The following is a 144,179-nucleotide window of genomic DNA, read 5'->3' on the forward strand; positions in this document are numbered from 1 at the left end:
GCGTCCTCCCCGAAATTTATAATCACTGCTTCAGATCTCTTCTATGTCACGTAGAATAACCGTCGATCACGCAACGCCTCAATTTCGTCGATAGAAATATGATTCTTCTCCAACCATCTAGAAGATTCTTTCATTTTCTTCAATCACCCTTAACCGCTCAAATCACAAATTTTGTTAAATTTTTAACAATTTTATAAATTGGGTAAGTAATATTTTAACATATTGATTCAATTACTGATTTTATTAAACAAAGTTTACTTTCGTCTTTCACGAAAAACTTTAAACTTTCTTCATGTTGGTGGGTCTACTTGATCCTTCGGACTAACATCACTTATTCTAATTCCATTCTTCTTTTAGGTCATTTTCTGTTTATAATAACAAGAACTTAAGTAGTAATTCGATAACCAAATTGTGAAACTTATTTTATGCAAAAAAATTCTAAAAGTGATTAAGAAATATTTTTTTTCCGACATCTCATTTTAAAGTTTTGGAAATCAAATATTTGGTTGTCATTACTATATAAGTTACTTGCTATTTTTATGATTTACCCATGAAATCTCTAATTGAAAGGATGCCCATATAAGGGTCTCTTCACTTTGGTACCACTTCCACATTTCCTCGGATTCGGCTCGCACTTATCAGTCGACGAAACTTCATTTACCGTTGTATATCATTTTATTCGCAATTCCACCGCAACGCTGACATCTAGTACTATCTTTAACATTCTTGTCATCGTCCTTGACGTTATATTTGCAATCACGCATGTAATTCGAACGTTCCGTCTGTAGATAGGGTCGCATCTTTTTGCTAGTCTTACTTACACCTATTAAGGTAGCTATCATTCCTCGCGCAGCTCCTGATGGGTGATAAGAATCTTCTCGCAACAATGGTGCCTTCAAAACGTGCAACGTTGGTTCCTCATCAGCTTCCATCAACTGGTTGCTCCCGACGTGGAACTCGTCCTAATACCTAATTCTAAGTTAAATCGTAGCTTTTCTTACACAATTCCCACAAGAATCGATCGCATAGTCTTCAAAACCACATGAAAAGTAGGGTAACATACCCCGTCTCCATCGATTTGTCGATTCCTCATTACTGTAGGATCTGAGAACTCAATATACCTATAGCGTTGCGACATTCGCCTTACACTTCCCTCACCAATCCTGGCTTACCCATTCCGTATCGGATCTGTTAACCCTAATTCGCTCTCAACTCAACGTAGCATGAGTATGCCTAGGGTCTTTCCTATCCTGTACGACCTATCATTCCTATCTTACTCTCACCTATTCTTATTTCAGTGACCAATAACCTGCAGCTCTGATGCCAACTTGTAACAACCCAAATCCGGGGTCAAGATTTGGTGTCACAAAAACAGTCTTTACATAAAACAAAAGAATATTCAATTAACCCCTTGAATCCGGATCGTTTACAGGTTATGGTATGAAACAAGAATCTGCCTCTTTACAACTCACAATAACTATAATACAAGTGTAAATACCTTTGAACTAATGCTCGTGTCATATTCTTCTAACTTCTTCCACTTCTCGCAGCGGAGATTTCTCAAACTTCTGCTGTCTATCTAAGCTATTCATTTTTATCCTTACCTGTTTCTGGCAGAAATAAGAATTGACAAAGCAAGAGTGAGCCAAAAATGACCAGCAAGTATATAATTTGAGTTCAAATATTAATAACAAAGGAAAAACTCCCAGACAAAATCTTAAAACAATTTTAAACAATTCTATTTATTTTGAGTGAGTGAGCGAATAAACGTTTGCTGTCACCGGCCTTTAACTAAAATCCAAAAATGACAAGCGATTCCCCGATTCAACTCCTGAATCAGGGTTTTTTCCGGTTTTGGAATCATAAAACCATTCGAGAGAGAATGTCGTTAATGGCGATTTATCAGTTGACTTTTTAATTGCCTTGAACGTTTGGCTTTATCGTCCAACCACTATCCTATTCTGGATACAATCATATCCTTCACATCCTTCAATTGGAATCTTGTTGAGTCTGATAATTAATCACTGATCATTCCTAGTCCAACGTCAAATCTCGGGTCTTCCGACTAGGACCTACAGGGTTGAAATATCCTAATTCAGATAATCATTTCGTTTGACTTAACACCACCATCATATTATACCCATACGCTTTTGTAACCCAACTCGTATTTATATACATTATTGAGATACACATATCAGTTATGGTTCACATTTTCGAAATCCGGTTCGGTGTTTATTTTCGGAAAAAACGCATACTCATCGTTTTGGAAAAATAGGTAATCATTTATTTATAAATTATTTTGTCTCAATCGTAATTAAGTTCGTATAATATAACTATATATATATAGTTATTCGACGTCTCCGATAATTATAGGTTACGTTCCCGTATTTTCGAAATTAATTTCCCGAAAATCGGGCAGCATCTCCTTTGTTTATCGGTCTACCTGTCGAATCAATCCGACGTCAATCAGAACAACAATCCAATCACAACAACAACATCCAACCACCATTCGCAATCCCAATTCACCGACACAATTCAGTTGTTAATTATTTTCATTCAGTATTTTTATTCGTATTATTTTATTTATTAGTATTTTTCATTTCGCAATTAATTTTTACCAAACTAATTTTATTTAATTAATAAATAGTAGGACTCAGATAAAAATCATCATCGCCCATCGTCGGCTCGCCGAGGCTCATCGCCGACGGCGGTAAAAATTCGCGGGTACCTGTATAAATTGGGTTTCCAACGCGAATATTCACCGATTAAATATTATAATTCCATGCAATTTATTTATATCACGAAACAATTATCAACCAAACCCTGCAGAATTAATAAAATAATAATATCAGAAGTAAGCGAATCACAGTAACAGGCAACACAACTGAAACCAAATAGATACACGCGCCATACACGCACGCCTAATTGGAAAACAGGGAAAAGGGGTCGCCTCGCCGGAGTTAGGCCGGCGGTAACTGGAAACTTAAAAGAAATAGCAACCGAACAGGGTTAATACCTCCACACAGACACACACGCACACTGGACACACGCACACCATAATAACACACACAAACGCGCACAAAATGCGCGTATATACAGACAGATGGTCGGAGAATCGAGCATCTTACCGGAACAAAGGCGGCGCCGGAATAATTCACCGAAAAATAGAGGAAAGGCAGGGGATAAGAAAGAGAATAAAAAAGAGTAAAGAAAGGAAGAGATTAAAAAAAAGAAAAGGAAGTACAGAGGGATTTGAGAGAGACTGAAGAGAGAGAGAGAGAGAGAGAGAGAGAGAGAGAGAGAGAGAGAGAGAGAGAGAGAGAGAGAGAGAGAGAGAGAGAGAGAGAGAGAGAGAGAATTGAGTCGAGAGAGATTGATGGAGGCGGTGGCAATTGTTATGGCAGGATAAAGAATGGAAAAAGAAAAAGAAATGAAGCCCTTATCTGATTTTTACTCCGTAATTACAGATTCAACGAATAATTTACGGGTAAGATAACCCGAAACTTTTATGAAAATAACTTTAGAATTTCCGGGGTAGTTAAATACTACTCCCTCTGTCCCTTTCAATTGTTTAAATTTTTTAGAGAGTCTCCGACACGCATTTTAAGGTGCATATAAAGTATAGTTCTCTAATTTTTTTTTACAATTTTGTTTTTCTGAATAAAAATTAAAACACTCAACTTTTATTCAGAAAAAGAAAATTGTATAAAAAAGTTACAGAACTATACTTTATATGCACCTTAAAATGCGTGTCGGGCACTCTCTCAAAAATGTAAACAATCGAAAGGGACGGAGGGAGTAATAAATAAAATGTTCAAAAAAAAAGTTTATAAACCATTTTTGGGATCGCATACCAAACCCGTATTTTATGAGTTAACGAATACACGTGCGGTTAAATACAAGTCAGAAAATTTCTGAAACAATTTTAAAATTCTAGAAATATTTAAAAGTTAATAAAATAAAATTTTCATGATTTTTGAAGCATTCTAGAATTAGATATTGATTTTACAATTAAATGCAATCAGAAAATTATTCAGAGATAAATAATCAATAAAATATTGATTTCTAAATTTTATAAACTCCTAAAAATAAGAAATAAAATTATAGAGCAACAAAAATAATTTTAAAAATAATTTTAGCATTTATAAGAATAAGTATTCAGTAAAATTACTTAAAAATGAATTACATTCATGTTGCTCGATAATTAATTATAAAATTAATCTTCGCATCCAACAAACCACAAACAATTAGTAATACAGCAAAGCATAGCTGACAGAACCATTACATATTTTATTTATTAATAATTCGATAATTACATTTACAGATCGGATCCGAAAATAGGTACTTAGCCGTTATGTAACTAAAAAGACGATACAATTTTAATACCCGATTTGGATAATTATCAAAACAGACCTTCTTATAAAACACTTTATACAAAAATAAGGTAATAATGTCTCGCTTTTTGAGAATATGGATTCTTATCGATATATAAAATGATTTGCGTATTGAAAATTTCACACCGGGACTCGTACATGTCAAACCGTACCCCGGATCGAAAAAGTCAAAACATGAAAAGTGTTCAGAATTATCAGATTAGGTTAGGAAGGAGTTTTCGGAAGAGTTTCGGGTTGTAGAAACGTAAAAACGATCTGATTCTGAAGATTAATTTTATAATTATGTAAAATAATCTTTATTAATTCTATAAATCCTTATAAAATCATATAGGTATCCATAAATTACTAGAAAATTACCAAAATTATCTATATTTAATTCTGGATAATTAAAAATTAAAATATCCACATTTTCATCAGAAATAAACATCCAATATTCATATCAATTATCAAATAATTCACTAAAATTCACATAAAAATCTTATAATAATTATTTACTGATAAAAATTACATAATATTTCCCAGACGTTACATGTACCGAACCACTTCTTTTAATTATGATAGCATGTTCGTATATCGATCTTTTTAATATTGTTGTCGCCCTGATATGTTGTTGTGAATATTCTGATTTTAGATTGAGATTATGCAAATGTCATCCCTATAAACTATAAAACCTCATATGCTTTGATAATGTATTCTCTCTTGATTAACCGTTATTCTTTGTACTCCTACACCTTCGATTTACCGACTCTTTACATAAACCCTTGCAATCATACCCATTTTTTGTCACTAGATATATCCCTTACATAACCCTCAAACTTGAAACCTCTATCTTGTGAAACAACGTTATGACTCTTTTTCAATATTTTCTTCCTTGGTTATCAACTCATTGCTTATTATCCTTGAAAACCCTAGTCACATCATTCTGATAAGAGTTTCTTAACTCGGAATCCTTGGTTGATGATTTAATTCCCTTTGTATAGATCTTTATAAAAACCACTTAGACTATCGCCCCACCATTAATACTAGACATTAAATATTTAAAAAACACTTAGACTATCGCCCCACCATCGGAAGCTTAATTATCCCAGAATTGGGATCGATCCACCTGCGCTGATGATTTGTTGTTGCAGCTGCACATAACAGAGATAATATATTCTTTAAAAATAGAGTAGCAGAAAGGACAACAACAAAAAAATCAAAAAAGAATAATGGAATTTCTAAATGCAAAAAGCTTTGCCAATTTCAATCATATATATATATATATATTGTAAAAAATTTCTAAAGCATTTTACTTCATAAGAAATACATTGAGTGCTATAATGCATTTCTCTTATGTACAGAGAACCCTCCAAACCAATCTATACTCTTTATTAATAAGCAAAACCATGTATAATTTGGTGCGAAAAGTACCAAAGTACCAAATTTTGGTACTTACCTGACATAAGTTGACTTCTATTCTCTATAAACTTTGTTTTTAACACAGGACTTCTCTTCTTTGTAAATTACTAACACGAATTGACTTATATTCTCTGTAAACTTTATTTATTTATAAATTATATTAAAATTTTATTAAGTTACATTAAATTAAGTAAAATAACATAAATTTACTTTTATTTTGAAAAACTACAAACCGCAAAGTAAACTATTAACACGAATTGACTTCTATTCACTGTGAACTTTATTTTCTAGAGTATTAGTTAGTGTCAAGTGTCAGTTTACTTTTAAATTGGATAATATTATTTAAAAAATAATTAAGTAATAGCAAATGACTTTAGTAACATTTATTAACTTTTAAACTGAAAATTATTGATTTAACGATCGTATTTGTTACTGTCCATCTCAACGTTTATTTACTTAAAATTAAAAAAGATATTTTAACAATAACAAATTTATGGGCTGGATTTAGATTATATTAAGTAATATTAAATTAATTTTAATAACATCTATTTACTTTTAATTTGTAAATTAATTCTTATCGATAATTAGGTAATATTAAATAAACTATATTGAAAAGGCTAATTATAAGATAATTATCAAATAATATTAATTAATATTAAATTATCTAAAGAACATATATTTGGTTCATAAAAAAGAGATACAATTCGTTTCACAAAAATAAAACTAATATGTTAGATTTCCATATCAAGTAAAACAATGAAAAAATAGAATTATAGTGGAAAATTTCATAACTGATTCGATTCTTTTTAACCACGTAACTATTTTTTGCAGGTACCAATTTAATATTTGATAATAATATATTAATTTTAATTCGTGTTTCGCACAGATTATGAATAATTCTCTACAAATATTAATTCGATATTTTAGTCTCGGTCCCGTGTTTTGGGTTATCAACTATCAACTATCTATACTAATAAGGAAACCATGTTTAGGTCCCAAATATTGGTACTCACTAAAAAATTATGCAACTATTTTTAAAATTTTATGTAATAAAATTTCATGCAAATGTTATTTCCTTTTTATGAAGAGGCGGAAGGGATCCAAACCTGAACAAAAGACTATGATGTACCACTGAGAATCTAAAAACTAAATTAATAACCAAATTTATATGTACACCGAGTACTCTAACTAAGTAATTTATATTTGGGAAGTATGTCAATTTTCACAAATTGAGCACATTCACATCTATTTTAGCTAAACAAATCTTGATGTACGGACATTCAACGAATCCATTCCTTCTGGCTAAATTGGTTGGATTTATGACATTCTTAAGACTTCCATTATAGAAAAGCACTAATAATCTAATCATGCCTAAGGAAAACATAGAAATTATGTCCATTATAACGAGGGTGAGTTCCTACCCGCTAACTAATGTGCATAACGTCAAACTTGTGCAAATTTACTGTATCAACCTTATTTTACTCTATGAAATTGATACACAATCGAGTTGTTAATATTAACATTGGAACAAATTTAATTGTAAATTTTGAATTTTGTTATTATAGTAAAAGTAGGAGAAAAGTAAAACTCACGCTTCATAGTTGTGAGTACTATAATGATCTTCAAAGGCAAGGCATAGAGTTGTCACCTTTTTAGCGTCAATGTTGTTATTCAGGAAAGAAATATGATTAGTTAGATGTATTCTTAATTAATATTAGCTTATGAAGTTGGTTAGTAATAGACACCTTCACATTTACACAAATTATTTTATGAAAAGTATTTTTAATGATAAAAAAACCTATCTAAATATCTACTCAACCATATTTAAATTTTTTAGGTGCATTATGTTAAATAAAAATTATGTTACATATTATCACTAGAATAAATAAATAGGGGATGACCTCATGCTTGAACCCTTCAACCTGTGGACAGCATCATTGAGTTCCCGATTGACATTTTTCTGCTCACTGTTAAATTAAATAAACTATTTTTAAACCTAAAATAAATAAATTAAAAAAAATAGACATAAACAAATAACAGAAAGAAACTGACATTGCAATTTCTAGCTTGTGTGACACACTCTCCCAAACATTATCAAAACCATTCTCAAGAACTGAAAGAAATTGTGGATCATCACTCAGCTTTTGCATGTCAATAAATTGGCGATCCACGGTTTTCTGTAAACAAATCAAGAAACAACAATCCACCATAATAAATCCAAAATGGTATAAAAATCAAGTAAAATTCCCGGAAGCTAGCATCAAAGATTAGTCAGATAAGCATTTTTAGGGTGAAATTAAATATCTATAAAAAGAAATTTTTCAAAAATGAGAAAACTATAAAACCAACTGACCTCGCGATACAGAGATTTTACAAACTGAACATATTGTGCTGGAGTTGTTTAAGGGAGTCCATTATCACCTGACTTTTAACTAGTTCAAAGGCTTCGATTTCTAAGCTCTTGCTACTTAATAATTAGTTGCTTCTATTGGGAAATGACTCACAGCTATGTTACTAATTATATTTTTAACATCTTATGTTACTCATAATAAATGCTTCAGTTTTAGCATGTAGAATTTTCTAAATATAGTACTCCTCAAATAAGTAGTCAGTAACATAGAAAATATTTTGTTATAATTTAATCAAAATTTAAGACAAAGTCAATTTCAAATTATTAATATTTGATAGCTGGCACCATAACTAGTCTTATATAAAATCACCACAAATCAACATTCTAAATCACCTATAACATGGTCACGTAAATATGCTATATAAAATCATTATAAACTTTCCGATCAGATTCTCTAGAGCAAGTACAATGCATACCTATATTTATTCTTATAACTATAATGTAATACTAAAATCATAAAATTCAACTTCAATATATAGCTAAATGCATAAATAGATATTTGGTCTTATATTTAAGACGAAGAATGTTTGTAGTCATCCTTGTCATATCATAAAATAATTAATAATGAAATACAAGGAGGTTCACTTTAAATTAAAATGAATGAGTTAGGATAAAATTTTAGGTAATTATGGAATTATTTGGTTGTAAGATACAACTAGCATCAGAATTGAAGTGCTATTTTAACACAAAAAAGTTTAAGTGTTATTTTAGCACCATAAACCACTTTTTGATCCATATTATAATTATGGCTATATGCATTTTTGATCTAGTATTGAATTTGCTCTGACCCACAAAGTAAATTACCACAAAGTAGTTTTAATTTATTTCTTTATGTTCTCAATTCCATCTTAAGATATTGTTAGAAATATAGGCTAGAAAAACTTAGCTTGTACGGATATAAAAAATGAACTTCAACCTTTTTTAAAACTCTAGGAGGAAGTAGTTTAGGTGAACTTCAGCCTTTAGAGAAAGTTGGTAAATGGTAACCGTATTCTTCAGCTTTCCCTTAAACTAAAGACAGAAGACCAAGCAATTGTCCGTCAATTTGTTTTTAAGATGCTATGGACTAATAACAAATGCATGCCGGAGTTTCAAAATTTTATCAGCCTTTTGTAACCATTGGGCTAGTTACGTGTTCATTGACTTAGTTTGTGATCATCGAAATCTAAAGCTTCTAAAATGACACTTATTTCAGATAAATACAGTCATGAGTCTAACTCGCATCGAGATTAAGTACTGATAATGAGTTCCGGGGAAATAAAATAAACAACTTGTAGCATTAGATATTAAATGTACGTGCATCATGTAAACGTATGTTACAGACCTACAAATGACAACATTATCATCAAGTATTGAACTATTTACATGAACAAAGTCATTGAATGCCTGATTGTGTCTATAATTAACTAAAGCGGTTCGATCTATTAGGGTAATATATAAATATTAAAGATAACATCATCTACTCAACCAAAAATAGATATATACTTCTTTTGATATCTACCTGGATATTTACTCTATGGACTTTTGGCATGGGCTATAAAATATGTTTTTGATAGCTAGCCAGAAAAAATATGATGTTCAAACAAGCCATTCATGCAGAGGCATCTGCAGAGGCCTCTGTTTAGGCCTGTTAACAACATTTGAGTTCCGAAATGCGGTAAGATGATGATTCTCAGCATCAAAAAGTTCTTCAGAGTACCTCTTCCAATATGATGACTTTCTACATCTTTTCACCATCTCCAAGCTCATATGGTCGCCTTTCAAAATCTGTAATATCTGCAAGGGAAATGAGTATGTCATCCCTAGTCCTACAGTTACTAGATTCTACATAAAATGAAAAGACTGAATATTGTTTTCATACATCTCCTTGAGATCACTATCTAGTACTAAATTTTTATCCAACGAAGTTTACTGCAGTTTTGATCTTACTTTGTTGGAATTTACTAATGATTTATTTGAGTTAAGGATCAGTATGTGCCTGACTCATTCGAGGACGCCTGATAGATGACTGCTGCACACACAGAAAGGCAGATAAAACTACGAGGTTCATCTGTAGGGAGTTGTAGTCGTCAAAAAGTAAAGGATCAACAAGCTCTCTTATGTCATTCTTCTTGAGCAAAGGCTTTGCCTGTAATGAACACATTAAGTCTTAATGCCCGCATAATTAATAAATATTTATAGATATTCATTAGTAAGAGAACTTGAAAAAGGTGAAGATGAGAACGGATTAAAACATACCCACATCACAAGGCTTTGTTGTGAGTAATCCAAAGCTCGACGTCCACTAATGAGTTCCAATAGCAGTACACCAAATGCGAAAACATCAGTTTTCTCATCTACTATGCCATGCATCAAGAACTCAGGAGCAAGATAGCTGCCAAATTATGAATTTATAATTATATGAATAAGTAATGAAACCTACATCCACTGATGTACCACTCTAAATGAATAAGCAGGCTCTAGAAAAGAAGACAGATAAACGAACCCAAATGTGCCCTCAAATGTTGACACGGTGTGGTGAGTCCAGTGCTCTGGAAGCCATTTGGCAAGCCCAAAATCACAAATCTGTATAAAACAGTGAAACTATAATGGAAAATCTGATCAAACCCAAGTAAAAAAGCTGAATTCGTGTTATACAAAAAGGAAAAAAAAACATTTCAGGATATGCCGTTTTACCAACTATATATTGATAAAAACTGAACTCGAAAGGCCACCGAGATTAAATGTGAAGGTACCTGAGGTTCAAAGTCCTTTGTAAGCAATATATTTGCAGCCTTGATATCTCTGTGGATAATTCTTCTTTGACCACCTTCGTGAAGATAAACAAGACCTTCAGCTGTTCCCATGACAACCTTATACCTAATACCCCATTTTAATCTCCTATTTGAAACTGTAAATTATTCCAGCAGTTAAATGTCAACAGACAAAACCATATTTGCACTTTGCAAAATTAAAACGTGAACTCTAAAAGACCAAAGATAAGTTATACCAACCATGAAGTACTGACGCTAAACTACCATGAGGAGAGAGCTCCAAAACAAGGTGAACGCCTCCGTCAACCCCGTACCCAATCAACTTGGCAGTGTTGGGATGGTTGACATGGCCCATGATCCCAAGCTCTGCTAGAAAGTCTCCTATCCTATCCTGAGGAGATCCTTTAGTCAGTTTCTTAATTGCAACAAATTGGCCATCTCGCAAACATCCTTTATAAACTTCAGCATAACCTCCCTTTCCAATTAGATTTTCTATAGCCCAAAAATCAAATTAAGTTAGACAATTTCAGCATATTATGCACTGTCGCTATCTCAACTGACAAGAAAATTACAAACCATGGGAAAAATTGTTGGTAGCAGATTGAAGTTGCGAGAGGGTAAAATTCTTCCAATGAGGCTTAAAATAGTTCAAATCTGATTCAGTGGGGGGACTTGCTAACACGTTTTCTCTCATGCTACTGCTAAATCTTCTAGAAAGATTAAAAGGATGCAGGGTGCCTATGTGTCTCTTTGACTTAGTTTTGATTAATTGCACAAAACCGGCCCATCGTGAAGTGGGTTTTGAGAAGTGTTGATCTTCAAATTCTGAAGTGCTTTCTTTGGTAGAGACACTGTCGGATTCTATATTCTTTAAGTAGTCCTCAAGTACTCCTGTAGGTGAGTATTCGTCTTCTTTTTCTTTATCCATACCTCAAAACTAAATTATCTACAAATAATAATCAATAATGACATATTTGAGGATAACAATTCGGAGAACTTCAATATACTGAAACAAAAGTTAAAAATTCAGCTTAAAAAGAAACAGTAATAGCATAAACAACCAGGTGCAAGTGCAACAGAGCTTCTACTTTAACATAACAATTGATACCTTGATCATTAACACTTAAATATATTAAATGACAAAACCTTAAGAAAAACCTAAATTAAACACACATATTTATAAGAAAAAAAAGCATCACATGAATTTTGCTTCATCACTATTTATATTGGTCGAACTGCATATGCCTCTATCGAAGCTCGAACCCTTCTCAACATCTTAATCCGGTAACTTTGCAACTGCTTCAGGAAGGGAAATTAAAAAAAAACTAAAAACAATGGTGTTCAGTAACTTCCCAACAGATGCTCTAAATAATTAAAACCATTATACCAAAAACACAGTTGTCCAACCAAATCTTGAAAAAATGCTACACAAACTTAAATTCAATTAAAATGCAAACAATCAAACATTATATACCTAACATATAAAAAACAAGCACAGAAAGAAAAAAAATAGAAAAAATAACGATATGCTGAGATAACATACCAGTGATTCTTGAACAACGAACATGATTCACCAGAAATGAAAAACAGGAGAGAGAAGGAGATATATATAAATATATATGTAAGTATGTAACAAGAAATAAGTAAAGGGGTTAATGAAGAGGTGTGTATCTTAAGTTTACAGATAAAATTGATCTGGCATGGGCTTATTACTTACCACTTCTTCAAGACACAATTTGGCAAACAAATCTTGAAAGTATTAGTACAAGATCTTTAGTTACCCTCTGTTTCTGTGGATGTCAATACTGAAAAAGTACAGTGGTAGTTGTATATGTTTGTTAAATGTGAATTATGTTGAAGAAGCTGTTAAAAACGGTGTTTCAGTTTGCTGAGACTTGCAGAAACTGAAAAGTTGATTGATAAAAATCTAAGAGGGTGAATGAAATAAAAACAACAGAAATGATAATAGATTTCATTGTCAACTTTATTGTTGTTAATAATAGTATGGTGAGTAATATTCTTTTCGAGTCAGATACGGCAGCTCTGATTGATGTACATTTCATAGTTGTGCTCCGTCGGTCCACAGCCATCATTTCTTGTGTACCTAAACCTTGTATACTACTACAAACGCATACAAATGCGAAATAATTAATATAAAATATAATTTTTTAAAAATATTAATATAAAATTCTGAAAATCAATTTTTACCGAGTATTTCTTATCAGTTTCATTTGAAAAGTATATATTGAATAATTATTTTTTAATATAATTAAAATAATTAATTTCAATTATTTTAATGTCAAAACCAATTATTTAAGTCCCGATTCATGTTGAAATTTATAATTTATAGGTGAGTTAAGATGAATATGGGTAAAATTTATGGCACATCAAAGTGTCGTAATTAGGAAAATTTAAAATTACGTTTACAATTTGGCACCTCTCCACCAGCACAATCTTATTGACTATACTTACCAATGAAGCTAATAGATACTACTACTTTAATAAACATTTTGAATTATTTCGGTTACCTTATCATTGTTTCTTTCGTGCACATAATCTTCATACACAAGCACACGAACTATAACTATAATATGCTGTAATGATTGTATTACTTGATTGTGAAGCCAATCCATGTGATGGGGTGTACATTGCAATATACTTGTAGTGTGTCATTTACAATCATATTTGGCTCATATTTTTATTTAAATTATATTTTATATATTTATACTGATATTTTTTTGTATTAATATTTAGTTTAAATATTAAAATTCTGATAGTAGGTTCATAATATGAGCTTAGTTGGATATAATAAATATACAATTATTTGGACTCAAAAGACAGATTAAACTATAAAAATGTTGATCTTTTGCAAATTATGATATATAATTTTTTTTATCAAATTTAAAATAAATGAAAGTATTTATAAATATTAAATACTATTGACCCATGTACAGGCCCATAAAATATTGGATCATTGTGGATGGTTTTTGGAGTTCACAAGTAAACGGACCTTTTACAATATGGGCTTTTGCTTTTTGTCCTCGGCTTTCTGTACTCATCCGCATCCATCATCCTGAATTCCTGATCATTCATCCTCTCCATTATGCTGGAAAGATCACCCAAAAAAAACAAACCTCTTTGTATTGAGGGAACAAGCTGCTGCATTAAACTAATTTACAGGGATATAAAAGCCAGTGGTAATAATATACAATTGTACAATGACTTTGAGCACAAAGTTTGTACGGATAGCTTAACCGTGACAGCGGTATTTTTTGTAGCAGTGACGGAACCAGGTCGGAACTGACTTACGTTTTAGGCTAGAGCCTCGACTGAACATAAAAAAAGATAGAATTTTTATTTCAAATTTTATTATAAAATAGTAGAAGGCCTTACAAGGATATTACATTAATATTTTGACAAAAAAAATTACAACCATGGACATTTTATAATAATTTTTTAAAACCTGGCATGTCTCATAATTCTGTTCAACAATGGTTAGAAGGCATGAAGGCACTTCTTGAGCTCAAACTGACAAGTGCTTCCACCGCATGAACAGCCTTATGCAGCTTATGTTTGTCTTCCATTTTTCCGCTAACTACTTATGCAAATATTTTGGTGAGCTTCTAATGGCCTACGTGCCAAGCTTCATTTGAGTGGCAACTCATTTTCTGGTAACTTCTTCCACCTAGTGCTTATTCATGTAGCTTTCAGTTTCTTAATTTTTGTGCCAGTAACTTCACCATGCTAACGGCTAATTTACTCTCAAGTGACAATCTTACAATTCAATTGTCAGCTGGTAGTGTTATGTTTGGTTTAGCTTTATTGCTGCCTCATTTGTCTCAAAACCGGATTTTGGATTTACAATATAGATTCTTTGATTACAGCCATTCAGTAGTAAAATGATGTAAACTTCAATGTCCACATTCTTCTTCTTCCTCGCAATACCAAACTCCTCCCTAACGTAAGGCTCGGATTACACTGGTACCAAGTACATTTAGTCAATCATAAGTTAAAAAAATGAGTAAAGATATACACGCATTTTCAAAATATTGGCCGGACTTTCATATTCACGGAACGGTGACCGAAGTTCCATTCCGCCTTTCAAAAACGTGGTTGCGGTCAAATTTGTACTAAGGCCGTTAACTTATCAAGGATAATTGGGTAATTCACTAATATTCACCCAATAAATTATTTATTAAATAATTTCTAAAAATTCATATATTTTAATTAATTAATTATTTAAAAAAAGATGGGTTGCAAACGTGTTAATAAAACAAATTTGGGTCCTCTAGAACATCAGTCGGGGCTCAAGAACAAGCTGCCGGATATTTGGTTTTCCAGATTCCGACCAGCTAGCCCAAGTCCGGTCAGGTTCTCCGGAAGCCTCGTACGAGACCAAAACATCCCATTTCGCTTGATTTTTTTACCCATTTTCACTCCAAACCATATGTCCAGTACTTGATTAATATCAAACAACAACACAACTCCCTTTGATTTCTCTGGTGGAAATCGAAAAAAAATCCGGTCAAATAGAGTAAAAATATGGCGGCCACAACCAAAATTTCAACAAACCTCAGCAAACCTTACTAAAATTCAACTAATAACACATAAAGTAGTATATGCAAGTGATATCAACAGAATTCATACCAATTCATTCTTCTAAGAATTCAAACAAATCTCATTCACACAAATCCATTAATTATCAACATGCGCGAATTTGTTTATACTGGATTTGTTAGTGATTGGAGACGGAGAACATGAGCCACTGAAATCACATGTCTCAAAGAGGTCAAACCGACTTCTCAATTAAAATTATTTAATTGGGGTTAGAGTTGGGAATTTGATTTAGGTTGGATTTGATTTGGGTTGGAGGGAGATTGGAGTTGGGGATGTGGATGCAGGTGGGTTGGATTTGATTTGGGTTGGAGGGAGATTGGAGTTGGGGATGTGGATGCAGGTGAGATGTAATATCCCGTAATATTTTTGGAATTTGATTAATAAAAGAATAATAGAATAAAAAAGATTAAAATTAGATAAGGACTAGAATTTAAAATTGGGTTAGACTATTGGGCCTAAAATTTAGATCAGATTCTAATATGGATAACTTGTAGGTTAAGATATAGGGTTTTGTATCGTTATAAATACATCCTATTCGTTTTCCTCGTTTTTAATATCAAAATTCGTAGGGGCTTTTCTTCATAAATCAGCAGTCTTGTAAAATTCGTAGTAAATTCATCGTAAGTCGGAATTCAGTGATTCTGAACTTCACGGAAAGATCTTTTCGTTCTCTACAACTTTCGTGCTTTGTGTTTTCCAAGAAAATGTCGTTTAAAGGGTCAAAATGGATCAATAAGGATCTGATCAGAATTGGAGTCATGGAGAAGATCGAGATTTTAGATGTTTCGTTTTTGATGGGTTGCTAAGGATTGATTGTGTATTCTAATGTGAATTATCTGTTTGCGTGATTGAGGCAAGTAACTTTTGTTGCTCTGTATTATTTGTTGCTTACGTGTTCTGTAAGTGATTATTCGTTGTTCCGTATATTTTGAAACTTGAATTATTAGTTTGATTACGCAAGTGAATCTTTATCGCTCCGTATTATTGTGTAATGTATCTTATATTGTTTGATTCATGTGCTCAAATATTTTTTTTGATTGTCGTGTGTATGAAATTAAAATGTGATTGATAAGAAACGAATTCAAATAAATCCCCAGTCTTAATCACGTATAAGAATTAGAATTCGATCACTGGATAGTGTGATACTTAGAACTTAGAACTAGTTTGCGCACGTTCTGGAACACATCGAGACCTTGTCAAGCTTTGGTTGCACTTGACGAGGGACGTGAACTAGCCCCCCATCGAATAAGAATTAGAACCCGGTCACTTGGGAATTGTGGCATAAAGTATTAGATGCGGGTCACTGGCAAAGTGTGGCATAAGGTGTGATTTAGGACTGTGGGACTAAAAATAATAATTTGTTATTAAGATTTTGATTGATTAAGAAATTTGATTATGTGGATTATAAAATGTGTTTGATTATGATTATTGATTATATCGTGTGCATCTTTGTTCACCTTGTTATCGAATATATGTGTGATTTTGTGTGATCTATGTTATGTGTCAAGCATGTTTAAATTCTGTTTTCGAAAAAGATTTACAATATTATTTTGAGCTGTCAAACGGTAGTTGCTTGCTGGGCTGTATAGCTCATTACTTACAATTTCAGGTTTCGACTAAGAGTTCGAGTTGGATAGCATTGGAATTCGAGGACCTTAGAATAGGAGTAGATTGGCGTTTGGACTTCTGTTTTTAGCTGCGCTTTTGTAATAGTCACCTTTGTAATAGATTTTGGATTAGTAAATTGTATTTTGTAATTTAGTTTTGATTTAGAATTAATAGTCCGGAAGTGCGGGCTGTTACAGTTGATATCAGAGCCAGGTTGTTCTTCGGAGTGTATTAGGTATGGGACTAGTACATTCCCTAGGATTCGATCTTGTGGACCATAATTTAAGTTTGTCCTATAGGAGATTAGCGAGAGTAGACGTATAGGTTTGTTATGAATTTGGGGACCAAATTATTTTTAAGGAGGGTAGTATGTAATATCCCGTAATTTTTTAGAATTCGATTAATAATAGAATAATAGAATAAAAAGGATTAAAATTAGAAAAGGACTAGGATTTAAAATTGGGTTAGACTATTGGGCCTAAAATTTGGATCATATTCTAATATGGATAACTTGTAGGTTAAGATATAGGGTTTTGTATCTTTATAAATACATCCTATTCGTTTTCCTCGTTTTTAATATCAAAATTCGTAGGGTCTTTTCTTCATAAATCAGTAGTCTTATAAAATTCGTAGTAAATTCATCGTAAGTCGGAATTCAGTGATTCTGGACTTCTCGGAAAGATCTTTTCGTTCTCTACAACTTTCTCGCTTTGTGTTTTTCAAGAAAACGTCGTTTAAAGGGTCAAAATGGATCAATAAGGATCTGATCAGAATTGGAGTCATGGAGAAGATCGAGATTTTAGATGTTTCATTTTTGATGGGTTGCTAAGGATTGATTGTGTATTCTAATGTGAATTATATGTTTACGTGATTGAGGCAAGTAACTTTCGTTACTTTGTATTATTTGTTGCTTACGTGTACTGTAAGTGATTATTCGTTGTTCCGTATATTTTGAAACTTGAATTATTATTTTGATTACGCAAGTGAATCTTTATTGCTCCGTATTATTGTGTAATGTATCTTACATTGTTTGATTCATGTGCTCAAATATTATTTTTGATTGTCGTGTGTATGAAATTAATATGTGATTGATAAGAAACGAATTCAAATAAATCTCCAGTCTTAATCACGTATAAGAATTAGAATCTGATCACTGGATAGTGTGATACTTAGAACTTAGAACTAGTTTGTGCACGTTCCGGAACACATTGATACCTTGTCAAGCTTTGGTTGCACTTGACGAGGGATGTGAACTAGCCCCCCATCGAATAAGAATTAGAACCCGGTCACTGGGGAAGTGTGGCATAAAGTATGAGATGCCGGTCACTGGCAAAGTGTGGCATAAGGTGTGATTTAGGACTGTGGGACTAAAGATAATAATTTGTTATTAAGATTTATTGATTGATTAAGAATTTTGATTATGTGGATTATAGAATGTGTTTGATTATGATTATTGATTATATCGTGTACATCTTTGTTCACCTTGTTATCGAATATATGTGTGATTTTGTGTGATCTGTGTTATGTGTCAAGCATGTTTAAATTCTGTTTTCGAAAAAGATTTAGAATATTATTTTGAGCCGTCAAACGGTAGTTGCTTGCTAGGCTGTATAACTCATTACTTACAATTTCAGGTTTCGCCTAAGAGTTCGAGTTGGATAGTATTGGAATTCGAGGACCTTAGAATAGGAGTAGATTGACGTTTGGACTTCTGCTTTTAGCTATGCTTTTGTAATAGTCACATTTGTAATTGATTTTGGATTAGTAAATTGTATTTTGTAATTTAGTTTTGATTTAGAATTAATAGTTTGGAAGTGCGGGTTGTTACATGGGAGCACCAGATAGAGAATCGTCGGAGAGAAAATAATTTTTTTTTGAAGATGAAGATAATAATTGAAATTCATAAAAAAAACAAAATTCATAAAAATAGTAAAAATCCAATTTTACCTTTAACTCTGTTAAATCTGTTAGTGATTATTTAATGGCGGACATGTTTTTGAAAGGCGGAAAGGAAATTCGGCCACCAATCCGTTAATGTGAAAATTTGGCCAATATTTTGAAAATGAGCCTATACTTTAGCCACACCCCTATAATTTACTCTAAAAAAATAACCAAACCAAAAATTAAGGTGCAATTTCTCTTTGATATTCAGTTCAATTCAAACAAAGTGGCCAATCTAGACAACGCACGACCAATTAATAATTAACCACATTCCTGCTTTACACTTAACAAATATGTAACTCGTACAGCACTCAAATTCACAACCTTATAAATGAATACTTTTCAGTATATCTAAAACATGTGACTAAAGAGCATTATATATTTCGTCCAAACATGCAAGGCCTAATCAAGAACTCTTGCAGAAATCTCAAGTAACACTCCCAGAAATAATGTCGTTTTACCAAATTTTTATTAATATAATTCTACTGTTTTTTCTCTAGCCTCATCCCAACCCACCATTCCCACAAACACCACTGAAATATGTCCACTCGACTTCAACATCCTCGGGCGACTGGCTGAAGGTTCTAGACCTTCTGACAAAGTCGCAGACCAATGCCTATTTATTCTCCAAGGCCTCCGTCTTGTCCAATCTGATTATCTTCGTCGTACAAACTCATTCTTACCACCATTCTCATCTTCTGATTCTTGCTGGAAAGATTACCAAAATATAATCGATCAGTTTCCGAACAGCTTTGATATTCTAACCACTTGTGGATTCCAAACACAATGGATTGGTCAGGGCTGTGAAAACATCACAACAAGATCACAATTTGAAAACAGAAACTCAAACGCTTCTTTGAATAGTGTTGTACAGGCTTGTAATCAGTCATTGCATGGGGAGCCTTGCGCAACATGCACTACAGTCTACAAGTTTGTCTTTGTTGTTACCGGCTGATGTGAATGGAGACGAAGTTGGGAATGTTTCGGATTGTAGCGTGTTCTAGTCTATTTATGCTGCTGCATTCGCTTATCCGTTTGGTCCAACTGATAAAGATACTGCTGAGTGTCTGTTTGCTCTTAATCTTGATAGTTCTAAATCCAACAAGAAACACAGCACTGCTCTGATTTTTGTGGTTTCCTGGTTGGTTTTGTTAGTTTTCGGGTGACAAAGGGGGTGTCAACTGATACGAAGCTGGAATAGGCTGGGCCTAAGTGGGTAGTATGATTTAAGACGTTTAACTAGTTCATTTACAGTTGCACTTCTGTTTGGCTATGTATCTTCTTCAAGGACTGTTATCTTTACTGTGTCCATTTCAGACTTGTCTTTACTCTGTTGTCAATGTTTTGTTTACTTGTGTTGTTTTTAGTTTATTAATTTTCTAATTTGTTGTACTTGAAATATAATTTCAACTGTATGATTTCTAGTATAATTCTGAGAGACATGAGAATACGAAGAGAGACGCAGAAGTCTTGATTCATCTTGTTAAAGATTGATTTGCATCTGGTTTAGTTGTGTTATGTTTTAATCATGCACCTATACAGTATAAGGAGATACCAGTCACAACCTAACAGACAGATTATATAATTAACAGCTCGCCAATGCTGAACTTGAATGGCAGTCCCCAAAAAGGGAAATTTACATGCTCTGAAACGCGTGTAGAAAGATGGCAAAGGGGAGAAATTTACATGTGGCTGAATTAAGAAATGACTGTTTAGTATAAAAATAGAGAAATTATTTAGAAAAAGAATAACTCCAAAAAACCATAATAGGATTCAGAATTGTTCGGTTTTTTAATAAAACACAAACTATGTTCTTTTTAAGTGAGTCGAGTCTGAATTGAATGTAGTTACGGGGATTCGTTATCTGTCACAATAGCAACCAAGAATTTCTCGAGGTTGAATATTTTAGGGAGGGAAGACATGGTAATGTTTATAAATGTGTTTTGGCTGATGAGTCTCAAGTTGCACCGAAAAGGTTACTTAAACAAACTTGATTTGTCTAGAAACTGGTTTTTGGATCTAGACTGGTTGCTTTTAGTACTGGACATGGTTTATTTACCCTGTAAGCATATTTCTCAGTTGTTGAACTCAGCATAGCGAGTTCGCCTCTCTGAGGAGGGAAAGTAGGAGGTTTCGCGTAACATTGCAATATGCGACCTCGTCTGGGGGATGGCAAAGCAATGCGAATAACAAATGTTTGGTATAACAATCAATTTACAAATTGGAATGTCAGTCAATCTTCTTAAAGCTAATAAGTATTTTTGGTGCAAAATTTCCAAAAGCTAACTGGTGGAAAGAACATACATAAAGAAGTACAATGTTTGACCCACGTGGAGAATAATGTAGGAGGAATTGATCACAAGACTTGCTTAATCTTGTCTTGATGTGATTTCCTTGATTATTTTAGACATACCGTGGGTGTTTTATAAATTATTAACCAAATTTTAAAGTAGTTTCCATGTTCATTCCAGTAGAGCATTAGTAAAAATATACACTACCTTCCAGTACAAATAAGTGTAGTCAGAACTGAGTCCATTAGAAACAACTCCTACGTGTAATTAAACCTTGTTTGTCATGAATCTCAAACTAATGTCGATGTCCACATCTCTCTTCATCTTCATTGGCTTCATTTCTATATCGTTGTCCCATTCCACCACTGCCACTGCCAAATGTCCACTTGATTTCACCATCCTCAGTCGCCTGCGCCAAGCTTCTAGAAATTCCAAGAATGATATCACTCAATGTGTCTCAATCCTGCAAGGCATCCGTCTTGTCCAGTCCGAGTATCTCCTCCGCACTAACACATTCCTTGTCTCCACTGCGTTTACTGAATCTTGTTGGCAATCACTGCAATCAGTTTTCAATGAATACCCGAAGCATTTTGATATCCGATCCACGTGTAACTTTCAGGCGCAATCCATTACTCAGGGCTGCCATAACATCACAACTAAGGCGCAGTATGAAGCTAAAAACTCTTTGTCAACTTTAAACAATGTAGAGAAAGCTTGTAAGAGCTCAGTGTACAACAGCAAGTCTTGCGCAATATGTAATTCATTTATTAGTAGACTTGAACCGTATGGTACTAGTAGTAAGGTTCCGCCAAATGATGTTATGACAGGTCGGAACATATCATACAGATCCGAGTGTGTGGGATATAAGTCGATTTATGCAGCTGCTTTTGATACTATCTCTGGCCCAACTGATCCTCATAATGCCAAGTGCTTTTTTGATCTAACTTTTGATAGATCTAAACAGAACAAGAAACTTAGGAAGACTTTGATCTCTGTGTTCTCGGCATCTGGATTTTTAATTTTGGTGATAGCTTTAGTTGGAGTCTGGTGGATGTGGAGAAATAAGCTGGAAAAGAAGAAGAGTGAGGAGGTTTTGGTTTCTAATCTTTCTCATTTGGACTCGATTGGTGTAAATAATGCATTAATTAAGTTCTCCTATAGTGAAGTTGAGAAAGCAACCAAGAATTTCACGAGGATAAATATTATTGGGAGAGGAGGATATGGTAATGTTTACAAGGGGGTTTTGCCAGATAGGACTGAAGTTGCTATTAAGAGGTTTAAGAATTGTTCTCCTACCGGGAATGATAGTTTTGCTCATGAAGTTAAAATTATTGCAAGCGTTCGCCATGTCAATCTGGTGGCGCTCCGAGGTTACTGTATAGCCAAGACAAATTCTGAAGGCCATCAACGGATAATTGTATGTGATTTAATGAAAAATGGGAGCTTGCATGACCATCTCTTTGATTCGGATGAGAAGAAGTTGAGTTGGCCAATTCGACAAAAGATTGCACTTGGAATAGCCAAGGGATTGGCCTATTTGCATAATGGGGCACAACCTTCTATAATTCATAGGGATATTAAAGCAAGTAATATACTTTTGGATGATGAATTTGAGCCCAAACTCGCAGATTTTGGGCTTGCAAAGATTGCACCCGAGGGAGTTTCACATGTAAGCACCCATGTCGCTGGAACAATGGGTTATGTTGCCCCTGAGTATGCTCTGTATGGGAAGTTGACAGAGAGAAGTGATGTTTATAGTTTTGGGGTTGTGCTTCTTGAGCTTTTGAGTGGGAAAAAGGCACTTCTTAAGCATGAAGATGACCAGCATACTCTTCTCGCTGATTGGGCATGGTCATTGGTTAAAGTTAAAAGAACACTAGATATAGTTGAAGAAGGTACCCCAGAGTTGGGACTGCCAGAAATAATGGAAAAGTATGTATTGCTTGCAGTTCTTTGTTCTCACCCTCAATTATATGCCAGGCCTACAATGGACCATGTTGTTAAGATTCTGGACTCGAATTACCCAGTTCCCGTTATACCTGAGAGGCCTGATCCATTTACAATGAATGTTGATGGTACTGAAACATCCATTTGCAGCATTGGCTCGAGTTGTATGTCTAGTTATTCTACATACTAGAGGTGCATTGATATTAGTTGCAATTTGCAGTAGTTACATCTCTTCCTTCTGCCAGCAGTTGCAATTTGCTTGTAGGCAGCAGCGATTAGTCTTGTAAATACATATTTTACTGTAATTTGGCAGATGGGAATGTCTTGTTCTGCATTTGAGTGTTTTTCAGAAGCCGGCCTCTTCAGCTTAGCAGATTACTGATTGAGTTACAGTTTCCCCATAGATACCGTGATTAGATGTAAATTGTCCCTGCAGACTGCATTAGCAAATGCATTTGGTTTTGTAATCGTCAATTACAAAAATTTAAACACTCAGCCAGTCACAACTCAGCCTAAATTATTTACGCAAGCACACAGAGTTGCTCGTAACCACCACCTTACCATCCACTCGTATTAAAAGGTATAGACAATTAAAAGAATCTCATGAAGACCAACAATTACCAGAGCTTAATATTCTCTCATACGCATCTATGATTACTTTGTATAATAATCGTCAGGTCTAACTTTTTCTCAAAGCGTGGGAACCAGAAAACGTACATTAACAATCAACTCTGCAATTAAAAATAAAGAGGGGTATTTTCATAGGATACTCCCAGAAGACAGGTCCAAAACAAAGATGACAAGCATATAGAATTTTTAAATACACAACAGGCCAACATCTTCTCCAGTTCAAGTTTTTTAGAGTTGCCCACTTGCCTTGTATCACCAGTTCTCTAAGGTCTGAAATGAGTACTTCAACGAATACATTAAATTTGTATGATCCAGTGATTGATTTGTCATGTATAGGTTCATACAAAATAAAATATTTTTTGGATTCATGACAATTTGTAATATGAGTATATTTCTATTCCAGGGATCACAGAGGGTAAACTCAAGAGCAGCCGGTTATCACTATCACTGTCCGTCGTTCTTTGTAACTTGCGGTAATATACTTTTTTTTATTTCATTATTCGGTCTAACTCGGTCAATTATAGTTGTTCACGAGGGCGAATATGATTCGGAACCTATGCAGCTGATTATCTGTGACATTTCCGCCAATAAATGAAGCAAAAAGCTTGAATAGGTATATAAGATTGTTTTTGCAAAAGTCCAGGGAAACAACAGCTCTCTTAGTTCCCCAGGACCTCCTTGCTTACATTTGAAAAAAGAACAAAAAAAATACACTATCCTGCAATCTATTAGCTCCTACAGTTTTGGGGTGGAAGGGGCTGAATTATCAATGTATGGCTGATAGCCAGAATAAGTGGACAAATGAACCGAGTTGATACTGCCAACGGATCTCTCTATATCATCAATATCAGAAGTAATAGGCATAGACCGCTCAGGTATCGTTGGAACTGGCAAATGAGATTCCAAGATCTTCACCACTTCATCCATTGTAGGCCTGGCGTACAACTGAGGATGAGAACAAAGCACAGCAAGTAGTACATACTTTTCCATAATATCCGGTGGCCCTAACTCTGGAACGCCTTCCTCAACAACGTCCAATGGCCTCCCTGTCCTAACCAATGACCATGCCCAATCTGCCAAAAGGGTATGATGGTCCTCCTCAAGCTCAAGCAGTGCCTTTTTCCCACTCAAAAGCTCAAGAAGAACAACCCCAAAACTATAAACATCACTTCTTTCAGTCAGCTGCCCATATAAAGCATACTCTGGGGCAACATAACCCATTGTTCCAGCAACTCGAGTGCTCACGTGTGTTGCTCCCTCCGGTGCAAACTTTGCAAGCCCAAAATCTGCAACTTTAGGCTCAAAGTCATCATCCAGTAGTATGTTACTACCCTTAATGTCCCTGTGAATTATAATAGGTTGTGCCCCGTAATGCAAATAAGCCAATCCTCTAGCTGTTCCAAGAGCAATCTTTTGTCGAACTGGCCAACTCAATTTCTTTTCATCTGAGCCAAAAAGATGGTCATGTAAGCTCCCATTCTTCATCAATTCACACACAATAATCCTCTGATGCCCTTCAAAATTTGTTGTGGCTGTACAATACCCTCTCAAAGCCACTAAATTCACATGGCGAACGCTGGCAATAACCTCAACTTCATGAGCAAAATCCACATCCCCAGCATCTGAACAATTCTTGAACCTCTTTAATGCAACTTCAGTCCCATCAGGTAAAACACCTTTATACACATTACCATATCCTCCCCTCCCAATAATATTCGACCTTGAGAAATTCTTGGTCGCCTCCTGAATTTCATCAAACGAGAACTTAATCAAATTCGTACTACTAGTAATTGAATCGAGAGCAGATGAATTTAAACTGCTCCATTTTGTAGTAATCTCCTTTTGTCTCTTTATCTTTTCTAGCTGCCTCTTTTTCCTCATAACCAACCAAAACCAACCAACTCCCAACAATACCAAGATCAAAAGTCCAATTGTCGAAAACACAGAAATAAAAGTGATCTTTCTATGTTTCTTTTTGGACTTAGAGTTATTAAAAGTAAGAGCAAACAAACATCCAGCAGTGCCTCTATTAGTTGGACCAAAAGAATTAGCAAAAGCAGCAGCATAAATGAACCTGTACGCAGTACAATCCGAAACGTTCCCCTCTACTTGCTGCCCCTTGTTCACATCAGCTGGTAACAACGTAGATAAACTTGCAGTACATGTTGCACAAGCTGCGCCATTAATCTGCAACGTCTGGTTACAAGCCCGTAAAACAGTATTTAGAGTAGTGTTTGAGTTTCTGTCTTCATAGTGTGATTTTGTTGTAATATTTTCACAGCCTTGAGAAATCCACTGTGTTTTGAATCCACAGTTAGTTCGAATATCAAAGCTGTCAGGGAACTGTTTGAATAGACTTTGGTAGTCATTCCAGCAAGCTTCAGAAGATGAGGGTGGTGGAAGGAATGAGTTTGTGCGGCGAAGGTAATCAGATTGGACGAGATGAAGGCCTTGTAGAATTAATCGACACGGGTCAGAACTTGTGTTAGAAGGTCTAGAACCTTGAGCTAGTTTCCGGAGTACGTTGAAGTCTAGCGGGCAATTCACTGTGGTGTTTGTCTTTGAGCTGGTTGGTTGCTGCTGGGATGAACAAAAAGAACAAAACTCAGCTATAACAATAAAAATGGTAAATAGTTGGGAAAATGACATTGTAATTTTAGCAGAGGTGATTTCAGCTTTAAGCAAGTGATGAAATCACGTGTAAACGGGACAGATACTCCCGATAAGTGCTTGTTTCATTGGACAGAATGTGAATTTTGTTTTTTGGATTGAACGGAATATTCTTGTTTGATCAGCGAGAGGTCAAACCAAGCTTGTTTATTCTGATCTTGGTTCAAACGGATCTTGCTGAATGAATTCTGCAACTTTATATAGCTCATGGACTAATTTAGCTTCATTGAAGTGATGAATGTTCTGATCAGATTAGTGTTTGTTGGGTTGGACTGAAATTAATTTGTTAATTTGTTAAAGGAAAAAGGAGCTGTCAAGGTCTTGGAATTCCATTATTCTCTTATTAGTTTATGGTTTACTTTTGAGAAAACTAATCAATTGAATTGCCCTTTAGCCAGCTGATTAACATCCACTTAAAGCTAAAGTTATATATTTGTCTGTTTTAAAATATTGACATCCTAGTTAGCAGGTTGAACCTTGGTGAAGGGATCTATCAAAAACTTGAAATTTATATTAGGTAAACAATGTCTATTAGATAGGGAATCCTAATTTGCAATTTAGGACAAGTAACAAAGTATACGCTGAACAATGAATTTACAAACAACAGAGTGAGTCAACAAAGTGGCAGAAAGAAATTACTAGCTAATAGGCGCGTATAGAGAAATGTCGTTATGCAAATGGGAAACAATGACTTGGTGATTCCCGTTGCAGTAGTTACAGTAACTAGAAGTAGTCGATGTGCTTTCGTTGCTACAATATTTTAAACAAAACGTGGGTGTTTTTAAATTATTAGAACAGAAGTCCGAGAAGTTGCCATCTGCATTCCTGTAAAGCAGCAGTAGTGTGGCATACAATATGCATTCCACTAATAAGTAGTCGATATTTAAGTCCATTGTGAGTTAGAGATTTAAATCCATTTGGCAATTGGCATTGATTTTTGATCTCAGACTAGCTGTTAAAATGATGTCAATGTTGATGTTTGTGTACTTCCTCCTCTTCTTATTTGGCTTTCTTTCTGTGTCCCTGTCCCAATCCAATGCCACTGTAAAATGTCCACTTGATTTCTCCATCCAAAGCCGCCTCGCTGAAGCTTCTAGACATTCCAATGATGCCAATATGCAATGCCAGTTAATACGACAAGGTATCGGTCTCGTCCAATCAGACTATCTGCGGCGCACAAACTCCTTCCTTATATCTGATGCATTCACTGAACCTTGCTGGCAAACAGTACAATCACTTTTTGATAAATACCCAAACCATTTTGATATCCGAACCGTATGTGGTATTCAGACCCACATATTTACTCAGGGCTGCCGTAACCTCACAACCAGAGCACAGTATGAAGCCAAAAACTCTAAGTTTACCTTGAACAGTGTCGTAGAAGCTTGTAACCAGTCATTACAGATTGGTGAGGCATGCGCAACATGTACTACAAGTATTAGTGCCCTTGAACCGTCTTATGAGAGGGGTCGGAACTCTGATTATAATTCTGATTGCATATATTATAAGTGCATTTATGCTGCTGCTTTTTCTAATTCGTTTGGTCCGGCTTATAAACATAATGTTGAGTGTTTATTTGCTCTTACTTTTGATAGATCTGAATCGGCCAAGAAACATGGAGAACATTTGATTATTGCTTGTTCGGCATCTGGTTTTCTGATTTTTGTGATGTCTTTCGCTGTGTTTTGGTGGCTGTGGAGATACAAGTTGAAAATGATTAGAAGCAAGAAGGACGCTTTAGATTCCACTTCTTCTGATTTGGATTCGATTTGTGGAGATACTACATTGATTAAGTTTTCCTTCAGTGAAGTTGAGAAAGCAACCAAGAATTTCTCAAAATTGAATATAATCGGGAGTGGAGGATTTGGCAATGTGTATAAAGGTGTTTTGCTAGATGGGACTGAAGTTGCGTTGAAGAGATTCAAGAATTGTTCATCTGCTGGGGATGCCGGTTTTTCTCACGAAGTTGAGGTTATTGCTAGTGTTCGCCATGTCAATCTGGTGGCTCTGAGAGGATATTGTATAGCCATGACACAATTTGAAGGTCATCAGAGGATAATTGTGTGTGATATGATGAAGAATGGGAGCTTGCATGACCATCTCTTTGGCTCGGCTAAGAAAAAATTGAGTTGGCCAATTCGACAAAAGATTGCTCTTGGAACTGCTAGAGGATTAGCTTATTTGCATTATGGAGCACAGCCTGCTATAATTCACAGGGATATTAAAGCTGGTAACATACTTTTGGATGATGACTTTGAGCCCAAAGTAGCAGATTTTGGGCTTGCAAAGTTTGCACCTGAGGGAGTGTCACACGTGAGCACTCGTGTTGCTGGAACAATGGGCTATGTTGCCCCTGAGTATGCTTTGTATGGACAATTGACAGAAAGAAGTGATGTATATAGTTTTGGAATAGTGCTTCTTGAGCTTTTAAGTGGCAAGAAGGCACTTATTCAGGGTGGGGATGATCCGCCTACTCTTATAGCAGATTGGGCGTGGTCTTTGGTTAAAACTGGAAGACCGTTAGATGTTGTTGAAGAAGGTACTCCGGAGTTGGGACCACCGGAAATTATGGAAAAGTATATAATGCTTGGTGTGCTTTGTTCCCACCCTCAATTATATGCCAGGCCTACAATGGACCAAGTTGTAAAGATCTTGGACTCGGATTTGCCAATTCCAGTAATACCTGATAGGCCTACTCCAATAACTGCTGATGTTGATGGTATGGAGAACTCCTTTAGCAGCACGGGCATAAGTTCTATGTCTAGTTTTTCCACATACTAACAGTACATTAATATTGATTGAACTAGTTCAAGATTTTATGTTTTTGTTTTTGTCAATGCCTCTGTAACATACTAATTCAGTTCCAGCTTCATATCATTTATATATATAAATCTTCTATCAGAACATACTATCAATGTAGATTGTCCGGGTGAATATGCTAATTATGTGATCCTCTTTGGTAATGTTCAGTTAAAAAAAATTCAGGTATTTATGGAGTCATATCCGCCTAAACATGAACATACAATAACATGAAGAGTAGGATACTGCGTTAGGATCTCCTAACACCTTAGTTCTGAGATCAAGTTTGGCCTAAGAGCTGCTGCTCCATTATTTGTGTATGTTTTCTTCAAAAATAGCTATGTCAAGTTAATCACTTGATATAAAATCTTAGACAATGATTTTTAGAAGACCCTTCCAATCTGAAGATCTCTCTTGATCGTTTTCCAGGAAAGAATGGACATCAGTATCCAGTATCCATGAACACTCATTTAAGCACTCAATTTCTCATGAGTAACCTAGGAGTTACGCACTCATATAGCTGTAATGAAAATAGTATCCAATGCCAAGACCGCTAGGTATTTTAACAACTGACACCTAGCTTGAAGAAAGAGCTCCCGTCGTGGCAAGCTCACTGGCAATATATCTGATTTTCCAAATAAGTTTAGAAATGATCTTAGTTATGTGGGCATTTTGCACGGATGTAACTTGAGGAAAAACCTGGATTCTAATATAATTAATGGTTGATTATCTAAAAGTTAAATAACAGTTGGATCATCGGGGAAGCTATATTTATTATTAGTGCCCTTAAAAAACATAAGAAAGTGATGGCATACACAATCACAGAATTAATCAGATTGATCAATTCAAATTTTACATTGTTAGTCAATCTCTTGAGAAAATGTAGAGAGAAACTACTGCTAGCCTGCCAACTTTGAATCTTAATGGCAGTTGCAATAACAGAACTACGAGCTTTGACCTGGTTGTAAAAAAATGCCAGTGGGAAGTCAATGGTTACAGACTTTCGAGTTGCAGTTATAGTAGTATTAGACTTCCTGAATTTTCTGTTAATGTTTTATACCAGAACCTGAGCTTCTAAAGCTAACCTTGAAATAAAAGTCATGATTATAAATCTCAAACTAGCAATACCTGTGATCTCGATGTTTATCTTCTTCTTTGTACTCAATCTGAAGTTTGTTTCATCCCAATCCACCAACACCACTGTTAACTGTCCACTCGATTTCAGCATCCTCAGCCGCCTCAGTGAAGCTTTTAGAAACTCCAAGGACCCCGTCAGCCAATGCAAATTAATCCTACAAGGCATCCGTCTTGTCCAATCTGACTATCTCCGCCACACAAACTCCTTTGTTGTCTCTACCTCATTTACTGAATCTTGCTGGCAATCATTGCAATCTGTTTTCAATGAATACCCAAACAATTTCAATATCCAGTCCACGTGTAGTTTTCAAACTCGATTCATCACTCAGGGATGCCATAACATCACAACTAAGGGGCAGTACGAATCCAGAAACTCACAGTCGACTTTAAACAACGTCATGAAAGCTTGTAAGAAGTCATTGCAGAATAGAAATTCTTGTGCAGAATGTTCTCTAGCTACTAGTGGACTTGGACCATCTGATTCTCGTGAGGCTCTTCCAAGTGATGTGATAGGTTGGAAAGTTTATTATGAATCTGACTGTGTGGGGTACAAGTGGATGTATGCTGCTGCTTTTGGTAATTTGTATGGTCCAACGGATAGGCATACTGCTGATTGTTTGCTTGCTCTTACTTTTGATAGGGCTAAATCCGACAAGAAATGCAGAAAGACTATAATTTTTGTGTTTTTGGCATTTGGTTTTCTAGTTCTGGTGATGGCTTTTGTTGGGTTTTTGTGTTTGTGGAGATATAAGTTAGATATGCATAAGAGACAGATTAAGATATTAGATTGTAGTCCTTCTGATTTGGATACGATTGGCGGAGATACTACATTGATTAAGTTTTCCTTTAGTGAAGTTCAGAAAGCAACCAGTAATTTCTCGGTGTCGAATATGATCGGGAGGGGACAATATGGTAATGTGTTTAAAGGTGTTCTACCTGATGGTACTGAAGTTGCAGTGAAGAGGTTCAAGAATTGTTCTGCTGCTGGCGATGCGACTTTTGCTCATGAAGTTGAGGTTATTGCCAGTGTTCTTCATGTCAATCTCGTGGCACTGAGAGGATACTGCATAGCCATGACAAAATTTGAAGGTTGTCAGAGGATAATTGTGTGTGATTTAATGAAGAATGGGAGCTTGCATGACCATCTCTTTGGCCTGGCTAAGAAAAAATTAAGTTGGGCAATTCGACAAAAGATTGCGCTTGGGACAGCTAAAGGATTGGCTTATTTGCATTATGGGGCACAGCCGGCTATAATTCACAGAGATATAAAAGGATGTAACATACTTTTGGATGATGACTTTGAGCCTAAAGTTACAGATTTTGGGCTTGCAAAGTTTGCACCTGAGGGAGTGTCACATATGAGCACTGGTGTCGCTGGAACAATGGGTTATGTTGCCCCCGAGTATTCTTTATACGGAAAGTTGACAGAGAGAAGTGATGTTTACAGTTATGGGGTTGTGCTTCTTGAGGTCTTGAGTGGGAAGAAAGCAGTTCTTCAGGATAGGGATGACGAACACACTCTTCTGGCAGATTGGGGGTGGTCATTAGTTAAAATGGGGAGGGCATTAGATATTGTTGAGGTAGGAATTCCAGAGTTAGGACCACCGGAAGTAACAGAAAAGTATGTATTGCTTGCCGTGCTTTGTTGTCACCCTCAATTATATGCCAGGCCTACAATGGACCAAGTTGTGAACATCTTGGACTCTATGTGATACCTGATAGGCCTATTCCAGTTACTACTGCTCTTGACGGTATTGAGAAAATTAACCATAACAAATTACAAGTCAAAACCACAGATTTAGAAATATTTTGTGAGGCCTATGATGGACCAAGTAGTGAACATCTTGGACTCAGTTTGGTCGATTCCAGTGATACTGAAATGCCTATTCCATTTACCTCTGGCATTGATGATACTAAAATTTTGGTCAACACTTAGCAGCATTGGCTCCCTTAGTCTGTATACGTATACAAGCAGTACATTGATATCAATTGCAGTAGCTCCATCTCTTCCACCTGCAAGGATGTAGGGGATTTCAGGCAGGAGTATATATTCTTGTGACTGCATATTTCAGTGGAATTGGGGAAGTTTTCGCTAGCAGGGGGATGTGTGTGTGTGTTTTTTTTGTAGTTTTGCGAGATTTTGTTTTAAAAACCACTTCTTCCTCCAGTTTCAGCTCAGTGTAGATATAGACATTCTATTTAATTTATAGTTCTGAATCTGCAGGCTGGCACTCGACCTTGTGAAATTTTTGGCATTTCTTTCTTTTTTTTCCTGAACTTCAACTTCCTACTATCATTATCAGAAACAAACATGGACTAATGCTTATAAGTTATCATATACCTGGGAACTGAGATGATAACCCCTCATGTACTTTGTACTTTTATTTTATTTTTCTCATGGTCATCCACAAATCTAAAAGGTTATTAATTTTGGAATGGTGAAAAGGAATGAGATATGGCATATACAACTATAGAGCCTTCTCAAAAACAAATCTACTTTGAGAAAATCTTGCGTTTTATTATTGTGGGACATGCTGAGTAAGATTAGTTTGGTTTCTACTTGTCTTCTTCTCTGATTAGAGCATTTTGATAATTTTCTTTTGGATGCATTTATTATATGATCTTCTAATCTTATTCAACAGCTCACAGGGATTGTTTTCAGCCAGCACACCTGAAAATGATCTCCAGAAAAATGAGTTCTGCTACGAAACAAACTCCGTAAATTTCATATAACAAGTTTACAAATAATTTAATCCACCGTCTGCATCATATGTATTTTGTTTCCATATAACATGTATTTTCACTAAACAGAAGGCATCCAATTAGGCCAGTAATTCATTATTTGGCCAAACTTGTTATTAATCAGAACTGAGAAATTTAAAAAAAAAAAAATCACTGGCTTGCTTGTCAGACTCATTGCTGTGTCAGCAAACAGTCATTTGTGGGGTGCATAACTGCATATTGTTGGAAAAAAATAGTACTAATAGCTACCTTACAAGTCACTCTTTGCAGCCTCATAATCATGCTCTCAAATCGCCCTCATGTATTATTTGTTGGACTTGGACATTTCCGGGTTAGAAGAGAGTAAAAAGGACAGGGATTCTAAGTCATATTGTGAGCAATGAGTAGCCGATAATGCCCCACTAAACGGAGTTTTTACCGTGGGAGGCTGCTCTCAAAGGCATCTCCAGTCCCAACTAAACTGACTGAAAACAACAAAAAACTATCAGAAATTAACAAACATTTTATACCGTAAGCGTTTGACACTTTGATTAACTAGCACCATGCAGTTGTAGAGTCGCATGTTTTATTGTTAGTCTTCTATTCTGGTGTAATTGTATGTTAGTTAATCATACATCATTTATGCAGTAGTTTCCTAAATGAAGCAAAATGAACAACTCTCAACTGTGCAAGTCAAACAATGTTGAAAGTCCAGATAAAGGGCACTGATCAAGATTCAACACATTTCTCAGCTGGATTCACAATCATGGCATGCTTTATATTTTAAGCTTAGGTTCTCTATTATGACAACAAGTGGACATGTGTGTTTCTGTTTTATATATATTTCACTAATCTAAATGGATCACATCTCTCTACCAAATCCAAAGAATTGTTGTCTTCTTATATGATGCTCAATTTAGTCTCTGAGATTTTTTTCTAACCACTTGCTTATAAAAGATGTCTACTGTATAATTTTCAAACTTAAAGAGTTGCATATCATTTCAAATTAGTCCTCTGTCACTATCAGTATTAAACTAATCTACTCTAATTAGTAAAAGATATATATTGCAACTACATACAGAAGAAACATGCACTTAACAGTATAAAAGTTAACAGGGATAATCAAAGAACAAGCTAGCTAGCCCACTCATGACTCAGGTTGATGTACACCACTGAAGTCTTTTAAACTTTTGCATGTACATTATACTTCAAACAAGTCAGAAAATATAAGCAGCCAAACAGAAAGAGACTTGGTAGACAGTACACAGGGACCATTTTGTTTTGGTACTTACTGCAAGAAGCAAAGGCATCAAAACTTTGGGGAGGCAAGTTTATAATCAGAAGGGTTAATACTATGTTCATCCTGTGCAAAAGTTCTTGGTCCTCGAGTTGCTATTTTTTAAGCGGTGACAAATGCATTGCCATAACACAGCACCATTCGATGTTATACCAAGTTTTAGAATCGACATGTTTATTTTTACAAGGCCCCGAAATCTAAAATTATTGCCCATCTTTTGTGACTTCTCTAGCCATTGGTATAGGTAGAGTTTAGTATTATGTACTATCTAACAAAGAGGCCTCATTATTAATCTATGAAAAGGCGACAGATGGGCCACAATATTGAATTTGTCCATCTCAAGAAAATGACAGAGTAAGCACCCCTAAAATGACTGCTAAATCTCTGCATCAGCTACCAAGCAATATATACACCTGCAATTCATACTTTCACAGAATTTATAAATTATAAATGCATTAAATATGTAAAACTATTAAATTTAAAAAAATCCTGAAAGATTAAAGCTTTAACTTATATTCCAAGATTATTGATAGACTTTATCCTGTTGTTTGATCTGAAATTGGAATGATATCAAATTTTGATCCCTGAGTTACAAGCCATTATTTTTCTACCACATTTGTTATTACCATGACATCACATGATACATAGTTATCTTAACAATATCCAAGGAGGAGTTTGTATTACAAGTGCCTACTTTGCCATGTCAGAAGCTACACACTGATGAAATCATATTTAACATTAGAGTTCTTTTAACTTTTCTTGTATGATCACATGAGATGTGCAGATAAATGATATATATTATATTTACAGAGGTTCTTGCTTATCAATCACTTATAACTCTGTGATTGAATTAGCATCCTAGCTGGTATTAGTATTTCCTTCTCTTCACTACTATCAAAGAAGAGACATGGAGGAAGCTGACAGTAGAATCGAAAAAGAGATCAGAACAGCCCTTGTATCAGAGTCAAGTTCTCAAAGAGATGGAAATGGAGTTGATCAAACCATGGTATATTTTTCCACATTTGTTGCAGTTTGTGGTTCTTATGCATTTGGATCCTGTGTAAGTTCTCTAGCTTTCTCACTCAAATTTGATTCTCCATATTTCTGAATCCTCGGTGATCTTACCTGTACAGCTTGTTTGTGTTTCACTTTCAGGCAGGCTATTCTTCACCTATTCAATCTGCAATCACTAAAGATATAAATCTGTCTATAGCTGAGGTAGTAACAACTTATACATCACTTCCCGTATGTGTTAAAGATATATATATATGGTCCCGTTAAGCCCCTCTGGTAACACCTTGCTGTTTTAGGTGTATCAGAGCTCAATTGACATGTGTTTGGTTTGGTAACACTGAATATGAACTGAACAAATGTTTAGATTAATGTTACAACTAACTTATGGTAAATTGTAAACCAGACGTATGATTTATGAAGACTTCAGGTTTTTGAAATTAAAATCTTGAACAGTTTAAAGCCTTTAAGAATAGTTGCATATCTTCAGAGCCATTAAATTAAACCATTCTGGTTTCAAATGTAGTACTCATTGTTCGGATCCATATTGACATTTGGTGCAATGATCGGTGCGATAACAAGTGGACGAATTGCTGATTTCATTGGCCGGAAAGGGGTAAGCATAGCAGCCACCAAATGAAATTGTGCGCCTTATGGATATTTTAGTAAAGGATCTTCTGCTTTCCTCACCAGGCACTGAGAGTGGCAAGTGGCTTTTGTGTTGCAGGGTGGCTGACAATATACTTTGCTCAGGTTTGTATAAATCACTTTTAACAAGTTACTTGTCTAGCATTATAGAATACCAAGTTTTACCTTTAACACTTCTGTTTTTTTTTCAAAAGGGGCCTGTTCCTCTGGATATTGGAAGATTAGCAACAGGTTATGGAATGGGAGTCTTCTCCTATGTGGTACATCTGCTTTCTAGTTTACATTACACACACTCGATTCTTTTTCTTTCCCGTAAAATTTTAGCCTTGAGATAGTTGTATCTGCATACTTAGGTGCCTGTCTTTATAGCTGAAATTGCACCCAAGAATTTACGAGGAGCATTAACAGTAGCAAATCAGGTAATACAATATAACCGAAAGAATGTTTATAATTAATGTTCATATTGTGAGTCTGTAAGTCCAAGATTCCTTTATGATCTACAGCTCATGATTACTGCTGGAGTCTCTGTTTCATTCATTATAGGAACACTGATATCATGGAGGGCTTTGGCATTAGCAGGTAAAATTTCTCGAATCAACCTCACTATGAATATGCTACACCATCCAACTCTTCCATCAAAAATTGTGAATAAAAGATAGGAAAAAGGAATACACCTTGACTAAATATTTGTATTTTATGTGTTTACAGGAATTGTACCATGTGTAGTTCTGCTTTTAGGTCTTTTCTTCATTCCAGAGTCTCCCAGATGGCTGGTAAGGAACGAAAGAAATATTTTACATAAATTGTTTCTGTAACGGAACATTGGGTGATTAATCTTTGAATGCGTGCAGGCAAAGACAGGAAATGTAAAACAATTTGAAGCAGCTTTACAACGACTTCGTGGGAAAGATTTTGATATTTCTGAAGAGGCAGCTGAAATTCAGGTTCTACCTTTTATCAGTGATAAATTATCAGTATACTATGCTCTCTACAACACTTAGAATGTACAAGTTAAATATAAGATAACATACAGGATTATAATATTCTTTTAACAGGATTACATTGAAACTCTTGAGAAGCTACCCAAAGCTAAGCTGCTGGACTTGTTTCAAAAAAGATACATTCGCTCAGTCATTGTAATCTCCTTTCTTAAACCTTCCTGTGTTCTGTTCACTCTTATTCTTGAGAGCTGTAGCAGCAAAGTTTCTCTATAAAGTCTTGAATGAACCATCATTTCTTGTATATCATTACTAGATCTTCTTGTTGACTGTGATATATATTACGACCAGATAGGAGTAGGGTTGATGGTTTTTCAACAATTTGGAGGAATCAATGGAATCTGCTTCTATGTCAGCAGTATTTTAGAATCAGCAGGTACAGATAATTCATGAACAAGAAATGAAAAGCCCGGAAATCCAGATATTTAGTTCCTACTTCTCATCTCATATCGATATTTTTACCTTCTTTAACTTGTAATCACCATATCTCAGGATTTCCTTCGGATATTGGTACTATAATTTATGCATGTATTCAGGTATCAAACGCTAACCCTTTGACAACAGTCTCGATACCTCTATTCTCATTAAGAGACAACTGGTTGCATTTAGCTTATATTTGTCTTAATAATGATCTATCAGGTTGTTATTACTGGACTAGGCGCATTCATTATAGACAGAGCTGGAAGAAAACCCCTTTTACTGGTATAGCATAGCATTCAGCATCACTGTCAGATATGTTCTGCTGAAAGTTTTCTTTGATATTGGTTATCTGTCATATTTATAGGCTTCGGCATCGGGCTTGGTATTAGGTTGTCTAATAACAGGGATGTCCTTCTACCTAAAGGTGTGAATTACACTACATATCTATAAAACCTTTTTTTTACCTTTTCTTTCAAACTAAAATTTGAAGTATCCATGATGAACCAGACTTATGAAATAGGACTCAAGGCAGCACCTGCACTTGCTGTAACTGGCATACTGGTAAATTTAAGCATTAATGTAACTAATATTCATTGACAAATTGAATTGTCAGGATATCTTAAAGCTTAACCTTTGTACTTCTATGGACCCAGGTTTACATAGGATCTTTCTCAATAGGAATGGGATCTGTTCCGTGGGTTGTGATGTCTGAAGTAAGTATATCAAGTAAATGAAATATTTAGCATATCTTTTCTATATATGACAAGTTCAATAGAAACGAGCTCTCTGCTTACTGGATTAGGAATAAGGTCTGCAGCCACTTATCTTCCTCATTCCCTACTTGTGGTGAAATATAATGAGTATGTTTCGTTTGGTTGACAAGTACGTCGACAAGCATATAAAACAAGCTCGTGACACTTTTAATCCAAGGCCATCTGAAGTAATCTGTTCCACTAATTATAATTAACATTGTCTTGTAGATATTTGATATTAATATTAAAGGAGCTGGTGGAAGCCTAGCAACACTGGTAAACTGGTTTGGCGCATGGGCAGTTTCATACACTTTCAATTTTCTTATAAGCTGGAGTTCTTATGGTAAACAAACTCTTAACATTTTTTCACTTGTGAAGCTTAAACCTGTATATCAAAGCTCTGAAAATATTAAAATGTGCAAAGATTGACCTTTCTATGCATATGTACGTCATGGCAGGAACATATATTCTTTATGCTGCTATAAACGCGCTGGCCATCGTGTTTGTGATCATGATTGTACCAGAAACCAAAGGACGAACATTGGAACAAATTCAAAGTAACTTAAATTCTTCATAGTCAACGAGGTTTTAGCTGCAATAAAAAAACTGTATCCACTTTAAAAAGATTTTGAATCTGCTGGATCTGGGATGGTGCAATTCAAGCAACATTCCCTCTGTCTTTAAGGCTTTCGAATCTGCAGGATCTGGGGAAAGTGTAATTGAGGACACATTTCCTATATTTTTACTGTTTTGGGGGGTTCAATATCTAATAGGCACTTACACATACCGGCCCTTGCTATTTTTCTACATTATTTGTGTTTTTTCCTAAATCAAGTAGATGCAACATGGTGTAAATCCACGAAAAGTTGAGGATGATATTTCTCATTGCCGAAAACTGTGTAGTTTCTTTGTGTGTTTTGTTGGGTACTATTCTACATTGCGCCTAACAATAGGATAGTTATATAATCAGGTATAACAACAACAAGCAATTAAACTAAATAACGAAACAAAACACGAAAACAAAACAACAAGATAAATTAGTAACTGAATTAACAAAAATCGAATAGAATACTTAACTCTCACAGAAGTTTTATCAAGTCTGAAAGAACTATGAACAACTGAGACGCCTAGTCTTCGAGAAGTGTAGAATATTCTTGAAGAGATTATTATGTCACTTACGCTGTGTTGGGTGGCAGTAATATCACTTCCAAGATATAACAGCTCAGAGTACTTCGTTCATAGATACGTAGCACTCAACAACGACTTGTATCTCAGTCCGCCCAGAAACCTATGCTCTACTCTATATATTATGGAGGAGAGAAATAGAGATATATAGCAGTTAGGGTTTCACGATTCTGTGTTTACAGTATCAGTCCCTATATTTCATACATTTTGTTTAGTATATATATGAATATATAACCCAAAACGTAACTGAATATATTACATTAATTAAAATAAATATTTAGACTTAAATTGCATTTAATGAATGTTTCCAGAAACGTAACAGCCAGCCCATTAGGATTTGCTCTCCAGGCACGTCAGAATCTGTCCATCAACGGATAATGCACAGGATCGATCCATCAATGGATAATCCACACTGAACTTCAACGAATAAATCCACATTGTACTTTAACGGATATCCATCAACGAATACTGACTTCTGTTCATTAACGGATGTTGCTTAACAAAACCTTACTGTTATACAGATTCAATATTCATCATAAAATAATATACTAAGTCAGTAAATATTTTAATTATACATTTCGTAAAATTCCTCTTTACTTAATCAATGTGGGACATAACCCACAAACTCATTTCAACCTACTAACGTCATCTCAATTTCTATATGGATTACACTAAAAAATGACTTAGATCCAAACATGAAAGTTTAAGTACTCATTATAAGAAATAACCTTGAACAATTAGTTTTAGGAAATTACATCAAGAACATGTCTTAAATTTTTTATTTTCAAACAATCCCCCACAAGTCCATACAGAAATGCATATCAGATTTTATCATGACTTACTTTTCAGAGTCGGTACCCTTCCGGTTTGAACCCTCTTAAGTCCCCTACTTCGATGGCTACCAGATATAGATAGAATATTTTATCTTGAATCTCTATCCGTTTGGTGTAACCACACTCCATAGATAACGACAAGTCAAAAGGATATGGTGCAGATCTACGGCTTTGAGACGTTACAGTCTTGTCTCGATTTTGTTCGTCGAATGCTTCAAGGAATAACCTTTTCCTCTAATTACGACCTCACAATTGCATTCGCTTAGCTGGATATCTCCAAAGATGTATTGTTAACATCTCGTCTTACGACTTGACCCCGTTCAGAGTTTATAAATTCTGACACAGTATTTGGTCCATCAGGATTTATCAAATCCTGATCCAAAACTGTTTCCATCAGAATTTATTAAATTTCTTGTTGACGAGCAGTTCAAGTACCTCTTAAGGTTTACATGGGATAGACTCAAATACATAAGTATCTAAATATATATGATAGAGGTACTACCAATTCATCCATACTACTTGTTATTACCACATTTAATACACTTCGAGGGATCTTCTCTCAGATATATTGAGTTCCCGCAGTTGATAATATGTGAGTACTTAAGCATGAAATTTTAAGTGCTCATTATAAGAAACAACATTCAACAATTAGTTTTAGGAAATTACATGAAGAACGTATATAAAACATGACTCAAACTTTTCATTTTCTAACATATTCTATGTGATATGTAATCATAGAATGTAATATCTGAGACAGTTATATCTAAAAAACTTAAGCTGGAAACGGAATGGGACATAATAGAAGGGCGATAAACAGAGTTCAACTCTCTAGGTTCAGAAGTACAGAGGCAAGGACACCCTATATATACTTGGCGAATTTATACTCAAACTGGATTGTTAGAACAATTTAAACACATTAGTACTTGAACACCTCAGTCTAACCTATCAATGACAACAAAAATATATATTTGAACAAGATAACTGATGAACCCTCAGCAAGATAAACTATCATAATGATGGTCAAATTAAATTATTTAGATTACAATTACATGAAAACCTCTTTTAGACTAACCTAAATTAAGCATCTGAAAACAGATATTCTAAATATTTCTAGAGCGCCTGAATTCATATCTTAATATCAAAACATATCAGACAAGTGAAGCTAGTTACCATTATTATATCAAGTGGAAAGTAAAACTAAGCTATCAGCATAATTCAAAGTGGCCTCTCTTTTCTCCTATGTTAGTCCTCTTCCAAACAAACGAAAATGATTGTATATTACAGTCACTCTTCTTGGACTACTGTAATCAACTTGATCTCAAGAAGTTTTACAACTGTAAATATTTTTGCAGCACGTTAACATAATGTGACAACTTAATAGGAAAGAACAGCAATGCCACAGTGTATATTCATTCAACTTATGGCCTTTGTCATCCAACAAGACTCAACCTTATTCTACAACTTGGGCACATTATTAAGCCTAGACGATGAAATGAATCCAACTGGTTTTTCTTTAAGTGTATATAAAATACTTGGGTATCATTTCAAATCTACCATCCCAGCTAGCTGTAATGCTCTTGGTAGATATAATATATGAAGGTGTCATGTACATGTTGGGAACGATTCCGAATCTGTGATCCCATCTATGATCCCTCTTGTAACGTCTGGTTCCTTACTGGATGCCGCCAATATGTTTGTAAATCGCGCAGACACTCACTTACCTTCCTAATTACCGTTAAATTCAATACCACGTACCTGCCTAACTACAGCACATTGATCACCATTCTGAGGTTGACAAAAGGTGGGATAAATGAAATGAAGACAGAAATAATAAGCTGATCAGTTGATTACAGAGGTGAATAAACCAGTAAAATTCACATACAAGTTGCAAATACTAATACCTGCAACTAGCAAATAAGTTGCATTATTACTTAGCTGGAATGTGATGTAACAAAGGCCATCCGTACCATAGGTCCCGCTTAGAAGAATTCGAACTTAGGAAACCAATAATTGGATAGCCCAGAAGATTGCATCAGCTGTTCGAAGATTCCTCCACCGCTTGTTTAAATTCATCAAACAAATAAATAAAAACAATGCCAGTTATGAGGCACAACAAGACATCATTATAGGAACAGAGTAAAACATGAATTTATATGTGCAAATTTTGGTAATGGCCAAAACAACATACTCGCCTTTCTCAGTAATTCTTAAAGCACGCTAACAATTTTACGACACAAAAATAGGATTAGAATTAGTAATTGAAGAAGGAATGCTACAATATGATTCTGCAGAAAAGGTTTATCTGGATAAAGGTTTAAACTTTGTACTAATAAAACAATCTTTATAAACTTTTAAGATCTATCATCTACCAACACAGTCATTAAGTTAATAAGATATCAACTATCCTCCTTAATTAGGAGATGGGGACATTAATTTGAAGTGCAACAGAGGAAATCAGGGAAGAAAATATTCATTAAGTCTGCAGTACAAGAAAATATCAAAGCAGCTTGTTTCCTTTAAAGTACCAACTTACCAAGGTAAAGAAAATAATTGATTCCCACAGTATTGCATGTGAGTCTTCGACAAACCAAACAATTCATAACATAATGGAGGTATCTGACTAGGCATAATGTCACAGCTTGTATGGCCATGACTCATCTTAGGAACCAACTTCACATCAACATGGGAATGAATCTAAACAAGCTAAAAAAAATCAATGATTAAAATCAGAACTCCAACATTTAGGGTATATAAATACCATTAAGGTTGGTTATGTTCCTGCACTTGTGTTCCATTTCAGCTAACCTTTTCTTTTGTTGCGAGAAAATGGCCACTAAACAGAATGCAAAAGTAGCTGAGAATAATGATCAAGTAGAAATAAGAGTGCCCCTACTAGAGAAGGCTAAAGTTGCATTTGAGGATGACTTTGTAGTTAAATATAGAAGTGGAAAAAACAAGGGTCATCAATGGATTCTTTATCTTACAACATTTGTGACAGTCTGTGGTTCTTTTGCATTCGGGTCATGTGTATGTGCTTCTCACTTCATGCTCCACAAGTTTTGTATAAATTGTATATTTGGACCAGAATGTATTTGTTTCTTAATTGTCTTACCTTTGTTTTTCTTTTACTCTCAGATTGGCTTTTCTTCGCCTATTCAGTCTGCCATTACTGAAGATCTAAATTTGACTATAGCACAGGTTAGTTACAGTCTGCATTTCTAGGCTATAAGTATTCTAAATGCATTCTTTATCTGTTTTTCAATCTGGAATGACTAACAAATGACAATCATACATACATGAAAATTTCATGCATTATCACCGCACTTAAAACACCACAAAAGATCCATATTAGTGGTTCTGGAATTGCTAATGATTTCTATTACTGAAAACTCCAATGGTACATGTGCAGTTCTCGTTGTTTGGCTCGATACTGAATTTTGGTGCAATGATTGGTGCAATCACAAGTGGGCGCATGGCTGATTTTACAGGACGGAAAGGGGTAAGCTACTCAACTTATATGCCTTCAAACACGCCAAGTGCCTTCAAACATGCCAAGACTGCACAGAAGTTTCTATCTTATGCTAAGAGTCAGCATAATGTGTAAAATATACAGGCAATGAGAGTAGCAAGCAGTTTCTGTACAGCAGGATGGCTAGCAATTTACTTCGCAGAGGTTGGTATAGAATTGCTAAAGCCTAATTGTCGTAATTATACTGGAGAGTTCATAATACAGAGCCTGTTCTTGTATCTTTATTTTTAATTAGGGGCCTCTTCCTCTAAATTTTGGAAGACTAGCAACAGGATTTGGGATGGGGGTCTATTCCTATGTGGTAAACCTTTGTTTTGTCTTACAGTTATACTCCATCCTAGTTTCATATCTAAGATTTTCCTACATTGAGTACTTCACCAGATTAACATTATATTTCTTATGACAAGATTCCAGTGTTCATAGCTGAAATTGCACCAAAGCATTTACGAGGAGCTTTGACAACTACAAGTCAGGTAAAAGGCTTTGCTTGGTAGAATGCTAAAAACTTCACATAACTAATTTTTTTACTTGTACAACTTTCTATTTAAAGCATAGAAATGATATTGCTGTTTGATGATCATCTAATACAGTTCCTATTTATTCTACAGCTTATGATTATTTGTGGAATCTCTTTCTCCTTCATAGTAGGAACAGTGATAACATGGAGAACCTTAGCATTGACAGGTGAAATATCAATGATCAAATAAATGATGAATTTGTACCAAACACTGAATCTCCTTTGTAAATTAAATCAACAAAACTTTGAACTTAACTTGTTCTAATGTCTTTCAGGAATAATACCTTGTGCTGTTCTGCTTCTGGGTCTTTTAATCATTCCAGAGTCCCCGAGATGGCTGGTAATAAATAACGAGGGGAAAATATTACTTTGCACATCTATACTGAACAAGATTTGGAACACATAGGTGTAATACTTTTCAAACCTGCAGGCTAAATATGGAGATCATGGAAAGTTTCTCATGGCACTGCAGAGACTGCGGGGAAAAGAAGCTGATATATCTGATGAAGCAGCAGAAATCGAGGTTGATAATCTCATACGCTCAATTCCAGTATCTTCTAAATAGTGTTCCACAATATTTTGGAAGATGAAATGCATGAGTTTTTTCAATTTTGACAGGATTATATAAGAAAGCTTGAAAAGCTCCCACAATCTAAGCTAATGGATTTATTTCAGAGGAGATACCTGCGCTCAATCATAGTAAATGTCCTTCCTCTTTAAGCATGTATTTTGTATTCTGTAATTGTAGGTATGATTATTTTCCTATGGAACTTGTATCACTTAAGCCAAATATTCAACTATTATGCCATCTGCATCTAATCTTCAACCATAACTTACTTTCCATGACCAGATAGGAGTCGGGTTGATGTTTACCCAACAATTGGGAGGAATTAATGGAGTTTGCTTCTACGTGAGAGACGTCTTCGAGTCAGCAGGTTTATGATCTGTTTTTCTCACCAAGGAAATATTTGAACTTGTTGATATTCTCAACAATAATCCTCATAACAGAACCATCATATTTCATAATTTTGATACCAAAACAAAATATATTGCTAATATTTATGAAATCCCAGGTTTTCCCTCTGATACTGGCACTATAATCTATGCATGTCTTCAGGTGAGCATCTCTAACTCTACTTTGTTTCCCAAGAGCCAAGGAATAGTAGTTAAGCAATAACCTTTTCTATATCTGATTCATGTAGGTTGCGGTTACTGCATTAGGTGCACTAGTAATAGACAGAGCTGGGAGAAAGCCACTTCTACTGGTACATCTAACATCCTAGTTAATAATAACGTTGATTTCAAATATTTGCATTTAGCTTTCTTCAGTTTTATATATCTTCGTGTGTAGGTTTCAGCATCGGGGTTAGTTGTGGGTTGTATATTAACAGGGCTATCATTCTACCTGAAGGTAATAGGCTTCGACTAATATCACAACCTGGATCCCGACTTAACTTAGTATGAGCTAATGTGTAAACTTTACAATGCACCAGACGTATGAAATAGCACTGAACGTGATACCTGCACTTGCTGTGAGCGGCATACTGGTAAAACTACCAACTTTTTGTTAAATCCTCTAAGCTACTAAGATTCAGTGGCTTGACACAAAGACGTATTCATGTCTAACTGACCGCTTCAACAATTATTTTATATGTTCCCAGGTGTACATAGGATCATTCTCAATAGGAATGGGAGCAGTCCCATGGGTCATAATGTCTGAGGTATATAACATTTTTGAGTCAATCAAATGCATCTATTGTCTGGGGATGTCACTACTTAGTGTACTGTCTTTGACTCGTTGTCTTGTAGATATTTCCTCTCGATATTAAAGGATCTGCAGGAAGCCTAGCAACACTTGCTAACTGGTCTACCTCCTGGGCAGTTTCCTACACTTTCAATTTTCTCATTAGCTGGAGCTCATATGGTAAACATACATAGCTTATCAGTTTATGCATTTAAACTACATACAGCACTGGAAATCTTTCGAGTATCCTATGACTCTCGGAGTTTAAGAACTCCAACTTAAGATGGAAGGAAAAGAGGTTGACTTGTGAGGATACAAATATTAAGCTAAACTTCTGTTCCAACACTTACATATATATGCCATTGTTGTGATTTCAGGAACTTATATCATCTATGGTACGATAAATGCAATCTCCATATTGTTCATTATCTTGGTTGTACCAGAGACAAAAGGGAAAACTTTGGAAGAGATACAGACTGCCATTAATGCTTCATGACCAGAGAAGCTTATTGACGAAATCAATAGAGACCTTTCAGATGATGGAAGATTGTCCAAATCAACACTAGTTTACAATCCTAATTTAGCTATAAAAATATGCACCATCTGAATTAATCTTCAACAAAGACTTCATGGAGCAAGGTAAGCTAGTAAAACACGAGAGGAACTATGACCAAACAATCCCACCCAAGTAGAATACAACTACAGTCCAGCTTACGTCAATGTTTCTTCTAATGCCATTTCGTACTCTGTATAGTAATTATATTGTCGAAAATTAGCCAAATTTGTACAAGTTAATGTAAACCGTGGGAAGATATTGAATTCGTGCAACGATTGCCAACCTATAAACATGCAATATGATAAGGCTTTTCCCTGAAATGGACATCTTTCCAGTACTTTGAGCTTTAAAATTTGGAGCTCATCTTCAAATTTTTAGAAAGTTAGACAAAATTATTTGTTACCAATCCTAATCACCTACACATTTAATCAATGGTTCTAAATGAATATCTCCCAACACTAGTTGGGCAAGGTATGTTATTCTGTTTGGTTTCTAATGGGCTGGTTTGAGTAGGGCTGAGAGGGTCATGTTTATCCTTGCATCTCCAGAACCTCAATGTACATTTAATGGAAATAACAAAAAGTAAGAATTTTAACCATTCCCATTCCCTCTAGAATCAGGTCAAATATACTCCACATTGCTCATAAAATGTTAGCAAAACTGTTACTACCACAGGTTTGATAAATGCAAAAAATATTATAACCACCAAAGAAATGTCAATGGAGCAGTGAGAGCAGAAGCACCTGTACATTTTGCCCGGGCTCTAATTTCGCCTACCAGTGCCAGTTTGTACAAGACTCAAATCAATCAAGTCTTGTTACAGAAACTGTGCTGGCATGGCTGTCTTGACGAAACAAATTATACTGGAAATTTAAAAGCAAAAAAGCAAACTACTCAAGTTACGATGGCAAACTATTTATTTACCCTGAAACTTCCCTGTAGAACTTCATCATTGAGTTGAGATGTTTTCACCAGGGCCAGGTAAGAAATGAATAACCAAAACATAGAAAAAAAAACACATCAAGTTCTATCAGACTGATGTAAATCAACAGTTGGTCCAAAAGATAAATGTATCATATTGAGTACCAAAATACTTGAAATTCAATGGGTAAACTCCTCCAATGTATCATATTGAGTACCAAAATACTTGAAATCCATTGGGTAAACTCCTCCAATGTATCATATTGAGTACCAAAATACTTGAAATCCATTGGGTAAACTCCTCCAATGTATCATATTGAGTACCAAAATACTTGAAATCCATTGGGTAAACTCCTCCAATGTTAAATTTTAACTTTCTATTCTTCACAGTTTCTATGTTTGCTATATTATAGGTATGAAGTAAAAGGGATAAGTAAAACATGAATTTGATTTCCGATCCCTCTCAATCCATGCTTTTTTAATCTAGTTATTCTGCCTCTTAACAAAACGAGGTTTGAATCTCGTCTGAATAGCAGCCCTGCATAGAGGACAAATAGTTGCCCCTTCCTTCTCATGACGCTCATTGCACTCCTCGCAGAGAACCTGATGTGCACAGGGGAGAAAAATCACAGAAATGTCATCTGCCAAGCACATTGTGCATTCCCGATTCTTTTCCCTTACTGATTCAGAACGTGATATCTCCTGAAATACTGGTAGCCTCTTATACATATTAGGAAGTAGGTAGCCTGGCTTAGCTGGAAAGTTGCCGTCTGTGGGGTGGCTACCATGGCTCCCATTAATTCCTTCGCGTAGTGCTGCTACTCTTGAAGATTCACCCTCCATCCTCAATTTAAATATCTGCTCCTGGAGGTCCTTCATATTATCCTTCAACTTCTGTAATTCACAATCTGCCTTTTGCCTGATCTTACGTCTCTCCTCCTTGGCCAGAGCTTCTAGTCGTTCTCTTTCCTTCCTTATGGAGCTAGCCTGGGCAAGAATTTTTTCCTTCTCCCTTTCCTCCTTTTTCCACAAGGCCTGAAAAAGGTAATCATACTCGGTGATGAAGAACAAATTTGAGAACAATGGATTTAGGATTTAAATTGATAAAAAAAAATAGAACTGACGTGATCCAACCATAGAAGAATCACAATTCTAAGGGCTTCCTAACCATGGAAAGAAAAAAAATGATGGAACGCAACCCACATAAAAAGAGACTCGGTTATTACATAGGAAATGTAAAACCCTGGTAACATAGCATAATGGCTTATTATTTATCAATAATCTACAAAAATAAATTAATTACTAGCCCAACATAAAACATATAAATATATACACTAAATGTAGAAAAACTAGTTTAATAACATATACGAAAATCTACTTTGTGTTCACTTCTGTTCCCCATTACTTTCCCATCACTCAGTAAGATGCGCTAATCATAAAACCATAGTGTCACGGACTCACAAGAACAAAAACCTAGCATTAGAGATGAAAACAATATATGACAGATGATTAAATTTTGAAACAAAAACATGGAAAAGAAATTGGAACATAAAACTGAAGAAAAGTGCTCCCTTTGTGTAATTTTATCATGTCAGGTAGATGTGGTCAATTAGTTGGGAAGGAAGCCATATCACTTTCGTATCACATAAACCCACTTTTTTTTGTGTTGCCAATTTGGAATTCTCAGCAGGCTCACATTAAAATTGAAAACATTAAAAAGGTTAGAACCATACCTCATGTTGGTTGCAAAGCGCTTCAGCCTTCTTTACATCCTTGTGAAGTTTAGCTACCTTGTTCTTGTACGATTTCACGTTCTCCAAAAGTACATCCTTTTCAGAATCGCATAGTTGAACCTTTTTCAGTGTTTCCTGCTCCTTAAGCACAGTGTCCTGCAACTCTACAGATGACTTCAAACCTAGTAATTTGGCAGACTCCAGCTTCTGCTTCATGGCCAAATTTTTCTGCTCAAGTTTGCTAATACTAGAATTCGCCATTTCAGTCTGCCTCTTGGCATTGGTCAATGCACAATCCATCTCAGAAAGCCTCTTCATGGTGTTCTCCTCTAGCATTTGCTTATCTTTCAAAAGTTTTTCTTCTTCTACTTTCTCTTGCCTAAGTGCTTTCAGCTCTTCTTTGTCTTTTCCAAGCCTTTCAGCAGCCTGCCTTACCATCCTTGTTGCCCAATCTGACAAATGTTGGATCTCTTTTTCCCGAGCCTCTTTCTTAGCAACCAATGCTAGCAATAATTGCTCCCTATTATTTTGTGGCAGATACTTGTTCGTGGACTTATCATATGGTATTCCAGCATAATAATCTGGAGCCTTAGGAGCAGGAACAGTTTTGATCTGGGAACCTGCAGAAGGCTTCATTTCTGGAGTGATCAACTTTGAGTTTTTGTCATCTGCAGCAGAAACATCATTTACAGGTAATGTGGCAGGGGCACTAGTTGCAGTAGTTGGAACAGATGTAGCTTGCACCTTAGCTTGTGCTGCAGTACTTTCCTTATAGGACACATTCTTCATGTAACCAGCAGATTTCTTTTCCATAACAGAACAACTGATGCTAGTGAGTTTGGATTTGAAAGCCCCTCTATGCATTGACATACGACCCCTACATTTTTCCATATGTAATGTCCTCTGCCTAAGAAGTTCTCTCTTGGAATTTGCAGGACAACACTTTTTAGCAACTCCAGATGCATCCTCCATGTTACTTGGTTGAGAATTATTTGAAATAAACCCTCCAGGAAAAGGAATCCTAACACTGTGTGAATTAGAGGGTTCGCCTTCAGAAGGTATATTTGTCTGAGATGTTCGAGGATCTAATGGCTTTGACATAGCTGATTTACTGGTGTGTGAGGATATTGTTTGATTAGTTTTGACCTCTGATTTGATTTGGGGAACTACAGAGTTGACGGAGACTCCACCAGAAACGGTTTCACTGTGTAAAGTACTCAAATCATCTGTTTCCATCGCACATGCTTTGTTCACATCCAAGTCGCATATCAATAGGGACCACATCGCTTCTGAGACAGATAAAGATGGCTTAACTTCTCTCAGTGAATTCACCATCTCCACCATTGTATAGTCCACTAATTGTTGCATAGTTTGCACATTGTCAAATGCTTGATATTTTGACAAATATACATCTTGTTTTTTTTCTAAAAGAGGCAAAGTACCTTCCACGATATTTGACACCGGATCTTTATCACCGTGGAAAAAGCCTCTCCTCAGTACAGCCTGCTCAGCATCCTCTTCACTGTGTCCATATTCAGCAATCTTCTTAACAGCATTTTTAAAAGTTTTGTTCAGGGTAGCAGACAACAGTTCCTCGGGTTGATATTCAGAAGGATCATCCCAATCTTCCAGAAGGTAATCTTTCACTTCATCCTCAAGGGGAAGATCAGAGCTCCCACGAGCTGACTCCAAATTACTTTTTTCATTAGCAATCTTTTCATTCAACAGCTCCAAATTACTGAATTCATTAGCAAGCTTTTCATCTATCAGCTCGTAAGTCGGGATTTTTCCCAGAGACATAGGCATATCTTCAGCCAAGACATGTGAAGCACATTCAGATGAATGCTTCCTCTTATTCTTACTTCCAGCCTCTTTCACTGATTCAGACACGGAGCTTTGGTTGATATTATTCCCATCACTGGACCTAGCCATACCTTTCTGTCCTATATATACAAAGCGCTCGTAATTCCCCGGATCTTTAACTACAATGCCAATTTAGTATTAGAAAATTTTATTCCACCACATAAAAAATTTACAGGTAATACAGATATAAAAAAACTGAATGGGTAACGTAAAGTAACCAAAAGACAGTTACACAACGATTTAGTGCTTTACCACACTACTCCATACAAAGCAGGAAAACAAAAAAAAATGACTCCAACACAATTACAAACCCCAAAACAGAAGAAAAAAAACAAAAAAAAAGAGACAAGAATAGCCTCATTGAAGAAGAACATACCTTTACGGCTTGGCAAATCTAAACCCAACCACTGAAGCTTCTCCTGAGGCAAACCCAATAAATATTAATGAATTAATAAAACAAAAACCAACATCAGAAAGAACCCCAAACCTCAAATTTCATATACATTCGAAACACACAAGACATCGATTATTCATTCAATCTATAAACCTCCAATAAACCTCAACACAACCCCCCCCCCCACAATTACCATACAACATCCAGATCATATCTTACACACTTACTAAAAAAAATCTCAAATGCACAACTGAAAGAGAATGGGCACCCCAGAACCTCACAGTAAAATGATACAAACAAACATCAAAACCCCATTCCTTCATAACAAAAAACAAACAGAAACAACCAAGAAACAAAAGTTCCACAAGAATCATAAACTAATACTCGAGATAAAAACATAATCAATTAAACACATGAAAAAACCCCACAAAGGGCATACCAATCATACCAAAAGCTATGTTCTTGCTCATAAACATCAAGATTCCCACCTACATATCAATCCCTACACCCCCAAATTCACAAAATACATACAAAACACATACCAACTAAAATCCCCAAATCATATCTACTACAAACCTACAAGATTTCCTTAAAATGACCCACAAAACCAAAAGGGTATCTCACAAAACATCAAACAAGAACAACACAAACACAAAAACAAACCCCATTATATCAAAACATACAAAAATCAAGAAATGGAAGATTCTAGAAGAGACAAAGACTTACAGTGCTTATAAACAAGATGGGTGATTGAGTCTTACACAAATGGCATAAACAAGGCTTACAAGAGTTCCAAGACTGTGTGCTTGCTGCTCTTATGTGGAGCTATTGTGTTCAGAATGCTATATATACACACCATGTAACTATAGTTTGTGTACTAACCATGGTTCACCCGTCTTAAACCCCCAAAATCTCAATTCTTGTAGATTCTTTTAGGGATTTATTAATATCCTCACAACCACTTTTTAGTTTTTACTAATTTTAGTGCAAAAGTTTTTAAAGAATATATATGAATACAATGTGGTGTAGTCCTAGCAAGTAAATTTGAAATCCTTAAGAAAAGAAATTACCCATTAAGCTAAAAGCAAGTAAATATTATCATTTTCAGAAATTTATGAGAATCTTGCCGTGTATATAAAATTCGATATGATTAGATATTAATATTATCTCTATGAAAAAGTTTGAATTTATTTCATGTTTGACCTTCTCACCTAGGTGAATAAAATTATGGGCTCAAATTTGTCTCGTGTATTTTTCTAATTTTTATAGATTTATCTCGCACGCTATTTTTATTTTATTGTTGTATTAATATTTATTATTATTGTATTAATGTATTAATATTTATCATTTGTGTAAGTATATACTTTTATCGCACGTTATTTTCGTCGTGCACTAAGAAGTCTGGATTTTCACAAAAACAATCTTCTTTATCTTCATAGTTGAGAATATATACTATAATGTTTAATATAATTTATTTTGATTTACAAACACCCGATCAACATGTAAAACTGACTCTATTCAACATTTTTAGCCGATCTATCTCAACCGTTCGAAATTGAAATATTAATGAATTCATTTTAATCCGGATAAATTGGGTTGGGTCACGTTAAACAAATTTGTTATGTTTATTTGCTTAAACATAATGACGAAGCACTAGATAAATTCATTATGTTTAAAAATGAAGCTGAACACAAACTAGCAAAGTACTTAAACGTTTGAGGTCTGATAGAGGTGATGGGTATACGAGTACCTTGTTTAATGATTTTTGCGCAAGCAATGGAATAGTTCATGAGATTACTCCACCATACAGACCCGAGTCTAACGGGGTGACAGAACGAAAGAACAAAATTTTTAAAGACACGATTAACAGTATGTTAATTAATTATGGGTTTCCTAAGTACATGTGGGGAGAGGCTCTGAATACGGTCTGCCATATTCTGAATAGAGTTCCTCTGAAACATATGGACAAAACATCTTATGAATTATGGAGAAAGTGTAAGCCAAGTTTGAGTTATCTTCATATGTTCATATGTGGGGGAGCCTTGCTAAGGTGCTTGTCCCTGAACACAAGAGAAAGAAATTAGGTCCAAAAACTGTTGATTGTATCTTTATGGGCAATCTTGAAACCACTACAGCTATGAAATTTTTAGTATTAAAATCTGACATAGATGGTATTGTGGCGAATACGATAGTTGATTTCGTGATGCAACTTTCTTTGTGAAAGTGTTCCCTATGAAAACTGGTATACCTTTGGGTAATTTTAAGGATGTTCCCACTCACACATCAAGTTCTATTCCTGATCATGTGTAAAAGATGACAAATATGGGGGCAGATCCTAGTAGTAGCTCTACTCCTAACGAAGTAGAGGAACCTAGAGGGAGTGAGTGTGCAAAGGTAGTCAATGACTTTGGAAGTGATTGTATCACTTACAATGTCGAAGATGAGCCTTTAACTTTCCATCAAGCCATGGATTCTTCGAAGTCAAAGCATGGATTCTTCGGAGTCAAAGCATTGAAAATGCGCTTTGAAGAGTTAAATTGACTCGATTATTTTTAACGGGATGTGGAAGTTAGTTGATCTCCCTTCTGGGTGTTTTACTATTGGATGCAAATGGATCTTCAAGAGGAAGCTAAACTCTGATGGCTCAATAGATAAGTAGAAGGTTAGGCTAGTTGCTAAGGACTTTAGACAAAGGGAAGGCATTGATTATTTTGATACATACTCTCATGTTTTCCGAATGACAACAATCAGAATGCTTATAGCATTGGTTTTCGTACATGGTCTTATCATCCATCAGATGGATGTAAGGACAGTTTTTCTTCATGGTGACCTTGAAGAAGAGATTTATATGGATCAGCCTGAGGGATTTGTTGCTTTTGGCAACGAGAGGAAAGTATGTAGGTTAGTCAAGTCTATCTATGGCTTAAACAAGCTCCTAGAGATTGGTAAGAAGTTTGATGAAACTGTTTTAGACTTTTAGTTTTTAGTTAATGAAAGTGACAAATGTGTCTACTATAAGGTTAGAGGTAATAATTGTGTGATTACGTGCTTGTATATAGATGATATCTTGTTGTTTGGAACCAATATTGAGATTATTAACGAGACAAAGAGTTTCTTGAAAAGACACTTTAAAATGAAAAATATGGGTGAGGCTAGTGTGATTATTGGAATTAAGTTGACTCAATCAACTGAAGGAATAACCTTGTATCAATCTCGTTATATAGATAAATATATACTTGAGAAGTATGGTTATTCAAATTGTAGAATCGCAAGCACACCATATGATTCAGAAGTAGCTATTATCAAGAATGAATCAGGAGTTTCTGTGTCTCAGTTAATGTATTTTCATATTATTGGGAGTTTGCAGTATCTTGCTAATGGCACTAGACCGAATATTTTATACTCCATGTCTAAGTTAGCAAGATATACAAGTTGTCCAAACATGACTCATTGGAATGCTCTTGATAGAGTTCTTAGATATCTAAAAGGAAACATAAACCTTGGTTTGCACTACAAGAGATTTTCTGGTGTGCTAGAAGGTTATAGTGATGCAAGTTGGATAGCTAAGAAATCTGGTTCCAATTCAGTGACTAGGTACGTGTTCACCCTTGCGGGTGGAGCAATAACATGGAAGTCTGTTAGACATACTATAATAACTCGGTCTACTTTTCAGGCAGAGTTGTGTACATTAGAAGGTATTCTCAAGCGAACCGAGGCGTTGATCGCTGTTGACCTTGCCGTGACTGTGTATGAATAGGTTTGTAGCTGCTTTATCCCGAGAGGGACTTTGCGAACCCATCATAACGTAAGTGAGACAAATTTTTCGTCAAGAACAGTCTCGTCTTCTCGAAGGTTTAGGCGACTCAGTTTATTCATTTCTTATCGATTTATGTTTAAAGCGATAAAAGTAAGTTTTTTTCCAATTTTTATCTATTTCAGTCGCTGATTATTTCTCGTTATTTACCTTCATTGTTTGTTTCAGTTTTGGTTTTACCTATTCTCATGATTATATATAACTGCCCTTCACATATTTAGTGAATTTTTTCCCAACAGGGTAGGGGTAGAGCTGCATACATTCATTCTCCTAGGACTCCGCTCTATACGGATTATAGCGAGTATGCTTGATTCGTTTGATTTATTTTATATAACTAAATTATTAAAAATCTCTAAGCTATTAAAGTACCGGCGAACAATCAAATTATATAGAATGAGTATGCGCATATAAAAATTATAATAATTAATTTGCACCAAGTAATGTATCAAATATTAAATATTTTAAGAACAAATTGCCTTACCTTATCAGATATTAATATCAGCCCTTCAACTCGAACATTAGCGTCACTATTCGTCAACTTGTGTAACATGTCCAATGCTATCTTCTCATCCTGCGTAAATGTAAAAATAACAGAGCAAAACGTCAAAATAAAATGATTGTTAAGTTTTCTTAGATATAAATTACGTTTGCATCGATTATATTATATAAAACTTAGGAATAAATTACTTTCGCATATAAATCATGCTTCACTTAAGAAGAAATGATTCGACTATATACACTGGTGATGGGCTGACAGTGTACAAGATTAGTGTCTCATTTATTATGGACCAAGAGTATATAAGATTGGGGCCTCATTTGTTATGGGCTCAATTTAATACCCACGAGGCACGAGCCCATAACTATAATAAGGCTTGAGTTTTGAATCACGACTATCGCTAAAATAAATTAAAATCAAATGCACATGTTTTTGAAAATAAAAAAATATTAATTATATAAATTTCTATAATTCATAAATATCGATAAAAATATAAGGAAGTCTTTATTTGTTTTGAGGGAGATTCATTAAAATATTTTAAAAATGAAACAGAAAAAAAAATACTAATTTCACACTAAAACGTACTTATAACTTTCACAGAATATATAAACACTTTCTTAATAATGAAAATAAAAATGTATATAATACATGCTAGAATTACCTTGGTTAATTCCCTTGGCCCTGAAAATGTTGGTGAACATGTATCCTTCTCCATAGCTGGCAGGCTAACTAAAAACCTGTCAAAAAAAACAGATAAATAACAGTAACTAACTACATACATGATAATCATAATCCAAAATTATAATTATCCACTTATGAATTATAATGTTCATTAATTTTATGTTAACTTCTTAAAAAAACACATAATATGTCACACAATATCTTCTTCCTTGATATTTTATTATAAAATAAATACTAATCATAGACAACTGAATTATTATAAACATATAAATACAAATATTGAACTTTTTATGTAATACATAATTAATTTTTTAATAATATGGATGCAATTTTATATTGTGTACGTCCATATTGAATTTGGGTCGTTTCGGATCCTTAGTCCAGGCCCGTAAATATATGCATCTCCATTTTCATCCAAGTTGGGAATTCAAGAGACGTTAATCGTTAATATTAAATATTTTTACTAAAGTCTGTTTGTTCACTTCTGGAGTAAAGGAGAGTACAAAGAGAGAAACAGAGAGACTGAGAGAGAGAGAGAGGAGAGAGGAGAGAGACGTTGGAGATTCAGTAAGGATGGTAAAGGTAATATTTGAAAAAGATCCAATCTTTCGTCACCCTTTTACTTCACTATCATTTTGTGTGTATATCTTTGTATGTATATGTTCTCTATTTCGTTTTACCTAGCTACTTCATGCTCTGTTTCTTGATTTTTTTAGGGCTCTTTTTGATAATTTTTGTTGTTATTTCCTTGTGGGTATTTTCATATTGTCACTGCATGTGCTCATTTTATTGTCATTATTTTTATTTATTGTGTTTTTTGTTGTTATTTTTGTGGGTATGTTATATGACGTTTGTTTCTTTGTTGAAGCTGATTTTTAAGCTATGATATTTATTCCCACATTCATCGATTGGATTGTTAGGTTTTTAGAAGTGGGTTTGGGGCTATTACTTGATTTGAACTTGGCTTGGATTTGCTTGAAAATCGACACATTGGGTTGCTATAGGGACTCTAGGATGGCTTGAGTTAAAGGTGTAACTTCCCTTTAAGAGTATCCCTTTTATACGGGTGTTATGACTTATGCATTACAGTGTTATTCGACACGGGAGCCCTTTTAGTGGCTATTGTAAATTAGGGTAGAGAGAAGCCTAGGTTTAATGAGATTTGTAAAACCCCAGATTTGTAATTTGACACGGGAACCCTTGTAGTGGCTATTATAAATTAGAGGTTTAATGAGATTTAACATAAACGCAACAAACTCCAGGTCATGAGGTATTATCTTTCTTAGCCATAGTTTTACCATCATACTGACCTGCAACAACTTGCCACTATCTCATTATATGATTGTAATTTAGTCTGATGCAAGATTGTGTATCATGTATTGTGGTACCATCTTCTGTTAGCATAAAGGTTAACTCTAGGAGTTCAATTTAAATTTGGCTGAGGAATCATCTCATTATGGGTTCTTATTTGGTGGTTTAAGAAGCCTAATCTTAGTTGAGTTTATACGGATTTGGTTTTTTTTTGGGTTATTTACAAATTAAGGTTGGTGCATTCTGTTTTTGTACTGTGGAGCTGATACAGGGCAAGTTAAAATTGTTGCATTTCTTGTACCAATGGCCAGGTTTTTGGTTCAGGGAACCAGAATCCAGTCCGTACCCTTTGTTAAATTTTTAAGTTATTTTATAGTTTAATTATTTAATTTGTAACATCTAAACAAACTTAGGGAATTAATAAGACAAGCACTAAACACTAGAAACCAAAAGGAATGCGAACAACAAAGAAATAAATGTCTATAACTTGAACAACAATGGTTATTAACAACAAAAATAATTATTGAACCAACATATAGGTTACATGTAGTAATAAAAAGGCAACGACAATATAGAAAAGATGGTGAATGTTATAAAACAAATAGGGTAACACACCTCTTCCACAATCGCGTATCGTCCTTTTAAGCACTTCAATGCAAATTTCAATTTCAAATACGAATAGACTGCTAAGCTGTTGCTACTGTGCAAAAGTTAATGGTTATGAATATTAGAAGTATGCTTAAAACACACAGTTAATGTGCTGCATAAAAGAATAAATAATGGTGAAGCAATATAAATGGAGTAGCCAATCATGTAAAAGAATAGAGAATGTTGAAACAACATAAAATCCAGCCTGTCTCTGAGATCAAGATCATAATATTAGATTAAGTTATTAGTTCTGAGATAAGCTAGGCTGCTCACTCCATCTTCTACCTAGGCTACCAATTCAAAAGCTTTTAGGGGGTCCCCCAATCAATGATCTACTCTAAAATTGCAAGCTACAATAATGCAAGGCTAGAAAATTTTAAGTACCACGGGTATGATAGATCCTGCTTTCAAACACAAAGAGTAATTAAAAGTGGACGAAATCCAATTATAAATTGAGAAGCAGGCAGAATTAAACACGAAATTTAGGTCGATTTGATATCGTACCATAATGTAATATTTCCAAAAGATGATAGTTCAATTAATTGTGATAAAACATGTAATTACATCATTTCAGGCATTAATAACATAATTGGCGATGGTTAATTATACAAGTACTTGATTTAGCATACTATTCCTGCAAATAAATGAGAGACTCATATAGTATTTAAGAAGGGCGAGAAGATTTTGAACCTCATTCACGTTCATCGGCGAACAACACCGAAAGACGACATAAGCTTTCTTCTTCAATCGACGACGCGGCGGCGCTTTAGATTTAGGCTTATTAGGTAAAATTAGGGATTTGATACATATATACTAAACGAGTTGGGCTTTAAAATGGGTTTTAATTTTTAATGTTTGGGCTTTAAGATGAGTTGTAATCTTACTATTAATGGGCCTGTTTTTTGAGTGATAACACGTGATACTATATCAAAACAAATTACTCTGCAACTGAGCGTAACCCACTCTGGTTATCCTCGTCGTTCGGCAGTAGCTTAGACCATCATAATTATAGTTTAATATAATTGTGTTGTGATAATTAAATTGTCAAGCCTATCAATAACGAAAGCGGGGTTACGCTAAGTTGCCGAGTAATTTGTTTTGATATAGAATCACGTGTGATCACTCAAAAACTGGCCCATTAATATTAAGGTTATAACTCATCTTAAAGCCTAAAACATTAAATATTAGAACTCATTTTAAAGCCCATCTGGTTTGGTATATATCTACCTAATTCGTAATTTTACCTAATAACCCTACATCTAAAGCAAAGTCGTACTTAAGCATAAGCATAGTAATATAATTAAGTGTTGAATCTCCATTGAACAGGTTATTGAACAAGTTGTTAACGTATATATCATAATTATTAATATATATATAATAAAACTAATGATGACAAAGAAGATGAGGTTTGAGCACTCTAATTACCAAGACAATAATGAAACCATCAAGGACTTCGAGTTTTTCGATCAGAAACGCAGATGATGACTTACAACAAGACCAGACAAATGACACACGACTTGGTCGTTTGGAAAGAACGATGACCAACACTAGGGGTATAAACGAGCCAAACTGTTCGTGAGCTACTCAAGCTCGGATCGTAAAAAATTCGAATTCGGCTCGAAAATAATCGAGCCGAGCTCGAGCTCGAGCTTTTCGAATTTTTAACCGAGCCGAGCTCGAGCTTCAAATTATTTGGCTCGTAAGGTTCGTGAGCCTTATTGAACCTCTATTATTATTATTATTTTTTTTTATTATAAATATATTTTTATGTAAATATTTAATATTTATTTAATATTATTTATTTTTATTGAGTCGAACTTGAGCCGAACTCGAGTCGAACCGATCATATTTCGAATTTTTTATTAATATTTAGTGAATAATTCGAGTTTTCGAGCCGAACTCAAGCCTACCAAACCTTTTATGAGCCGACCTTCGAACTTGAAATTAAAGGCTCGATCGAGCTCGAGCCCGAGCCCGAACTATTTTAGTCGAGCTCGAGCCGAGTGTGGCAGTATTCGGCTCGGCTCGATTACACCCCTAACCAACACCAATGTTTCTTGACTGAAAATAGAATAAGACTTAAAACGACGACTTAGAAGAATTGTTAAATTACTAATTATTTTGCAAACTCTTAATACTTACTCCCCCGTCCCTCCCAAATGTTTACATTTGGACAGGGTCTTAGAGCATCTTCAACAGCTTCTTAGTTCATTCCCTAAATTTGATATAAAATATTGGATCTTAGTAACTTAAGACATCAATAGCTATTCTCAACTCCAAAAATATTCCCTATATTCATTCCTTATACAATATTTAATCATTAAAAAGTAACATTATTACATAAAGTAAAGAAAAAGAAAGTGTTTCTTTCAAATATATATTATAAAATAAAAGTTAGAAGAGGAGAGAGATTAGCTAAAGATAAGGAATGGGTAGAAGATCTTACTGGATCTTAGTGATTTAAGGAATCACTAGGATACTCTTGGAGTAGTTTTTTTCTCCATGTTTCTTATATTTGACTTTAAGACTCCAAATAGCTAAGCTGTTGGAGTTGCTCTTAAAACGACGACTTAGAAGACTTAGAAGAATTGTTAAATTACTTATTATTTTGCAAACTCTTAATACTCAGAAGAATTGTAAACATTTGGGATGAACACGGAGTTTAAGAAAAATGATAAAATAGTGGAGTAAAGTTAAAAAAGTGAGTAAAGTAGTGAGACCGATTAATATTATATGTATAAAGTGGGTATAGTGGAGAGAAGTAGTGGATGTCGTTATTTTAAAATTATAAAATTATAAAAACTTTAATATTTTTGGAAAATTTTGAAATGTAAACAATTGGAAGGGACATCCCAGAAAAGAAAGTGTAAACAAATGGGAGGGACAAAGGGAGTATTATTTGGAGTATTATTTTGAGTATCACGAGTTTGAGTAGGGATGTTAACATAGATGTTATTGTGAAAATATATACTCCCTCCGACCCCCTCATTTATTTATATTTCGGTACATTTCGGAGAGAGTATAGACACCCATTTTAAGATGCATATTAAGTAAAAGTCATATAACTTATTTGTACGATTTTATTTTTTTAAATAAAAATTGAATGTTTAAATTTTTATTCGGAAAAAGAAAATTTTAAAAGTTAAAGAACTATACTTTGTATCCGCATTATTATGCGTGCCGAACACTTTTTCCGAATTGTAAAGAAATAAGGGGGACGGAGGGAGTATATAGTTTTAGAATAAATATGGGGATCTACAATTTTTAGTGAAATAGGGAGAGTTCCCTAGGTATATAATTTTTCTTCGTTACTGTTACTGAATAGATGATGGCTATATAAACAATTGTCATATTGTAATAGAATCAAGGCGGATGCTTTGAAGATTGATTATATTAAAACCCTACATCCATATTTTATCACAGGGAATTGTTACTTGAAAACTCTAACGAGGAAGTGACTTAGTTGCCTCGTATACCGAAGGCAGAACATGGATTTTCATTTTTTTAGTTGGTCCGCCCAGTTTATTGTTTATTTTTCATTAGCTTTGTACCTTTTGCAACGTCTATAGTTGATTCCATTTTTATTTCCCGCGGATTAAATAAAACTCGTCTTTGTTTAGTTTTGGAATTTTATTCCTAATAATTGCTAAGTTGGATATATTATTTGCGTAGTTTTAGTAGACAAGTTGGTGGTTTATTGATACCGAGAGATCATTAAGAAGACTTTTATTTATCACAGCCAAGTTGTTTCACGTTGCTCAAGTACCTTTGAGACCACTTGTCAACACCAACGTAACAAATTGTTCATATACATATATATTTAGTAGATATTATATATAGTATAACGAAACAAGCTCAGTTCATAGTTATAGTATAACAAGTTCAAATTTAAAAAATTATATAATAAATCAGAGCTACTGCATAATAAACATCCAAATTAAGCTGATATTTATACTCCCTCTGTCCCATTAAATTTTATACGTTACTTTTCGGCACGCTTTTCAATGCTTATTTAAAACATAACTCCACAATATTTTTAATTTTTTTTTTCTGAATAAAAGTTTCATGTTTAAACTTTTATTCAAAAAAAATTTGAAAAAAACATTATCAAACCATACTTTATAAAAGTCTCGAAATACGTGCAAATAGTAAACATATAGAATCGAACGAGACGGAGGTAGTAATTTATTAAAACTGATAAAAAACTTGATTAAAAATAAGTAATAACAATTTTTTGATGACTTAATTATAATTTAACCCTTAAAGTATGACACGTACACAGAAAAAGGTCGTATATTTTAACCCTTTAAATACGAGATTTGTTCGCTTTAACCCTTTTGTAAAAATTACTTCCAATATTGCCCTCAACCTCAAGGTCGCAATCAAATTCTTCAAGGGAAACAATAACATTGTTCATCAATATTTTTCTTGTCATTTTTTATTTATTAAATAATATAAAATATATATATATAAATGTATTATATACTTATTAACTACATATTATTATATTTTATTTTACTTTTATTGAATCTTACTAGAATTATTAATTCTTACTTACAATAAAAACTTGCAAAATTATAACTATCAATATCTCAGGTAATATGCAATTATAATCGATATAAATTAAAACAAGTATATAAAAAATGATTAAAGGGTTAAAGCGTACAACATTCATAGTTTAGGGGTAAAAGTATACAACCTTTAAGGGTAATATTGGAAAAAAATATTCGCAAAACGGTTGAAGTATACAAAACTTATAGTTAAGGGGTCGAGATACACATTTTTTTGTTTAAGGGTTCATGTGTACATCAGTTGATACTTTAGGTTATACTTTAACGGCTAAATTATAGTTAAGCCTTTTTTGATTAAAAAAAATCATAATTTAAGTGTTTTTGTAAAAAAACAAATAGCGGAAGAGATCTGTTTGTGATTTGAAAGCACAAAAAAGCATATAAATAGTATGGGGGAATGAACGATTTAGAAATTTAGGTTGTGTCAGAAAAGAGCCGCCAGGGAGTGGCCAGCAGCTGGATGAGGACTGCCACAAAGAATCGGGTAAATTTATAAATGGATTCATATGATTATGGAGTGCGAGTCTCTGAATTCGGTTTTATTAGTGAATTGAGATGCAAGTTGTTTACAGCAAAGACTTTGATTAAATTTCCAAGACATGTAGATTTCGTTGATCTGTTCTTGGATGTCTGAATTGAAAATTGAAACAAATAGCCAAAACGAATATATAACTTCATTTATCATCTACTATATACGTCCATGCATTAGTGTGTTCTATTGGTGAAAGTATTGCACATTTATACCGAATTGTGTATAAACTGTCATATTTTCTTCCTTTTTTTTGCTCATCAATTTGTGCAAAATTTACCAACCTCCAGAATTATAGTTGAGAGGTTAAAAGGAAACATAACTAGATGCTGTTTAGAGTTCATTTATCAATGTTGTCTTGTATTATTTGCCATGTCTAGTATAATGTGAACTTATTATTTTGACATTATTAATAAAGTATTCAAGTGTCATCCGGTTTCTTATTTTTTTCCTTCTCTGTCTAGAATGGACGGTTGGGGGCATGTTGGTCTTATATGTATGCTGTACAGTGTGGAAAATGTTTTAAGTGGAGGAAAATTCAAACACAAGAAGAGTTTGAGGTGATTCGTGCTAATGTTACAAAAGATCCTTTTGTGTGCAACAAGAAGTTCAAGGTAAAATGTGATGATCCTGCTGAAATCGAATACGATTCATCGCGAACTTGGGTCCTGGATAAACCAGATGTTCCAAAGACCCCTCTAGGTTTTCACCGTGATGTTATTCTCAGGAAGGACTTCTCAAAAATGGATGTTCACTATACCTCTCCCGAGGGTAAGAGGCTAAGATCTTTGGTTGAAGTTGCTACATTCCTTGAAGAAAATCCCAAGTACAAAGATTCAATATCTGTAGAAGATTTCAGCTTCACAACTCCGAAGGTGGTGCCTGAAACCGTACCTAAGGATTTTGTAAGCAAATTAAGTGCCGAAAAGAAGATTGTCAAACACAGTGGGAAGATGTTCTTAAAATCACCATGAGCTAGATGATGTTTTAAATTGATTATTATATCTAGTGACTTCATTGTGGATTCTATTAGGGGCTTACGGGAGCAAGTTCGTTTAGACTAGTTTGTTGATGGGTGTATGTGTCAGTTACTTGGTGTGTCCAAGCAAACAATTTATAGCTAAGCAGACTTGGGCACTTTGTTAACTGCTCATAGTGTTTTATTATATTTTGCCCCTATCAGTTTTGCATGTGTGTTTTATTATTTTATTATATTTTTTATGTGTTATGAATTTACTTGCATAAAATGGCATGTGATTTTCCATAAAGTCTTTCTTGCATATAAATTCAGGTTATGCTATTGTATACCTGAAGGTCCAGAACTATGAATAACTCGTTTTGCAGCGACGTGGTACTCCAAAAGTAACCATAATGGAGTCTTGGCTAGCAGAAATTATTTTTCTTGTCCATCTGTCTCCCTTTTTTATTTCTTTGGCCTGTCCTCATCTGTTGTTTGTCTTCTCTTTAAGACATAATTTACCTTACCGTTTTCTAGTTATATAAACTCAAAGTAAAACTTCGGGAAGTATTGAAAGTATCTGAGGAGTACTGGACAAGCTTTGGGTTTGATTTTGAAGAGCAAGGGAAGGACTGAGTTTGCTTTTGGAGAGAAGGAAAAAAAGGAAGCAGAGGTTAGTATCTTTCTGTTTTCAAGTTTTCTAGGACAGAAAAGAATACATGAAGGAAAGAAAATGTGCATATCTGTCTGAGAAACATTAAAAACATTTGCAGGTTTACGAGTACATGTATTAACATTAATACAGTATATTTTTCTTATGATGGATGCATTTCTTTTTATCTTTTTCATTAAACTGTAGATGGAAGGAATTATTTTTGTTAAATTACAGTCATATTTATCCGCCTTAAAGTTATTCTCTCCGCTAGCTTGTAAATTTATACACTTGAAACTTTTGTCCCAGCAATATTGTACCAATTCCCCAGTTTGGAGAGTTGTGTGTCAAAGGATTTAGTTTTGTTTACTGCCATGAGCCATAATAGATTGATGGTGTTTACATGATTCATGTGAAGGGTTTATTGGCTATCCTGGTGTTTCTGAGATCATTCTAATGGACCTATGTTCAAATATCCCCCAGTTTTAGAAGAAAATGGGGGTAAATTTTGTGTACATCTTATCCTCTTAGGAGTAAAATGTGTTAATATATTAACTGCATCTTTGTAGAACGTCTACTGGTTTGTCAGATGTTTTTTTATTGTGTAGCTGGTCTATCTGAAAATTTTAGTTTTCTTTTAGAAACATAGGAGAAGTTTCTTTGATAGTTACAGTATTATACATTGTTTTGATTTTGTAAGATCTTAAATAATAAAATAGTTGGAAATGGTAGATTAAGTTAAAGTTTGCACCACCGTGATGTGAAGGCATGAATGATGAGATGAAACCAGAGACACTATTAACACAAACGCAAGCTCTAATATCATCCAAATGCTGATTTAGCACCAGAAAATTCACAAAACACATGAACAAAAAGTCTAATTTACCCTATGCCCGCCCCCCCATCACCTCTAATATTTCCTCCAGAATTTGTTTGCAAGGGACAAAAAGAAAAGATAAAGTAGTGTAAGAAAATAATAATACTCTGATCTTCTAGATATGGATAATAGTACCACTTTTCTTCTTCTTTCCTCTTGTTTTCCCTCCAAATTACATATATATAGGAAGCTGGTTTCTGAAGAAGTTTCCCTCATCAACCAGATCTCGGGTCATTGTTCTTAGCTAGACATCAATTAACCAAGACTAAATGTGTGTGCATGTATATATATAACTTTGTTAGTCTGTTTAGTTTCATGTTCACTTTTGAGATATATGTAGTATGTCTGGTGCATCTGAAGATTATTCAAAAAGATGATTGGATGAACGATAGAGATCGTAAGGAGCCCATAAATGATCAACAGTGCAAGGCTTTCTAGAATCCAACCTCAACCATGGCTTACCTTTTCCACTCCAATGCAACAAACTAATAGGCCCCGGATGTAAACCTCTACATTTCCCCTCCAAATTATCACCACCTAACCCATGTTGATTCCATCTATGATCTACCCCTTTTATGTTTCCTGCCAATAGCAACAAAAATGGTGGCATTGACCCCAAGTGGTATATCCTCTTCTGCTTCTGCACTATCATCCATTCCTCGACCTTCTGTGTGTACCCTCCTTGTCTCCATTTCTCCAGGTCTACCACCATCACCCCTGTGTTGAAGTAGCATGGTGTTCGCCCTTCAAATGTCTTGGCATATTCCGGATCAGACCAGAATGCAGACGTGAAATATTGTGTAAAATTTGCATGGCAATATTCAGGTGCTGCTAGTGCCTTGTCCTCCAAATCAACTTCCCATAGGTTTGTAATGTCATCTACCATTACAAGATCAGAGTCTAGGTAGATTACACGGTCTACTTGTGTGGGTAAGATATCAGCCAGGTAGATTCTGGCATAGTTTAGAGGCTGATCGAGGGCTTGGCGAATAGACTTGGAAATTTTATCGCTGACTCGATCAGAATCAAAGGGATAGACATTGAATTTGAGGTAAGGGAATGTGGAATTGATGCTGGAATATATATCGGAGTCATGTTGAGACCAGAGGAAGTGGAACACGACGTCTTCTGGGCAGGTGGAATGCTGGAGAATGGATAAAACAGCAGCCATGGTGCCTCTGAGGTAGTTTGCATCAAGGGTCATTGCCACATGGATTAAAGAGTTGGTGCATTCTTCCCCATTGATGAATTCCGGGGCTTCACGAAAGGTGGTGGCAGCGGCAGTTGTAATGAGGAAGACAGACAGGAGGCCTAGAGTTATTAAGTAGCTCTTCAAGGCCATCCTGTCTTTGTTATTGTTATTTTTAAAAATTCAATCCCAATAATCAATAGGTTTGGGGACAAATCTAAAGGGAAAAAGTTGAAGCAGCCATTGAGGGTGGCTGGCTGGATGAGGAAGGAAGGAAATGAAAGAAAGAGAAAGTAAAAAAAAAAATGAATGGATCATTTTATTTGTGCAAAAAGAGAGGGAGAGGAGAGAGATGTGTTGGTGTCCGAAGATTGTGAGGAAGACAAGAATCCTAGGATGTAGCTTAGATTTTCAGTTGCACTACTCAAAAGTTAAAACACTTGTCACTATGAGTTTGTTTTTTTTGCAAAATATATTTTCATATATTACTATACTTGTTAGAGCTTGTCAGATTGAAGATTACCGAGATGAATAAATAAATAAAAATTTATTTCCCTTGTATAATACATTATAACGGTGAATGACCACTATTGGTTGATTATGATATTAAGAACCTTGAAAATCAAGAAAATGATCTAAATTTGTTCAGTCTAGAGGAGGATACACTACAAATTTTTCTTTCTGAAGATTTTCAATAAACTGCAGCGCTTGTAAATTTTATCTACTTTATTTCATTATGTATTCATAGAGTGTTTTGTTATCATCAATTTTTTCTTAATTTATGGCTACAATTCCAGTAGACATAAATTGGGGGAGATTGTTAGGAATATATTGTGTACTTGATGAAAACTTGAACAAAATACTTAGTAGATTTTATTTAAGAGAAATTGTAGCTTTCAACGGATGATCAATTCAATATCCGTTGAAAGTGTAGCTTATGTAACAATAAGATTAGTAGCACATTTCTGCATACTTAAATGGTTTAGTGAACTAGATTTCTGAGGAATTTTAAGTCATGTTGACTACTAGATTGATATGCAAGATAGGTTGGTTAATTGTAAATAGTTGATGCCTTGTAATCTTGTATAAATGAAATAGAGTCAACTGTCAAGAAAATAGTCTCAACCGATGATTCACAAAGCTTCAACTGATGCTCAGATAAAACTCCAACGGAAGATCTATATAGTCTCAACGGATGATCAACAAAAGTCTCAACGGATGATCAACCACAGTTTCAGCAGATGATTCAATGAAGCTTCAACGGATGTTCAAATTCAAAAGAGCAGTTGATAGTGACTTGACAGTCACATGCGTTGAATGTATGCAAATGGAATGTGGTAGCCTGTTTGTAGGGTTTAGAGAACAAAGAAGTATTTCCATTTTCATGCTAAACTGAAGATATTCAAAGATGCTGGAAAGAGAAGTGAAGCATCATGAAATTAGACTAGAAATATTTTGTCTTATTTGTTTGTCTTTTTATCATGTATCTTGGTGATATATGTAAACCAAGTGTGGCAAGTTGAAAAGTATCCAAGTAGTAAGCAATTATAAGAGAAATAGAAAAAGCTGCATCTGTAAAGAATTTCTCTGTTCTTTGTAAGTTTAACTTGTAAGTAGCTGTGTGCAAATATTGCATCACATAGTTCTCATATTAATATATATCTTTGGTGGAAAAGTTCAATCCACCAGAAAGTTTTTAAGTACTTGTATTTAAATACTTTGTGTTTTGATTTCTATACTTCTTTCATTCTGTACCACTGCTAAATCAAACACAGTTATATATTTATTGAAGAACTGTTCTTAAAATTCAAAAGAAGGCAGAATTACATTCAACCCCCCCTTTTGTAATTCTTGTTTAGATTATTTGGGAATAACATGAAGTTAAGGTGGGACAGCTTCTTGTGCCATAACCAACTTTCATCTTGACTTGCCTTGCTAAATAGAAAAGTAACAGATTCTGCATTTGATGAGTTGAAGTCAGCTAAATACACATTTCCTTTTCTCACACAAGTGGGAACCACCTTGTTACTTTTCTTGTTGGTCACAACACATGCTTCAAAGTTAAATGTTATTGAGTTACCCTTATCACAAAACTGGCCGATACTCAACAAATTGTGCTTGAGTCCATCCACTAAGGCAACCTCCTCAATGATGACATTATCCTTTGAAATCAAGCCATATCCCACAGTATAACCCTTGCTGTCATCTCCAAAAGTAATACTTGGGCCAACTCTCTCCTTGAACTCAGTGAGCATGGTAGAATCTCCAGTCATGTGCCTTGAGCACCCACTATCCAAATATCAAAGATTCTTTCTGTTTCCTTGCACACAACAAAATCAAATCAAGTTGATTTGGTACCCAAGTTTTCCTGGGTCTTGTTTTGTTATCCTTTTTCTTAGGTTTCGTAGGCTTTTCCTCATATGACTTAGGTATTTAAGATTCATTCTTAGTCAGTTGAGTAGAACCCTTAAAACCATTCATTATTGCATAATTATCATGCACATGTTGGTTAACATGGAAAAACATATTTTATGCAAACATGTTATTTCAGTTTGGCATGCTAAATGACATTTGTGGCATACTAAATGCAGCATAGTAAGGATTTTGTGCAAATGGCATGTTAGCATACTATGCATTCAAATTATGTTATTCCCAAACAATGCAACAAGAATTACAGAAGGGGGGTTGAATGTAATTCTGGTTTCTTTTTCTTATTTTAAAACAGTTCTTACTTAATAATATAAGACTGTGTTTGATTTGCAGTAATGCGGAATAAAATAATAATAAAAATCAAATCACAAAGAAATAAAATACAAGGCTTTAAAACTTTATGGCGGATTTGAACTTATCCACCAGAGATATATATTAAGATAAGAACTCTGTGATGCTTGAATAACACACAGCTGCTTACTAGTTGAACAACAAGAACAACTGAGAAATTCTTTATAGATTTTGCTTTATCTATTTCTCTAGTTTTTCTTTCTAACTTAGAAATTTTTCAACTTGCTACACTTGGTTTATATATTACCAAGTTACATGACAGTAAGACAAGATAATAAGATAAACTGTATCTAGTCTAACTTCATGTTGGTACACTTCTCTTTCCAGCATCTTTGAATATCTTCAGTTTAGTATGGAAATGGAAATACTTCTTTGTTCTCTAAATCCTGCTAACAAGCTGCCACATTCCAATTGCATACAATCAACGAATGTGACTGTCAAGTCACTATCAACTGCTCTTTTGAATTTGAACATCCGTTAAAGCTACATTGAATCATTCGTTGAAGCTATGGTTGATCATCCGTTGATACTTTGGCTGATCATCCGTTGAAGCTTTGTCTGAGCATCCGTTGAAGCTTTGTGAATCATCCATTGAGACTATCTTTTTGATAGTTAACTCTATTTCATTTATACAAGATTACAAGGCATCAACTATATACAATTAACCAACCTATCTTACATATCAATCTAGTAGTCAACATGACTTAGGTATTTCTCAAAGATCTAGTTCACTAAGCTACATAAGTATGCAGAAATGTGCTGCTAAACTTATTGTACATAAGCTACTCTTTCAACGGATGTTGAAATGATCATCCGTTGAAAGCTACAAAATCACTTGATTAATATCTACTTAGTGTTTTGTTCAAGTTATCATCAAGTACACAACATATTCCTAACAATCTCCTCTAATTTTTGTCTACTGAAATTGTAGCCATAAATTAAGAGAAACTTGATGATAACAAAACACTCTATAAATACAGAATGAAATAAAGTAGATAAAACTTACAAGTGCTACATTTTCTTGAAAATTATCACAAAGAAAAATTTGAGAGTGTCTTACAGATCTTTTTCAAGGTGCTCCTCTAGACTGAGCAGATTTAGATCATTTTCTTGATTTTCTTGACTTCTTTCCCATCTTCACATTATTTTTCTTAATTTGATTTGGAGTTGTCTGTAGAATTCAGATTCATTCTCATTTGTCTGATCTAGCTTTTCTTGCATCTCCATAAGAGTTTCATTACTTGCAATCTTCAGTTGATCTTCCAATCTGAAAAATCTTCTTATGTTCTTTTCATCCTTGAACTCCATAATCCAGTAAGGCCTTAAATGCACCCTATCTCCAGTGAGAGGGATTGTCAATACTCTTGGGAGTGCATTTGATCCCCTCCAGCTATTCCTTATCTCCTCAATCTTGTTCAGTACCATTTTCTTGACTACTATGTTGAATCCAAAGTTTTTCTTGATTGAGGAGAAAATGTTTACCAAAGTTGAATAACCTTCACTGAGAATTCTGTGAAGTGGCCATGTGATTTCTTTACCACCCTTGTACTTAAACACTAATCTCTCTAGGAGATGCCTATAAGCATCAATGGATCTGACTTCTTCAAGCTCATTCTGATAGAGATTTATGTCTGAGAATTCTTTGATGTCACATATGTAGAGTTGATCTCTTTTGCTGACAGTAGGCTTGGGCTTGACCACTTGCTTGGAATGAAGCTTGGTAGGTTTGACTTTTTTGACTACTCTTTATTTTGTTCTCCTTTGTTTGGAAAAGATGGGAAGATTGAATTCAGGAATAGGCATGTTGTCCCAATCTACAGGCTCAACCTATGGAATGATATGATCACCATGAAAGGTGATATTGGGATCAACCTTGAATTTAGCCTCTTTCACTGTGGGAATGGCTGGTTGACTTGAAGTTGTAGATTGGACTGGCATGTGATATTCCTTGTCATCATCAAAATCAATCTTCCTCTTTGTATGGATCTTATATCTAAACCTTCTTTTATCTGCTTTGGCTCTTCCTTATTTCCTTCATCAAGATTCTTAAATGTCTCAGTTGGTAATACAGCTTTTGTGATTGCAGGTTTTTTAGCTTGGTTCTTGGCATCTAAAGCAGCTTGCTTTTGTTGTTGTTTGATCCTCACCTTTTCCTCTTTCTTAGCCTCTGCAAATTATGGACGTGCAGCCACTACACATATCAGTTTACCATTTCTGTATATTTTGACAATCCTTTTCTTTAACACTGAATCTCTAGGATCTTTGAAGAAAGCTATGGACCTTCTAAGCATCTTATTTTCATCTGGCCTAGGGGTTTCATAGGATAGGTCCAGTGGATTTTTGTCTGAAGTTTTTGAATAATTTCTTTTTGGCTTAAAAATCCCACTGGCCTTTGGTGACTTGATAATTGAGGGTTGACCCATTTCTAAGTTCCCTAGGCTCATTTCATTTGCTGATATTTGTCTCAATTGAGAGAAGTGAGAAAAGACCTTGTCTTTCTTCTCAATTGGACCAAATTTCTTTTTTATTTCTTCATCAATTTTCTTCCATTTATCATCCAGTTCTTTCTCAACTGCTGCAACATCAAGCTTCTTGAGTTTTTTATTTGATTCCAACTTAGCAGCTGCTATCTGGATCAGATCAATGCTGTCCAAGACCGGTGGCTTAGGAAAAATAATTTCTGGCAGAATTACTTGACTGACTTGTATATTTAGCACATTCCCCCCTCACTGATTTGCTCTCCTTGGCTAACTGGGACAATTGAGTCTTTCTCCCCCTTTTTGTTAGTATCAAGTTAAATGGAGGTAGAAGTCTGTGCAGCCACTAGCTTTTGAAGCAACTGAGTTTGTTGGGCTTGATGTAAATGGATTGCAGTGATCTTTTCTATGCAGTAAATGTTAAGTGGCATTTATGTCCACTTAGAATTCTCTATAAAGGCTTGAATTGACGGTTTGTACTCAAGTTATTTGTGTTTTTGATGTATTTTGTAGTGTTTTTGCATTTCAGGCTTATATCAGGAACTCAGGTGAATTGGCATTGATTTAATGCTAATTTGGTGTTAGGAATGTGTCAAGAAGATTGCTCGTGAAAAGTTCAACTCAAAACAGCAAGAAAAGCATAAGTTAGGAATTTCTCCAGAGAGTCAGCGCGCCCGCGCTGTAGTAGCGCGCGGCCGGACCAGGATTACAGAAGTGCAGCACGCCCGCGCTGGTGAAGCGCGCGGCCGCGCCAGGTTGAATTCCAGGGAATCCTGTTTCTACTCTAATTTTAATCCGGAAGACTTCTAATCTGCATGGGCTGCTATATATACATAACTTATGATCATTTTTTTATAACAAGACATACCAGAGCTTAAGGAGAAGGTGTAAGAAGGTCGTAGAGCACAATTCAACTAAGACAAAGAGGATCTAGTTTATTCTTGTGATTCTTTATTTTAAGTTATAATTTTGGATGCTAGTTTTCTTGCTTGTGAAGCTATACTCTTATTTCGTACTTGGTTTTATTATTTATTCAGTATAAAGACTATGTTTATTATACCATACTTTCATCGGAACCCACATTGATGATGAGTTCGATTATGGGCTAATCGTTATTGTGGGGTTCTAGCGGATTTATTTATAGATTTCTTTAGTTAATTTGTTTCGATGTCTTAGTGTGTGGTGATTGTATGATATCCTAGTATTGGTTGTGCTTATTCGTCTTATGAGCGTCACGAACTTATAAGATAGCGTGTTGATCTCTAATGAAGCGAAAGTGAATTTAGGGGTTTAGAACTTGCCATGGTAGTATAGGTTCATGTATTTGATATGCATGATGCGTAGGTAATTTTAACCATCTTACTTGCCATATATAATCACGATAGATAACTTGCGCATTAAACCTTTATGTTGTCAAATTCTATAGACATATAGGGTCTCAACATAATTGGTGTCTATTCAGCTTCTATCTCTTTTGTGGATGTCTGGTAGTATGGTATTCGTACAACGAAAGTTAGCATTTATCAGTTTCGTGTAATCTGATTAGTGTCATCATCATTGCATGCTAAGGTTAAGAATGAAAAGGCTATTGAATGAAGTATTTAATGAAGTTAGAATCCCATGTTTGTGTCATATAGTATTCAACTCTTTTAATTCTCTTAGTTAATATTCTTTAGTATAATCTCTTAGTTAATTGTAGTTATAAACAATCCCAATTTGTTAATCGTCTTAGCATTGAATAATAACCATAACATTGTTGCATAAGTACATAGAATAAAATTAACCTAAACCAGTCTCTGTGGGAACGAACTAGAATTAATTCTATATTACTTGCGATCGCGTATAGTAAATTCAAGAATCCTCTTCTTTTCACTCCGTGTTTATAATACATTATAAAAAGCTGATTGTTTATTTATCCTTTCGTGCACTATATTGCAGATAAATATGTGATTGCATGCATAAGCTTTAAAACGATGAGACATCATACAAAACCATTTTAAAACAAGAATTCACTTTTTTTAGCTATGTGGTGATTGCCACATGTTGTTATTTTCTCTAAATTCTTGATCAAATTAGTTATACACGTTATAAACGAGTTACTGATATAATTCATGTGGTGCTACTTGTGTGTGTATTGGGCAAAATACAGTAACTTACATTTCCATGGTACTATGGAAGGATGATGAAGACTACTTATGCTGACAGATTGCATTATGAATATAATCGCCTTGTTGATGGTTTGGCAAAATCATCATTTAACCACACATTCCTGATCCTGTGTAGCAGGTTTGCATTTATTTAAAATCTGAGTTCATATTGATGTTTGACCTTTAGTATTCATGCTCCACACTGACTCATTTCATTCATGAATTAAAAAATAGTCTTAATATTTGTCTCAAACTAATTGTTTGAACTATATATAAGTAATATCTACAAGTAACAAGTCAATTTCCTTAGTTATGATCAGAGCTATCACTTGTAACTATAGGTAGTACATGTAGCAGGCATGAGTTCTCCATTATTATTTTAAAAGAATTTGCATCAATAGACAATTTCTCGAAAATATCCATTACACTTTTTAATGAGTAATTTCCTTCTGATAAATTTTTATGCATACACAATATGCTGAAACTGGGGAGTTAATATGTTTTGATGGTTTAGTTTACTCTATGGGTTTTATTCTGATGAATGCTTACTGTTTAAACTATCAATCCAGCTTAGCTGCCATGATGCTTCACTTGCAATTAAGCCTGTCTTTGAACGATTCCATTCAGTTGTCATCACTTCTATACCACCAATCCCAATTTATATACACCATATTCGTCTCAATTTCAAGCCTGTTGTTTGTTAAAGTTTTATAATGTCCTTTGTAAGGGACTGTATTTCCCAATGGTTATTAGTCAGGGAATGTAAAATGGTGAGACGGTGGGTTACGATTTAGTTGTGCATTTCGCAATGCATATGTTTATGCCAATTATTCTCTTTACTATTTAAAAGTCTCTACTGTGGTTGTTAGACTCAAATCAAGAAAGTAGATTGTTTGGTAACTTATATCTTAATCATTCTTGGTGCTTCACTTACACAAACCTTTTTTTTAATTGGACTTCAGTTTCCATCCAGTCCTGCCCTGCGGTCATGTATATCATTATAGATAAGCCTCTTGTTGAGTTTCGAAAAAGTTCCTATTGTCAACGGTCAACCTTTTCTTTATACTTTTTTTGGTTTCAGTGATCAACTTCATGTTAGCACAAACTTTGATCTACGAAGTGATCCGGTGTTGAAAGACATTATAAAAAGCGTTAGTTAGAGATGGTGCCCGTTGTTCCTGATGGAGTTTTATGTTTCTTTATTAGTTACTCATATATGGATGGCATAGTAAAAAGTCAAAATGAATTGGGAATCCTGAAGGTGAATTAGACTTATCGTTTGAGGTTATATGCTGTAGGAGGTAATGCAACATAAGCTTGTGTTCATTGAGACACATGATGTACTTGAAACTTCATTGGCCTTGGGCAATTATTCACTACTAGAAAAAACACCTTAGACATCGGTTAAAAACCGATGTCTATGTAAAAACGGACTGATGTCTTCGCGACTGATGTTAAAGGTATTTTTTCATAGACATCGATTTTTACCCGATGTCTAAAGCAGTCTTACACAACGCTTTGGAGATATTTCTGATGTCTTATTTGCTATTACACAAGCTATTAAGAGGAATTAACATCGATTCTTGATAAAAAAAAAACCGATGTCTCTTTGTATATTAAATATCAGTTTTAAAACGTTCTGATGTCAATTTTTATTGATTTAGTAAACATGTTTTAAACAAAAATATTTGAATGTTTACTAATGGTTTTATTGCAATTAGACAATGTATTAATCACAAAATTGAAAAAACTTAATTCTTAATGCTCAACAAATACATATATATAATAACCTAATTGAATCAAAAATTAACAAATAAAATCTCAATGTATACCACTAATGTCAAATACGTCTATCATTCTATCATTAAAATAAATTACATTATTCACGGTTTGTAGCCTCCCACGTGCATCTGCTGCTCTAACACTCTAACAGGCATAAAAGACCTAGCTAGTAGTAATGAACTAATCAAGAGCCTGGTCACCATTTTCCACCCAGGAAGCTTGTGGTCGTGTAAGGTGTGGTCTACTGTATGCCCTGCCACAACAGAGCAGTTGAAACTATCTTAGAAGCTGCTCTACCACAAGGTAATCTATAGTATAAATTTTACGTCAAAAGAATGCAAATTATTGAACTATACCATATATATTGCAGGTGCTGTCATGAATCTGCAATGTAAAAATACAAGTACCCAATAGTGGTCCAAACAAAGACAGACAAGAATTGAAAATTCTTGATCAACGCACCCAAGACAACCACTACTTATGGATATCACAAATTCTGATGTATACGCATACAAACACTAAAGACGCACAACAGGGGACAAAAAAACAGCACACAACCATAAAAAAGATCTCTATCAACATTATTACACACTAATAAAATGAAGTGATAAAAGTAAGAAACAAATATGTAAGGATTAATATAAAAATCCAATTATGATAATCAAGCCATTGGATTGCATAATATGAGCATTTTATAACCACGTCGATTAGAGAAAAAGTTCAGATCAGATTCCAACTGTTTAAATTAAGTATCAACTTGTGCAAGGGTAATATTGCATACAATAGTAGTATTTGCATTTCCACCCAGTGTAGGCTGCAAAATGCATGTCAATTTGCTATCATGATCGGGAACGTGACTCCTGCATCAGATAAGCAGAGATGTGAAATTATTAGTGAAATTTCACCAAGTGAAACCTACACGTATTTGATTTGGACACATAAACCTACCCCTGGCTTTCAGCACCTTCACTTAATTACAGGTAAGTGGTAGCTCAATTTGGAACACAACAGATAGCCATATATACTGAAAAAGATTCACATGATATGATCTTTATAATAAAACATTTACCATATAATCTAAAAGAAAAAATTATAATAACATATTATCCAATCAATATGAAGTCAGTTTCTACAACCTTTCTTGTCCATAATATTTTTTAAGGGAAAAATAATATAACTTTTGTATTGTCACAAAATTCAGTACTCCAGAGTTTCCTGGTTGTTTTTAGTCACATTCTAAATTTATATAATTATTGATAACTGGCTTGTCTTGTCGTTTAAAAAATACAAGGGCAGGCTGCACCTGTAACACTCTGTACCTTATTCATACCATCAAGCTATATTAGAAGGTCAGGTAAAACAGCAAGTGATGCCTCATTTTCCCTATCACAAACAAAAAAAATTGATAATGATTAGATGAGACCAGATTTGTGAGTTACTTAGCAGATGGCAAACTACAAGAACTCTGCATCTCATGTCAACCCCCTGGGTAGAATAACCTGATAAACCAGAAAGCATGTTTACTTTCAAACCACAAATAAACCTTTGTATTTGTGGTCTCACAAGGAGCTACCACTTGCTATTCCAATAACGGAAGAAACAACATAAACATTCCAACTAAATATACTGAACTACGAATTAAATATTATTTTTCGCATGGATCCTGCGGAGGGTTTCATTTTTTTTTAAGATTTAAATTTACGTTTTCGTTGTGTTTATGTGCTAAAAACCCTTCATGCAAGTAGTATAAAATTTAGATCAAATTCGTTCCCACAGAGACTCTTTGGTTAATTTAAGAATATGCACCTATGCAACAATGATATGGTTATTATCCAATGCTAAGACAAATAACAAGTTGAGATTGTTTATAACTAAGAATTAAACTAATAATTATAACTAAGAGAACAAGAGTGGTTGAATTAATATATATGACAAACATGGGATCCTAACTTCATTAAATACTTCATTCAATAGCCTTTTTGTTCTTAACCTTAGCATGTAATGTGATGACACTAATCAGATAACACGAAACTAATAAACGCCAACTTTCATTGTACGAATACCCTACTACCAAGCATCCACTAAAGAGATAGAAGTTGAATAGACACCAATTATGCTTAGTCCTTATATGTCTATAAGAATTGAGAACATAACGGTTTAATGCGCAAGTTATCTATCATGATTACATAGGGCAAGTAAGATGGTTAAAATTACCTACGAATCATGCATAACAATTATACATGAACCTATGCTAGCATGGAAAGTTCTAAATCTCTATATTCATTGTCACTTCAATAGAGATTAACACGCTATCTTATATGTTAGCTACGCACATAAGATGAATAAGCACAACCAATACTAGGATATCAATCAATCACCACACACCAAGATATTGAAACAAATTAACTATAGAAATCTATAAGTTAATCCGTTAGAACCCCATGATAACGATTAGTTCATAATCGAACTCATCATCACCATGGGTTCCTATGAAAGCATGATAATAAACAATATAAGAGTACTAGGGTTCAAAGAAAAATCGAAAACAAGCATCCAAGTATCGCCTAAATCAAAGAAAACAAAAGTCTTCTTCTCCGTAGCCGTCTCGTGCTCTCTAGGTCTTCTTATTGCTCTCCCAGGTCTCCTTGTTGTTAAAAACGTCTTTTTATTGGTATATATAGGCTCCAAGATGACCAGGACTCTCAAAATCTTCAATTTCGACTAAAATCAGGATTCTGGGGCAGAAACAGGGCGCGGGCGCGCTGCTATACGGTGCGGCCGCGCTGGAATAGTGTTTTCAGCGGCGCGGGCGCGCTGACTCTGGCGTGACCGCACTGACATTCTGGAAAAATTCTGACAATTCTTTTTTTGGCCATTTCTTGAGTTCTGCTCGTCAGCATTAGGCGATTCAACTGTCTACGCGAAGCGAACGAGATTCTCTACAACTTGAGAATGGCCTAGGCTTACAATTCTGATCTATTTTCAGCATATTTCTTTAAAAAGCTTCTTTCTTCATTTAACTGATGCCTGAAATGCACAAACACAAAAACACATCAAAAATACCAATAATTTGAGTCCAAAACACCAACTTAAGCCTGAAATGAAGCGTTCCAAGTAGATATAAAATCCACTTATCACACCCCCAAACTTGAATCGATGCTGGTCCTCAAGCATAAACAGACTCAAAACTATAAAATAAACCTACTACATGAATGCAACTACGTGAATACAACTAAATGATAATGCAATTGATCCGCTCAGAATAACCATAACCAAATGAATAAGCCAATGCCTCTAAGAATGCAATGACATAAAATAGAGCTTGAATAAATCCCATAAACCAACTCATAAACCAGAATATGCATGTGTGGGATGCTTAACAGATATACTTTCGACACTAGATCAATAACCATAACTTATCTATCATCAAACCAATCACAAGTTTATAAACAGAATAGATGTTAAACGCATAATGACTCACAACACCTCCTTTCTACTAGAGTTATACAAGGATTCATGCTATTATTGAACACATAACAACGATGCTTATTTGACCGTGTAATGAATGAGGTCCCAAAAGACTTATACAATAATACCCATGTAGCGAGCATTAGGTTAGCGAATCCCAGACCTCAAGGTGATGGTGTTCACCTATTCTTCAACTTCCCTCTTGCCTGGACTGGCTTCTGTATCACTAGGAAGCGTTCCTGATGGTCGATTCAATAAGGAGTTAGCAATTTGCCTTATTTAGTCCTCAAGAGTCTTGATAAAAACAGCCTGACTTTGGCATATAAGAGCCAGATTTTTGCACATAAGCCTCAACTCCTCCAATTCATATTTTTTATTCGAATATTGACCCGCATCTTGAGTTTGTTGTTGAATTTGGAGTTGTTGTCTTGGTGCAAATTATTGCTGAAAACCAGGAGCATTGAATTACTTTTCTCCAAACTGCTGGAACGACTATTGCATCGCTTTCTGATTGTTGCTCCATATGAAGTTAGGATGATTCCAGTTGTCAGGATGATAAGTGTCTGGAGCTGGTTGCTGCCATCTCTGAAAGTTGCTCACAAACTGAGCTAATTCACTAGATATAGCGCATTACTCCATCGCATGCGAACCTGTACACAACTCACAAACACTGGTTTTCTGATTAACACCATAGTTAGCCAGAGAATCGATCTTCATAGACAACGCCCTTAGTTGAGCAGTGATAGTCGTAGCTGTATCCACTTCAAGAACTCATGCTACCTTGCCATATGGCAATCTCTGGGTTGTATACTGATATTCATTAGTATCCATCAGTTCAATTAGATCATTAGCTTCCTTATAGCTCTTTGCCCATAATGCTCCACCTGATGCTGTGTCTAGCATGGGTCTTGACTATGCTCCCAACCCGTTATAGAAGCAATTGATAATCATCCAATCAGGTATTCCATGTTGAGGACACTTCCTAAGCATCTCCTTGTAGTGCTACCAAGCTTCACATAGAGATTCTCCCGATTGTTGCACAAATTAAGTAAGAGCATTTCTGATTGCAGCTGTCTTCGTCATAGGAAAGAAATTAGTAAGAAACTTCTGAGCAAGATCCTCCCAAGTGGTGATGAACCTGCTGGTAGAAAATGTAACCAACACTTAGCTTTATCCCTCAGAGAGAATGGGAAAAGCCTCAGCTTTATAGCATCTTCAGAAACACCATTGAACCTGAAGGTGTCGCAGATCTCTATGAAATCCCTAATATGCGTATTGGGATCTTCCGTTGAAACACCCCCAAACTGAACTGAATTCTGTACCATCTAAATTAAGCTAGGCTTGACCTCAAAGGTATTAGCTATGATAGCTGGCCTGACAATACTAGAGTGAATGTCATTGATCTTAGGTTGAGAAAAATCCATCAAGGCTTTCGTTCGTGCTGCTGGATCTTCCATTATAATGAGTACCTGCAACACAACAAGTAAACCGTGAAAGTAAAAGAGCCCGAGTCAGTGAACTTTAACGACCACTGATGATAAGCACATAAACTAAAAATTAACACCGAGTCCCCGACAACGGCACCAAAAACTTGTTAAGGCGAAAACACGCGCTAAAATTCACGCAAGTATACGCGTTCGTAAGTAGTATAAGATCTAGATCAAATTCGTTCCCATAGAGACTCTTTGGTTAATTTAAGAATATGCACCTATGAAATAATGATATGGTTATTATCCAATGCTAAGACAAATAACAAGTTGATATTGTTTATAACTAAGAATTAAACTAATAATTATAACTAAGAGAAAAATAATGGTTGAATTACTATATATGACAAACATGGGATCCTAACTTCATTAAATACTTCATTCAATAGCCTTTTTGTTCTTAACCTTAGCATGATGGTGATGACACTAATCAGATAACACGAAACATGTAAACGCCAACTTTCGTTTACAAATACCCTACTACCAAGCATCCGTAAAAGAGATAGAAGTTGAATAGACACCAATTATGCTTAGTCCTTATATGTCTATAAGAATTGAAAATATAACGGTTTAATGCGGAAGTTATCTATCGTGATTACATAGGGCAAGTAAGATGGTTAAATTTACCTACGAATCGTGCATAACAATTATACATGAACCTATGCTAGAATGGAAAGTTCTAAATCTCTATATTCACTATCACTTCAATAGAGATTAACACGCTATCTTATATGTTAGCTACGCACATAACATGAATAAGCACAACCAATACTAGGATATCAATCATTCACCACACACCAAGATATTAAAACAAATTAACTATATAAATCCATAAGTAAATCCGTTAGAACCCCATGATAACGATTAGTTCATAATCGAACTCATCGTCACCATGGGTTCCAATGAAAGCATGACATTAAACAATATAAGAGTACTAGGGTTCAAAGACAAATCGAAAACAAGCATCCAAGTATCGCCTGGATAAAAGAAAACAAAAGTCTTCTTCTCCATAGCCGTCTCGTGCTCTCTAGGTCTTCTTATTGCTCTCCCAGGTCTCCTTATTGTTAAAAACATCTTTTTATTGGTATATATAGGCTCCAGGATGACCATGACTCTCAAAATCTTCAATTTCAAATAAAATCAGGATTCTGGGGCAGAAACAGGGTGCGAGCGCGCTGCTACAGGGCACGGCCGTGCTGAAATAGTGTTTTCAGCGGCGCGGGCTTGCTAACATTCTGGAAAAATTCTGACAATTCTTCTTTTGGGCTTAGCTTGAGTTCTGCTCGTCAGAATTAGGAAATTCAACTTCCCACGCGAAGCTAACGAGATTCTATACAACTTGAGAATGGCCCAGGCTTATAATTCTGATCTCTTTTTAGCATATTTCTTTAAAAAGCTTCTTTCTTCATTTACCTGATGCCTAAAATGCACAAACACAAAAACACATCAAAAATACCAATAACTTGAGTCTAAAACACCAACTTAAGCCTGAAATGAAGAGTTTCAAGTAGATATAAAAATCCACTTATCAGCTAACTTTGAGTGGAAGGGGGATCATTGTCACTTAGTACCATTCTATGTCACCTAAGAGTTGCACTTAGGAACACTTTGTCTATGCACTTAGATTTTGTATTCTTAGAGGTGAGGCCTGAGTTTATCATTGAGTTTATTTGTTAGTAAGAGGTCAGTAGAAGGTTAGGCCATAGGTGTGGCTAAGTAAAATGGGGATTGGCTAATAAGGGCACTTCAAATTTGGAGAGCTAGTTGGGTTGCATTAGACTAGTTAAGCACTTTGAGTCATTTGTGTTGCTATAGTGAGATCATTCAATACTCAATTGTGCACCATTATATCAATAATGTATATTATGTGATTAAATGTGTTATGTGATCATAAATGATTATTTGGAGCATAAAATATGAATACTATAGAGTCGAATGTGTAAATAGGCCTAAGTGTTGATATGAGTCAAATTTTCTATAACTAGGATGGGATTCGTAAGAATATATCTTGATGAGGTTTAATATTATTTTGTAGGCTCAGGAGAAGATAGTAAGCTTGCCGTCAAAGTCGATTAGTGCTCCCGGTTGCTCCCCCGATCAAGACGAGAGTTGGTCAAGCCTTCTTAAGGCAAGTGTCCTGAACCTTTCTTGAGATATGATGCAAGTATTCCCTTATTCAACTTATGATTATTGCAAGTGTCCTGAATCTTTCTTGAGATATGATGCAAGTATTCCCTTATTCAACTTATGATTATTGCAAGTGTCCTGAACCTTTCTTGAGATATGATGCAAGTATTCCCTTATTCAATTTATGTTTATTGCAAGTGTCCTGAACCTTTCTTGATATATAACAAGTGTTCGAACCTTCTTTATTTATATAATATTAGTAAATCATTTGAATTGATTCAATTGCAAGTACCCCTCTTTCATTATGCAAGTATTACTTCCTTAAATTTTATAATGATACAAATGTTATTATTATGAATCATTGCTGGTTGATATTCTAAGTCGAGATTAAATAATTACCATATCCTATTTTCAGTTTTGCAATTTAAATTGAGGAGTATAATGTCTTACCATGTACATGATCTATCCAGAGTGATCCCTACCTATTTACACCATGTTTATACAATCCAGATTGATTCCATTTCCTTGATCGTACCTTAATTAAAGTAGCAACCTTTAATATACCCAATTGCTTATACCGTAATGTTACCAATTCATAATCACAAACTTGTCATTTTACAATTTACCTTTCCCTGAACTCATTGCTTTACTCTTGAACCCTTTTAAATTGGTTACCTATTGCTTTACTCTTGAACCCTTTTAAATTGGTTACCTATTGTTTTACTCTTGAACCCTTTTTGATTGGTTACCTATTGCTTTTCTCTTGAACCTTTTTAGATTGAATACTTATATCTTTGCTTATTGAAACCTTAGATGCCCATATATTTGATCTTGTTACATACTTACGACATCAACCCTTTCACTTGATTATTCTCATAACCAGTGAATTATTCCTTTGCAATAGAACCTCGAAATGATTTCTTTGCCTTGATGGTTCAATTCGTTTGGAAATAAATCTTGTCCTAGTACAATTGTTGTTGAAGTTGACCTAGAATCCCTTAAATACCTATATGATTCTTTCATGCTTTAAGAGCTTTTGAAATGTTAATATTTTGGCATCTAAATTCATATAAAATGCAAAGTTTTATAAATTGAATTGTCAAAGGGATACAAATGTTTTCTTGAGATTAGTGGATCTGGACTAAGACGCATGTCCTTTCCATATTTATTTTAGGCTTAAAAGTTGCCTAGGGATTTCATTATATTTGGTAGAACCCAACGAGGTTCGGGATTACTTCGCGGCTGATCACCGGTTGTAATCCGTAGCGTCATAAAATGAGTTTTTGATTAAAAGATTATTTTCAAATGTTTTTTTTACAAAATGATGATGCCATTCCCATGCTATTTAAATTATGAATTGTTCTACCCTATGTTTATCTTTTGCTAGTAGAACTTGCTGAGCATTTGGCTCACTGCTTGTTTCCCTGTATATCTTTCAGCTAGGAGATAATGGTTAGGTTGAAGCATACATCTCGTAAGTCCCCCGGAGGAGAATCATCGAACCAATCCCTGTACCATATGTGAGCTCAGGTAGTTAAGTGATCCAGCAGTGGGAGATGCGATGTAATAAAGTACTTTTGGTTTGTAATAGTTAGTAGTTGGGTTGTTCATACACTAAACCTAGCGATCTTGGATAATTTTTGTAACATGTCACATTTATAATGTATGTCTTTAATAATAGCTTTTGTTGTATTAAATTTGGGGTTATGACAGTTTTTGGTATAAGAGCCAAGGTTTAGAGTCACTGAACAAGCCCAAATAGGTTTAGGATAGATACCGTTCCTTTCTCCGTTTATGCTGGTTTTAGACTTGAGATGGATAGGCTTCAGGGAAAGTATGGCAAGTTGATGGAGCTCTTGGAGGAGACATACCAGGATACCCAGAAAATTAGAGAGAGACAGAGGTCACTAGCTGCGAGGCTTGAGACTCTGCTCAACCGTGTCAACACTAAGCTTGGAGAGATGCCACTTTACAAAGACCGCATCAGCCAGTACACCTTCCAGATGATTGCTGATGAGCTTCAAAGTGTGGTGAACGTGCTTCACAAGGAAGATAGCAAGGAGAATGAACCTCAGGAGGAGGATGACTTTCAGGAGGAGGATGAGGATGAGTTCTAGGAGATTAGATTCCATTTCCTTATCTAGTTGGCATTTGTGATGACGTTGTAATATTTTGAACTATTAGTTGTACTATATGTTTCCTTTTCAGACCTATGATGTTGACTTTATTCGGCTATGATGTAACCTAACTCTATTCCTATTATTTATGCACTTTCGTTGTTTCAATTATACCTATTTTTTTCTGCTTTTCTGTTTATAACCATGTATAGCCTTGTTAAGAATTTGAAATCATATGATCATATTAATCTTGTGATAATCTAGCTTTGAAATATTTGTTATAATCACACCTGCTTGTTACAAAATTCAAATTTTCAGAAATATGCCTCATAAAAAGAAGCAGACCAACACCTCTACCACATCCACAACAGATCCCAATATTCTTCGCATATTGGAAGCCCTACAATAACAAACCAATGCTATTGCCCAACAATAAAGAACCCTCCAACAACAATTTGAAAATAAAGAGAACCAAAATCATGAACAACACCAACAAGCTCCACCAAATCCACCAGGACCACCTCAACAAATTGTGACTTTCAAAACTTTTCGAAATGTGAACCCACCTCATTTCATGATACCACTGATCCTGTCATAGCCAACACTTGGATAAGAGAACTGGAGAGATATTTTGAATTGGTTCGACTAGAGGAAGATCAGAAGACTATTTATACTACGTATTTCCTAAAAGGGGAAGTGATTTATTGGTGGGATTCAGTTAAAGCTTTGGAGGATGTATAACCAGTTACTTGGAATAGATTTAAGGAGTTATTCTTGGAAAAGTATTACCCCAAGTATATGCAGAAACGGATGGAGATGAAATTCTTGGAATTGAAACAAGGAAGTATGACAGTCTTAGAATATGAGAAGAAGTTTACATAATTGTCAAGATTTATGACCAAGTACGTGGATACTGATGATGAGAAGGCTCAGAGATTTCAACAAGGGCTCGAATATTGGATTCAAGATAGAGTGTCGATGTTTGAGATTGATATTTATGCCGGGGTAGTTCAGAACGCGAAATTGATAGAGAGTAATGGAGCACAATCTAGGAAAGAAAGAGATAACAAGAAAATAAAATTGTTTCATCAGAAGGAGAGGTCAGGATCAGGATATCAGCAAGACATGAATGTGAAGAGAATTGGATTCTAGAAAGGATGGAATGCCCAGAAGAAAAGGGATGTAAACAAGAGATAAGACAATAAAGGGAGCCCTCAACAGAATCAAGGTCAAGCAAATGATGATAAACAGACAAGGGTTGAATCTAGGCATTGTGGAAAGAAGCATTCGGGAATTTGCAACAAGCTCAACATTACGTGTTATCGATGTAATCAGAAGGGGCATTTGGCCAATGAGTGTATAGTGCAGAAACTTGGAGTAACATGCTACAAGTGTGGAAAAGTTGGACATATAGCCAAGGAATGTAGGTCAATCGGATCAATCAAAAACATGATGAATTTAGCAAACACTAGCACCACGATACCACCATAAATGCTGGCATTACCCCCACCACCTACCATGACTCCTCAAGCATCAGCAAGGACTTTTAACCTAAAAATGAAGGATGCTGTTCAGAATCCAGAAGTGATAGCAGGTAAGCTTTCGATAAATAATGTTGAAGCTAAAGTATTGATTGATTCAGGAGCTACAAGGTCTTTTATATCAGAAACTTTTGCTAATAGAATAAACTGTGATAAGAAGAATATGAGTGAAGTGATGAGCATAGTAATTGCTAATCAAGAAAAGGTACCAGTAAGCTAATTTTGCCCTCAATGTGAGATTGATATCTCCAGGCATAAGTTTTCAGTTGACTTGATACTTTTCAAGTTAGGGGAGTTTGATATAATATTAGGAATGGATTGGTTAGGAGAGAATGATGCTCATATAGATTGTCGGTCTAAGAATGTTTATTTAAGAACAAAGAATGTGAATAAAGTGATATTTAAAGGACAAAAGCAAGAGCGACTATTTCTTATCGCTATGCAAGCCAGTAAGTTACTGAGGAAAGGATGCGAAGCATATTTAGCCTATGTAGTAGATTCAGAAAAGGAAGTTCCTAGCTTAGAAGAGATTTCAGTGGTGAAAGAGTTCCCAGATGTGTTCCCCAGAGGAATTACCAGGATTACCGCCAGATCGACAGATTGAACTTGAAATTAATCTTGCCCCAGACACTGAACCCGTCTCAAAGGCACCTTATAGGATGGCACCAGCAGAAATCAAGGAATTAGCAAGTCAGTTACATGAACTTTTGGATAAAGGAGTTATAAGGCCAAGTATGTTGCCATGGGAAGCACTAGTTCTATTTGTAAGGAAAAAGGATGGAAGTATGAGGCTATGTATTGATTATCGAGAATTAAACAAGATGACGATTAAGAATCGATATCCGTTTCCCCAAATAAACGATTTGTTTGACCAACTGAAAGGAGAAAAGTGTTTTTCGAAGATTGACTTAAGGTTGGGATACCATCAGTTAAAGATCAAACCAGTAGACATCCCGAAAATGGCATTTAGGACAAGGTATGGACATTATGAGTTTTTAGTAATGCCATTCAGATTAAAAATGCTCATGCAGCTTTTATGGACTTAATGAATCGAGTTTTCAAGAAATACTTGGACCAGTTTGTTGTAGTATTCATTGATGATATTTTAATATATTCGAAGACGGAAGAAGAGCACGAGAAACACTTGTGGATAGTTTTGGAGATTCTTAGATAAGAAAGATTGTATGTAAAATTTTCAAAGTGCAAGTTTTGGTTAAAAGAAGTGCAATTTTCGGGACATATAATTGGAAGCAAAGGAATTAGAGTGGACCCTGCCAAGATTGAAGCGGTTATGATTTGGGAGAGGCCAAAGACTCCTACGGATGTAAGAAGCTTTTTAGGATTGGCCGGGTACTACAGAAGATTTGTGAAGGATTTCTCAAAGATTGTTACGCCACTAACCAAGCTGACATGAAAGAATCAAAAGTTTGAATGGAATGAGGAATGTGAAGAAAGTTTTCAAGAATTAAAGCAGAGGTTGGTTACCGCTCCAGTATTGGTACTACCCCATGATAAATGAGATTTTGTGATATATAACGACGCCTCACATAAGGGCTTAGGATGTATGCTAATGCAACACAACAAGGTGATTGCATATGCCTCAAGACAGCTAAAGCCTCATGAATTGATATATCCAACCCATGATCTGGAATTGGAAGCCATAGTGTTCAGACTCAAGATATGGAGACACTACCTGTACGGAGAAAAGTGTGAAATCTATACGGATCATAAAAGCTTAAAGTATATTTTCACCCAGAAGGAACTCAATGTGAGACAATGAAGATGGTTGAAGTTAATCAAGGACTACGATTGTTCGATACATTATCATCCAGGAAAGGCTAATGTAGTAGCCGATGCCTTGAGTGGGAAGGAAATGTTGAATATGATGCCAAGGGAATTAGCTAAAGAGATTGAGAGATTTGAGTTGGAACTTTGTGATTGTGGGACATTAAAAGAGATTTGTTATGCCATGACTTTTCAGCCAGAACTGTTACAGTGGATAAAGAAATATCAAGAAGAAGTAATGAGTCAAGAGAATAATAAACTGACGAGAGAAGAAGCATGTACGGAAAAGGATGAGCAAGGAATATTAAGATTTTTATCAAGGATTTGGATTCCTCAAGTGATTGAATTGAAGAACGAGATACTATAGGAAGCACACACCTTAAAATTTTCGATTCACCGGGGAGCACCGAGATGTACCAAGATTTGAAAAAGAAATTTTGGTGGCCAAATATGAAAAGAGAGATTGCATAATGGGTCTCTAAGTGCTACACTTGTCAAAGAGTAAAAGCGGAATATCAAATACCAAGTGGATTGATTCAGCCATTGAAGATTCCTGAGTGGAAATGGGAAAATATCTCCATGGATTTCATAGACTGTCTCGAACAAAATCCGGACATGACGCCATATGGGTTATAGTTGATCGCCTCATAAAATTGGTACATTGCGTACCAATCAACGAGAATACTTCATTGGATATGTTGGTGCATATGTACGTACACAAAATTGTATTACGATACGGCGTACCGGTATCGATAGTTTCGGATCGAGATCCACGATTCAACTCAAGATTCTGGAGACAGTTTCAGGAATGTTTGGGCATAAAGCTAAATATGAGCATAGCATATCATCCACAAACTGACGGTCAAAGTGAGCGAACTATTCAAACAATCGAAGACATGTTGCGCAGTTGTGCAATTGATTTCATAGGAAGTTGGGATGATCACCTACCACTTGTAGAAATCTCATACAACAACAATTACCACTCCAGTATCGGAATGCCTCTATATGAAGCTTTATATGGAAGAAAATGCAGATCCCCGACAAATTGGGATGATGTAGGAGAAGGAAAAGTTATTGGTTCTGAATTGGTTCAGCAAATGAAGGAAACAATCACCTTAATTCAGAAAAGACTAACTGCTGGTCAAGACAGACAAAGGAAGTATGCAGATCCCTCCCGAAAGGATGTGAGTTTCCAAGTAGGTGAAGTCGTATTGCTGAAAGTGTCGCCATGGAAGGGTTTAACCGATTTGGGAAAAGTGAAAATTGACACCTATTGGTCCTTTTGAGATTCTAAATCAAGTAGGAAAAGTAGCCTATGAGCTAGCTCTACCGCCTCAATATCAACATGTTCATAACGTATTCCACGTGTCTTTGATTAAAAAGTATAATCTGGATATTAAAAATGTGATAGAGTATGAGCCGTTATAAATTCAAAAAGTTTTGTCATATGTGGAGCAACCTGTCAAAATACTCGACTGGCAAGAAAAGAGTCTTAGAAATAAGTTGGTAAAGATTGTAAGAGTGCTTTGGAGAAATCCCAAAGTCGAAGAATTGACATGGGAATTAGAGTCAGAAATGCGAGTCCGATACCTTCACCTATATTCCTTAGATTCTGGGGACAGAATCCTTTAAGGGGGAGAGGATGTCATAACCAGTATTTTATTATCCTTTAATTGATATATATATATAAGTATATTGGTTTAATTTGTTAATATATATGTTGGTGTGATTTGATTGATGCCAAATAATTGTGTGGTATTATTAAAAATTTTAAAAATAAGAAATACTATTTGCTATTTATACAAGTTCTAAAATGCATTTCATTATCTAAGAAAAAACATTTTCTAAAAATTATTTTTATTAATAAATTTTGAATTGTATTTTATTAAATTCCTAAAATTCTAAGCTATTTTATGATGCCTGTCTTGTCGTTTATGGATTTGTAGTTTTATTTATAAAATGTATTCTTTGTAATTAGTAGTTATTAGATTACATAATTACCCTTACATGCATTTCCACTCACAATTTCAAAATAAGGATAATTATGTCATTTCATACTCCACTAACTCATTCTACCTAGCCAAAGTACCATAATAACCTTGCATGCAAATGGTGTTAGTTGAAGAGAGAAGGACAAGATGGTGATTGCTTCCTCCACTATCATTTTTTTTCAACAAATAAAACACAAAAGTGTATCATTTTCTCTCATTTATACACAAAAACACTCTCTCCTCTCTTCTCCTTCTTCACTCTCGGCCTAACCAAAAACATACACACACTTCATTTTCGCTCCATTTCATCAAGAAACCTAGTGTAATCTTACTTTCCTAACCATGTTCAATTCATTTCATACATGTTTGCTTTGAGAAATTGAGATATTGGTGTTGCATGTAAGAGGTAAGTTCAAACTCAAGTGGAAAACCTTAGTTCTTATGAACTTAAGATTCAAACTAAAGAGTTAAGTTATCATAAGGGTTGTGAAGGGAAAAATAATATGAGAATTACTCACATGCATGTGTCATTTCTCCCTCATCTATTTGGCTATGACTCCAAAGGAGTCGAATGAAGTAGTAGCTTATGTTGTATTTTGAGTTTTGATAGTTATATGCTTAAATCATGATTATATGGTGGTTGTCTTGGTATAAAACCTTTGCATGTTATAAATTTTATATAAGTATGATCTTGATAAGGTTGCATGTCAATATTTTTGGAACAAAACCAAAGTACTATTAGTATATTTTTGGATTATAGTCGAATAAGTGAATGCATGTCATAATTTAAGAGATTTTGAGTCTTTCTTTGATTTGCATGTAAGAGATAAATCCTTATTTTGATAAACAAGAGTATGTCAAGATGTTTATTGAGTATATATAGTTGGTATTATATTTGCATGTTATGATTTGTGCTTGGTTTATCCTTAAGTACTTGAAAGTGTGATTTAAGTAATGGTTTTATTATTTTGAGTATATAATTCGGTTTTTGGTGCATAAGGGTATGTAATGATCTCAACCTTTAGATAACTTGTGAGTTTAGGAGAGTAAGTATAGTAGATAAGCTTGATTGATTGATTTGATACTTGGTTTATAAGTGGGAGTTAAGGTGGAAGGGTTAGTATAAGGTTTGTCATTTTCCAGAAATTTGCATTAGTTTGTAGGAGAGTTTTGAATGGGCATTTGCTGAGAATTTGGAGTCCCAAGCCATCAGAAGTTAGGACTTGACCTATAGTTGATCCTAGAAGCTTTAAATGTAAGAAATCAACCCATTTAGTTAGGTGCACAAGTCGAATCATGACTTTTGGTCAGAACATAGATAGTTTGAGTGAGGAGCACTTTTAAGCTTAGAAAGTGATGTCATTGGTAGGACCTCATTTGGTCTATTTAGCATCGATACTAGGGAGTATGTGGGAGGTTTTTCAAGTCATAGTTTGAAGGTTCAGAGTTAAGCCAAGAGTATAAAGTGAGTTCAAATCAGGGCAGTTTGAGTGTCACTAGGACAGGGGAGAGCTATCTTTGAGAGTAGGCCCAAGGAGGCCCAGGTTGGGCCTGGGTGTCATTCCAAGTGCACAAGTTATATTTAGGACCTGAAATTCCAGTGTAGTAATTTGAGTGACAAACTTTGAATGGAAGGGGGATCATTGTCACTTAGTACCATTCGATGTCACCTAAGAGTTGCAACTAGGAACACTTTGTCTTTGCACTTTGCTTTTGTATTCTTAGAAGTGATGTAACAACCCAAGATTTGGTGTCACTAAACAATCTCTACATAATTTAAAATAATATACAGATGACCCCCTTAAAAGCCGGATCGTTTACAGGTTATCGTGTGAAACAAGAATCTAATCTTCTACAAGATACAACAACTAAACTACAAAATTAAATAGCTTTGTACTAATTCCCTTGTCTCATACTTTTCTAACATCTTCGTCTTCACGCAACAGAGATCTTTCTATCTTCTACTATCTATTAAAAGCTACTCACATTTAACCTCTTTTGCTTCTGAAAGAAATAAGAATTTACAAAGCAAGAGTGAGCCAAAAATGCCCAGCAAGTATATAACTGATTTTCAGGTATCAAAGTTAAAGGAAATTCTCGGAAAAAATAAATTATAAACATTTCCATTTCTTTGAGGTAGTTGAGAGAATAACAATTGGCCATTACCAGCCTTTAATTATAAAATCAGAAGTGACGAGCAATTCCCAGATTCATCTCCTGAATCAGGGTTTTGTCCGATTTTGGAATCATAAAACTTTTTGAGAGAGAATGCCGTTAAAAGCGATCAACAATAAATTAGAATGGACACTAGTTCACACCTATATCCCGCTGATCATCCAGGATACAGTGCAGATCTATATCTCACTATTTAGAGCCATTTGGGTACCCAGACACTATCGCCCAAGGGTCCGGTCCATCCCCGGCCCATAGGGTCCAGCTCATCACTGGCCCTCACAGTTACCATCCAGCCCGTAGAGTATTTTGATTTCAAATCATTTTGATTTCAACACATCCCAGTTCAGGGCTCGCAAATAACCCGGAAGAATATGTATTTGCTCGAGAGATCAATCGATAATATAGGAACAATAATGGAAGGAACTTGCATAATTAAGAGTAATTGCAGCGAAATATAAAATAGTTAACTATTCTGAACTTAGAATATGAATGAAGTAATTGCAGTATATTACGAGAAAATTAAAGGATACCTGCCTTGATAAGATTTAATCGTTGTTATAGGTTGACTTTGGGCCGACTTGGACATTCGGCTTTATCGTCAAATCACTATCCTATTCTGGATACGATCCCAACACTCAGGTCCTTCGATTGGAACCTTACTGAGCTCGACGACTAACCACTAGATCATTCTTAGTCCGATGTCAATTCTTGGGTCTTCCAACTAGGATCTACAGGGTTGAAATACCCTAATTCAGATAATCGTTTATGTTTAATACGTCCTTGTTATCAAATCTACCCAATCGATATCAAAACCTGACTCGTATTTGTATGTATTATTGAAATACAAATAACATTTATGGTTCACATCTTCGAAACTCGGTTCGGTATTTGTTTCCGGAAAGTACCTATACTCGTTGTTTTGAAAAATACGGTAATCAATTATTTATAAAATATCTTGTCTCAACACGTAATTAGGTTTCATAAAATTTAATTACATATCCTCGTTCGACATCTCCGATAATTATAGGTTACGTTCCCGTATTTTCAGAATTAATTTCCCGAAAATCGGGCAGCCTCTCCTTTGTTTATCGGCCTACCCGTTGAAACAATTTGACGTTAAATCACAACAATCCAATCAAAACAACACAACCAATCACAATTCGCAATCTCAATCACCGATACAATTCAATTATTAATTATTATTATTCGTATTTTTATGTTTTTTATTCGTAGGACTCAGATAAAAATCATCACCGTCCACCGTCGACTCGCCAAAGCTCATCGCCGACGGCGGTAAAATTCGTCGGTACACGATAAATTTCGGGTTTCCATACGAATCTCACCGATTAATTTAATTTCCCGCTCGAAATTTTTTTTATTTCACGAATATATACTCAATAATTTCCTGCAAAAATCCCAAAATTTCTGTATTAAGATACGTATAACAGAAAATAATCCAACAGAAGTCGAACAGACCCAACAAACAACAGCACAAAAGAACAGCCAACAAAAGAACTCAACCGGAATCGGAAACACAGGTCGGGAAACAAAATCGGAACAGAAGAAACAAGAGACACAACCAAGACACAAATTAAACTTCATATATATCTATATGTGTATATGTATGTATAATCAACATGAACTAATTGAAACAATTGGACAATATCAACGGCGGTTACCGAAAAGAAATGGCAGGTGGAGATCGGCGGATGAAATAGAAGAACAGAGGAGTAAAACCGAACAGAAATCAGGGAAGAGACGGAAAAAAGAAAAAGAAGAAAGAAAGGAAGAGAAGAGAGAGATGAGCGCAGAGAGAGATCGAGAGATAGAGGGACGAGGTCGAGGGAGGTGGGGGGTGTAGGGGTGAATTTGGGGGTTTTGTTATTATCCTGACTCGCACCGCAATTATTGATTTTAACGAATAATTTACGGGTAACAACAACCTGAAAATTTATCAGAACAGATTTAAAAATTCTCGAGATAATTTAAAACTAATACTCTAATTTTTTCATGATTTTTAAACCATTTTTAACTTGTCAATCATATCCGCATTTAATGATTAATCGTACAAACGCGCGGGTGAATAAAAGTCAGAAAATTTCCGGAATAATTTTAAAATTCTCGAAATATTTAAAAGTTAATGGAATACATTTTTAATGATTTTTGAAATATTTTGCAATTAATTACTGATTTTACAATTAAGTGAAATCAGAAAATCATTTAAAGATAAATAAACTATAAAATATTGATTTCTAAATTTTATAAACTCCTAAAAATAATAAATAAAATTATAAGACAACAAAAATAATCTTAGAAACAACTTTGCATTTATGAGAATAAATATTCAATAAAAATTATTTTAAAAGCAAAATAAATTCATACAACTCAATAATTAATTATGAAATTAATCTTCGTACCGAACAAATTACACATAATTAATAATAAAGCAACACACTGCCAACATAACCATCTCATATTTTATTTATCTAATAATTCGATGATTACATTTACATATCGGATCCAAAAATAGATTACTTAGCCGCTAAGTAACTATAAAGACGATACAATTTATTACCAGATTTGGATAATTATCAAAACTGAGCTTCTTATAAAACATTTTATATGAAAATAAAGTAATATTATCCCGTCTTTCGAGAATACGGGTTTCATCGATCTATAAAATGATTAGCATATCGAAAATATTACTATGGGACTCATACGGGTCAAACCGTACCCCGGATCGAAAAAGTCAAAACACGGAAAGTGTTTAGAATCATCAGATTAGGTTAGGAACGAGTTTTTCGAAGAGTTTCGGGTTGTAAAAACGTAAAAACGGTTGAAGTGGAATGATTTCCAATTTTATAAAGTAATTTTATAATTACATAAAAATAACCATTATTAATTCTATAAATCTTACAAAATCACATAACAATCCAAAAATTCCCAGAAAAATTACCAAAATTATCTATATTTTTATAATACCCCGTATTTTATTTGTTACATTTTTGGTGCAATAATTTAGTAAATATTTTATTAATTGATTTTAGAATTCAAAATTATGGATAATGTTTTATGTAGATAATTGGCTGTTAAAAATTTAAATTTTGTAAGCTATCTTTTAGTTGTTTAAAATTTGAATATGAGTAGAGTTTCATAAATTGTTGAGCTACTTATAAACAGAGTCACCCTGTTAGTGTTTTCACACAAAAACTCATCTTAGAGCGACTGATAACAAAATGGAAAACGAGTAGTATTATATAATTTATGAGTGAGATAGAAGAGTTGGTGCATAAGAAAGGAAGCTTTGGATCTACATGTGCAAGAAGGTCAGAGAAGAGCTAACCGGAGTGTCACTGTTAATAAATATTGGGTTATTAAAGATTATAAGAGAAGGAGAAATAGATTTTTGGGTTATTAAAGATCAAGAGGAGGAGAAAGATAGCTAGGTTAAGGTCGGCCAAAACTTTCAGAGAAATGTACATCTTGAGGAGGTTTATTTAAAATTTGATTATGTAATTTAAGATGATTATTATTTATATTGTATACTAATATTAATCATTTTATTTTCAGATTTATAACTATTTGTACATATTTTTTTACATTCTTATATCAGGCTCTAAATTCAGGTAAGTATTATCAAATTATTATATTATTTGTTTATGTGTTTATATATTGTGTTAGGTTACTGTTTAATGCATGTTTAATTGATTAATTAATTGTTATTTGTACTGGCTAATTAATAGTAATCTAATTAGTCATGTTCCCTGTTGTTTTTGTTTATAATCTGTATGTCATTAGGTTGGTTTAATAAATTATATGATTCTCAGGTTTTTACATTTTATTAACCGGATGATATGATAAATTTTAATATTATTAATATCTGGCTAGTTTTGTTAATTATTAATTACTAGTTATGTGTGTGAGTTGTTTACAATAATTATCATGTTATATTGTGCTAGTTTGTTGATATGTAAAAGTATTTGTAAAATAAAATCTATTTTCACAAGATTTAGTTTATTGAGATTTATTAAAATTGACAAAATATGTATTTGTAGGACTAATTATATGCATAGTATTTTATTTTACGGGAGATATGTAGTCAAAATATTTTGTTAAATAAGTTAAGTAATTAACAATTGGTTGTTTGTTTATCTAAAATTATAAATTGTTTACATTTGTTAATCTTATTATATTTTCCTCATAACATATTTGTTACTTTTTTTTACCAATATGTTATTAATTAATAATTTAAATTTTATAAGTACTGTTGTAGTACTAATGTGTGAGAGGTGGATTTGATAAATATTGTTGATATGTGTTAATAGACAGAGAGCATGCTATATTTATTTTTATCATTTTCTTAAATTGTTGTTACAATTTAATGTGTTAAATTAACGTATAATTTAAGTTTGTCTACTTTTCTAAAGTCATATATTTAAAGTTTTCTACATTACTTTTATAAATTAATAAAATATTTTTTATATTTTGTGAACCAGCTTGTATATTATTCAGATTATTTGTTAGTTATATGTTTATACTACTCTAGCATGAGATGGTGATAATCTGTATTAGTTGTGGTAGCTGTATAAAATATTATAATTTTGTTAGCTTACTTTTTAGTGGGTTATAGAGTTTGGCGTTTATAAGTTATATTTGTGTTGATATTATAGATTGGTTTGGAGGTTGATTTGGAGCTAAGCAGGTACGAGTATCCTCCATTTCTCTCCATTTAAAATATATTTTCTTCCTCTGTACTTATTGTCCTATCATATTTACCTTATCATATTTTATTCTATTAAGTTGTACATCTTGTATATGTACACTTGTTAAATTTTACACAGCCATCTTTGATCCATGTTGTTGCTTAGCCACTTTTGATCTATGTTGCCTATCAGTATACTTGATTTGTCACATGCAACTTTTATTTTCAATATTATTGGCAACACTTTGTAATAATTTGTTATGGGCTCTTAAACTTATCTGTGTGGGTAAATCACAGACGAGACACATGGAGCTTTTGTAGTCTTTGGTGCTCTCGACACTAACTCGTATCAGTGTTGTGAGTATACGAGCATGTCTCTGGGGTATGAGACATGATTAAGATCATGATCATTTTGTTTGTTTGGAAAATGTTTTATACATTTCATTTTATCCTTCTTGTGGATAACCGGAGAAGGAACTGTTTGCACTGTGCTTTGCTTGGTGTTTACTAGCAAGCAGAGGTTTTATAAGATTCCCTTATTAGTACCCACCTTACTTATTTTCAGCCATTTCTTTGATTTTGATTGGATTAGTTTGTTCCTTACTTCTAAATAATTATTGTCATATTACTCATCTTCTTGGCTAATTATTAAATCAAATATATTCTTTTATTTTACCTTTTAACGATATATTCGTACTGGGCATTTGGCTTACTCGTATTTAATTCTTTCCACAGGTAGTCAGGGGTAAAGCGGGGGTGTGATGAGTGCTACCCAGATTTTAGCTTGTTTATCTAGTTGAAAATAAAGTCAAGGACATGTTTTATTTCCATATTATTTTGGATCTTGTTAGAGAACTTTATTTTGGATCTTTTGATCTTTTGTTAGTTTAATAAATTGTGTTTAGCTTGTTTTTACTTCCATTAATAAATAAGGCTTAGCTTGTGTAGCCTCTACTTGTTTAAGTGGGGTGTTATAATTTTATTCTGGATAATTAAAAATTAAAATATCCTAATTTTATCAGACATAAACACTCAATATTAATATCAATCATCAAATAATTAACCAAAATTCACATAATAATCACATAATAATTATTTATTAATAAAACTAATTACACGATATTTTCCGGATGTTACATCCTTCCCCCCTTAAAAGGATTCTATCCTCAGAATCATACTAAGTAACAGACAATGATACCTTTCAAGTATCTCACTTAGAATTTCTCAGAACTCATCATTTTAACCACTACTCAATGATCTCCTATTGCCATTAAATCTATCAGTTGCTCATGCAACCTGACTCAAACCTCCATTTCATACATATGGAGCTAAATTACTCTTCCTGGTTATACACATATAAATGTCTTATGACCAACTCATTTGCAATCGTTCTACCTATCTTACCGTCTCAAAGGACTAACTTGATTTATACTAATCTTCTTTTCTTTCTGTCTCCCATTTTCACTAGTTGTTCTACTTCACTTTCCATATCTCTTTTTGTTCGATTGACCTGGCTCATGGTCGTTTTCAATCGTATTTGATAATCTTTAATCGGTCTTCTGTACTTTTCATCCATCTGCGAACAATATACTGAGCTCATGGCGTCTTCAGTTTTTAAATGCCTTAAATCCATTCTTAAATTTAAAATTAAGGAGAAAGTCTCGACAATTGCATTTAGCTCACCACTTAATCACTATCGAATATACATCGAGCGAGAATCTTTTACTATCTGAAAGAAAATATATTAATTTTGGGACATCTTTCCCCATACTATAACCTGTCTTATCATTTATTTAATTCTAGGGAATCCCGATATAAAATTTTATTGCAATGCTTTTCTCTGACGTTCCGCCACATATAGCGTCCCTTCTTTCCTTCACGCCATATTACCCGAAAATCATCTTCTATCTTTATGTATTTCTTACTTCTTCCTTATTTGTGCCTATTTATTCATGAATAGTATAACTTATTTCGGTTCAGCACGGTTCATAGCATTACCCACATTTCTGCCAACATATTAATCAAATAATAATGTCAATTAATTACAATTGATACTTGAATCGGATAACATACCACCATTTCCTTAAAGCGATAGCGAACTTATTCCTCGGGTAAAATATTTAACAAAAAGAGGATAATCAGATTTGGCTAACCTATTTCTAGCATTTCAAATAACGATATCTTCGTCTCTGGTTTTCGAACTATATCCATTCTGAAATCATTACAATATCATGTTCACCTCTTTGATGCAGGTTTTGGTTCTTTAGTAGCTACGACAATTACTTACATGTCCTTCCCTTCCAAAACCGAACTCTTGATGTTAATACTCATTTTGTTGTCATATCAAATTAGATATCAGTACGAACTTTGATGCTCACAACATCCCATGCTGAAGTCAACATCAATCATCTATACTAATACCATCTTTGATATTTAACAACAAAGTAAGTATCAGCATAAATCAGGAACCGAATCAAAACTGCTTTTCACCTTTTATTCAAAGCAGAATCAGTTGATAAATCATTTATTCTATGATTATTAAAATAATTTAAAAACAACAGTTTAGATTGGAACCACTTTATATTTCATGTTGTTCCTGATGATCAGTCACGCAACAGCACCGGTATCCCGCAGCCATATGGTACCTATAGGGAGCCAGAGAAGGCATACATTCGCCACGAATACCTTCGTTTAATCTTTCCTGTTTACACGCATTCTTCGAATGGAATTCCTATCTCCAATTATCGGCGTTTTATTTTATCCTTTCATCAGTTCTAGCACATCTAACGTTCACGACTTACTTATATCCTGGACCATTTTATAAAATTTCATTATCATCCTTTTGATTCCACTTCTTTTCTTAATTAATTCTCCATTCTCATTATTTATTATTTCTTTTAAACATAAAAGATTTCTTTTTCCTGATAACATTAATCTTGTTCGATATTAGATAAGCCATTTCTGGAGTTAACACTGGAATGAAGGCTTTTTATTTGTAAACATTAAATTTCTTACCAACAGAATCATCAAAATTCATTGACAGCTATTTTCTTAGCATTACCCAAATCACCACTGATCACATACTTTCCTATCTCATATTTAACTCTCTTGAATTGGAGATATGTTTCTAATTATCGGGGGTTTGTGATAGTTATATATATATTCTTTCCTATATACCCGACACTTCTTTTTCCTTAGTTTACATGCGGACATTGTCAGTCTCTTTCTCACAACAGATGTTTGTATTCACGAGCTTTCTAGTATTTCATAGTAACTTCCCTTACATCGCCATTCTACATGGATGTATTCACGTCCTTCATGAAGTATTATTACAGATGGTAACATTTCTTTGCTCTATCTTGGATCTTCAGTTCTTGAAAATGTTCTTCTCACTAGCATATACCCCCATGACTTTCTGTGCTTCTTATTTATTGCAAAAATGCATATTTATCTAGATAAAACCTCACACAAACTTGCAGTAACATCGCGCTAATTCTACTAAACTTTCGATTTCTGCTAATGCCATTACTTCCTCCAAATTCCTAATTCCTTTGATTTCGGATCTGAAAATCATGTCAGAATTTTACTTAATCTAATTGGAATCGATTTCCATTTAACTGACCATTAGTTGGTAAAGTTAATTAATTAACTCTTTTAACTGATTAATTAAACCAAGTGATGACTAGCTAACTGAAATCAAAGACCAATTATATAAAGTCGGGTTGGTCATAATAATCTTTCTCAAGAACCGAGTTCGCTATCATTTGGAGTACCAATGGAAATCCCAATAACATATGAAAGTATACTTTTTATCCTTAAAAGTAGGGTAATTTCTGAAAATTTGGGTAACACTTCCCCTATACTATCGACTACCAGTCGGGCTCAAGCCGACACCATCAATCAACCAAAGCATCCACAATCATATCCATCCACTTCCATCAACCAAATTCATCAATTCAACATAATTCAGAATACATCATGCTGATAATCATATATACTACTGTCTTGAAATAGCATGCATTTCTTTTAATTGGACTAAGGTTTTAACCAACAATGATTAATATAACCATGCTTTTCTCAGTTTTTTGTCTTCAAAATATTACAAAATGTTATTAATGAATTTAAAATTATCTTGTCGTTTCTCAAAACTTTATTTCGCGATTCTTTTAACTTATTTCTTGCCAATACTACTAGTGTATAGTTAATCCTAAGAATTATGCCGCATCCTTCCACTAAGCACACCAATCCTCTATCTTTGACGATATACACTTATTTTTCATTAATTAATCTGTTTATCTTTTAATAACTACGCATGGTCTCAATTATCATTATCACAATCTGGTGAAAACTCAATTAGTTTTAGATCATTATTTCTTGTAAGATTTCCCAGTCGAATCACCATTCCTTCATTTCCACTTATGTTCCCGTATCGAACTTTCGTCACTGACTCGGTTATGGGTATTAAATTCACCATACTCATTTACTCAAGCTAGAGAACCTAACAATTCCTTGAAAAACAAGTATGAAATTTGTTCACAATTAAAATTTTTTCAATCTTGAATCTTCATGACAAATATCTTCCCGCGACGAAGGGATGCTTCACGTATTAATTGCCTTTCTGAATCATTGTTCAGAATTCCTTGATCTTCGGTTGTCGTCCCGACATTCGTTCGCTTTGTCTGATGTACACAGCTTAACTTCCTTATTTTATAATTAGTTTCTTTATTACGGTTCACTAATTATTCATTTCACGTTGAAATCTTCTGATTTGAAGTGCATCATGTTAACGCAATCTACCATACTGATGAGATCCTTGTAACAAGAACAACTGTCTGATTTGATGTCTTTGTCACGACCACGATACCGGTGTATCCATTCTTCCTTGCCCGCAGGTGTCCACCAACTATCGACTTGCTATCATATCTATATTCGACATATAACTCCACCTGTTACACGGGACTATTCCATTTAATCATCAAAGAATAGACTCTACGCAAGAGGAGAGTTTGTGAATATGATTTTGATTGAAAAACTGGATAAAGAATAACAATGCAACAAACAATTGGGAGAATCTGTAAGTCAATAAATTGAAGGAAGAAAAATGAGTGAGGATTTAGATATGAATGAGACAACCATATTTGTACTCAAAATGGCCAGTCTTTCATATTATATGGCATACATCACATGATTAGGTGACGTCCCACCCGACTCTTCGTCATTTCGACAAAGCATCACACCACAACATTGTTTGTCTCAATGAGGAATCAATATTTTGAGAAGAGAAATAATTCAGAAGGAATATAATAAATTTTCTTTCATTTTTGCCTCATATAATTTATCGATAAGAGAAACTCATACGTATTCAAGAATCAAGAAGAACATATGTTGTCGTATTAGAGGAAAGAATGACACTGTTGGTCACCGTCCATGCTTTACTTAAATATACCTTCAAGGATCATTCGAATAATGGATTCACAGTTTAGGTCACATCATAATTTCGGAATGTCGTCTGGACACTATGCTAGATTGCTTTAAGCAACACCCTAACTGTGTTGCTATAGACCCGAAAAAATGTTATTAAAGGCCCAAAAAGGGCTAAGGTAACATCAAAACTATGTTGACTCGTAGCTACTTAGTATAGGTATCTATAGCAATATAGAAACTACACTAATGCAACACAACAAATCATGTTACAATAGATATCAATAGCAACGTACTTTAATCTCTATAGTAACATACGTAGTGTGTTGCAATAGATCTTAGAATTTCTTTCACAAATTTGGATCCCACATAGCCATGTGGGGCCCACATATATATTTCTTAAAAATTCATAATTTGTTTTGTTCTTTTTTCCTTTTATTTTCATAAATATAATCATAAATAGTCAAATGTTTAAATCCAAAAATAAATTGAGATACTCCAAAAATAATTACATTAATAACTCAATTTAAATCAATAAATATGAACTCATAAATTATTACAATAAAATGAATCAAGTTTTGTAAAATTACATTTTAATATCAACAAGTTCTCTGGTATCACAGAGTGCTGCTATATCGAGTATTTACTTGAATCGGCAGTACACTGTAGTTCTTTTAGCAGTTCATCACCATCACTCAGTACACTGTAGTTCTTTTAGCAGTTCATCACCATCACTTGCTAATTTGGCGCTGCCAATGCTGGCAGTCACAAGGGAGCCAACATCCTCAACGTTTTGATTACTGACAGTCTCGGCAAAATTCCTTCCAATTTCTGTTTACCAGTCTACACTTCCATATTACAAAGCAAACTTTAAAGATCACAAAATATAATCTGAAGAACCCAAAAGAGCTCCTTATCTTGTGTTCAAGAACTCTTTTCCCTCGTCATCTTGAGGATTTACGTGATTAAATTCACAACATTGCGACCATTGAAGTAGCAAATGGTAAGACAAGCAACTAAGACAAGGAAGTAATACAGAGAAAGCAACATGACCTTCTGACATATAGAACTAACCAGCATCTATTTGACATATAATATACATTACTTATTACGAGGCAACTGATTAACATTTAGAACAAAACAAAAGCAAAAAAAAATACAAATTAATATATTCCCATTTCCTAAGCTATTCAGTGGGTTGCTGAGATCTGTTCCTCCCATTGATCCAACAAGCACAATTTGTTTTACTCCAGAAATGATAGCTGCCAATAACATTTAATTGTGAATGTACGAAAATTAAGTATATGTATGTTAGTGGATATACAGTTTAATTATACTATAAGAGTAACAGAACTAACCAGCATCTATTTGATTTTCTGCCCAATCCAGTCAACCTAACAAACTACTCATTAGTTACTTACATAACTGTGAGAGAATGAAGATATCCAAAATGGCGTTGTAGTTACCTGTTCACGATATGCTCCTTCTTCAAAATAGAACTCCGGCCTTTGCATAATGCACTATATAGTTACCTGTGCACGCCATCTTTAGTAATTGAAACCCTTGTGCTCTTTCCAAATCAAAAGGCTTTCAAGAGCTGCTTTATACACTTCTTAAACTGTTCATCTGTACAACCAGCTCAAGATACAATCTGCAGCTTTGAACAAAGAACCAACACCTCGAAAGGTTCTAAGTTTCTAAACATCTTAGGATCTCGATCATAATCCTGAACATATAAAGTTTGGAAACAAACATTAAGGTTAGAACAATAATGTGCACAAAGTAATACATTTGTACATATTCTATATTACAAGGTTATGAAACTTGCCCTGCATGGGTTTTTGGTTTATATCTTTAATTTAAAATTTATAAAAAAATATTTAGGCATTAGAATTGTGTTAATAGGGTTAATATGCTACTAGTTAATCAACATCATTACCTTCCAAAAACTACGATTAGAGCTTTGTTTTATTTTTTGTAATATTAATGAATCGGAAATAGTAATACATCCAGTCCATTGAAGATAATGACAGACGAGAGCAGTGAAAAGAAAAAGTTAGACCAGAGGTTGACAAATGAACAAAGATTGGAAGGAGGAGAACTAGGAGGGAAAACTGTCCAGAAAATTAAGATAAAGTTACAATTTGACCCCTTAAGCAGCATTTAGGTCAAATTTGGTCAACTTTAAGGTTGATTATGGTAATTTTTTATTGAAGTTCCGAACAAATGCTAAACTCTGCTGGACTGAAATGATACTTTACCATATTTGAATAGCAGCTGACCTTTTCCGTCACAATTACAATAGGCTCAGAACCGAACTTCGCTAAAAGTTCTTGGAGTCTCAGCATGATCTTTTCAACATCCTACATAGATATACAACAAAAGAGAATCTGCTTTACAAATTGGATTGCATTAAATTAAGTTACAAAAGAATAACTAAGAGTATAGAGATATAAAAATTGATAGAAATTCTCTTGTTTCTGCTCAGGCTGAACTCGATATCAGAACACTGAATCATCTTTTGTTCATTGCAATAAAATCAAGCACCTGGATTAAAATAATACAAATTTCAGTCTTCGTTTTGATGATAAAGAAAGTCAAAATATACAACTCAGACCTAGTATATGAAATTGAATTAAGTTATTTAAGGTAATTGAAATAGAGTTTAGTGATGTACCTCGCTTCGAAATACATGATGGTCCTTAAAATCCATTCTATCAACACATCTTGGTCTTAACTGCCATAAAATAATTTATATCCATACATCAAATCAAATTAAAGAATCCATAGCTGCTCTTATCTATATTTTCAATCACATATGCAATAAAATAGTACCTTCTCAATGCCCCGGGCAAATGAATCAGCACAACCAATAGCTAAGTCGTAACACTGAAGAATAGGTACTGAATAGTACTACAACTGAAGAATGCTTAGTATAGAATAGTACCAGCTTCGTTGATAGCAACAATTTTCCACACCCAAGCAGTGCCTGGAGTTCATAAGTTTTTTTACGCGTTAAATATTTATGATTTGGAATAACATTACTCTCTTAAGACAGGACAACAGTCTTAAATCAGATAATAAAAAACTACAGACTTAGCAATGATTCTCAAAATCATTGAGAAAAATGTCATCTAATCATCAAACTTTTCAGCCTGCTTAGGCCAAGAAACGGAATAATATTATGCAACAGATACGCAATACTTGGTAAACACGATGAAATCATACACACTAGTAGCAAAATTAGATTTCAACTGCCAAAATAGCCAGAGGCACTAAAGTGTCTTTAAAGACAACAAAAGCCCAAAACTTTTCTCAACTTTGTCGGAAAAAATGAACTGCTAATATAAATGTCAGAAGAATCGGTTACTAAACATAGTGTCAGACCTAAGGTTGGCAGAGGTCTCAAGTTCGATTCTCTACCCCAATATCCTCGCAATTTATTATATACGCCAAGGCAAATCATTGCTCCAAATATGGGCGCCCCTAATAGGAGAACTGGTAACCTAACAACAAACACTAGTCATCCTCGAGAAAAAGATTTTTTGCGGATTTCTCAACCCAAATCCCATGGACTTAGCCTTAGGAGACAGGCCAATGCAATTGACTGGGAGATTGACTTTCTCTCTCGAGTGAAATCAATTTTAGCTCAACCCAATCCTATGGACTTAGCCTTGGGAGACGAAGGCCAGTACTATCAGACAGGAGATTGACTTTCTCTCTCGAATTAACCCAACGTAGAGTTTGTGCTATTCTATTTTACCCTAACTCCGACATGCATTCCAACTCCAAAAGAGCAACAAACACATTATTTACCACAAACATTTCAAAACTTCTATTTACACCTAATTTAAATAACACCTAATAAACCTGTTTTCTCTTGCACAACCGAACACATTCTTAACACTATAACCGCAATTACATAGCAAAACCAAAGTACTTCACAGAACATACTAAATTGCATAAAAACATCAACTAAAATTAATAAAAAGATCAACAACTTCTACACAAGTAGTACTAATGAGCAAGAAATCGAAAAGTTGAGACCTTGATTCGAAACCCACATTTTATCAAACCTGGGCATCTACGGTTAATGTAATTGCACATAAAAATACACAAAAAAATCAAGATTTCAAAAGGGGTTGGTACCTTTTTAAGGGAATTGACTTCAACAATAGTTTTGGTATCAAAAGCATTTAAACTATCTCGAATTGCTTTCACAAGCTCTTGTGAGGTTTTAGGCCTTGATGGTTTGAAGAAAAATGACATCTTTATATGTACAGATCCTCTGTGTGTATAGATCGATTGATCAATCAATTAATCAATGTTCTTTGTATGTATGTATGCGTGTCTGAATGTATAGATACAGACATGTGTGTCTATATGTATGGCATTAAGAAGAAAAGGGGGGATGATTATGAAGGGATGTTGTGTAATGAGTGTGTGTGGGGTTAGAATTTGGATCTTTGCTTGCTTTCTTCTCCTTGTTTTATAGTTTCTTCTACACAGTCAATTTAATTATAAGATGGAAGAGAATTTATACAAACCCAATATAGCTTCAAATTGGCGGAGAGCTTCAACCCAAATCTTTTTCGAACCCAAATGCTATGCCCTAAGCCATAATCGAACCTGTCGCTCGAGACACGAACTCGTTGCTTCTGAAATTACAAAATTTCATTTACCTGCTTTACTAAAAAATTGGCCGCCCAAACTTAGATAAAATTTTAGCAGCCCAGCCCATTTATTTTCAACATTTAATTGTCTTTTAATTTTTCAAATAATTATTTTTTAATTCTCCATATTATAATTAATATAATTATTACAATAAAATAACTAATTAATTTATAAAAATATAAAACTGTTAGAGGATTTAATTAGTGGAAAATAAATAATTAAAAAAGTAATTTATAATCAAAATTATTTAAATTTATCAAAATAATTAATAAATAATTTATATTTATTTAAACTATTTTACTTTTTACAAAATGTTCATAAGTCAATTATTTGATATAATATTACTTTCCAAGACGAATCCATTAATTATTTATCCAAATCAAATATTTATAAAAATAAATTTTATTTTTGGTTTAAATTTAAATTTACTTTTATTCTTAGTCTATAGCAACACACTATATCATGTTACCTCTACTCAACACCTCAGTGACATATGGCAACACAATAATATAGCTTTAGTAACCCGCACAGTGTAGGTGTTATGACAGAGTGAAAATTTCACATCTTTAGTAACATAATCTAAGATAACACCCCCTCAAATGTTCAGTTAGGCCATCTATGGCGTAATGGGAAATGCCTTCACATTAAATACTTTTATGATTCGATCATAAGCGCGTCCTTATGAAATTTAAAATCACTGCTTCCATTTTCATCTATACTGCGTTGAATAACCATCAATCACGCAATGTCCCAACTTCATCGATAGGAATATTATTCTTCACCAATCCTTTGGAAGAGTCTTCCATTTCCTTCAATCATTCTCTATCTGTTCGAATCACGAATCTGATTAAATTTTAATAATTTCATGAATTGGGTAAATAATGTTTTTTAACATGTTGATTCAATTGTTGATGTTATGAAACAAGTTTACGTTCGTCTTTCACGAGAAAACTTTAAACTTCCCTCATGATAGTGGGTCTACTTGGTCCTCTGAACTAACGATACTGAGTCTAGATCCATTATACTTTTAGGTCATTCTCAATTTATAATAACAAGAACTTATGTAGTAATTCGACAACCATATTGTGAAACTCATTTTATGCGAAGATCTTCTGGAAGTTTATTAAGAAAAATCTTTTTTGAAAACTTGTTTTGAAAATTTGAAAATCACATTTGGTCGTCAATACTATATAAATTACCTGCTATTCTTATGATCCTCTAATGAGATATCTAATTAAAGAATGCCCATTTAAGGGTCTCTCCAACTTGGTATATCTTCTATTTCCCTTTGGATTCTGCTCGCATTTATTAATCGACGAAACTTCATTTTACCGTTGAATATCATTCTATTCGTAACTCTAGCCCCAATGTTGACGTCTGGTACTGTCTTTGATATTCTCATCATCGTCCTTGATGTTATGCTTGCAACCACTAATGTAATTTGACGTTCTGTTTGTAGATAAGGTCGCACCTTCTTACTAGTATTACCTATATCTAATAAGGTAAATATCATTCCTTACGCAGCGCCTGATAAGTGATAAGATTCTTCTCGCAACAGTGGTGCCTTTGAAATGTGCCGCTTTGACCCTTCATTAGCTTCCATCAAATTGTTGCCTCCAGTCTGGAGCTTTGTCCTACTACCTAATTCTAAGTTATATAATACTAAAACTCATCGAAGTTCTCACAAGAATCAATCGCATTTTTCTTTAAAACCACATGAAAAGTAGGGTAACATACCCCTTCTCCATCGAGCTTTCGACTCCTCATTAATATAGAGTCTGAGAACTCAATACATCTATAGGGTTTCTATATTCGCCTTACACTTTCCTCAACAATATCCTATCTTACTAATTCTGTATCGGATTTGCTACCCTAATTCGCACTCAATTCAAACTTAATGTGAGTATGCCTAAGGTCTTTCCTATCTTATATGGCCTATCACTCCTATCTTATTCTCACATTTTCTTATTTCAGGGACCAATAACCTGTTGCTCTGATGCCAACTTGTAACAACCCAAATTCGGGGTCAAGATTTGGTGTCACTAAATAATCTCTACATAATATAAAAAAATATATAGATGACCCCCTTAAAAGCTGGATCGTTTACAGGTTATGGTGTGAAATAAAAATCTAATCTTCTACAAGATACAACAACTAAACTACAAAATTAAATACCTTTGTACTAATTCCCTTATCTCATACTTTTCTATCATCTCCGTCTTCACGCAGCGGAGATCTTTATATCTTCTGCTATCTATTAAAAGCTACTCACTTTTATCATCATTTACTTTTGAAAGAAATAAGAATTTACAAAGTAAGAGTGAGCCAAAAATGCCCAACAAGTATATAACTGATTTCCAGGTATCAAAGTTAAAGGAAATTCTCGGACAAAATAAATTATAAACATTTCCATTTCTTTGAGGTAGTTGAGAGAGTAACAATCGACCGTTACCAACCTTTAATTATAAAATCAGAAGTGACGAGCAATTCCCAAATTCATCTCCTGAATCAGGGTTTTGTCCGGTTTTGGAATCATAAAACTTTTTGAGAGAGAATGCCGTTAATGGCGATCAACAATAAATTAGACTGACACTAGTTCGCACCTATATCCTGCTGATCAGCCAGGATACAGTGCAGATCTATATCTCACTATATAGATCCATTCGGGTACCCAGGCACTATCGCCCAAGGGTCCGGTCCATCCCCGGCCCATAGGGTCCAGCTCATCACTGGCCCTCACAGTAACCATCCAGCCCGTAGAGTATTTTGATGTCAAATCATTTTGATTTCAACACATCCCAGTTCAGGGCTCGCAAATAACCCGGAAGAATATGTATTTTCTCGAGAGATCAATCGATAATATAGGAACAATAATGAAAGGAACTTGCATAATTAAGAGTAATTGCAGCGAAATATAAAACAGTTAACTATTCTGAACTTAGAATAGGAATGAAGTAATTGTAGTATATTACGAGAAAAGTAAGGGATACTTGCCTTGATAATATTTAATCGCTATTATAGGTTGACCTTGGGCCGACTTGGACATTCGGCTTTATCGTCAAATCATTCTAGATACAATCCCAAAACTCAGGTCCTTCGATTGGAACCTCACTGAGCTTGACGGCTAACCACTAGATCATTCTTAGTCTGATGTCAATCCTTGGGTCTTCCAACTAGGACCTACAGGGTTGAAAGACCTTAATTCAGATAATCGTTTATGCTTAATACGTCCTTGTTATCAAATCTACCCAGTCGATATCAAAACATAACTCGTATTTGTATGTATTATTGAAATACACATAACAATTATGGTTCACATCTTCGAAACTCTGTTCGGTATTTATTTCCGGAATGTTAGATATATCTGTGATTTTATGTCTAATATGATTTGTGTTTAGTTTTCAGATATTACTTAAAAGGACAAATTAGTACTTAACTGAAAATCAGTACTTATACTGAAGTCAGGACTTAAGATATCAGAACTTAAGTTGTCAGAACTTAAGTTATCAGGAGATATTTATCAGGAGATAATATCAGGACTTAAGGAGACGTTCAGATAAGGAAGACGGCTGATTGAAAGGAAAGAAGATCGAGACAAACATAAGAAGAGATATGTATAACGACTCGTGTATTTTTGAATTATTTAAATATGTGACTATGGAGATTATTAAATAAATAAAATATGTGTATTGGTTTTGACCGCTATGTGTTGTTTGATTATTATCTATGTGTGATTTATGGTGTACCGGGTTGTCTGCGTGATTAATTATGGGGTCGTATTGAATTGTTTTCACTTTCAAAAGTGGATTTAGTGCAAATTTATTTGCATAAATATTTGAGATGTCTCTAAAATTGTTTTTATGATTTTATAATTACAATAATTATTTTTCGGATTTTATAAAATTGAGAAATCAATATTTTATTAATTATTTATCTTTAAATGAATTTCTAATTTTGTTTATTTGTAAAATCCATATTTAATTCCAGAATTCTTTAAAAATCACAAAATTCATATTTTACTAAGTTTCTCATATTCTGAGAATTTTAAAATTATTTTGGAGATTTTTGAGATTAATTTCACCCGCGCGTTGGTTCGTTCTATTAATAAAAACAGGTATAAACTGTGTTTCAGAAATTATTATAAAATTACGAAATGTATGTTTTTATAAACTTCGGAATTTTTGGAAATTTTAAGATTTTTTTTTCGGTTAATATTTATTCACACGTTATTTTGTTAAATCAGTTAAGTCGTTGCGGAAATGGGGCTATTCGGGAAATCAATATACGTGTCTTGCACTTAAACAACCAGAAAAGGACACGTATCTGTTTTTCCCCTGTCCAGTTAATACGTGTGCAAAGGGGAGAATTACTATTATTATTTTATTAAAGCATCTCAGTCTCTCTTATCTCCTTCATCTCCCTCAATTCCTCGATCTCTCCCTATTTTTCTTCTTTTTCACGACTGCTTCTTCCCTGTTCGTTCTTGTTCCTTCGTGGTTCCGCCTGATTATCACCGCCGCCGTGGTTTTCACCGGTGAGTGTGGTCATCAAGTATTTCCTCTGGTGTTCCGGCCGCCACCACCGTGTATTTCCGGTGGAAGGCGGTGTGGTCGCTGCTGTGCTATTCTTGGGTGTGTGCGTATATATAAGTAAGTATATATGTGGGTGTGTATTGTAATAGTATACTCTGTGTGTTGTGTGTGTGTGTTCTGCGTTGTGTTTGTGTTCTGTGTGGGGGTGTTCGAAGGCTGCGCGTATGGCGCGTGTTGATTCCGTTATTGGCTTGCAATCTGCTGTGCATATTTTGATCCGAAATTTGTGGATTTTGTTGCAGGAAATTATATGATTAATATTCATGAATAAAAAAATATATATTTCGTGCGGGAATTCGATTTAATTATCGGTGGAATTTTTGTGATGGAATCCGAATAATCGGGTGCCCCGAAAATTTTGCCGCCGTCGACGATGAGCCTCGGCGAGCCGACGGTGGACTATGATGTTTATTCTGAGTCCTAATATTTTTCTTAATAAATAAAATTCGTGTTGTGTTTTTATTCTGGATCGAATTAGTTAATTAGTAAATATTGAATCGGGATGGTTGAGTTGGTTGTGATTATTGAATTATATCGGTGATTGGGAATTTTAGAATGGATTGGTGAATTATTGTAGTTGTTATTGTTGTGAACTTTGTGGTTTGACGTCGATTGATGTTTCAACGGGTAGTCCGATAAACAAAAGGGATGCTGCCCGATTTCCGGGAAATCAACTATGGAAATGCGGGAGCGTATCCAGTAATTATCGGGACGTCAAATGAATATATATACTTATACTTTATACAAACTTGATTGTATGTTGTGGTGAATGTTCTGTCCAAAACTCAGTAACCCTAATTTCGTAAAATGATGAGTATACGTATTTTCTTAAAACAAACACTGAACCGATTTCGAGAACGTGAACCCTAATTGTTGTATGTGGTATTATAATATGAATAATTACGAGTCGGAATATGCTATCATATGGGTAGGTTGTAGCGAGGATATGTCAAGCATAACTGGGTATCTAACATAGAGTATTTCGACCCTATAGGTTCTAGTCGGAAAACCGAAAGTGGACAATGGACTAAAGATAACCTAGTGGTCAGTCGACGAGCTCAGTAGAGTTTCAACAGAAAAACCTGAGTGTCGAAGTCGAATCCAATGGAATCTAGTGGTTGGACGATAAAGCCTGAGCGACAGAGTCGGCTCAGAATTGATCAGTAATAGTTGTAAAGCCCTGTAAGGCAAGTACTTCTGAACTTTTCTTCAAAGACACATCGCAAATATTTTCAAACTGTTTCATACATATGTCGCTGCTATTTGAAATAACTCCTATTTACATTGCAAGTGCTTTAAACTATTTATCCTTGAACCTTGATTTTTCTTGATCTTGAGTCGTAGCCTCATTCTTTGTAAACCATCCTTTGTTGAACTTCAAACACCAAATCACAGAAATATGATACTACTCCCCAAATGTATAACTACCCAATACCAAACACTGGAACAAAATTGTTTGAAAACACAGAAACTTTTATACTCAAACCACTCTATATAACATCAAAGAACTATATCTTGAAAAATCACTATTTGTCTAATACCTGATTCTTTTACAGATTGAAAGCCATTTCTTTTACATACCCTGATATACCCTTGTGATATCCATGAGTTTCCTTATGTTTTATTCAAATGTTTAATCATCATTGATTATGATCTGGTGTTATCGAATTATATTGTTTATCATATTGAACTGCTTTAGGATTGGATAATTTTTATATATGTGGACCAGATTCGTGGTCAGACCATACCAATGGTCAAGTTAGGCTAATGTGTGCCTTGGATCCAGTAATTAGAGCAGTGCTATGTGGTTTGCTCGGGGTTAGTGCGTGACTGATCAGCAGCTAAACCTTGGTTTTAAAATTTAAAATGAATATCCAATTCTAATGATTATTTAACAATAAACTTGATTCTTCTGAATCATTCCATCTGAATATTGCTTAACCTCAATTATCACTGTTATGACTTGCTGAGCTAGTTAGCTCACCCTTGCGATTCTTTATATATATTTTACAGTTGAAAAGCATACGGATGATAGAGAAGTTCCTCAGTCCAAAGTGTGGGATAAGGCTCCAGTTGAGTTGTATCGAGCTAGCAGGGGTTTCATATGGTAGTAAGATAGTGATAGTGTAAGAATAATTTCATTATCAGTTGTAAGTTAAATTAGTTGGGATTTGATACGTTGTAATAAAAGTTAAGGCTGTGGCTTGTTTTCATACTTTAACCTGTCGCGATCCATGGTTGTGTAAAGCAGGGTCATTGCAAATAATATTTCTTATACATGTTTATATTTTGTGTATGTGTTGTGGACCCCAAACTTCTTACCCGGGTTTGGAGGGCGCCACAATATGCATGAAGAAGAATTCTATAAGGAATAGAATACTTGGAAGAAAAGATAACTGATTGATATATATTAGGAAGCAGAATTATATTCGATATCAATTAGAAGATTATCTTGTAATTGTGTAGTATATAAACTCAGACATAGGGTTTACACTATATGTGTTATCATAATCGAGTTTATTATTCATTGTAACCCTAGCAGCTCTCGTGATAATTTGTTCATCACTGAGAGAGGACAGTTCTTTGTAACAGAGTTTATTGTGTTAAATAAAATCTGTGTTCTGTTACTTAAGTTCTTATATTCGATTTGATTATAGTAAACACTGTATTCAACCCCCTTCTACAGTGTGTGTGACCTAACAAGTGGTATCAGAGCTATCTGTTAACATATATACAGTAAAGATCCAAAAACAACCATGTCTAAAGGAGTACAAACTCCAACCAAGCCCACCAAAACTGAAGAAACTCCAAAGACTCAAATCCATAATCGATATGAGACTATTAGGATTCCTATACTGAAACCTTCTGAGTATCCCATATGGAAGGTGAGGATGTCTATGTTTCTGGAAGCCACAGATCCAGAATACCTTGATAGAATCAATGAAGAACCACACAAGCCAACCAAGCTCTCTGTTGTAGTTGCAGATCAGCCAGCACAGACTGTACCAAAGGAGAAAAGTGAATATACAGCTGAAGATATCTCATCTATTGTAAAGGATGCAAAGGTAAGACATTTGCTGCACAGTTCCATTGATAATGTAATATCAAACATGGTAATTAACTGCAAGACTACAAAGGAGATATGGGATACCTTGGAGACAAGATGCCAGGGAACTGATTCAATTAAGAAGAATATGAGGACTATACTCACTCAAGAGTATGAGCACTTTGACTCAAAACCTGATGGATCATTGACTGGTTTATATGATAGATTTTTCAAACTCTTGAATGATCTGTCACTAGTGGATAATGAATATGATCTTGAAGATACTAACCTCAAATTCCTTTTAGCTCTTCCTGAAAGTTGGGATTTGAAGGCCACAACTATAAGAGACAACTATGCTCTTGATGAAACTACTCTTGATGAAATTTATGGTATGCTCAAGACTCATGAACTTGAGATGGATCAAAGAAGCAAGAGACATGGGAGAAAGTCAAGGACAGTTGCTCTTAAGGCTGAGGAGGAATCCCCTAAAGTGGCTGTCTCAAAGAAATGCAAAGGAAAGGCTTTCATCACAAAGTCTGATACTGAGTCATCAAGTTCTGATAGTGATGAGGATTCAGAAACTGAAAGTCTATCTGAGATGGACCCTGATGAAGAGATGATGAAGCTGTGTGCTCTTATGGTGAAAGGAATCACAAAGATTGCATCCAGGAAATTCAGAAGGGGAAAGAAGTTTTCCAGTGCAAGTTCTGATAAGAAAGGTTTCAGAAAATCTGAAGGCAAAGGAGGAAAGTCTGACAGAGGAGATTACTCAAATGTTAAATGCTACAACTGTGGTAAGAAAGGCCACATATCTCCTGATTGCAAGAAAGTGAAGAGTGACAAACGCAAGGCTCTTGTCACAAAGAAGAAAAGCTGGACAGACACTTCAGATTCTGAAAGTGAGGTGAACTATGCCTTGATGGCAAATGCTGATAGCAGCTCTGAAGCTGCTGAGTTAAAGGTACCTCAAACAACTTATGCTTTTCATACTGATGATATTACTGAGTTGAGAAGATATTTTAAAACCATGTTCATTAGTTATAGAGATAAAACTTTAACATGTGAAAGATTAACTTATGAAAATCTTGCTTATAAAAAGAGGAATGATTATTTAGAAAAGGAGTTAGTTATGTTCCATCAAACTCAGAAAGATAGAGATGATGCTTTCTATGTTAGAGATGAAGTGCTTAAAATGAATGAATCTCTAAAAACTGAGTTAGAAAATGAAAGAGAGATTATCAGGACTTGGACTAACTCTGGCAGAAAAACTCAGAATTTGTTAAGTAGTGGAAACTGGAAAGAGGGATTAGGTTATGGAGATGATAAGAATAATAAAGGAACTGTAAAAATTGAGCCTATAGTTGTTAAACAAAAGCCAAAGGTAAATCCTGTTAAGTTTATAGCTGTAAAGTCTGATATTGATAAATCAGAAGTTAAAGAGAAATTAACTTCTGACAAACCAAAACAGGATAAGCCAACTGAAGTTAACATAGGCTTAATGACAAAGAAGCAGCTTAAGCATAAGCCGAAAGAAGTTAAGAATATAAACAAGGTAAAGCCACCTAGGAAAAATAGGAATGGAAAGGTAGGTGTGAATAAAAGCAATGACTATAAGCCTGTTCCTAATGCTCCTAGACATAAATGTTATAAATGTGGAAATTCTAACCATCTGGCTTCTTTTTGCAGGAAGAATAAGAACATAAACTCCTTACCTTCAAAATCAGGAGTTAAGAGTCAGTCTTTTATATATAGGCCACAAAATCCTTATTTTCATTGTGGTAGTTTATGACATTCCATTTATACTTGTAAGGAATATCATAGTATGTACTATGATTATAATCAAATAAAACCTTCTTTAAAGAAAGTTAGCATTATTCCTTCTAGTGTAAGTTCTGATGCAAAGTCTGATATTGCAAATTCTGATAAGAAAACTGTTAACATAAATTCTGATGCTAAATCCGCTGCAAATGTTAACAAACTTAATAAGGCCAAAGGATCTAAGCAAGTCTGGGTCCTTAAAACTAATCATTAGTGGTCTTTGTGATTGTAGGGCAACAGGAAAAAAATCATAGTTCTGGACAGTGGATGTTCAGGACATATGACTGAAAATAAATCCCTGCTATCAGACTTTGTGGAGAAAGCTGGCCCAGGTGTTTCTTATGAAGATGGCAACATGGGAAAAATTCTGGGATATGGCAATATCAATCTTGGGAATGTCATCATTAAAAAAGTAGCTCTAGTCTCAGGACCTAAACACAATTTGCTGAGTGTTATTCAAATCTGTGACAGAGGTTATCATGTGGATTTCTTTGAAGAACACTGTGAAGTTGTAAGCAAATCTACAGGCAAAGTTGTTCTGAAAGGATACAAGCATGGTAACATTTATGAAGCCAAGCTTTCAACAAGTACTGATGGATCTGCAATCTGTCTGTTAAGTAGAGCATCAATTGAAGAAAGCTGGAATTGGCACAAGAAACTCTCTCATTTAAATTTCAACAATATAAATGAACTAGTCAAGAAAGATCTTGTGAGAGGACTGCCAAAATCAGTATTTGCTCTTGATGGCCTTTGTGATTCCTGTCAAAAGGAAAACCAAAGAAAATCTTCATTCAAGAGCAAGACCGAATCTTCAATTCTTGAGCCTTATCACCTACTACATGTTGATCTATTTGGTCCAGTGAATGTCATGTCTATTGTAAATAAGAAATATGCTACGGTCATAGTGGATGAGTTCAATAGATACACATGGGTGTATTTCTTGCACACAAAAAGTGAAACTGCATCTATCTTGATTGATCATGTCAAACAACTGGATAAATTGGTTAAAGACTCTGTGAAAATCATAAGAAGTGATAATGGCACTGAGTTTAAGAACTTGATTATGGAAGCGTTCTGCAAAGACCATGGAATAAAGCAGGAATTTTCTGCTCCTGGAACTCCACATCAAAATGGAGTTGTTGAAAGAAAAGAATAGAACTCTTATTGAAGCTGCACGAACTATGCTTGATGAAGCAAAGTTACCAACCTATTTTTGGGCTGAAGCTGTGCAGACTGCTTGTTTTACTCAGAATGCAACACTTATCAACAAGCATGGAAAGACACCATATGAGATGGTGGAGAAAAAGAAGCCAAATCTGAAGTATTTTCATGTATTTGGATGCAAGTGTTTTGTTCTTAAGACTCATCCTAAACAGCTATCCAAATTTGATCTAAAAGCTGATGAAGGAATTTTTGTTGGATAACCACTTTCCATAAAAGCCTTCAGATCTACAATTTAAGAACAAGGGTTGTCATGGAATCTATCAATGTCTTTTTTGATGATAAGAAGATTACTGGACTTGAAGATTTCAATGATCATGATCATCTGAGATTTGAGAATGAAGTTTTAAATTCTGATACTGTAAATCCTAACAGTCTAAATCCTGATACTACAAACTCTGATGGGTTAAACTCTGATGTTATTGAAATTATGGTGACTATGCCAAAGGAAAATGCACATGTGCAGGGGGGCATATAGAAGATCCAACCACATCTCAAGAAGCATCAGAATCTAGAACAGGCTCTTCAAGTTATGATTCATCAAGTTCTGATGAGCACAATTCTGATAATTCTGGAAACTCAACTTCTGATAATTCTGGAAACTCAAATTCTGAAGGATCCAACTCAGAGAGCATAATTTTAGGGGGAGCATCATAAAATGTTGATGGAGACAACATGGATCATGGGGAGCATCCAGTTCTAGAGATAACCTTCCATCTGCAAGGAAGTGGACTAAAGCACATACACCTGACTTAATTATTGGAAATCCTGATGCAGGTGTCAGAACTAGAACAACAACATCAAGTGAATGTCTCTATCACTCTTTTCTTTCTCAGAATGAACCAAAGAAAGTGGAAGAAGCTCTTCAGGATGTTGATTGGGTGTAAGCAATGCAGGAAGAGTTAAATGAATTTGAAAGAAATAAAGTCTGGACCTTGGTGCCAAGACCAAAGAACAGATCTGTTGTTGGTACAAAGTGGGTATTCAGAAACAAAACTGATAGTGATGGCATAATTACAAGGAGTAAAGCAATGCTGGTTGCAAAATGATACTCTCAATATGAGGGAAGTGATTATTATGAAACATTTGCACCGGTTGCTAGATCGGAAGCCATAAGGATATTTTTGGCTTATGCTGCTCACAAAAAGTTTACAGTCTTTCAAATGGATGTAAAAAGTGCTTTTCTTAATGGAGAATTGGAAGAAGAAGTATATGTTGAACAACCTCCAGGTTTTGTAGATTCAAAATTTTCTCATCATGTCTACAGACTTGATAAAACACTTTATGGCCTTAAGCAAGCTCCAGGAGCATGGTATGAGACATTAGCTCAGTTTCTTCTGGAAAGTGGATTTAACAGAGGGACTATTGATAAAACATTATTTTATCTCAACCATGGAAATGACTTACTTTTGGTGCAGATATATGTTGATGATATCATTTTTGGTTCTACAAATGACAGACTTTGTAAAAGGTTTGCCAAGCTAATGCAGTCAAGATACCAAATGAGTATGATGGGAGAACTTAGTTATTTTCTGGGCCTTCAAGTCAAGCAGAATGAAGAAGGAACTTTTATTTGTCAATCTAAGTACACCGGAAATTTGTTGAAGAAGTTTGGAATGCAAGATTGTTCAAGTGCATCCACTCCTATGGCCACTGCAACAAAATTGGATAAGGATACTGGTACATCAGTAGATATTACTGATTACAGAGGTATGATTGGCTCACTACTCTATCTAACTGCAAGTAGACCTGATATCATGTATGCTACATGTCTTTGTGCAAGGTTTCAAGCAGATCCAAGAGAACCTCACTTAACAGCTGTAAAAAGAATTTTCAAGTACCTTAAGGGTACAGCTGATCTAGGATTGTGGTATCCTAGAAAATCAGACTTTAAGCTAATAGGTTACTCAGATGCAGATTTTGCAGGATGCAAAATTGACAGGAAAAGCACAAGTGGAAGCTACCAATTTCTTGGAGGCAGATTGGTTTCTTGGTTTAGCAAGAAACAAAAGTCAATTTCCACATCAACTGCAGAAGCTGAATACATTGCTGCAGGAAGCTGTTGCACACAGATTCTTTGGATGAAGAATCAATTACTGGATTATGGGTTAACATATTCTAAAATCCCTATTTACTGTGATAATCAAAGTGCTATTGCTATGACAGGTAATCCAGTTCAACACTCAATGACAAAGCATATCAGCATTAGGTACCACTTCATAAGGGAACATGTGGATGAAGGTACAGTGGAATTGCATTTTGTTCCAACAGATCAACAACTAATAGATATCTTCACAAAACCACTGTGTGAATCTACTTTTACAAGATTGGTAAATGAACTTGGAATGGTTTTAGGTTCTTTCTCTAAATCTGCTTAGTTTATGTTCTGATGCATCAGACTTTATGATCAGTATTTACAGATATTACTATCCTTGTGTATTCTGTGCTTAAATTGAAATTTTCTAAGTGCTGATTGTTGTCTGATGTGAATTTCTAAACTCTGATAGTGATATGAATGTTTCTGTGACTATTCAATCCAATGAGGATAAATGTGCTAGATGCTGACCTAGTAGTCTTTAATATACTAAAGATCCCATATTTGAAGTGATTGTTTATGTGGAAATCTTTTAAACACAAGCAAATTCTGATACTGAGCTTGGTTAGGTTTACTTTGTGTATCTTATTACTAAGTCAAAAACTAGAATAATGCTTCTTATCTGTTAAGTTCTGATGGATGTACTAAGTGCTGATAAGCCTCACTTATCAAAAGAGAAAGAAAAGAAATAAAAATCAGGTACTCCTTTGAGATATAGAGTAAAAATGTGGAAGGGAAGACCCAAGTGCATTGCTAGTATTAAGTAATATGCATTAGAAAAGCAAAATAAAATTTTCTTGGTGACTTTTCACATTCTCTGATTACTAGAGAAATACTCTGATAATAGCATAAATTCTGATAAGCAGTTGTGACTCACTTACACTGAGAAGCCACTGTAAAAAGGAATTTCAAAAGATGCATAAAATAAGCACAAAACAGTTGAGGTGGACTCATGCATGAACTCATTCTATAGTAGACCTCAGAATAATGACAGATTTTAAGCAAAGTTCTTAGTTATGCCTTATTTCTAAGATGTACTGAAGTGAATCAGACTTTACTCTTTGTCTGATATTTAGCTTAATGCACACACATACACTCCATATGAATGATGAAAATTACTGTGGTGATATATGATGTTTTAGATGAACAGTCTTAGTGTCAGTTGCATAAATTCTGAGGACAACTACTGATGGAAGTTCTGATGATTAAGTTCTGATGTACCCATATCAGTATTTGTGTGAAGAATTACAGGAATAAACATTCACTTTTCGAGTTAAGGAGCCATATTCTGATGACTTTTAAATCCTGATATTAATCAAATTCTAATGCTGACGTGGTAGTATTTATTTAACTTGGTTTATTTTTTGTCATTACTTGAACGGTTATATTTTCTCAGAATATTGGTTTATGTAAGTTAAAGTAGTAATAAACATTTGTTTAGTGGGAACAGTTTTTTTTTAAAAAAAACTGAACGTGCAATGTAATTATTACTTATTAACCGTGCCCATTAACTTTTGCCTTAACTGCTGCATGCCTGACAGGTGTAAAGGTCTGTTCCACTTCTTATTAACTGTTGTCACGTGGGGTGTCTAAGTAAAAGAGATAAAAGTTTTTCAAATCTTTTATTTTCATTTTTATTCTACTCTCTCTCTTTTCTTATTCTCTCTCACATTTTCTGACGCTTTTTCTTTACAGACATTTTCTCAAACACCTTACAGGCACTCTAACTTCTCACTTATTTCTGATGGCACCCAAGGATTTAATTGTTGATGGAGCCAAGTTTGTACCAAATAACTATGCTGCAATCTTGAATAAGGCTGAAGCTCCATCAGATCTGCACTTTGTGCAAGATTTATTAGCTCATAGTGAGATTGGGTATGCTTTGACCCAACCTCAAAATATTTCAAGCCAACAAGTGCTAACATTTTGGCGAACTGGGATTTTTGATGATGGTGGTGCTACTGGTACTCCAAGCATCGTTTTCACATCAGGAGATGTCGAGCATGTGGTCACTCCTGGAGCAGTTCGTAAAGCTCTCCACTTACCTGAAGGTTGCACATTCTCAATAGTGGAGGATCCTGTCTTACAGCAGCTCATGGCCAGTATGGGCTATGAGAAAAGTTTGGAAAAGTTGGGTCAACTGAAAAGAGCAAATATCAGAAAGGAATGGAGCTTTTTCTTATATTGTATCACTAAGGCATTTGCCAATAAATGCTCCAACTTTGATGCTATTCCCATCATGAGTCAGCAAATTGGGTATGCCCTTATTCATCAAACTCATTTTGATTTTGCAAGTGCTGTGCTAGGTTTCATAGGGAATAGGATGACAGAGGATAGGACTGTAGTATACTTTGCTAGATTCTGTCAGCTTATATATACTTTCTGGTTGTGCTGATGAACCCCAACCAACCGGTGATTTAATTTCACCCTTTAAGCTTGCAAAAAGGGCCTTTTATGATTTGTTAAATGCTGACACTAAGAAACAAGTGCAGAGACCCTTACAGATTCCTCAGTTAGTAAAACAAATACTGGTAAATGCTGATCCACAAACATACACATCTGTTTACCCTGATGTTCAACCCATCAACACATCACAGCAAACTCAACAACCATCAGAACCTACCATCTCTCACCAACCTCAAACTTCTCAACCTCAACCTACTCAACCTACTCAACCTACTCAACCATCTATCAGGACATATTTCAAACCTTCACAGTCATCTCAAACTCAAACATCAGCACATCCTGTGAAGCCTTCATCTTCCAAACCCAAGAGGACTAAGATGGCACCTCAGTCTCAACAGAAGAGAAGGAGAATTGTTCTGAGAGATGAGTCAGACAATGAGGAACATGTTCCAATATCAGAACTTGTTGTAATAGAAGCTGAGAAGATCTTTTCTCAGAAAGATACTGAAACTGGGAGTTCTAGGCCCCTAAAAAGGCTTAGAAAGCTAAATACTGATGATAAATCTCCCAAAGTCTCTAATTCTGCAAAGAGACTTAAAAAGCAAAGAGCCAGGAGGGCTGTAAGTGTATCATCACACTCTGAAGAAACTCTGAAAGCAGCAGCTAAGAAAGGGGGTCAGGAATCTCTGATCCCAACAGAACTTATAGTAATTGAACTACTTCCTATTGCTGAATCAGCTCACAAGTCTCCTATTCAAGAACAAGAGGATATTCCAGAGTCAGGGCCTACACCTCCTGTGTCTCCTGTAATTGATCCAGTACATACTGAAGACCCAGGTACAAATGCTGAAATTGATATTCATAACTTGATTGTGCCTGAGGTTCTGTACTTGGAAGCTCCACCAACTCAACTCACTCAACCAACTCAACTCACTCCACCAACAACACCAATTCTAGATGCTGATTTCAATGAAAATATTCCAACCACACCAATTCTGAATCTGGATGATGAAAATCAGATTGAAGGTGGGCATCAAGATTTGGCTGTTGATCAGAACTTAGTTGTAGATCAGAACTTAGAGGATGATGTTGAAGCCTCTATAGCCTCACATACTGTTATTTTATCAGAGGATGATGATGCTGCAGGCTTTGTAAGTTCTGATGCTGATAATGCTGAACTTACTGGTGAAGCTGCTGCAAATGTAGATGCTGATGCAGCTGGTCCATCAGGATATGCACCTCAACAAGCTCCATGCAAAGCTGATCTGATAAAGAAGTTTGTTAGAGAGGATGCACCAGTACCTTGGAGTGAAACTCCTAGAGGAAATGAGTGGACTAAGGAATGGAACTCAGTTAGTTTTGTTCCTACTGAAAAAATTCTTGCTGAGCACCTTGCCAAAGCTGATGAAATGCTGATAAATGATGATTTCAAGGCACAGTTGAGAGTTACTGCAATGAGTACAAGGCACCTTCAAGGTCAACACTCCATAACTCATGCTAAGGTGAATAAAATTCAAGAGTCTCTGATCCAGCAAGATATGAATATAAAATTGGAAAATAACAGATTTTTCAAGCCAGCCTTTGCAGAATTGGGTATATTGAAAAGACTCAGGAGAAGCAACAAGATCAAATTTCCGAAATTCTAAAGAATCAAGCTTCTCAGCAAACTCAACTCAATGAGATCCAATCCTCAGTGGAATTTCTTGTCTCTCTTCTTTTACCTGCTGATGCCAAAAAGGGGGAGAAAGTAATTAAGTCCAAATGCAAATCTACTCAATCACTGAAGGGTAAGGATGATGGAAATGATGACCAGGGAAACTCTGGAATGGGTAGAGGTCATGGTCAAGGCAAAGGTTTTTCATCAAGCAAAGATGGAACTACAAGTCAAAGAATAAGTTCTGATACTGGGAGAAGAATAAGTTCTGATACTGGTAAAAGGATAAGTTCTACTGAACATCTGGAACTTGATGAAGAGATTTCAAAGAGATTATTTCTTAAAGAAAATCCTGGAATGGACTTTGAAACTTTAAAGGAAGAAGAAGCTAGACTTAAAGCAGAAAAAGTTAACTCCAAATCTAAAGCTTCTGTTGTTGAAAAGAAACTTCCAAAACCTAAGGGCATTGTGATAAAAGAAAAGACAAATTCTGAGGCAACCAAAGCCAAATCACAAGTGGAGGTAGATCTAAGATCCAAGGGCAAATAAAAAGTCGATGAACCTGTAAAGGTATATGTGCCGGTCATGGATGAAGAAATATCTGATGAAGATGCTAGTCTTACTCTGATGAAAAGGAAGATTTCTTAACCAACCTCTGACATGGATCAAGTTGTTCAGAGTCAAGATATAGTAAGTTCTGATATGACAGTGAAGAAAGCAACCTCTGACATAGCTCAAGTTGGCTTGATATCAGAAGATAAGGAAAAGGAAACATCTGACATTGCTCATGTTAAACCTTCAAAGATGCTACTACCTGGATTCACCAAAGCTCAACAGACTCAACCTTTGAAGACTACATTAAGTGATTTTGAAGCAAGAGTTGTTACAGGAAAGGAAGCAAGAGATAAATCAGGATTGGGTAGTTCTAAAGAGAAGAGAGTGCACAATACTACCAATGATCCAACTTCCTTAAGTGAAACAGGTGTAGGAGCAACTCCTGAGAGATTGAATCAACTTGAATCTGTACAAATGGTTTACCTTTCTGTTTTGAAAGAAGACATCATGTTATACTTTATGACAGATGTGAGGGTATTCCAGATCAGAGAGAATGCAATTTCATTGAAGTATTTTGAAGAACTGGAACATGTTCTATTTCCGCTTCAAGTGAAAAAACAGATCAACAGATGGTGCTACAGGGTGTTTAAAATCAAATATTCAAAGACAGAAGAAGCTTTACTCTGTAAAGTCTGACAGCCCATACTTTCCTAAGTACAGATCTCACAGTGGAAAAATTGTTGAAATGAAGCCTAATACTGCTAAAATCATCACTACATTTTCTGGTATTAAGGGACTTAAATTCAATCTTGAGTCTGACAAAGCCTGCATTATCAGACTAGATCAGGATATAAGGAAAGCTAAAATAAATGATCTCAGGGCTGCTATTTTTTAAACTGGTGAAGATACAGTTGAATTGAAGAATGCAAAAAGGAGGATGGTCAATGAACTTGAATATGCTGAGAGATGTTTGTTGAAGGACTATCTCAGAACAAATCCTGACATCAAAGAGATCAGAAATTGAAGCCAAGTCAAAGATCTACAACTGCTTAAATTCTGAAGGATGTACAGACTGAAGCTGTTATCATACTTTAAGGATGGTAAAGTTATAAGGACTGTAAGTTGTAGTTATCTAGTCAAATTCTCATGCATTTGTACTTAATGTTTTTGACATCATCAAATATCTGTTAAACTTGTATATTATGCTAATTTACAAGTTGGGGGAGATTGTTAGATATATTTGTGATGTCATGGCTAATATGATTTGTGTTTAGTTTTCAGATCTTACTTAACAGGACAAATTAGTACTTAACTGGAAATCAGTACTTATACCAAAGTCAGGACTTAAGATATCAGAACTTGAGTTGTCAGAACTTAAGTTATCATGAGATATTTATCAGGAGATAATATCAGGACTTAAGGAGACGTTCAGATAAGGAAGGCAACTGATTGAAAGGAAAGAAGATCGAGACAAACATAAGAAGAGATATGCATGAAGAAGAATTCTATAAGGAATAGAATACTTGGAAGAAAAGATAACTGATTGATATATATTAGGAAGCATAATTATATTCGATATCAGTTAGAAGATTATCTTGTAACTATGTAGTATATAAACACAGACATAGGGTTTACACTATATGTGTTATCATAATCGAGTTTATTATTCATTATAACCCTAGCAGCTCTCGTGATAATTTGTTCATCACTGAGAGAGGACAGTTCTTTGTAACAGAGTTTATTGTGTTGAATAAAATCTGTGTTCTGTTACTTGAGTTCTTATATTCGATTTGATTGTAGCAAACACTGTATTCAACCCCCTTCTACAGTGTGTGTGACCTAACACGGAAAGTACCTATACTCGTTGTTTTGAAAAATAGGGTAATCGATTATTTATAAAATATCTTGTCTCAACACGTAATGAGGTTTCGTAAAATTTAATTACATATCCTCGTTCGACATCTCCGATAATTATAGGTTACATTCCCGTATTTTTGGAATTAATTTGCCGAAAATCGGGCATCGTCTTCTTTGTTTATTGGCCTACCCGTCGAAATAATTCGACGTCAAATCACAACAACAATCCAATCAAAACCACACAACCAATCACAATTCGCAATCCCAATCACCGATACAATTCAGTGATTAATTATTATTATTCATTTTTTTATGTTTTTTATTCGTAGGACTCAGATAAAAATCATCACCGTCCACTGTTGACTCGCCAAAGCTCATCGTCGACGGCGGTAAAATTCGTTGGTACATGATAAATTTCGGGTTTCCGTACGAATCTCACCGATTAATTTAATTTCCCGCTCAAATTTTTTTTATTTCATGAATAATTACTCAATAATTTCCTGCAAAAATCCCAAAATTTTTGTATTAAGATATATATAACAGAAAATAATCCAACAACAGTCGAACAGACCCAACAAACAACAACACAAAAGAACAGCCGACAAAAGAACTCAACCGGAATCGAAAACACAGGCTGAAAAACAAAATCGGAACTGAAGAAACAAGAGACACAGCCAAGACACAAATTAAACTGCATATATATGCATATATGTATGTATAATCAACAGGAACTAATTGAAACAATTGGACAATATCAACGGCGGTTACTGGAGAGAAACGGCAGGCAGAGAACGTCGGAGGAAATAGAAGAACAGAGGAGTAAAACTGGACAGAAATCAGGGAAGAGACGGAAAAAAGAAAAAGAAGAAAGAAAAGAAGAGAAGAGAGAGATAAGCGCAGAGAGAGATCGAGAGATTGAGGGACGAGGTCGAGAGAGGTGGGGGGGTGCATGGGTGAATTTGAGGGTTTTGTTTCCCTTTTTTTTCTTTTTTTTCTTGTTATTATCCTGACTCGCACCGCAATTTTGATTTTAACGAATAATTTACGGGTAACAACAACCCGAACATTTATCAGAACTGATTTAAAAATTCTCGAGATAATTTAAAACTAATACTCTAAAATTTTCATGATTTTCAAACCATTTTTAACTTGCCAATCATATCCGCATTTAACGATTAATCGTACAAACGTGCGGGTGAATAAAAGCCAGAAAATTTTCGGAATAATTTTAAAATTCTCAAAATATTTAAAAGTTAATAGAATAATTTTTTAATGATTTTTGAAACATTTTGGAATTAATACTGATTTTACAATTAAGTGAAATCAGAAAATTGTTTAAAGATAAATAATCTATAAAATATTGATTTCTAAATTTTATAAACTCCTAAAAATAATAAATAAAATTATAAGGCAACAAAAATAATCTTAGAAACAACTTTTGCATTTATGAGAATAAATATTCAATAAAAATCATTTTAAAAGCAAAATAAATTTATACAACTCAATAATTAATTATAAAATTAATCTTCGTACCGAAAAAATTACACATAATTAATAATAAAGCAACACACTGCCAACAGAACCATCTCATATATTATATATTTAATAATTCGATGATTACATTTATATATCGGATCCGAAAATAGATTACTTAATCGCTAAGTAACAATAAAGACGATACAACTTATTACCAGATTTGGATAATTATCAAAACTGAGCTTCTTATAAAACATTTTATACAAAAATAAAGTAATATTATCCCGTCTTTCGAGAATACGGGTTTCATCGATCTATAAAATGATTAGCGTATCGAAAATTTTACGCTGGGACTCGTACGGGTCAAACCGTACCCGAGATCGAAAAAGTCAAAACACTGAAAGTGTTCAGAATCATCAGATTAGGTTAGGAAGGAGTTTTCCGAAGAGTTTCGGGTTATAAATACGCAAAAACGGTTGAAGTGGAATGATTTCCAATTTTATAAAGTAATTTTATAATTACATAAAAACAATCATTATTAATTCTATAAATCTTACAAAATCACATAACAATCCAAAAATTCCCAGAAAAATCACCAAATTATCTATATTTTATTCTAGATAATTAAAAATTAAAATATCCTAATTTTATTAGACATAAACGCCCAAATATTATTATCAATCATCAAATAATTCACCAAAATTCACATAATAATCACATAATAATTATTTATTGATAAAAATAATTACACGATATTTCCCGGATGTTACAAGTGAGGACTGAGCCCTGAGGTGATCATTGAGTTTATTTGTTAGTAAGAGGTTAGTAGAAGGTTAGGCCATATGTGTGGCTAAGTGAAATAGAGATTGGCTAATAAGGGCACTTCAAATTTGGAGAGCTAGTTGGGTTGCACTAGACTAGTTAAGCACTTCGAGTCATTTGTGTTGGTGGAGTGAGATCATTCAATACTCAATAGTGCACCATTATATCAATAATGTAATTATGTGATTAAATGTGTTATGTGATCTTAAATGATTATTTGGAGCATAATATGTGAATACTAAAGAGTCGAATGTGTAAATAGGCCTAAGTGCCGATATGAGTCGAATTTTCTATAAGTAGGATGAGATTCGTAAGAATATATCTTAATGTGGTTTAATATTATTGTGTAGGCTCGGGAGAAGATAGTAAGCTTGCTATCAAAGTCAAGTAGTTCTCCCGGTTGCTACCACGATCAAGATCAAAGTTGGTCAAGCCTTCTTAAGGAAAGTGTCCTGAACCTTTATTGAGATATGATGCAAGTATTCCCTTATTCAACTTATGATTATTGCAAGTGTCTTGAACCTTTATTGAGATATGATGCAAGTATTCCCGTATTCAACTTATGATTATTGCAAGTATCCTGAACCTTTCATGAGATATGATGCAAGTATTCCCTTATTCAAGTTATGATTATTGCAAGTGTCCTGAACCTTTCTTGATATATAACAAGTGTTCGGACCTTCTTCATTTATATAATGTTATTAAATCATTTGAATTGATGCAAGTGCAAGTACCCCTCTTTCCTTATACAAGTATTACTTCCTTAAATTCTATAATAATGCAAGTGTTATTATTATGAATCATTGCTGGTTGATATTCTAAGTCGAGATTAAATAATTACCATACCTTGTTATCAGTTTTGTAATTTAAATTGAGGAGTATAATGTCTTACCATGTTCATGATCTATCCAGAGTGATCCCTACCTATTTACACCCTGTTTATATAATCCAGATTGATTCCATTTCCTTTATCGTACCTTAATTAAAGTAGCAACCTTTAATATACCCAATTGCTTATACCGTAATGTTACCAATTCATAATCCCAGACTTGTCATTTTACAATGTACCTTTCCCTGAACTCATTGCTAACTGTTGAACCCTTTTAAATTGGTTACCTATTGCTTTACTTTTGAACCCTTTTAAATTGGTTACCTATTGCTTTACTCTTGAACCCTTTTTGATTGGTTACCTATTGTTTTGCTCTTGAACCTTTATAGATTGAATAATTATATCTTTGGTCATTGAAACCTTAGATGCCTGTATATTTGATCTTGTCATATACTTACGACATCAACCCTTTTCACTTGATTATTCTCATAACCAGTGAATTATTCCTTTGCAATAGAACCTCAAAATGATTTCTTTGCCTTGATGGTTCAATTCATTTGGAAATAAATCTTGTCCTAGTACAATTGTCGTTGAAGTTGACCTAGAATCCCTTAAATACCTATATGATTCTTTCATGCTTTAAGAGCTTTTGAAATGTTAATATTTTGGCATCTAAATTCATATAAAATGCAAAGTTTTATAAATTGAATTGTCAAAGGGACAAAAATGTTTTCTTGAGATTAGTGGATCTGGACTAAGATGCATGTCCTTTCCAGATTTATTTTAGGCTTAAAAGTTGCCTAGGGATCCCATTATATTTGGTAGAACCCAGCGAGGTTCGGGATTACTTCGCGGCTGATCACCGGCTGTTATTCGTAGCGTCATAAAATGAGTTTTTGATTAAATAATTATTTTCAAATGTTTCTTTTTACAAAATGATGATGCCATTCCCATGCTATTTAAGTTATGAACTTTCTACCCTATGTTTATCTTTTTTTAGTAGAACTTGCTGAGCATTTGGATCACTGCTTGTTTCCATGTATACTTTTCAGCTAGGAGATAATGGTTAGGTTGAAGCAGACAGCTCGTAAGACCACTAGAGGAGAATCATCGAACCAATCCCTATACCATATGCAAGCTCAGGTAGTTAAGTGATCCAACTGTGGGAGATGCGATGTAATAAAGTACTTTTGGTTTGTAATAGTTAGTAGTTGGGTTGTTCATACACTAAACCTAGTGATCATGGATAATTTATGTAACATGTCACATTTATAATGTATGTCTTTAATAATAACTTTTGTTGTATTAAATTTGGGGTCGTGACATCTATAATTTCTGGATGTTGAGTATGTGGAACAAATTCATGTAGTCATAAAGGCTACAAGTCTAGAGGGTGTTAATTTGTACATGGTGTCAGGGAAGATGGATATGATTATTAGATTGGTTTTAGGAAATAAACAATCTAATTATCGTTGCAGATAGCTTACATTCCCTAAAACTTTAATATTAATGTTTTTTTTAAAATTAATCTAATTGTCTTGATGAAACTATCATGCAAAAAAAATTGAACATATAAATTGTTTGAAAAATTGACAGTGTGTTGAAATTTATAACATAAAAGTTATCATGGCGTTGAGAGTATTATGGAAGGCTCTTGTTAGAGATAATATTCCAGTTCTTCCTGACATGGATGGCATGGTAAATAGTTGGAATGGATTGAAATTCTCATGGTGAATTAGACCTATCTATTGATATGAGTCCTCAATCTACACTTGGTTACTCCTTGTTTTCCACAAGATATTTTCCTTATGTGCCACATGAGGAAACGTAACATAAGCTTGTGTTTGTTGATATGCAGGATATTTTTGATACTTCATTGGCCCTTTACAATGATTGAAGAAGGGCTTTTGATTGTGGTAGATGTACTGTCTTTTCTCTATGGCCAACTACAATCTACTAATTATTTGCTAAATTTCATGTGAGCATACTTGTTCCAATGTCAATTAAGTTTTACCTTAAATTTTATTCTACAGACTGTTTTCAAAAGCTTGAATTAGTTAGGTATAATCTAAAAATATTAAAAAGTAATATTATTGAAGTTGTGTATGATACCTTTCTATTTTAATCGAGAATAAGATCATAGTTATCACAGTTGTATATGTTTTTTCCCTTTTTTGTTTTCATTCATAGTTTTCTATTAGTATCCTGCAGTATCAGTTGACTGAATTATTTTTTTATGTAGGTCATATTTGTTTCCGACGACTGTAACATCTCGTGATATCTTGAATGTACTCAATTTGTCATGACTCTTATGTTCTTATGTAATTAAATTCTAGTAATTTTGGAGGATACTATCCATGGGTTCTATTTAATTTCATCCATTCCGTTAATCAATGACAACATAAGGGTTAGGGGTACTAAGTTATAACAATTATGTTAGCATCTTTTAGGTCATTGAACACACAAAGACAGCTGCATTCATTTAGAATTTTGTATTGAATAAGTAAAAAAAAACTCCTCTTATACCTCCTCATTGATAGGTTTTTAGTAAGTATAAAAAACTCATACACCTTTGAATTTCTTTTTCTAAGTACTTTGGGTATCTCAGTAAATGAAACTGCTAGGAAACATTTTAGTATACCATTGTTGCATTAAAATATATTTGAAAACTTTTTCTACAAATAAAGAATCTGATTATATATATATATATATAATTATAGCAATAAATATTAGATTTGTATAGAGAAGACTTGCACTTGCATCATTTCAATTATGGAAATTTGGTCAAATGAGACATGTTAATCACTTATACTAACTCTGTGTCACTATAAATTAAGGTAGTGCATAAATAAGTTTATATCACCACATAATCCAAATCCAGCCAAATTTTTTTTTTTCATACCCTTACTAGTTACTAAGAAAATACATAGAAAGCATCAATTAAATTATATCATCCTCAAAAAGTCCAGAAATTGAGTTGGATTTCCCATTCCTTGTTATAAGGATGATTGAGTAAATTGTGATCATCATCGCTGAACAAGAATCCGAACTCCATTTAATGATCAGATTTGATGATTATTTTGGTAGCCACCCCAACATACTTCTCAGCTTGATTCGAGCTCTCGTACATTAACATGTCCAAGCCTTGAGGTTTGTTCTGCATTTTTATCTTGAAAAAATGCAGGAAAGCAGCCAAGTTCTTAGGACTAGCAATGTCAGCAAATAGTGACGCTATATTGGTTGCCTCTTGAATCCAATAAGGACGATGCAGAATCCCTTTATCAGGGTCAGAGCAAAATAATTGAGGGTAATGTGCGAAATTTCAAAATTGAATCCGTAATTTTTACTTCAATAATAAATTCAAGTAAAGGTTTGTAAACAAAATTAACTATTAAAATACATTATAAATCACAAAAACATTTCGATATATTTACTTAAATATATAATTTTGTAACGAAATCATTATCAACATTTTGCATTTCTTACGACATAGATGTTCGTAAATAAACTTTTATAACTTGAGTTTGAAAAAACTCTTTTTTCTAGGTGCAACGGTAACAGAAATAGTTATAAAAATTTTATATACGGATTTTTTTAAGAACTTTAATGAATTTAATTCTCACATTTTATCCAGATTCCTTATATTTTTTAAAAAAACTTAACCAATTTTTTTCTTAAAAATTAAATTTTTATTTCTAGTTAATTTTTAATATGAAAATTCGGGGCCTATAATTTCGGAGGCCCTGTGTGGTGGCTGATTCCGCGCTACCCCGGCGCCGCCCCTGCCGTTGATAAATATTATGTTTGAATTTTTGATTAACCAAATGTTTTACAATAATAAGATTGTGACTTGCAGGTGTTGTCCACATGAGAATTTCATGCTAGTGAATTTGACTGATCAGAGTCTTCACTTCATTCTTAATATGCCTATAGAAGTCTTGGCCTTGTTGATTAGTATTTGACAGAGAGACAAGGTAGTTAGAGTTGACAATGTTGCATGTCCTATAGCCATGGATTCCAATCCATATCTGATTTTCTTTGGGGTTCAAATAAAAAACTGATTTGCGGAAGATGGGTAGAGCATCTATTAGAAGAAAAAAAAATATATTCAAGATATAAACAATGGAAACAGATGATACAAGAAATATCTATTATTTAAAATAATATAAATAAATTAAAAAGAAGTATTAAAATCAACCTGTGTACACCAGATTATATGTGGCACGCAGATTTAATCGTCTCTCCACTGTGAGACGATAACCTTGCAGCACATGGTTCGGAGCCTAAAAGAAATCATTGAAGCTAACATTACAAGAGTAAAACAATCTTAATGAATGAAGCTAGCATTACAATAGTAAATCAGTGATACAGTAGTTATGTTATATATTTACTTGAGTTTTTTTATATTATAATTAAACAAAACTTACAAGAATTATTTTAACCAATGAAAATATATATAAAATAAGAAAACATTTGAAAAAAAACTCAATTTTTAAATATCAACAAAAACATTTTTTTATGGAGAATTTTAAAATAATCCAAATATTTACTATAAACATATTCCTAATCAACCCATAAATGAAATATAAAATTATAAAGTACTTAGTTATGTGCAACACCAATTGTGATTCTCATTTCGAAATATAATTCAATGAAGATTAAAATAATACATACGAAATATAAAACAATTCCATTCATATTTCTTAAGTACTAACAAAATTTATTGCTAATATTTTTTTCATGGCTAGATCTGAAATTGAATTTTGTAAAATTTATTACCAAGCAAATTACTCGATAAGGATGTTTAAGTTTTATAAATATTAATTTTTGAAACAAGAATTCTTAGTTGTACTCAAGTAATCAAATTGTAAAAGAGGTGAAACAAAACTAAAAATAATTAAGATTCTCTAGAGCAGAATTAATTAATTCAAATGTTCTCTTCACATTTCAAAATAAACTTATACATTATTAAATTATTATTGTAAGTTTTTTATTTACCAAATATTGGAAAAGTCAAAAAGCGTAAGGTAAATTAAGAGTGATAATTACTTTTTAATATATAGGTGTTGATTTTGTAGGGTTTACTCATATTATAATCTCTAAATACATAATTCAAATGGCAAAATAAAAACTCATACATACTTACGCTGACTGCATTCTTAGCAGAAGTCTCTTCAAGATAATGGATAAAGGCAAATGAGGCATTGTTTGGCTAAAAAACAAAAAACACTTTACTTAGCTTGATTAAGAAAGAAATTAAAGATTAATTTTAACACAAAATTAACAGACAATTACCTTGTAAGAAATATAAACCCCATCATTTTTATGGGACCGTACTGACTGTATGTAACGACCGAGAATTTTGCGTCGTAATTAAGAAAGTAAAGTATGTGTTATGTGATGAGATTATGTGATTAAGTGGTGATTATTTGTCTTATCTGTATACTAGAGTTAAGGAGCGTGGATAAAAACGTTCCAATTTAAAGAGTCAGCTTAGAAGTCAAGCTGTGGTTTCGGGCCGTCAGGTAGAACGGAACCCGTCCTAATATGGAAATTAAATAATATAAAATGTGAATTATATGTGAAGTGAATGAATGAAGTATTTCGTCTTAAGAGACGTGTTGATTGGCAAAGGTAATGAGAAGCGTATTCGAAACGCTGAGCGTCGGGCCGTCAGGCTGAACGTGACCCGGTACGCATAAAAGATGATAAAGATTAAAGAGAGATAGATTCTATGATCAGACCTGAGTCGTTATGTGACTATATGCGTGTGATTGCTTGACTGTGTGCATGATTATATGTTCAGTGTTAATTTCTGTGAATTTTAAAGGAATTATGTGATTTACATAAGGGTTTATTAAACTTCGTGCATTTTTATAAAATCATCTGAGATGGATAAAAACATGGGATTTGTTCTGTTATCTTCGTAGAGGTCTTAGAGACTTTTTAAAAATGATGAGAGAATTTAATTGTGGGTCTTTGCATTTTTAAATTGATTTTATGTGGAAAAGGTATTTATTAAAGCGAGTTTACGAAATTCATATAAAATCAACCGCTCGCTCAAATTCTTATTATGAGTAATGGATGAAAAGCTAATTTCGAGACCTACGCGTTAAAAATGTCATTTTCAATAATTCTCGACTTTCCGAGAGAGATATATTTTGTATTTGAATTTTATCGCATTTAAGTAAAAAGAAAAGGGATGAGTGAGTAAAAGGAAGTTGGTAAATTACTAGATTGCCCTTGTTTCTAGGTGCTATATATAACCCACTTTCTTTTCTTTTCTTTCTTTTGTGCACTCATTCTCTCTTTTCTCTCTTCTCTCTTTCTTTTCTCTCGTCTCTCTCCCGAACACTCTCTCTCTCTTTCACTCCCTCTCGGCCCTCTCATCTCTCATCTCTCTCACTTGCATGCAACCCCCAAATCTCACTCAAACTCAAAGATATTGCTACCGTTAGCCTTTATTTTCGGTATACTTCTTGATTCCTATTTGCATGTAAGTATTTGCAAGTGTTTTGATGATTGATCACTATGGTTGTGTTTAAGAAAAACAATTTCTTGAAGCATAACTATAAGAGTGATTTTTAAGAGGTTTTGGAGGTCATAAACTCGAGAGGAGATCCGTCATGGACTCTCTCAAGTTCGACCACCACCGGCCATGATCCAAAGGAGAGCCGGTGGGTTTTCCATGATGTGATTGTTGGATTTTAATGTTGCATGTTATGATTTCTTGAAAACTTGAAAAAAAAGGTTTTGCTTCTTTTGTCGAAAATTGAGTATGTGATTGGTAAAATGATTTCCTTGATTGTAAAATGAATGTGTGCAAAGTGATTGTTGCTTAGAAAATCAAATTTTATGATTTGTATGTGAGTTTTGCTTCGGCTTTATGCTATTAAAAAGGGAAATTGAATTTTGTGACTTGATCTTGGTATGAACTAAGCTTAATTAGTAGGAAATAGAGTTGCATTTTGATTTAAAAGAGGAGTTAGTGATGCATGTCAATGTTTGGTTCTTGGATTGTGAATTTTGAATCTTTGCCGAATAGAAAATGGGTTTAGAAGAGATTGATTTGTGATTAAGTGAATGCATGCATGTTGATTGAATAATTTGATTAAGGTTGAGTCATTAAGTGATGATTGGCTTTGTGCTTCGGAAATCTTGATGAAAGTAAGTTAAATGACTTAGTTAAGGCTTAAAACAAGTTGAAAATGTGATATAGGACTTTGCATGTCAAGATTGATCTTTGCATGTGTGTTTTCTTGATAAACCCGAATGGGTCTTAGGCTTAAAAAGAAAAATTGAGTTGATTTTGCTAAAAATCTTAGTGACTAATGAGAACTTGATTGCATGACCATGATTGAGTGGTGTTTATGTTCGAAATTTGTTAATAAAGAAAATGGTGCTAGTTTAAATGTTGGATCATGCTAGAACTAAAGTTGCATGGTGTGATTTTTTGAGAAATTTGATTGTATATGTATGATTATGGTTCAGATTTTATGATTAAAAGAAAGGAGAGTGGTTATTTAAAGGTTGTTGAATGAGATACGTGTTTATGTGAATTAAAGTGAGTATTTGATTGATTTTATGGTGGGTATTTGCAATAAGGCCGAATAGGCCATAAGAAATAAAGGTCAAAACTTGATTTTGGTAATTGAAAGAATGATTGAGTGTTATATGTGAAAATCTTTGATTTTTGCTTGATTGGATTGTTGTTTTGATTCGAATTAAGGAATAAAAGAAAAAGGAATTAAGTCGATTGATATAAGTGATAGTATGCACGTAAATGTTTGGTTGTAAATGTGTCTAGTACTCGTAAAATAGTAGTGTTAGTATGATTTGAGAAATAGCCTAGGTCAAGCGAGTACGCTTTGATTGCTAGGTATATAAGGATATGAAAACTATGAGAAAGAATTGTGCTATGTGCTATGTGCTGTGTGCTTATTTGTATAAGCTATACTCGTATAGTTCGAGTTAAGAATATAATCGAGTTATCGTATAGAGTGATCGTTCCGGGAACGAGAGTTGGGAATCTAATTAAGATTTCTGGTTTTATTGTAGATTCGGAGCGTGAGGGCATTTGGGCTAGGAAAGGGAAAAGTATACTAGGTGGCAGTAGTTCAACCCTCAGGAAAGCAATTTCAGGCAAGTAACTCTGATTACTTGTATAAATGATTGTAAAGGAAATGTTGTTCATACCATGTAGAGTATTGAACTGTTAAAGTATGAAACCCTTGCTTTATGAAACCCTGATATTGATTTGAAGTACCCTTTTGTTCTTGATAACCTGTTATTGATAATCCTATTGATTTCACCCGTTGATAATCTGCCTTTCTGTTTAAGTTTCCTATAATGCCATGATTATATTGAACCTTAAAATTATCTTGGATAACTCTGTTAATGATACCCTGTTTCTCTTGATCGCCCTAATGATCCCTAAGTTATTACTGATCCTTCAAATTTAGTACCTTATTATCTTTGATGCAGAATCCTTGAGAATTGTTCCTTGCGTATCTTTGATTCACTCAAGGTTTTCCAACTCAAGGTTTTCCAAATGAATTCCTGATAAAATGAATTTTAGAAAACCTATTATTTTCCAACTCAAGGTTTTCCAAATGAATTCCTGATGGATTGGATTGAGACGTAAGAGGCTAGTGGGACTAGTCCAGTCATGGTAAGAGGCTAGTGGGACTAGTCCAATTTAAGGCTGAATTTATGTCGAATGGTACCTTAAAGACCGGAATGGAGGTCGATACGGGCTGATCACCCGTATATAATGAAATGGAAAGATAAGTTATCCAATCAAGGGTTCTAAATGATTATTTAAAAAGGGAACTGAAACTTTTATTCAGTAAATTGATTTTTGGAAATGAAAATGGTTTACACTATTTTGAAAAGAGTTGATTATGTTATTGTGGAGCTTAAAGCTCAGAACCCTGATTCCTGAAATTGTTAATCATATGAATGATTCTATATCTTGAAATATTGTTGCTTTCCTCTATCGCAAGATCTATTTTGATCCTATAATGAATTGTGATGAATGTCGGCTTTTGCCCTGTTTCGAGCTGTGTTTTCTTGAAAGCCCAACTATTCTTCGGATACCCTTTCCTTATCTCAAAGAAAACCAAAAAGAAATATACGGAAATCTGCCACCTAGATTAGCTAAAATAGAATGCCCTAGTTTGTTCAAAGCATATTGAGAATTGTTATTGTAGAACTGCTATTTAGTTACTTGCTGAGTTTTATACTCATTGTTTTGTCTTAATCTAACCATGGCAGTTAAGCAAGAAGATGGCCAGGCTTAGGCGCACTGCTCGTAAGAGCGTACCTGGTGGTCCCTACCGTGTTGAGGGCTTCCAGTTGCCAGAGCAGGTAGTACAGGTTATGAGTGAGCTCGCGCCTAGTAAGAGGTGTTTAAAGATACAATGGGTTATCTGTCGGTTCCCAGCCGGAATCGATATTGATTATTTAATAATATTTTGGGTTTGTAAGTTATATTCTGTGATTGGTAGTTGTAATCTTATCTCATACTTTATCCTGTTGATCCTGTTAGTAGTTAATCGGGGTTTATGCATATTTAATTAGTAGATTAGAGGTGTGTGAGTCCTTATTTCCTAACCCCGAGATTGAGGTCGTCACAAGTTGGTATCAGAGCTGCAGGATCTAGTCCCTGAGACAAGTTAGGTTTTAAAAAGGGGTATTTTGGGAATATATCTATATCGCGAGAGAGTTCGACTCATGTAGAGTTGAGTTAGACTATTAGGTATAGTCTAAGGAAAGTGTTTGATTGGTAAAGCAGAAACTAGAGTTAGGGTGTGAGTTAGCTGGAAGCTTTATTTGACCCTAACATTGTTTCTTGGTTGCTGTCTTATGTTTTCTCTCAGGATCCTAGTAGTGGTAGTGATTCAGACTCAGAGATTAGCTTGACTGGTACACCTGTGGACCCTATTCCACCCTCTCCAGAGGAGCCTGTATATGTTAGTTCAAACCCAGAGGAGGACCCTTCTGAGAGTAGTGAGATTCCCATGCAGATTTCACCCTTGAGGCTTGATTCAGAGACCCCTGCCCCTGAGCCAGAGTCGGAGATGCCTAAGACTGTTCCTGTCAGTATTGGTGGCAAGTTAGCCCAGGTCCGAGACTTTGTGTACTCCCGCATTCCTGAGTTAGGAGCTTTGGTGGATAGACTAGCCAGGGAGTCTAGGCAGTGTGCTTCTGTTATGGATGATGAGTGGCGAGTTCGAGTGAAGATGGTGGAGCAGGTTGCCAGGAGGAGATTGGATGAGGGACCATCCACTAGTGATGCTGATGCTGAGGCCCGGAGGCTGCATAAGATCATTCGCTGGATGTTGGTTGTGTTGAGAGAGATCCTAGATGATTAGACGGGACTGTTGGTTGAGCTCGTAGATTGCTGTTGTTGTTTTCAGCGCCGGTAGGCTTTGGGATACTTGGTCAGATGCCGGGATCCCTTTTTCATTTACCTTGTTGTATCTCAGACCAGTGTAGTAGTAGTAGTAGTTGGAAGTTAGGGGTAGATAGGGGGATGTTTTCCAGTTTTTCCTCTGTTTAACCCTGCTATTTATTGTACCTTGTTTCAGAACCTTAAAATCCAGAATATTTCCTATGTAACCTCTGATTAAATAAATCTATTATCTTGCTTCCCTTTGTGCACCTTGTTTATCGTATAAACTGTTCTCAATGCCATGTTTTAAATACAGTTATGTTTTTATACAACCATGTCTAAAGATCGTAAAACCCTATTCCGTGCAATGATAAAATAACACTGATATGAGAATTATGTAGTAATAGGATTGCATATGCAAATTGGGTAAAACTTAAAACCCACAAAAGAGATTTCATAAAAATTGTTGTTATATATGCCATGTTATCGTATTGCTAAATAATTGCTCAATCAGGTTTGTAAGAAATGGCCAACTCACCAGATCACCAAGAAGAAGAAATTCCCACCCAAGACCCAGAAATAAACCCAGAAACCACTTTGATGAGCAAACTTGCTCAGTTTTTGCAACAATCTGTGGCCCCAAAAGTTGGAAATTTCAAGCACTTTCAATCTGTTCATCCTCCAGAGTTCTTAGGTTTGCCAGATCCGATTAAAGCACAGTCGTGGTTGAGAGAGATGGAAAAAGCCTTTGAGCTAGCCGAAGTTAAGGACGATAAGAAAGCTCAGTACGCAAGTTATTATTTGAGGGATGAAGCAAGTTTCTGGTGGGAGTCTTCTAAGGCGTTGTTGGAAGGCAAAGACTTATCTTGGGAGAAGTTTACTGAGATGTTTCTGGAAAAATATTTGCCAAGTTATATGCAAGATCAGTTGGAGATGAAATTTTTGGATCTTAGACAGGAGGAAATGTCGGTAGCAGAATATGAGGTGAAGTTTTCGGAGTTGGCAAGGTTCGTGCCAGAGTACGTGAATACTGAAGCAAAGAAGGCTAAGAGGTTCCAGAAGGGACTTAAGCCATGGATTAGGAGTCAAATATCAATGTTGGAGATCAAGAACTATGCTGCCTTGGTTCAAAAGGCAATGATAGTGGAAGGTGAGCGGAAAGCTGCTCGAAGAGAAAATGAAGGAAGAAAGAGGAAGTTTGAAGGCTCTGAGCAAGAGCAAGGAAGTTTCAAGTTCAGAGGAAAGTTTGGAAAGAATGGTGGAGGTCAGAACAAAAAGTTTCAGAAGTTTAGACCCGGGAATGGAGCTCAGAAGAACCGTTTCCAGAAAGCTGGACAACCGGGAAATGATAGCAGGCCCCAGATACAAGAATGCAGGAACTGTGGAAAGAGACACCCGAGGAGGTGTAATAAGCTAGATATAACATGTTTTAAGTGCAACCAGAAGGGGCATTATTCTTCAGAATGTTCAAATGAAGTAAGGAAGCCTGATTTGGCTTGTTTCAAGTGTGGCAAGGTAGGCCATATGGCTAGAAATTGCAAGGAGCCTGTGCAGAAGGCTAATGTTCTCAGAATTGCTGGACCGCCGTCTTTCCCAGCACCATCAGCTCAACCCAGAGCTAGGACCTTTAACATGTCAATGAAAGATGCGGTGCAAGATATGGACGTGGTAGCAGGTATGCTTGTTATAAACTCAGTAGAAGTAAAAGTTTTGATGGATTCTGGAGCAACCAGATCTTTTATTTCTGAAAGCATTCTTGATAAGTTAAATTGTGTTGCGTACCCTCTAGAGCCTAATTTGATTATAGAGGTAGCAAATCAAGAGAAAGTTGTTGTTAATAAGATTTGTCCCGATTGTGATGTGTCTATAGAAGGTCGACACTTTTCTGCTGATTTAATTCCTTTTAAGTTAGGAGAATTTGAGGTTATTCTAGGAATGGATTGGTTGTCAAATCATGAGGCGCAAATAGAGTGTAAAAGTAAGAAAGTGAAGTTAAAAACCAAGGATGGTGAGGAAGTGATATTTAAAGGAAAGAGGCAAGAGAAGAAATTTCTAACGGTTATTGAGGCGAGAAGATTAATGTGTCAAGGATGCGAAGTTTATTTGGCTCATGTCGTGGACGTGGAGAAAGAATCTGTAAGGATCGACGATATTCCGGTAGTAAGAGATTTTCCGGACGTGTTTCCTGATGAATTGCCTGGACTACCTCCAGACAGAGAGATCGAGTTTATGATTGAATTGGCTCCTGGTACGGAACCCAGTGTCGAAAGCTCCCTATCGCATGGCGCCGGTTGAAATGAAGGAATTGGCAGCTCAGTTGCAAGAGTTGTTGGACAAAGGAGTAATCCGACCGAGTGTATCCCCGTGGGGCGCACCGGTGTTGTTTGTAAAGAAGAAGGATGGAAGTATGCGATTGTGTATCGATTACCGTGAACTGAATAAGTTGACGATCAAGAATAAGTACCCTCTACCGCGGATCGATGACTTGTTTGACCAATTAAAAGGAGCTTCGTGCTTTTCAAAGATTGATTTAAGATCTGGGTATCATCAACTAAAGATCAAAGCGGAAGATATACCCAAGACAGCGTTCCGAACAAGATACGGACATTATGAGTTTTTGGTGATGGCATTTGGCTTGACGAATGCGCCAACTGCATTTATGGATCTTATGAACAGAGTGTTCAAGCAGTATTTGGACAAGTTCGTGATTGTGTTTATTGACGATATACTTATTTATTCCAAGACGGAGGAAGACCATAAGGAGCATTTGAGGATTTCCTTGGAAATTCTGCGAAAAGAGAAGCTGTATGCAAAGTTTTCAAAGTGTGAATTTTGGCTAAAAGAAGTGCAATTTCTTGGTCATGTAGTTAATAAAGAAGGAATTAAAGTGGATCCAGCCAAGATAGAAGCTGTAATGAATTGGGAAAGACCCAAGACTCCGACGGAAGTCAGAAGTTTTCTGGGATTAGCCGGATACTATAGAAGATTTGTGCAAGATTTCTCAAAGATTGCCGTTCCATTGACAAAATTGACGAGAAAGAATGAGAAGTTCGTTTGGACAGAAAAGTGTGAGGAAAGTTTTCAAGAATTAAAGAAGAGGTTGGTAACCGCCCCTGTGTTGGTATTACCAGATGATAAAGGTGAATTTGTGATATTCAGTGATGCTTCCTATAAAGGACTTGGATGCGTGTTAATGCAACACGGGAAGGTAATAGCATACGCGTCAAGGCAACTCAAACCGCACGAGCAAAAGTATCCAACGCACGATTTGGAATTGGCAGCAATTGTGTTTGC

General features: G+C 34.6%; 9 protein-coding genes, 1 long non-coding RNA gene, 1 other non-coding gene and 2 pseudogenes across 16 annotated transcripts; 8 read left to right on the forward strand and 5 right to left on the reverse strand.

Annotated features, from left to right (window-relative positions):
* Positions 1 to 9,481: 9,481 nt before the first annotated feature.
* LOC141701288 (receptor-like cytosolic serine/threonine-protein kinase RBK2) lies at positions 9,482 to 12,970 on the reverse strand. 2 transcript variants are annotated; one of them, XM_074504971.1, is made up of 8 exons: positions 12,673 to 12,970; positions 11,532 to 11,901; positions 11,196 to 11,447; positions 10,938 to 11,092; positions 10,688 to 10,767; positions 10,441 to 10,576; positions 10,181 to 10,330; positions 9,482 to 9,978 (listed from the first exon to the last, which is right to left on the reverse strand). In XM_074504971.1, the coding sequence occupies exons 2-8, from the start codon at positions 11,881 to 11,883 to the stop codon at positions 9,781 to 9,783; spliced, it is 1,323 nt and encodes a 440-aa protein (XP_074361072.1). In that variant the 5' UTR covers positions 11,884 to 11,901; positions 12,673 to 12,970; the 3' UTR covers positions 9,482 to 9,780. The 2 variants fall into 2 exon arrangements, with proteins under 2 accessions (XP_074361072.1, XP_074361071.1); XM_074504970.1 differs by having other exon boundaries at positions 12,499 to 12,969.
* Positions 12,971 to 19,596: 6,626 nt separating this feature from the next.
* LOC141701286 (putative LRR receptor-like serine/threonine-protein kinase RKF3) lies at positions 19,597 to 20,593 on the forward strand (annotated as a pseudogene).
* A 998-nt stretch (positions 20,594 to 21,591) lies between these two features.
* On the forward strand, positions 21,592 to 23,762 carry LOC141701280 (putative LRR receptor-like serine/threonine-protein kinase RKF3). Its single transcript, XM_074504963.1, has one exon. The coding sequence runs from the start codon at positions 21,696 to 21,698 to the stop codon at positions 23,547 to 23,549; it is 1,854 nt and encodes a 617-aa protein (XP_074361064.1). The 5' UTR covers positions 21,592 to 21,695; the 3' UTR covers positions 23,550 to 23,762.
* An 836-nt stretch (positions 23,763 to 24,598) lies between these two features.
* LOC141701279 (putative LRR receptor-like serine/threonine-protein kinase RKF3) lies at positions 24,599 to 26,963 on the reverse strand. Its single transcript, XM_074504962.1, has one exon. It carries the CDS (start codon positions 26,636 to 26,638, stop codon positions 24,725 to 24,727), a length of 1,914 nt encoding a protein of 637 aa, XP_074361063.1. The 5' UTR covers positions 26,639 to 26,963; the 3' UTR covers positions 24,599 to 24,724.
* Positions 26,964 to 27,316: 353 nt separating this feature from the next.
* Positions 27,317 to 29,520, forward strand: LOC141701287 (putative LRR receptor-like serine/threonine-protein kinase RKF3). The gene has a single exon (XM_074504969.1). The coding sequence runs from the start codon at positions 27,620 to 27,622 to the stop codon at positions 29,438 to 29,440; it is 1,821 nt and encodes a 606-aa protein (XP_074361070.1). The 5' UTR covers positions 27,317 to 27,619; the 3' UTR covers positions 29,441 to 29,520.
* An 881-nt stretch (positions 29,521 to 30,401) lies between these two features.
* LOC141701289 (putative LRR receptor-like serine/threonine-protein kinase RKF3) lies at positions 30,402 to 32,842 on the forward strand (annotated as a pseudogene).
* Positions 32,843 to 35,074: 2,232 nt separating this feature from the next.
* LOC141701278 (sugar transporter ERD6-like 7) lies at positions 35,075 to 39,337 on the forward strand. The gene is made up of 18 exons (XM_074504961.1): positions 35,075 to 35,673; positions 35,769 to 35,831; positions 36,151 to 36,240; positions 36,318 to 36,377; positions 36,467 to 36,532; positions 36,626 to 36,691; positions 36,776 to 36,851; positions 36,981 to 37,045; positions 37,124 to 37,216; positions 37,328 to 37,408; positions 37,562 to 37,646; positions 37,763 to 37,806; positions 37,910 to 37,972; positions 38,055 to 38,114; positions 38,198 to 38,251; positions 38,344 to 38,403; positions 38,671 to 38,785; positions 38,901 to 39,337. The coding sequence occupies exons 1-18, from the start codon at positions 35,521 to 35,523 to the stop codon at positions 39,017 to 39,019; spliced, it is 1,413 nt and encodes a 470-aa protein (XP_074361062.1). The 5' UTR covers positions 35,075 to 35,520; the 3' UTR covers positions 39,020 to 39,337.
* A 3,883-nt stretch (positions 39,338 to 43,220) lies between these two features.
* Positions 43,221 to 47,126, forward strand: LOC141701277 (sugar transporter ERD6-like 7). The gene is made up of 18 exons (XM_074504960.1): positions 43,221 to 43,487; positions 43,596 to 43,658; positions 43,870 to 43,959; positions 44,074 to 44,133; positions 44,225 to 44,290; positions 44,397 to 44,462; positions 44,598 to 44,673; positions 44,782 to 44,846; positions 44,937 to 45,029; positions 45,125 to 45,205; positions 45,357 to 45,441; positions 45,580 to 45,623; positions 45,709 to 45,771; positions 45,858 to 45,917; positions 46,000 to 46,053; positions 46,168 to 46,227; positions 46,316 to 46,430; positions 46,628 to 47,126. Exons 1-18 carry the CDS (start codon positions 43,233 to 43,235, stop codon positions 46,744 to 46,746), a joined length of 1,515 nt encoding a protein of 504 aa, XP_074361061.1. The 5' UTR covers positions 43,221 to 43,232; the 3' UTR covers positions 46,747 to 47,126.
* Positions 47,127 to 47,950: 824 nt separating this feature from the next.
* Positions 47,951 to 58,748, reverse strand: LOC141701282 (putative E3 ubiquitin-protein ligase RF298). 2 transcript variants are annotated; one of them, XM_074504965.1, is made up of 6 exons: positions 58,635 to 58,748; positions 56,689 to 56,764; positions 56,013 to 56,102; positions 51,700 to 51,742; positions 49,461 to 51,442; positions 47,951 to 48,762 (listed from the first exon to the last, which is right to left on the reverse strand). In XM_074504965.1, the coding sequence occupies exons 2-6, from the start codon at positions 56,740 to 56,742 to the stop codon at positions 48,211 to 48,213; spliced, it is 2,721 nt and encodes a 906-aa protein (XP_074361066.1). In that variant the 5' UTR covers positions 56,743 to 56,764; positions 58,635 to 58,748; the 3' UTR covers positions 47,951 to 48,210. The 2 variants fall into 2 exon arrangements, with proteins under 2 accessions (XP_074361066.1, XP_074361067.1); XM_074504966.1 differs by lacking the exons at positions 56,013 to 56,102; positions 56,689 to 56,764; positions 58,635 to 58,748 and adding an exon at positions 52,444 to 52,664.
* On the forward strand, positions 57,132 to 65,003 carry LOC141701284 (methyl-CpG-binding domain-containing protein 4-like). The gene is made up of 2 exons (XM_074504968.1): positions 57,132 to 57,290; positions 64,232 to 65,003. The coding sequence occupies exons 1-2, from the start codon at positions 57,282 to 57,284 to the stop codon at positions 64,739 to 64,741; spliced, it is 519 nt and encodes a 172-aa protein (XP_074361069.1). The 5' UTR covers positions 57,132 to 57,281; the 3' UTR covers positions 64,742 to 65,003.
* Positions 65,004 to 66,326: 1,323 nt separating this feature from the next.
* LOC141701283 (putative galacturonosyltransferase-like 4) lies at positions 66,327 to 67,733 on the reverse strand. The gene has a single exon (XM_074504967.1). The coding sequence runs from the start codon at positions 67,594 to 67,596 to the stop codon at positions 66,616 to 66,618; it is 981 nt and encodes a 326-aa protein (XP_074361068.1). The 5' UTR covers positions 67,597 to 67,733; the 3' UTR covers positions 66,327 to 66,615.
* A 13,326-nt stretch (positions 67,734 to 81,059) lies between these two features.
* Positions 81,060 to 81,166, forward strand: LOC141701290 (small nucleolar RNA R71). The gene has a single exon (XR_012566733.1). It is a non-coding gene; the product is annotated as a small nucleolar RNA R71 (small nucleolar RNA).
* A 23,308-nt stretch (positions 81,167 to 104,474) lies between these two features.
* Positions 104,475 to 108,139, reverse strand: LOC141701285 (uncharacterized). Of its 4 annotated transcripts, XR_012566731.1 has the most exons (8): positions 107,992 to 108,121; positions 107,594 to 107,732; positions 106,280 to 106,433; positions 106,122 to 106,181; positions 105,727 to 105,991; positions 104,911 to 105,170; positions 104,803 to 104,838; positions 104,475 to 104,706 (listed from the first exon to the last, which is right to left on the reverse strand). It is a non-coding gene; the product is annotated as an uncharacterized LOC141701285 (long non-coding RNA). The 4 variants fall into 4 exon arrangements; XR_012566732.1 differs by lacking the exon at positions 107,594 to 107,732 and having other exon boundaries at positions 107,992 to 108,139; XR_012566730.1 differs by having other exon boundaries at positions 105,706 to 105,991; positions 107,594 to 108,115.
* Between the last annotated feature and the right edge of the window lie 36,040 nt (positions 108,140 to 144,179).

This window comes from Apium graveolens, unplaced genomic scaffold, assembly GCF_009905375.1.
Source record: "Apium graveolens cultivar Ventura unplaced genomic scaffold, ASM990537v1 ctg3684, whole genome shotgun sequence".
Lineage (NCBI taxonomy): Eukaryota > Viridiplantae > Streptophyta > Magnoliopsida > Apiales > Apiaceae > Apium > Apium graveolens.

Coding starts and splice junctions, on each gene's coding strand:
- LOC141701288 (XM_074504971.1), bottom strand. CDS start 11,883: ATGGATAAAGAAAAAGAAGACGAATACTCACCTACAGGAGTACTTGAG. Junction 11,093..11,195: donor TTTAGCGTCAGTACTTCATG/GTTGGTATAACT, acceptor AATAATTTACAG/TTTCAAATAGGAGATTAAAA. Junction 9,979..10,180: donor GGCGTCCTCGAATGAGTCAG/GCACATACTGAT, acceptor TTTCCCTTGCAG/ATATTACAGATTTTGAAAGG.
- LOC141701280 (XM_074504963.1), top strand. CDS start 21,696: ATGAATCTCAAACTAATGTCGATGTCCACATCTCTCTTCATCTTCATT.
- LOC141701283 (XM_074504967.1), bottom strand. CDS start 67,596: ATGGCCTTGAAGAGCTACTTAATAACTCTAGGCCTCCTGTCTGTCTTC.
- LOC141701278 (XM_074504961.1), top strand. CDS start 35,521: ATGGAGGAAGCTGACAGTAGAATCGAAAAAGAGATCAGAACAGCCCTT. Junction 36,241..36,317: donor ATTTCATTGGCCGGAAAGGG/GTAAGCATAGCA, acceptor TTTCCTCACCAG/GCACTGAGAGTGGCAAGTGG. Junction 37,647..37,762: donor CAGTATTTTAGAATCAGCAG/GTACAGATAATT, acceptor ACCATATCTCAG/GATTTCCTTCGGATATTGGT.
- LOC141701282 (XM_074504965.1), bottom strand. CDS start 56,742: ATGGAGAAGGATACATGTTCACCAACATTTTCAGGGCCAAGGGAATTA. Junction 56,103..56,688: donor GGCCAAGGGAATTAACCAAG/GTAATTCTAGCA, acceptor ACATTTACGCAG/GATGAGAAGATAGCATTGGA. Junction 51,443..51,699: donor AGATTTGCCAAGCCGTAAAG/GTATGTTCTTCT, acceptor TTGGCATTGTAG/TTAAAGATCCGGGGAATTAC.
- LOC141701277 (XM_074504960.1), top strand. CDS start 43,233: ATGTTCCTGCACTTGTGTTCCATTTCAGCTAACCTTTTCTTTTGTTGC. Junction 44,674..44,781: donor GAGAACCTTAGCATTGACAG/GTGAAATATCAA, acceptor AATGTCTTTCAG/GAATAATACCTTGTGCTGTT. Junction 46,431..46,627: donor CATTAGCTGGAGCTCATATG/GTAAACATACAT, acceptor TTGTGATTTCAG/GAACTTATATCATCTATGGT.
- LOC141701279 (XM_074504962.1), bottom strand. CDS start 26,638: ATGTCATTTTCCCAACTATTTACCATTTTTATTGTTATAGCTGAGTTT.
- LOC141701287 (XM_074504969.1), top strand. CDS start 27,620: ATGATGTCAATGTTGATGTTTGTGTACTTCCTCCTCTTCTTATTTGGC.